This window comes from Anopheles moucheti, unplaced genomic scaffold, assembly GCF_943734755.1.
Source record: "Anopheles moucheti unplaced genomic scaffold, idAnoMoucSN_F20_07 U2, whole genome shotgun sequence".
NCBI lineage: Eukaryota > Metazoa > Arthropoda > Insecta > Diptera > Culicidae > Anopheles > Anopheles moucheti.
Window position 1 is genome coordinate 547943 of NW_026453619.1, and position 143633 is coordinate 691575.

A 143633-nucleotide genomic window follows, 5' to 3' on the forward strand; every position below is an offset into this window, starting at 1 on the left:
CGAGCAAAATTTTTGTACTAGGTGCTATTTCTTCCGTGGTATGCTCTTCTGGTACTAAACTTTCGAAAACTGGTAGTTTTTGAAGCAGTTTTTCGGTGGTTTTCGAGCAAAATTGCTGGACTAGGTGCTACTTCTTCCGTGGTATGCTCTCCTAGTTCTGAACACTAGAAAACTGGTAGTTTTTGAAGCAGTTTTTCGGTGGTTTTCGAGCAAAATTGTTCTACTAGGTGCTACCTCTTCCATGGTATGCTCTTCTGGTACTATACATTCGAAAACTGGTAGTTTTTGAAGCAGTTTTTCGGTGGTTTTCGAGCAAAATTGCTGTACTAGGTGCTACTTCTTCCGTGGTATGCTCTCCTAGTTCTGAACACTAGAAAACTGGTAGTTTTTGAAGCAGTTTTTCGGTGGTTTTCGAGCGAAATTGTTTTACTAGGCGCTACTTCTTCCGTGGTATGTTTTTTTGGTACTAAACACTCAAAAACTGGTAGTTTTTGAAGCAGTTTTTCGGTGGTTTTCGAGCCAAATTGCTGTACTAGGTAATACCTCTTCCATAGTATGCTCTTCTGGTACTATACATTCGAAAACTGGTAGTTTTTGAAGCAGTTTTTCGGTGGTTTTCGAGCAAAATTGCTGTACTAGGTGCTACCTCTTCCGTGGTATGCTCTTCTGGTACTATAAATTCGTAGACTGGTAGTTTTTGAAGCAGTTTTCGGTGGTTTTCGAGTAAAATTGCTGTACTAGGTGCTACCTCTTCTGTGGTATGCTCTTCTGGTATTATACATTCGAAAACTGGTAGTTTTTGAAGCAGTTTTTCGGTGGTTTTCGAGCAAAGTTGCTGTACTAGGTGCTACTTCTTCCGTGGTATGCTCTCCTGGTACTGAACACTCGAATACTGGTAGTTTTTGAAGCAGTTTTTCGGTGGTTTTCGAGCCAAATTGCTGTACTAGGTGCTACCTCTTCCGTGGTATGCTTTTCTGGTACTATACATTCGAAAACTGGTAGTTTTTGAAGCAGTTTTTCGGTGGTTTTCGAGCAAAATTGTTGTACTAGGTGCTACTTCTTCCGTGGTATGTTCTCTTGGTACTATACATTCGAAAACTGGTAGTTTTTGAAGCAGTTTTTCGGTGGTTTTCGAGCGAAATTGTTGTACTAGGTGCTACTTCTTCCGTGGTATGCTCTCCTGTTACTATACATTCGAAAACTGGTAGTTTTTGAAGCAGTTTTTCGGTGGTTTTCGAGCAAAGTTGCTGTACTAGGTGCTACTTCTTCCGTGGTATGCTCTCCTGGTACTATACATTCGAAAACTGGTAGCTTTTGAAGCAGATTTTCGGTGGTTTTCGAGCAAAATTGCTGTACTAGGTGCTACCTCTTCCGTGGTATGCTCTTCTGGTACTATACATTCGAAAACTGGTAGTTTTTGAAGCAGTTTTCGGTGGTTTTCGAGTAAAATTGCTGTACTAGGTGCTACCTCTTCTGTGGTATGCTCTCCTGGTATTATACATTCCAAAACTGGTAGTTTTTGAAGCAGTTTTTCGGTGGTTTTCGAGCAAAGTTGCTGTACTAGGTGCTACCTCTTCTGTGGTATGCTCTCCTGGTACTATTCATTCGATAACTGGTAGTTTTTGAAGCAGTTTTTTGGTGGTTTTCGAGCAAAATTGCTGGACTAGGTGCTACTTCTTCCGTGGTATGCTCTCTTGGTTCTATACATTCGAAAACTGGTAGTTTTTGAAGCAGTTTTTCGGTGGTTTTCGAGCAAAGTTGCTGTACTAGGTGCTACTTCTTCCGTGGTATGCTCTCCTGGTACCATACATTCGAAAACTGGTAGTTTTTGAAGCAGTTTTTCGGTGGTTTTCGAGCAAAATTGCTGTACTAGGTGCTACCTCTTCCATGGTATGCTTTTCTGGTAATATACATTCGAAAACTGGTAGTTTTTGAAGCAGTTTTTCGGTGGTTTTCGAGCAAAATTGCTGTACTAGGTGCTACTTATTCCGTGATATGCTCTTCTGGTACTATACATTCGAAAACTGGTAGCTTTTGAAGCAGATTTTCGGTGGTTTTCGAGCAAAATTGTTGTACTAGGTGCTACCTCTTCCGTGGTATGCTCTTCTGGTACTATTCATTCGAAAACTGGTAGTTTTTGAAGCAGTTTTTCGGTGGTTTACGAGAAAAATTGTTGTACTAGGTGCTACTTCTTCTGTGGTATGCTCTTCTGGTATTATACATTCAAAAACTGGTAGTTTTTGAAGCAGTTTTTCGGTGGTTTTCGAGCCAAATTGATGTACTAGGTGCTACCTCTTCCGTGGTATGCTCTTCTGGTACTGAACACTCGAAAACTGGTAGTTTTTGAAGCAGTTTTTCGGTACTCTTCTGGTACTGAACACTCGAAAACTGGTAGTTTTTGAAGCAGTTTTTCGGTGGTTTTCGAGCAAAATTGTTGTACTAGGTGCTACTTCTTCCGTGGTATGCTCTTCTGTTATTATACATTCGAAAACTGGTAGTTTTTGAAGCAGATTTCCGGTGGTTTTCGAGCAAAATTGTTGTACTAGGTGCTACTTCTTCCGTGGTATGCTCTTTTGGTACTGAACACTCGAAAACTGGTAGTTTTTGATGCAGTTTTTCGGTGGTTTTCGAGCAAAATTGTTGTACTAGGTGCTACTTCTTCCGTGGTATGCTCTCCTGGTACTAAACACTCGAAAACTGGTAGTTTTTGAAGCAGTTTTTCGGTGGTTTTCGAGCAAATTTGTTGTACTAGGTGCTACTTCTTCCGTGGTATGCTCTTTTGGTACTGAACACTCGAAAACTGGTAGTTTTTGAAGCAGTTTTTCGTTGGTTTTCGAGCCAAATTGCTGTACTAGGTAATACCTCTTCCATAGTATGCTCTTCTGATACCATACATTCGAAAACTGGTAGCTTTTGAAGCAGATTTTCGGTGGTTTTCGAGCAAAATTGTTGTACTAGGTGCTACTTCTTCCGTGGTATGCTCTCCTAGTTCTGAACACTAGAAAACTGGTAGTTTTTGAAGCAGTTTTTCGGTGGTTTTCGAGCAAAATTGTTCTACTAGGTGCTACCTCTTCCATGGTATGCTCTTCTGGTACTATACATTCGAAAGTTGGTAGTTTTTGAAGCAGTTTTTTCGGTGGTTTTCGAGCAAAATTGCTGTACTAGGTGCTACTTCTTCCGTGGTGTGCTTTTTTCGTACTGAACACTCGAAAACTGGTAGTTTTTGAAGCAGTTTTTTCGGTGGTTTTCGAGCGAAATTGTTGTACTAGGCGCTACTTCTTCCGTGGTATGTTTTTTTGGTACTATACATTCGAAAACTGGTAGTTTTTGAAGCAGTTTTTTGGTGGTTTTCGAGCAACATGGCTGTACTAGGTGCTACTTCTTCCGTGGTATGCTCTCCTGGTACTATACATTCGAAAACTGGTAGTTTTTGAAGCAGTTTTTCGGTGGTTTTCGAGCAAAATTGCTGTACTAGGTGCTACCTCTTCCGTGGTATGCTCTTCTGGTACTATTCATTCGAAAACTGGTAGTTTTTGAAGCAGTTTTTCGGTGGTTTTCGAGCAAAATTGCTGTACTAGGTGCTACCTCTTCCGTGGTATGCTTTTCTGGTACTATACATTCGAAAACTGGTAGTTTTTGAAGCAGTTTTTCGGTGGTTTTCGAGCAAAATTGCTGTACTAGGTGCTACTTATTCCGTGATATGCTCTTCTGGTACTATACATTCGAAAACTGGTAGCTTTTGAAGCAGATTTTCGGTGGTTTTCGAGCAAAATTGTTGTACTAGGTGCTACTTCTTCCGTGGTATGCTCTTCTGGTACTATTCATTCGAAAACTGGTAGTTTTTGAAGCAGTTTTTCGGTGGTTTACGAGAAAAATTGTTGTACTAGGTGCTACTTCTTCTGTGGTATGCTCTTCTGGTATTATACATTCGAAAACTGGTAGTTTTTGAAGCAGTTTTTCGGTGGTTTTCGAGCCAAATTGATGTACTAGGTGCTACCTCTTCCGTGGTATGCTCTTCTGGTACTGAACACTCGAAAACTGGTAGTTTTTGAAGCAGTTTTTCGGTACTCTTCTGGTACTGAACACTCGAAAACTGGTAGTTTTTGAAGCAGTTTTTCGGTGGTTTTCAAGCAAAATTGTTGTACTAGGTGCTACTTCTTCCGTGGTATGCTCTTCTGGTATTATACATTCGAAAACTGGTAGTTTTTGAAGCAGATTTCCGGTGGTTTTCGAGCAAAATTGTTGTACTAGGTGCTACTTCTTCCGTGGTATGCTCTCCTGGTACCATACATTCGAAAACTGGTAGCTTTTGAAGCAGATTTTCGGTGGTTTTCGAGCAAAATTGTTGTACTAGGTGCTACTTCTTCCGTGGTATGCTCTCCTGGTACTAAACACTCGAAATTGGTAGTTTTTGAAGCAGTTTTTCGGTGGTTTTCGAGCCAAATTGCTGTACTAGGTGCTACTTCTTCCGTGGTATGCTCTTCTGGTACTATACATTCGAAAACTGGTTGTTTTTGAAGCAGATTTTCGGTGGTTTTCGAGCAAAATTGCTGTACTAGGTGCTACTTCTTCCGTGGTATTCTCTTCTGGTACTATACATTCGAAAACTGGTAGTTTTTGAAGCAGATTTTCGGTGGTTTTCGAGCAAATTTGTTGTACTAGGTGCTACTTCTTCCGTGGTATGCTCTTTTGGTACTGAACACTCGAAAACTGGTAGTTTTTGAAGCAGTTTTTCGTTGGTTTTCGAGCCAAATTGCTGTACTAGGTAATACCTCTTCCATAGTATGCTCTTCTGGTACCATACATTCGAAAACTGGTAGCTTTTGAAGCAGATTTTCGGTGGTTTTCGAGCGAAATTATTGTACTAGGTGCTACCTCTTCCGTGGTATGCTCTTCTGGTACTATACATTCGAAAACTGGTAGTTTTTGAAGCAGTTTTTCGGTGGTTTTCGAGCAAAATTGCTGGACTAGGTGCTACTTCTTCCGTGGTATGCTCTCCTAGTTCTGAACACTAGAAAACTGGTAGTTTTTGAAGCAGTTTTTCGGTGGTTTTCGAGCAAAATTGTTCTACTAGGTGCTACCTCTTCCATGGTATGCTCTTCTGGTACTATACATTCGAAAACTGGTAGTTTTTGAAGCAGTTTTTCGGTGGTTTTCGAGCAAAATTGCTGTACTAGGTGCTACTTCTTCTGTGGTATGCCCTCCTAGTTCTGAACACTAGAAAACTGGTAGTTTTTGAAGCAGTTTTTCGGTGGTTTTCGAGCGAAATTGTTGTACTAGGCGCTACTTCTTCCGTGGTATGTTTTTTTGGTACTAAACACTCAAAAACTGGTAGTTTTTGAAGCAGTTTTTCGGTGGTTTTCGAGCCAAATTGCTGTACTAGGTAATACCTCTTCCAAAGTATGCTCTTCTGGTACTATACATTCGAAAACTGGTAGCTTTTGAAGCAGATTTTCGGTGGTTTTCGAGCAAAATTGCTGTACTTGGTGCTACTTCTTCCGTGGTATGCTCTTCTGGTACTATACATTCGAAAACTGGTAGTTTTTGAAGCAGTTTTTCGGTGGTTTACGAGCAATATTGTTGTACTAGGTGCTACCTCTTCTGTGGTATGCTCTTCTGGTATTATACATTCGAAAACTGGTAGTTTTTGAAGCAGTTTTTCGGTGATTTTCGAGCAAAATTGCTGTACTAGGTGCTACCTCTTCCGTGGTATGCTCTTCTGGTACTATACATTCGAAAACTGGTAGTTTTTGAAGCAGTTTTCGGTGGTTTTCGAGTAAAATTGCTGTACTAGGTGCTACCTCTTCTGTGGTATGCTCTTCTGGTATTATACATTCGAAAACTGGTAGTTTTTGAAGCAGTTTTTCGGTGGTTTTCGAGCAAAGTTGCTGTACTAGGTGCTACTTCTTCCGTGGTATGCTCTCCTGGTACTATACATTCGAAAACTGGTAGTTTTTGAAGCAGTTTTTTGGTGGTTTTCGAGCAAAATTGCTGTGCTAGGTGCTACTTCTTCCGTGGTATGCTTTTCTGGTACTATACTTACGAAAACTGGTAGTTTTTGAAGCAGTTTTTCGGTGGTTTTCGAGCCAAATTGCTGTACTAGGTGCTACTTCTTCCGTGATATGTTCTCTTGGTACTATACATTCGAAAACTGGTAGTTTTTGAAGCAGTTTTTCGGTGGTTTTCGAGCGAAATTGTTGTACTAGGTGCTACTTCTTCCGTGGTATGCTCTCCTGGTACTATACATTCGAAAACTGGTAGTTTTTGAAGCAGTTTTTCGGTGGTTTTCGTGCAAAATTGCTGTACTAGGTGCTACTTCTTCCGTGGTATGCTCTTCGGGTACTGAACACTCGAAAACTGGTAGTTTTTGAAGCAGTTTTACGGTGGTTTTCGAGCGAAATTGTTGTACTAGGTGCTACTTCTTCCGTGGTATGCTCTCCTGGTACTATACATTCGAAAACTGGTAGTTTTTGAAGCAGTTTTTCGGTGGTTTTCGAGCAAAATTGCTGGGCTAGGTGCTACTTCTTCCGTGGTATGCTCTTCTGGTACTGAACACTCGAAAACTGGTAGTTTTTGAAGCAGTTTTTTGGTGGTTTTCGAGCAAAAATGATGTACTAGATGCTACTGCTTTCATTGTATGCTCTCCTGGTACTGAACACTCGAAAACTGGTAGCTTTTGAAGCAGTTTTTCGGTGGTTTTCGAGCGAAATTGTTGTACTAGGTGCTACTTCTTCCGTGGTATGCTCTCCTGGTACTGAACACTCGAAAACTGGTAGTTTTTGAAGCAGTTTTTCGGTGGTTTTCGAGCAAAATTGCTGTACTAGGTGCTACTTATTCCGTGATATGCTCTTCTGGTACTATACATTCGAAAACTGGTAGCTTTTGAAGCAGATTTTCGGTGGTTTTCGAGCAAAATTGTTGTACTAGGTGCTACTTCTTCCGTGGTATGCTCTTCTGGTACTATTCATTCGAAAACTGGTAGTTTTTGAAGCAGTTTTTCGGTGGTTTACGAGAAAAATTGTTGTACTAGGTGCTACTTCTTCTGTGGTATGCTCTTCTGGTATTATACATTCGAAAACTGGTAGTTTTTGAAGCAGTTTTTCGGTGGTTTTCGAGCCAAATTGATGTACTAGGTGCTACCTCTTCCGTGGTATGCTCTTCTGGTACTGAACACTCGAAAACTGGTAGTTTTTGAAGCAGTTTTTCGGTACTCTTCTGGTACTAAACACTCGAAAACTGGTAGTTTTTGAAGCAGTTTTTCGGTGGTTTTCGAGAAAAATTGCTGTACTAGGTGCTACTTCTTCCGTGGTATGCTCTTCTGGTATTATACATTCAAAAACTGGTAGTTTTTGAAGCAGTTTTTCGTTGGTTTTCGAGCCAAATTGTTGTACTAGGTGCTACTTCTTCCGTGGTATGCTCTCCTGGTACTAAACACTCGAAAACTGGTAGTTTTTGAAGCATTTTTTCGGTGGTTTTCGAGCAAATTTGTTGTACTAGGTGCTACCTCTTCCGTGGTATGCTCTTTTGGTACTGAACACTCGAAAACTGGTAGTTTTTGAAGCAGTTTTTCGTTGGTTTTCGAGCCAAATTGCTGTACTAGGTAATACCTCTTCCATAGTATGCTCTTCTGGTACTATACATTCGAAAACTGGTAGTTTTGAAGCAGTTTTTCGGTGGTTTTCGAGCAAATTTGTTGTACTAGGTGCTACTTCTTCCGTGGTATGCTCTTTTGGTACTGAACACTCGAAAACTGGTAGTTTTTGAAGCAGTTTTTCGTTGGTTTTCGAGCCAAATTGCTGTACTAGGTAATACCTCTTCCATAGTATGCTCTTCTGGTACCATACATTCGAAAACTGGTAGCTTTTGAAGCAGATTTCCGGTGGTTTTCGAGCAAAATTGCTGTACTAGGTGCTACCTCTTCCGTGGTATGCTCTTCTGGTACTATACATTCGAAAACTGGTTGTTTTTGAAGCAGTTTTTTGGTGGTTTTCGAGCAAAATTGCTGTACTAGGTGCTACTTCTTCCGTGGTATGCTCTGTTGGTACTGAACACTCAAAAACTAGTAGTTTTTGAAGCAGTTTTTCGGTGGTTTTCGAGCGAAATTGTTGTACTAGGTGCTACTTCTTCCGTGGTATGCTCTGTTGGTACTAAACACTCGAAAACTGGTAGTTTTTGAAGCAGTTTTTCGGTGGTTTTCGAGCCAAATTGCTGTACTAGGTAATACCTCTTCCATAGTATGCTCTTCTGGTACTATACATTCGAAAACTGGTAGCTTTTGAAGCAGATTTTCGGTGGTTTTCGAGCGAAATTGCTGTACTAGGTGCTACCTCTTCCGTGGTATGCTCTTCTGGTACTATACATTCGAAAACTGGTTGTTTTTGAAGCAGTTTTTCGATGGTTTTCGAGCCAAATTGCTGTACTAGGTGCTACCTCTTCCCTGGTATGCTCTCTTTGTACTATACATTCGAAAACTGGTAGTTTTTGAAGCAGTTTTTCGGTGGTTTTCGAGCAAAATTGCTGTACTAGGTGCTACTTCTTCCGTGGTATGCTCTTTTGGTACTGAACACTCAAAAACTAGTAGTTTTTGAAGCAGTTTTTCGGTGGTTTTCGAGCCAAATTGCTGTACTAGGTAATACCTCTTCCATAGTATGCTCTTCTGGTACTATACATTCGAAAACTGGTAGTTTTTGAAGCAGTTTTTCGTTGGTTTTCGAGCCAAATTGCTGTACTAGGTAATACCTCTTCCATAGTATGCTCTTCTGGTACTATACATTCGAAAACTGGTAGCTTTTGAAGCAGATTTTCGGTGGTTTTCGAGCAAAATTGCTGTACTAGGTGCTACCTCTTTCGTGGTATGCTCTTCTGGTACTATACATTCGAAAACTTGTTGTTTTTGAAGCAGTTTTTCGATGGTTTTCGAGCAAAATTGCTGTACTAGGTGCTACTTCTTCCGTGGTATGCTCTGTTGGTACTGAACACTCAAAAACTAGTAGTTTTTGAAGCAGTTTTTCGGTGGTTTTCGAGCGAAATTGTTGTACTAGGTGCTACTTCTTCCGTGGTATGCTCTGTTGGTACTAAACACTCGAAAACTGGTAGTTTTTGAAGCAGTTTTTCGTTGGTTTTCGAGCCAAATTGCTGTACTAGGTAATACCTCTTCCATAGTATGCTCTTCTGGTACCATACATTCGAAAACTGGTAGCTTTTGAAGCAGATTTCCGGTGGTTTTCGAGCAAAATTGCTGTACTAGGTGCTACCTCTTCCGTGGTATGCTCTTCTGGTACTATACATTCGAAAACTGGTTGTTTTTGAAGCAGTTTTTTGGTGGTTTTCGAGCAAAATTGCTGTACTAGGTGCTACTTCTTCCGTGGTATGCTCTTTTGGTACTGAACACTCAAAAACTAGTAGTTTTTGAAGCAGTTTTTCGGTGGTTTTCGAGCGAAATTGTTGTACTAGGTGCTACTTCTTCCGTGGTATGCTCTGTTGGTACTAAACACTCGAAAACTGGTAGTTTTTGAAGCAGTTTTTCGGTGGTTTTCGAGCCAAATTGCTGTACTAGGTAATACCTCTTCCATAGTATGCTCTTCTGGTACCATACATTCGAAAACTGGTAGCTTTTGAAGCAGATTTCCGGTGGTTTTCGAGCAAAATTGCTGTACTAGGTGCTACCTCTTCCGTGGTATGCTCTTCTGGTACTATACATTCGAAAACTGGTTGTTTTTGAAGCAGTTTTTTGGTGGTTTTCGAGCAAAATTGCTGTACTAGGTGCTACTTCTTCCGTGGTATGCTCTTTTGGTACTGAACACTCAAAAACTAGTAGTTTTTGAAGCAGTTTTTCGGTGGTTTTCGAGCGAAATTGTTGTACTAGGTGCTACTTCTTCCGTGGTATGCTCTGTTGGTACTAAACACTCGAAAACTGGTAGTTTTTGAAGCAGTTTTTCGGTGGTTTTCGAGCCAAATTGCTGTACTAGGTAATACCTCTTCCATAGTATGCTCTTCTGGTACTATACATTCGAAAACTGGTAGTTTTTGAAGCAGTTTTTCGTTGGTTTTCGAGCCAAATTGCTGTACTAGGTAATACCTCTTCCATAGTATGCTCTTCTGGTACTATACATTCGAAAACTGGTAGCTTTTGAAGCAGATTTTCGGTGGTTTTCGAGCAAAATTGCTGTACTAGGTGCTACCTCTTCCGTGGTATGCTCTTCTGGTACTATACATTCGAAAACTTGTTGTTTTTGAAGCAGTTTTTCGATGGTTTTCGAGCAAAATTGCTGTACTAGGTGCTACTTCTTCCGTGGTATGCTCTGTTGGTACTGAACACTCAAAAACTAGTAGTTTTTGAAGCAGTTTTTCGGTGGTTTTCGAGCGAAATTGTTGTACTAGGTGCTACTTCTTCCGTGGTATGCTCTTTTGGTACTAAACACTCGAAAACTGGTAGTTTTTGAAGCAGTTTTTCGGTGGTTTTCGAGCCAAATTGCTGTACTAGGTAATACCTCTTCCATAGTATGCTCTTCTGGTACCATACATTCGAAAACTGGTAGCTTTTGAAGCTGATTTTCGGTGGTTTTCGAGCAAAATTGCTGTACTAGGTGCTACCTCTTCCGTGGTATGCTCTTCTGGTACTATACATTCGAAAACTGGTTGTTTTTGAAGCAGTTTTTCGATGGTTTTCGAGCAAAATTGCTGTACTAGGTGCTACTTCTTCCGTGGTATGCTCTTTTGGTACTGAACACTCAAAAACTATTAGTTTTTGAAGCAGTTTTTCGGTGGTTTTCGAGCGAAATTGTTGTACTAGGTGCTACTTCTTCCGTGGTATGCTCTGTTGGTACTAAACACTCGAAAACTGGTTGTTTTTGAAGCAGTTTTTCGATGGTTTTCGAGCAAAATTGCTGTACTAGGTGCTACTTCTTCCGTGGTATGCTCTTCTGGTACTATCTATTCGAAAACTGGTTGTTTTTGAAGCAGTTTTTCGGTGGTTTTCGAGCAAAATTGTTGTACTAGGTGCTACCTCTTCCCTGGTATGCTCTCTGTACTATACATTCGAAAACTGGTAGTTTTTGAAGCAGTTTTTCGGTGGTTTTCGAGCAAAATTGCTCTACTAGGTGCTACTTTTTCCGTGGTATGCTCTTTTGGTACTAAACACTCGAAAACTGGTAGTTTTTGAAGCAGTTTTCGGTGGTTTTCGAGCCAAATTGCTGTACTAGGTAATACCTCTTCCATAGTATGCTCTTTTGGTACTATACATTTGAAAACTAGTAGCTTTTGAAGCAGTTTTTCGGTGGTTTTCGAGCCGTATTGCTGTACTAGGTGCTACTTCTTCCGTGGTATGCTCTTCTGGTACTATACATTCGAAAACTGGTTGTTTTTGAAGCAGTTTTTCGATGGTTTTCGAGCAAAATTGCTGTACTAGGTGCTACTTCTTCCGTGGTATGCTCTTTTGGTACTGAACACTCAAAAACTAGTAGTTTTTGAAGCAGTTTTTCGGTGGTTTTCGAGCGAAATTGTTGTACTAGGTGCTACTTCTTCCGTGGTATGCTCTGTTGGTACTAAACACTCGAAAACTGGTAGTTTTTGAAGCAGTTTTCGGTGGTTTTCGAGCAAAATTGTTGTATTAGGTGCTACTTCTTCAGTGGTATGCTCTTCTGGTACTATACATTCGAAAACTGGTAGTTTTTGAAGCAGTTTTTCGGTGGTTTTCGAGCAAAATTGCGGCATGAGGTGCTCTTTCTTCCGTGGTATGCTCTTCTGGTACTATACATTCGAAAACTGGTAGTTTTTGAAGCAGTTTTTCGATGGTTTTCGAGCAAAATTGTTGTACTAGGTGCTACCTCTTCCGTGGTATGCTCTTCTGGTACTGAACTTCGAACTTCGTATGCTCTTTTGGTACTGAACACTCGAAAACTGGTAGTTTTTGAAGCAGGTTTTCGGTGGTTTTCGAGCAAAATTGCTGTACTAGGTGCTACCTCTTCCGTGGTATGCTCTCCTGGTACTGAACACTCGAAAACTGGTAGTTTTTGAAGCAGTTTTTCGGTGGTTTTCGAGCAAAATTGCTGTGTTTGGTGCTACCTCTTCCGTGGTATGCTCTCCTGGTACTGAACACTCGAATACTGGTAGTTTTTGAAGCAGTTTTTCGGTGGTTTTCGAGCGAAATTGTTGTACTAGGTGCTACCTCTTCCGTGGTATGCTCTTCTGGTATTATATATTCGAAAACTGGTAGTTTTTGAAGCAGGTTTTCGGTGGTTTTCGAGCCAAATTGCTGTACTTGGTGCTACTTCTTCCGTGGTATGCTCTTTTGGTACTGAACACTCGAAAACTGGTAGTTTTTGAATCAGATTGTCGGTGGTTTTCGAGCAAAATTGCTGTACTAGGTGCTACTTCTTCCGTGGTATGCTCTTTTGGTACTGAACACTCGAAAACTGGTAGTTTTTGATGCAGTTTTTCGGTGGTTTTCGAGCCAAATTGCTGTACTAGGTGCTACTTCTTCCGTGGTATGCTCTCCTAGTTCTGAACACTAGAAAACTGGTAGTTTTTGATGCAGTTTTTCGGTGGTTTTCGAGCGAAATTGTTGTACTAGGTGCTACCTCTTCCGTGGTATGCTCTTCTGGTATTATATATTCGAAAACTGGTAGTTTTTGAAGCAGGTTTTCGGTGGTTTTCGAGCCAAATTGCTGTACTTGGTGCTACTTCTTCCGTGGTATGCTCTTTTGGTACTGAACACTCGAAAACTGGTAGTTTTTGAATCAGATTGTCGGTGGTTTTCGAGCAAAATTGCTGTACTAGGTGCTACTTCTTCCGTGGTATGCTCTTTTAGTACTGAACACTCGAAAACTGGTAGTTTTTGATGCAGTTTTTCGGTGGTTTTCGAGCCAAATTGCTGTACTAGGTGCTACTTCTTCCGTGGTATGCTCTTCTGGTACTATTCATTCGAAAACTGGTAGTTTTTGATGCAGTTTTTCGGTGGTTTTCGAGCGAAATTGCTGTACTAGGTGCTACCTCTTCCGTGGTATGCTCTTCTGGTATTATATATTTGAAAACTGGTAGTTTTTGAAGCAGGTTTTCGGTGGTTTTCGAGCCAAATTGCTGTACTTGGTGCTACTTCTTCCGTGGTATGCTCTTTTGGTACTGAACACTCGAAAACTGGTAGTTTTTGAATCAGATTGTCGGTGGTTTTCGAGCAAAATTGCTGTACTTGGTGCTACCTCTTCCGTGGTATGCTCTCCTGGTACTGAACCCTCGAAAACTGGTAGTTTTTGAAGCAGATTTTCGGTGGTTTTCGAGCAAAATTGCTGTACAACGTGCTACTTCTTCCGTGGTATGCTCTTTTGGTACTGATCACTCGAAAACTGGTAGTTTTTGATGCAGTTTTTCGGTGGTTTTCGAGCCAAATTGCTGTACTAGGTGCTACTTCTTCCGTGGTATGCTCTTCTGGTATTATACATTCGAAAACTGGTAGTTTTTGAAGCAGATTTTCGGTGGTTTTCGAGCAAAATTGCTGTACTAGGTGCTACCTCTTCCGTGGTATGCTCTTCTGGTACTGAACACTCGAAAACTGGTAGTTTTTGAAGCAGTTTTTCGGTGGTTTTCGAGCCAAATTGTTGTACTAGGTGCTACTTCTTCCGTGGTATACTCTTCTGGTACTATACATTCGAAAACTGGTAGTTTTTGAAGCAGTGTTTTGGTGGTTTTCGAGCAAAATTGCTGTACTAGGTGCTACCTCTTCAGTGGTATGCTTTTCTGGTACTATACATTCGAAAACTGGATGTAGCTGCGATCGATAAGTGGCTTTGTTTAGCTGGGTTTAGTTTGCTTTATTTTATTTAAACTTCGATATATATATACCTATATACATATACACAACGCCAACTTTTAACAAATTAGGCACTTCTCGCTTTGGCTTTTAAATCGCAACTGATTGTCACGTTTCTCCCACGCATCGTTGGGCACGCATCGTCCCTTAACCTTATGCTCCTGCACCTTAAACAGCACCTTATTTGGGCATATACTTTTCGCGCGCTCGGATTCGCCAAATCCTCTTCGGCCGATCGCAGAATGTTGACCCTTCGATCGAGCCGAACCCTGCTTTCCTTGCGGTGTTTTTAGGACACGCTAATCGATCAACGCTTGATCGATTAGCGCACCTGTTATTCCATCAATCTTGCGCTGTCATGTCAAGTCGTGTCAACATCCCCCCCCACGTGAATCCATGCGGTTTGGATTCACTTACAAAACACACTACTATCAACCTACTCTATCAACTTCCCCATCAATCCTAGCAAGCTTTGTTACCGGTCGCTTCAACCTTTTCCCGTGAGCTGTTCTCACTATCGCCTGCCTTATTCTTCCATCGGATCTGGGAAAGATTTCTTCCACTTTGGCTCTCAGCCAATCCTTACGAGCCCCCTCCGTCACAAATACCAGTGCTCCAACTTGCAGCTGCTGTCCTTCATTAATCCACTTATGTCGCAAATGAAGGGTTGGCACATACTCTTTCAGCCATCTGTCCCAGAAGTGATCAGTAAGTGCCGCGGCTCTTTGGTAGCTGCTTCTTAATGCTTCGGCGGAGTGTGGTAGGATACGGACTTGTTCCTTTCTACCGATAGAGGACCCTAAAATAAAATGGTTCGGGGTCAATGCCTCGGAATCCGAAGACGCCTGAGGCAGGTATGTCAGAGGGCGGGAGTTAATTAGACTTTCGGAATCGGCAAGGACGGTCAACAGAATTTCATCGTTTAGTTTTTCACCATCGTTAAATGCTTGCATCGCCTCCTTCACACTCTTGACCATCCGCTCCCAGACGCCACCCATGTGAGGTGCTGAAGGTGGGTTGAACCGCCAAGTAGTGTGTGTGCGTCTGTGAAGGTGTCTGCGCACGAGTAGTAGTTAGCGGCAATTTGTTTTTGCAGCTCGTTGTTCGCTCCGATGAAGTTGGTCCCGTTGTCTGAGAATATTTCCTTCGGCGGACCTCTTCGACTTACGAACCGTCGAATTGCCATGATGCACGCTTCTGTTGACAAACTGTGCGCAACCTCTAAATGCACGGCTCTTGTCACCAGGCAAGTAAAAACTGCAACATAGCGTTTCTCTCTTCTTCACGCATTGACTACTTCTAACGGAGCTAAGTAATCAATGCCAACCGCGTGGAAAGGGGCGAACATATGGAGTTAGTCTCGCCGCTGGAAGCGGTGCCATTCTTGGAGTACTAGGCTGACACTTCCTTATCTTGCAGCGCTGGCATTTCTTCATCACGCTCGACACACATGAGCGCAGGTGCTTTATGTGGAACCGCTATCTTAGTTCGTTCACTACGGTTTCACGATTGGCGTGCCCGAACCGATGATGATAATCCTTTACAAGGAGCAGCGTTATAGAGTGCTTTTCTGGGAGTATGATCGGATACCGTGTATTGTACTCTATTTGTTTTGCTCGGCATATTCGACTACTCACACGCAAAACACCGTGTTCATCCGCATATGGCGTGAGAGCGTACAGTGGACTACTTCTTTCCAGCTCTCCTGGCGCATGTGGTCCCTTTCCAATATCGTCTCTCAGTTTGCGCACTTCTGAGGGATAAGCTTCCTCTTGCGTAAATCGCCAAATCAGGTTCTCAGCCCGTTCGTATTCTTCGGAACTCAAAGGCGTCTGCACAGCAGGAATGTGTTTCTTGATACATCGTTGCTGTAGTTTGGTCGGCTTGAGCGTTAACAACAATCGTCCTTCAGCTTTCCTTTTGCAGTTCGTCACAAAACGCTGTAGAATGGCTATCGTGCGCACAAGAAATCTCCACTTGGAAAAACGCGCTGCATCCAAGTTAATACGGCCATCGTCGACTGCCACGTGTGCCATCACATATCCACGCTGTTCTTCCGTTGTAGTTTGAAGGAGCTGGTTTGCCCTCGACACCTCTTTCGATGCAGGAACGTTATCGCTAAATGCAGCCACACCCGTACCTTCCAAAGTGAAGTATTGGCGCAACATTTCATGAAGTATCAGATCGGCACTTACGCCTGCAACATCGCCAGGACTTCTTTCCTCAATCGTGCATACAGCGTGATCGGTGGCGTACCTTTGCTGCAGTTCGCTTCCAGCAGAGAGATGCGATTCCGTACCTTCTGATGCCCTTCCGTGGTGGTTAAATGACAGGGATGCATTTGTGTCGGTGTGACGTGGTCCGTAGATTGACCATCCCAGCAGGCTTCGCACAGCAATCGGTCCACCTTCGTCGCCCGATCGTACTTCCAACGGTTTTAATAACGCTATGTCTCGCAGCCCTATCAGCAACTGCGGGAACGGAATCCCGATACAGCATGGCTGGTAGATCCTGGAAGTATTTAGAGTTCATTATCAGTGGAGAATCTATAGATTGGATGGGCAAACTTAGCTGTTTAACCGTGTGAGCGGCCGCTATAGTATAGCGCCGCTCATCGTCCCGGGCCGATATCTCCAGCTGAACACACTCCGACGTTTCCTCCTTCCTTTTGAAGTTGCCAGTCCAGTAAAGCTCCAAAGGCTCTCGAACGCCGCTGACTCCCAATTGAACCGCAAGTGCTGCTTCGATCATCGTGAGAGAGGATTCTTCATCCAAGAACGCATAAGTCTCTACACTGCGCTGGCCATGATGGACGGTAACAGGCACTACACGGAAGAGCATTTGTGAAGCTTTCGCAGCGTGAGTGTTACACTGCGCGCTCGTAATGGGTGTAGCTACAGGTTCTTGATGCAGCAATGTATGATGCCGCGCACTGCATCCCACAACTCCACAATTGAACTTGGATCTGCAGGGGTTCCGACCATGGCTACCTAAACAGTTTTCACATAGTTTTAGGCGTTGCACTGTATCACGACGGGCTGCCGCAGCCATACGCCTGAAAACTTCGCACTGTCTTACACGATGCGTCGAATCCTCACAAACGTAACACTTAATTCCCATAAGGCTCGACGAGGTTGTGGTGTTACCTTCTCTACTCGATGGTTTAGCAAGAGGCTTATTCATGTGTTCGGTCGCGGGGTAGGAGTGGACGAAAGTATGAGATTTGTTATGCTTCATTGGTGCGCGATCTACCTCTATTTTAATGTGAGTTTTGAGTTCACAACACTTCTCCGTTAGCTTCTCCATGAACTCGCCGAACTCTTTTAACGTCGGTTTACGGTAGTTCCGCTTGAAATCGACCCATTCCAAACCTCTATTGATCGAAAGCTTTTCCACCAGCTCATCTAATAATACCGGGTTCGACATGTGTTCTTCCATGTCACTGGCCGTCAAGTGATCGCACAACTTTCTCACCGTTAAACCAAACGCTATCAGTTGGTCCAAACGTTCCGGCTTAGGAGCTTCAGCGCGACGGGCTTGCTCGATAAGCTCTTTTACTAGCTGGCCTGGGCGACCGAAAAGCTGCTTCAACATTATCATCACCATCGGAGCTGCATTTGGTAGCGTGAACTTGGACTCTACCGCTTCTCTTGCTGGGCCGCTAAGCGCTTCTTCTAACCGCATGATATTTTCTACGGAAGTGTAGCCACATGCCTTCGTTGACTCTTTGTAGTAACTGTAGAAGATGGGCCATTCTTTCGCAGAGCCAGAAAAGGGTGGTAGTTTCCTTCGCCAGACTTTCCTTGCACTTGCACGATCTACCGCAGACGGTATCACCTCCATTGCAGGCACTTCCTCGAGCTCATTCTTCTTTTCGTAAGGTCGCGATTATCAATTTTTTCCGTTTGGTTGTTTGACAACCAATCTAACACTTTTGAATCACCACTGACGCTGGACCTACTTCTTCTGCTTTCACTATCCTCTTCTATCTGGCGTCGCGTCGTTGAATAGTTCACACGCAATCTCGCGATTTTCGCGTCCACTTCCGCTTGGAGTGCGGCCACTTCCAAATCACGCTCTCTTGCAAGCCGTTCAAGCTTCAACGCCGTTGACGCGGAACCTTTGCTCTCGCACGCACTAAACGCGACAGATTCGTGTCCTCTTGCACTTTTACCGCCCACGCTCTCGATCGCACTGGGCGCCATCGCACTTTCTTTTTCCTTCGCCAACCTCATTGGCGAAGTCACTTGCTTTTCGCACGCAAAACTCTGCTCGACCGAAGTGGATAATTTCATTGCTTGCTGACCACCGATCGCTATTACTGGCCGCGAAGGAATTGCTCGAAGGGCTTTCTTGTGGTACGGTTTGGAAGGTTCGCCATCCTGCGAAAGGGTCTTCCCGCGAGTAGCCCTGATCGGTTTTCCACTGGGGTCGTGGCTTTTCACCTCAGCTGCCTCGTCCTTCTTCCCGGTAACACACAGTTCACACACCCACCTCACAATCGTAATGCCACCACTTGTAGCATTGGTCGCATCGCACCATATCGGCTACCGCATTTTCGCGGGTACAACCGACACAATCAAACCTCGGTTTCGGCATTCTGTCCGCGTTTCACTACTCAGCACTAAGCACAAACTAAGCTAAAGCTTTGACTGTAAACTTTTTATTAGCTTAAATTTTAACAAAATGTTTATTTAATTTGTTAAAAGCTTTTGTAGCTGCGATCGATAAGTGGCTTTGATTAGCTGGGTTTAGTTTGCTTTATTTTAACTAAACTTCGATATATATATACCTATATACATATACACAACGCCAACTTTTAACAAATTAGGCACTTCTTGCTTTGGCTTTTAAATCGCAACTGATTGTCACGTTTCTCCCACGCATCGTTGGGCACGCATCGTCCCTTAACCTTATGCTCCTGCACCTTAAACAGCACCTTATTTGGGCATATACTTTTCGCGCGCTCGGATTCGCCAAATCCTCTTCGGCCGATCGCAGAATGTTGACCCTTCGATCGAGCCGAACTCTGCTTTCCTTGCGGTGTTTTTAGGACACGCTAATCGATCAACGCTTGATCGATTAGCGCACCTGTTATTCCATCAACCTTGCGCTGTCATGTCAAGTCGTGTCAACACTGGTAGTTTTTGAAGCAGTTTTTGGTGGTTTTCGAGCAAAATTGCTGTACTAGGTGCTACCTCTTCCGTGGTATGCTCTCCTGGTACTATACATTCAAAAACTGGTAGTTTTTGAAGCAGATTTTCGGTGGTTTTCGAGAAAAATTGCTGTACTAGGTGCTACTTCTTCCGTGGTATGCTCTCCTGGTACTATACATTCGAAATTTGGTAGTTTTTGAAGCAGTTTTTCGGTGGTTTTCGAGCCAAATTGCTGTACTAGGTGCTACTTCTTCCGTGGTATGCTCTTCTGGTACTGAACACTCGAAAACTGGTAGTTTTTGAAGCAGTTTTTCGGTGGTTTTCGAGCCAAATTGTTGTACTAGGTGCTACCTCTTCCGTGGTATGCTCTCCTGGTACTATACATTCGAAAACTGGTAGTTTTAGAAGCAGTTTTTCGGTGGTTTTCGAGCAAAATTGCTGTGCTAGGTGCTACTTCTTCCGTGGTATGCTCTTCTGGTACTGAACACTCGAAAACTGGTAGTTTTTGAAGCAGTTTTTCGGTGGTTTTCGAGCAAAATTGCTGTACTAGATGCTACTTCTTCCGTGCTATGCTCTCCTGGTACTGAACACTCGAAAACTGGTAGTTTTTGAAGCAGTTTTTCGGTGGTTTTCGAGCAAAATTGCTGTACTAGGTGCTACTTCTTCCGTGGTATGCTCTCCTGGTACTATACATTCGAAAACTGGTAGTTTTTGAAGCAGTTTTTCGGTGGTTTTCGAGCAAAATTGCTGTACTAGGTGCTACCTCTTCTGTGGTATGCTCTTCTGTTATTATACATTCGAAAACTGGTAGTTTTTGAAGCAGTTTTTCGGTGGTTTTCGAGCAAAATTGTTGTACTAGGTGCTACTTCTTCCGTGGTATGCTCTCCTGGTACTAAACATTCCAAAATTGGTTGTTTTTGAAGCAGTTTTTCGGTGGTTTTCGAGCAAAATTGCTGTACTAGGTGCTACCTCTTCCGTGGTATGTTCTCCTGGTACTATTCATTCGATAACTGGTAGTTTTTGAAGCAGTTTTTCGGTGGTTTTCGAGCAAAATTGCTGTACTAGGTGCTACTTCTTCCGTGGTATGCTCTCCTGGTACTATACATTCGAAAACTGGTAGTTTTTGAAGCAGTTTTTCGGTGGTTTTCGAGCAAAATTGCTGTACTAGATGCTACTTCTTCCGTGGTATGCTCTTCTGTTATTATACATTCGAAAACTGGTAGTTTTTGAAGCAGTTTTTCGGTGGTTTTCGAGCGAAATTGTTGTACTAGGTGCTACTTCTTCCGTGGAATGCTCTCCTGGTACTAAACATTCCAAAATTGGTTGTTTTTGAAGCAGTTTTTCGGTGGTTTTCGAGCAAAATTGCTGTACTAGGTGCTACCTCTTCCGTGGTATGCTCTCCTGGTACTATTCATTCGATAACTGGTAGTTTTTGAAGCAGTTTTTCGGTGGTTTTCGAGCAAAATTGCTGTACTAGGTGCTACTTCTTCCGTGGTATGCTCTCCTGGTACTGAACACTCGAAAACTAGTAGTTTTTGAAGCAGTTTTTCGGTGGTTTTCGAGCGAAATTGTTGTACTAGGTGCTACTTCTTCCGTGGTATGCTCTTCTGGTACTGAACACTCGAAAACTGGTAGTTTTTGAATCAGATTGTCGGTGGTTTTCGAGCCAAATTGCTGTACTAGGTGCTACTTCTTCCGTGGTATGCTCTTTTGGTACTGAACACTCGAAAACTGGTAGTTTTTGATGCAGTTTTTCGGTGGTTTTCGAGCCAAATTGCTGTACTAGGTGCTACTTCTTCCGTGGTATGCTCTTCTGGTATTATACATTCGAAAACTTGTAGTTTTTGAAGCAGATTTTCGGTGGTTTTCGAGCAAAATTGCTGTACTAGGTGCTACCTCTTCCGTGGTATGCTCTTCTGGTACTGAACACTCGAAAACTGGTAGTTTTTGAAGCAGTTTTTCGGTGGTTTTCGAGCCAAATTGTTGTACTAGGTGCTACTTCTTCCGTGGTATACTCTTCTGGTACTATACATTCGAAAACTGGTAGTTTTTGAAGCAGTGTTTTGGTGGTTTTCGAGCAAAATTGCTGTACTAGGTGCTACCTCTTCCGTGGTATGTTCTCCTGGTACTATTCATTCGATAACTGGTAGTTTTTGAAGCAGTTTTTCGGTGGTTTTCGAGCAAAATTGCTGTACTAGGTGCTACTTCTTCCGTGGTATGCTCTCCTGGTACTATACATTCGAAAACTGGTAGTTTTTGAAGCAGTTTTTCGGTGGTTTTCGAGCAAAATTGCTGTACTAGGTGCTACTTCTTCCGTGGTATGCTCTTCTGTTATTATACATTCGAAAACTGGTAGTTTTTGAAGCAGTTTTTCGGTGGTTTTCGAGCGAAATTGTTGTACTAGGTGCTACTTCTTCCGTGGTATGCTCTCCTGGTACTATACATTCGAAAACTGGTGGTTTTTGAAGCAGTTTTTCGGTGGTTTTCGAGAAAAATTGCTGTACTAGGTGCTACTTCTTCCGTGGTATGCTCTTCTGGTATTATATATTTGAAAACTGGTAGTTTTTGAAGCAGTTTTTCGGTGGTTTTCGAGCCAAATTGCTGTACTTGGTGCTACTTCTTCCGTGGTATGCTCTCGTGGTACTGAACACTCGAAAACTGGTAGTTTTTGAATCAGATTGTCGGTGGTTTTCGAGCAAAATTGCTGTACTTGGTGCTACCTCTTCCGTGGTATGCTCTCCTGGTACTGAACCCTCGAAAACTGGTAGTTTTTGAAGCAGATTTTCGGTGGTTTTCGAGCAAAATTGCTGTACAACGTGCTACTTCTTCCGTGGTATGCTCTTTTGGTACTGAACACTCGAAAACTGGTAGTTTTTGATGCAGTTTTTCGGTGGTTTTCGAGCCAAATTGCTGTACTAGGTGCTACTTCTTCCGTGGTATGCTCTTCTGGTATTATACATTCGAAAACTGGTAGTTTTTGAAGCAGATTTTCGGTGGTTTTCGAGCAAAATTGCTGTACTAGGTGCTACCTCTTCCGTGGTATGCTCTTCTGGTACTGAACACTCGAAAACTGGTAGTTTTTGAAGCAGTTTTTCGGTGGTTTTCGAGCCAAATTGTTGTACTAGGTGCTACTTCTTCCGTGGTATACTCTTCTGGTACTATACATTCGAAAACTGGTAGTTTTTGAAGCAGTGTTTTGGTGGTTTTCGAGCAAAATTGCTGTACAAGGTGCTACCTCTTCAGTGGTATGCTTTTCTGGTACTATACATTCGAAAACTGGTTGTAGCTGCGATCGATAAGTGGCTTTGTTTAGCTGGGTTTAGTTTGCTTTATTTTAACTAAACTTCGATATATATATACCTATATACATATACACAACGCCAACTTTTAACAAATTAGGCACTTCTCGCTTTGGCTTTTAAATCGCAACTGATTGTCACGTTTCTCCCACGCATCGTTGGGCACGCATCGTCCCTTAACCTTATGCTCCTGCACCTTAAACAGCACCTTATTTGGGCATATACTTTTCGCGCGCTCGGATTCGCCAAATCCTCTTCGGCCGATCGCAGAATGTTGAACCTTCGATCGAGCCGAACCCTGCTTTCCTTGCGGTGTTTTTAGGACACGCTAATCGATCAACGCTTGATCGATTAGCGCACCTGTTATTCCATCAATCTTGCGCTGTCATGTCAAGTCGTGTCAACATCCCCCCCCACGTGAATCCATGAGTTTGGATTCACTTACAAAACACACTACTATCAACCTACTCTATCAACTTCCCCATCAATCCTAGCAAGCTTTGTTACCGGTCGCATCAACCTTTTCCCGTGAGCTGTTCTCACTATCGCCTGCCTTATTCTTCCATCGGATCTGGGAAAGATTTCTTCCACTTTGGCTCTCAGCCAATCCTTACGAGCCCCCTCCGTCACAAATACCAGTGCTCCAACTTGCAGCTGCTGTCCTTCATTAATCCACTTATGTCGCAAATGAAGGGTTGGCACATACTCTTTCAGCCATCTGTCCCAGAAGTGATCAGTAAGTGCCGCGGCTCTTTGGTAGCTGCTTCTTAATGCTTCGGCGGAGTGTGGTAGGATACGGACTTGTTCCTTTCTACCGATAGAGGACCCTAAAATAAAATGGTTCGGGGTCAATGCCTCGGAATCCGAAGACGCCTGAGGCAGGTATGTCAGAGGGCGGGAGTTAATTAGACTTTCGGAATCGGCAAGGACGGTCAACAGAATTTCATCGTTTAGTTTTTCACCATCGTTAAATGCTTGCATCGCCTCCTTCACACTCCTGACCATCCGCTCCCAGACGCCACCCATGTGAGGTGCTGAAGGTGGGTTGAACCGCCAAGTAGTGTGTGTGCGTTTGTGAAGGTGTCTGCGCACGAGTAGTAGTTAGCGGCAATTTGTTTTTGCAGCTCGTTGTTCGCTCCGATGAAGTTGGTCCCGTTGTCTGAGAATATTTCCTTCGGCGGACCTCTTCGACTTACGAACCGTCGAATTGCCATGATGCACGCTTCTGTTGACAAACTGTGCGCAACCTCTAAATGCACGGCTCTTGTCACCAGGCAAGTAAAAACTGCAACATAGCGTTTCTCTCTTCTTCACGCATTGACTACTTCTAACGGAGCTAAGTAATCAATGCCAACCGCGTGGAAAGGGGCGAACATATGGAGTTAGTCTCGCCGCTGGAAGCGGTGCCATTCTTGGAGTACTAGGCTGACACTTCCTTATCTTGCAGCGCTGGCATTTCTTCATCACGCTCGACACACATGAGCGCAGGTGCTTTATGTGGAACCGCTATCTTAGTTCGTTCACTACGGTTTCACGATTGGCGTGCCCGAACCGATGATGATAATCCTTTACAAGGAGCAGCGTTATAGAGTGCTTTTCTGGGAGTATGATCGGATACCGTGTATTGTACTCTATTTGTTTTGCTCGGCATATTCGACTACTCACACGCAAAACACCGTGTTCATCCGCATATGGCGTGAGAGCGTACAGTGGACTACTTCTTTCCAGCTCTCCTGGCGCATGTGGTCCCTTTCCAATATCGTCTCTCAGTTTGCGCACTTCTGAGGGATAAGCTTCCTCTTGCGTAAATCGCCAAATCAGGTTCTCAGCCCGTTCGTATTCTTCGGAACTCAAAGGCGTCTGCACAGCAGGAATGTGTTTCTTGATACATCGTTGCTGTAGTTTGGTCGGCTTGAGCGTTAACAACAATCGTCCTTCAGCTTTCCTTTTGCAGTTCGTCACAAAACGCTGTAGAATGGCTATCGTGCGCACAAGAAATCTCCACTTGGAAAAACGCGCTGCATCCAAGTTAATACGGCCATCGTCGACTGCCACGTGTGCCATCACATATCCACGCTGTTCTTCCGTTGTAGTTTGAAGGAGCTGGTTTGCCCTCGACACCTCTTTCGATGCAGGAACGTTATCGCTAAATGCAGCCACACCCGTACCTTCCAAAGTGAAGTATTGGCGCAACATTTCATGAAGTATCAGATCGGCACTTACGCCTGCAACATCGCCAGGACTTCTTTCCTCAATCGTGCATACAGCGTGATCGGTGGCGTACCTTTGCTGCAGTTCGCTTCCAGCAGAGAGATGCGATTCCGTACCTTCTGATGCCCTTCCGTGGTGGTTAAATGACAGGGATGCATTTGTGTCGGTGTGACGTGGTCCGTAGATTGACCATCCCAGCAGGCTTCGCACAGCAATCGGTCCACCTTCGTCGCCCGATCGTACTTCCAACGGTTTTAATAACGCTATGTCTCGCAGCCCTATCAGCAACTGCGGGAACGGAATCCCGATACAGCATGGCTGGTAGATCCTGGAAGTATTTAGAGTTCATTATCAGTGGAGAATCTATAGATTGGATGGGCAAACTTAGCTGTTTAACCGTGTGAGCGGCCGCTATAGTATAGCGCCGCTCATCGTCCCGGGCCGATATCTCCAGCTGAACACACTCCGACGTTTCCTCCTTCCTTTTGAAGTTGCCAGTCCAGTAAAGCTCCAAAGGCTCTCGAACGCCGCTGACTCCCAATTGAACCGCAAGTGCTGCTTCGATCATCGTGAGAGAGAATCCTTCATCCAAGAACGCATAAGTCTCTACACTGCGCTGGCCATGATGGACGGTAACAGGCACTACACGGAAGAGCATTTGTGAAGCTTTCGCAGCGTGAGTGTTACACTGCGCGCTCGTAATGGGTGTAGCTACAGGTTCTTGATGCAGCAATGTATGATGCCGCGCACTGCATCCCACAACTCCACAATTGAACTTGGATCTGCAGGGGTTCCGACCATGGCTACCTAAACAGTTTTCACATAGTTTTAGGCGTTGCACTGTATCACGACGGGCTGCCGCAGCCATACGCCTGAAAACTTCGCACTGTCTTACACGATGCGTCGAATCCTCACAAACGTAACACTTAATTCCCATAAGGCTCGACGAGGTTGTGGTGTTACCTTCTCTACTCGATGGTTTAGCAAGAGGCTTATTCATGTGTTCGGTCGCGGGGTAGGAGTGGACGAAAGTATGAGATTTGTTATGCTTCATTGGTGCGCGATCTACCTCTATTTTAATGTGAGTTTTGAGTTCACAACACTTCTCCGTTAGCTTCTCCATGAACTCGCCGAACTCTTTTAACGTCGGTTTACGGTAGTTCCGCTTGAAATCGACCCATTCCAAACCTCTATTGATCGAAAGCTTTTCCACCAGCTCATCTAATAATACCGGGTTCGACATGTGTTCTTCCATGTCACTGGCCGTCAAGTGATCGCACAACTTTCTCACCGTTAAACCAAACGCTATCAGTTGGTCCAAACGTTCCGGCTTAGGAGCTTCAGCGCGACGGGCTTGCTCGATAAGCTCTTTTACTAGCTGGCCTGGGCGACCGAAAAGCTGCTTCAACATTATCATCACCATCGGAGCTGCATTTGGTAGCGTGAACTTGGACTCTACCGCTTCTCTTGCTGGGCCGCTAAGCGCTTCTTCTAACCGCATGATATTTTCTACGGAAGTGTAGCCACATGCTTTCGTTGACTCTTTGTAGTAACTGTAGAAGATGGGCCATTCTTTCGCAGAGCCAGAAAAGGGTGGTAGTTTCCTTCGCCAGACTTTCCTTGCACTTGCACGATCTACCGCAGACGGTATCACCTCCATTGCAGGCACTTCCTCGAGCTCATTCTTCTTTTCGTAAGGTCGCGATTATCAATTTTTTCCGTTTGGTTGTTTGACAACCAATCTAACACTTTTGAATCACCACTGACGCTGGACCTACTTCTTCTGCTTTCACTATCCTCTTCTATCTGGCGTCGCGTCGTTGAATAGTTCACACGCAATCTCGCGATTTTCGCGTCCACTTCCGCTTGGAGTGCGGCCACTTCCAAATCACGCTCTCTTGCAAGCCGTTCAAGCTTCAACGCCGTTGACGCGGAACCTTTGCTCTCGCACGCACTAAACGCGACAGATTCGTGTCCTCTTGCACTTTTACCGCCCACGCTCTCGATCGCACTGGGCGCCATCGCACTTTCTTTTTCCTTCGCCAACCTCATTGGCGAAGTCACTTGCTTTTCGCACGCAAAACTCTGCTCGACCGAAGTGGATAATTTCATTGCTTGCTGACCACCGATCGCTATTACTGGCCGCGAAGGAATTGCTCGAAGGGCTTTCTTGTGGTACGGTTTGGAAGGTTCGCCATCCTGCGAAAGGGTCTTCCCGCGAGTAGCCCTGATCGGTTTTCCACTGGGGTCGTGGCTTTTCACCTCAGCTGCCTCGTCCTTCTTCCCGGTAACACACAGTTCACACACCCACCTCACAATCGTAATGCCACCACTTGTAGCATTGGTCGCATCGCACCATATCGGCTACCGCATTTTCGCGGGTACAACCGACACAATCAAACCTCGGTTTCGGCATTCTGTCCGCGTTTCACTACTCAGCACTAAGCACAAACTAAGCTAAAGCTTTGACTGTAAGCTTTTTATTAGCTTAAATTTTAACAAAATGTTTATTTAATTTGTTAAAAGCTTTTGTAGCTGCGATCGATAAGTGGCTTTGATTAGCTGGGTTTAGTTTGCTTTATTTTAACTAAACTTCGATATACATATATATACCTATATACATATACACAACGCCAACTTTTAACAAATTAGGCACTTCTTGCTTTGGCTTTTAAATCGCAACTGATTGTCACGTTTCTCCCACGCATCGTTGGGCACGCATCGTCCCTTAACCTTATGCTCCTGCACCTTAAACAGCACCTTATTTGGGCATATACTTTTCGCGCGCTCGGATTCGCAAATCCTCTTCGGCCGATCGCAGAATGTTGACCCTTTGATCGAGCCGAACTCTGCTTTCCTTGCGGTGTTTTTAGGACACGCTAATCGATCAACGCTTGATCGATTAGCGTACCTGTTATTCCATCAACCTTGCGCTGTCATGTCAAGTCGTGTCAACACTGGTAGTTTTTGAAGCAGTTTTTGGTGGTTTTCGAGCAAAATTGCTGTACTAGGTGCTACCTCTTCCGTGGTATGCTCTCCTGGTACTATACATTCAAAAACTGGTAGTTTTTGAAGCAGATTTTCGGTGGTTTTCGAGAAAAATTGCTGTACTAGGTGCTACTTCTTCCGTGGTATGCTCTCCTGGTACTATACATTCGAAATTTGGTAGTTTTTGATGCAGTTTTTCGGTGGTTTTCGAGCAAAATTGCTGTACTAGGTGCTACTTCTTCCGTGGTATGCTCTTCTGGTACTGAACACTCGAAAACTGGTAGTTTTTGAAGCAGTTTTTCGGTGGTTTTCGAGCCAAATTGTTGTACTAGGTGCTACCTCTTCCGTGGTATGCTCTCCTGGTACTATACATTCGAAAACTGGTAGTTTTTGAAGCAGATTTTCGGTGGTTTTCGAGCAAAATTGCTGTACTAGGTGCTACCTCTTCTGTGGTATGCTCTTCTGTTATTATACATTCGAAAACTGGTAGTTTTTGAAGCAGTTTTTCGGTGGTTTTCGAGCGAAATTGTTGTACTAGGTGCTACTTCTTCCGTGGTATGCTCTCCTGGTACTAAACATTCCAAAATTGGTTGTTTTTGAAGCAGTTTTTCGGTGGTTTTCGAGCAAAATTGCTGTACTAGGTGCTACCTCTTCTGTGGTATGCTCTTCTGTTATTATACATTCGAAAACTGGTAGTTTTTGAAGCAGTTTTTCGGTGGTTTTCGAGCTAAATTGTTGTACTAGGTGCTACTTCTTCCGTGGTATGCTCTTTTGGTACTGAACACTCGAAAACTGGTAGTTTTTGATGCAGTTTTTCGGTGGTTTTCGAGCCAAATTGCTGTACTAGGTGCTACTTCTTCCGTGGTATGCTCTTTTGGTTCTGAACACTAGAAAACTGGTAGTTTTTGATGCAGTTTTTCGGTGGTTTTCGAGCCAAATTGTTGTACTAGGTGCTACCTCTTCCGTGGTATGCTCTCCTGGTACTATACATTCGAAAACTGGTAGTTTTTGAAGCAGTTTTTCGGTGGTTTTCGAGCAAAATTGCTGTACTAGGTGCTACCTCTTCCGTGGTATGCTCTTCTGGTACTATTCATTCGATAACTGGTAGTTTTTGAAGCAGTTTTTCGGTGGTTTTCGAGCAAAATTGCTGTACTAGGTGCTACTTCTTCCGTGGTATGCTCTCCTGGTACTATACATTCGAAAACTGGTAGTTTTTGAAGCAGTTTTTCGGTGGTTTTCGAGCAAAATTGCTGTACTAGGTGCTACTTCTTCCGTGGTATGCTCTCCTGGTACTATACATTCGCAAACTGGTAGTTTTTGAAGCAGTTTTTCGGTGGTTTTCGAGCAAAATTGCTGTACTAGGTGCTACCTCTTCTGTGGTATGCTCTTCTGTTATTATACATTCGAAAACTGGTAGTTTTTGAAGCAGTTTTTCGGTGGTTTTCGAGCGAAATTGTTGTACTAGGTGCTACTTCTTCCGTGGTATGCTCACCTGGTACTAAACATTCCAAAATTGGTTGTTTTTGAAGCAGTTTTTCGGTGGTTTTCGAGCAAAATTGCTGTACTAGGTGCTACCTCTTCCGTGGTATGCTCTCCTGGTACTATACATTCGATAACTGGTAGTTTTTGAAGCAGTTTTTCGGTGGTTTTCGAGCAAAATTGCTGTACTAGGTGCTACTTCTTCCGTGGTATGCTCTCCTGGTACTGAACACTCGAAAACTAGTAGTTTTTGATGCAGTTTTTCGGTGGTTTTCGAGCGAAATTGTTGTACTAGGTGCTACTTCTTCCGAGGTATGCTCTCCTGGTACTGAACACTCGAAAACTGGTAGTTTTTGATGCAGTTTTTCGGTGGTTTTCGAGCCAAATTGCTGTACTAGGTGCTACTTCTTCCGTGGTATGCTCTTCTGGTATTATACATTCGAAAACTGGTAGTTTTTGAAGCAGATTTTCGGTGGTTTTCGAGCAAAATTGCTGTACTAGGTGCTACCTGTTCCGTGGTATGCTCTTCTGGTACTGAACACTCGGAAACTGGTAGTTTTTGAAGCAGTTTTTCGGTGGTTTTCGAGCCAAATTGCTGTACTAGGTGCTACTTCTTCCGTGGTATGCTCTTCTGGTACTGAACACTCGAAAACTGGTAGTTTTTGATGCAGTTTTTCGGTGGTTTTCGAGCAAAATTGCTGTACTAGGTGCTACTTCTTCCGTGGTATGCTCTTCTGGTATTATACATTCGAAAACTGGTAGTTTTTGAAGCAGATTTCCGGAGGTTTTCGAGCAAAATTGCTGTACTAGGTGCTACTTCTTCCGTGGTATGCTCTCCTGGTACTGAACACTCGAAAACTGGTAGTTTTTGAAGCAGTTTTTCGGTGGTTTTCGAGCGATTTTGTTCTACTAGGTGCTACTTCTTCCGTGGTATGCTCTCCTGGTACTGAACACTCGGAAACTGGTAGTTTTTGATGCAGTTTTTCGGTGGTTTTCGAGCCAAATTGCTGCACTAGGTGCTACTTCTTCCGTGGTATGCTCTTCTGGTATTATACATTCGAAAACTGGTAGTTTTTGAAGCAGATTTTCGGTGGTTTTCGAGCAAAATTGCTGTACTAGGTGCTACCTCTTCCGTGGTATGCTCTTCTGGTACTGAACACTCGAAAACTGGTAGTTTTTGAAGCAGTTTTTCGGTGGTTTTCGAGCCAAATTGCTGTACTAGTAGCTACTTCTTCCGTGGTATGCTCTTTTGGTACTGAACACTCGAAAACTGGTAGTTTTTGATGCAGTTTTTCGGTGGTTTTCGAGCCAAATTGCTGTACTAGGTGCTACTTCTTCCGTGGTATGCTCTCCTAGTTCTGAACACTCGAAAACTGGTAGTTTTTGAAGCAGTTTTTCGGTGGTTTTCGAGCGAAATTGTTGTACTAGGTGCTACCTCTTCCGTGGTATGCTCTTCTGGTATTATATATTCGAAAACTGGTAGTTTTTGAAGCAGGTTTTCGGTGGTTTTCGAGCCAAATTGCTGTACTAGGTGCTACTTCTTCCGTGGTATGCTCTCGTGGTACTGAACACTCGAAAACTGGTAGTTTTTGAATCAGATTGTCGGTGGTTTTCGAGCAAAATTGCTGTACTAGGTGCTACTTCTTCCGTGGTATGCTCTTTTGGTACTGAACACTCGAAAACTGGTAGTTTTTGATGCAGTTTTTCGGTGGTTTTCGAGCCAAATTGCTGTACTAGGTGCTACTTCTTCCGTGGTATGCTCTCCTAGTTCTGAACACTAGAAAACTGGTAGTTTTTGATGCAGTTTTTTGGTGGTTTTCGAGCGAAATTGTTGTACTAGGTGCTACCTCTTCCGTGGTATGCTCTTCTGGTATTATATATTTGAAAACTGGTAGTTTTTGAAGCAGGTTTTCGGTGGTTTTCGAGCCAAATTGCTGTACTTGGTGCTACTTCTTCCGTGGTATGCTCTCCTAGTTCTGAACACTAGAAAACTGGTAGTTTTTTAAGCAGATTTCCGGTGGTTTTCGAGCCAAATTGTTGTACTAGGTGCTACTTCTTCCGTGGTATGCTCTTCTGGTACTGAACACTCGAAAACTGGTAGTTTTGAAGCAGTTTTTCGGTGGTTTACGAGAAAAAATTGCTGTACTAGGTGCTACTTCTTCCGTGGTATGCTCTTCTGGTATTATACATTCGAAAACTGGTAGTTTTTGAACCAGATTTTCGGTGGTTTTCGAGCAAAATTGCTGTACTAGGTGCTACCTCTTCCGTGGTATGCTCTTCTGGTACTGAACACTCGAAAACTGGTAGTTTTTGAAGCAGTTTTTCGGTGGTTTTCGAGCAAAATTGCTGTACTAGGTGCTACTTCTTCCGTGGTATATTCTTCTGGTACTATACATTCGAAAACTGGTAGTTTTTGAAGCAGTGTTTTGGTGGTTTTCGAGCAAAATTGCTGTACTAGGTGCTACCTCTTCAGTGGTATGCTTTTCTGGTACTATACATTCGAAAACTGGTTGTAGCTGCGATCGATAAGTGGCTTTGTTTAGCTGGGTTTAGTTTGCTTTATTTTAACTAAACTTCGATATATATATACCTATATACATATACACAACGCCAACTTTTAACAAATTAGGCACTTCTCGCTTTGGCTTTTAAATCGCAACTGATTGTCACGTTTCTCCCACGCATCGTTGGGCACGCATCGTCCCTTAACCTTATGCTCCTGCACCTTAAACAGCACCTTATTTGGGCATATACTTTTCGCGCGCTCGGATTCGCCAAATCCTCTTCGGCCGATCGCAGAATGTTGACCCTTCGATCGAGCCGAACCCTGCTTTCCTTGCGGTGTTTTTAGGACACGCTAATCGATCAACGCTTGATCGATTAGCGCACCTGTTATTCCATCAATCTTGCGCTGTCATGTCAAGTCGTGTCAACATCCCCCCCACGTGAATCCATGAGTTTGGATTCACTTACAAAACACACTACTATCAACCTACTCTATCAACTTCCCCATCAATCCTAGCAAGCTTTGTTACCGGTCGCATCAACCTTTTCCCGTGAGCTGTTCTCACTATCGCCTGCCTTATTCTTCCATCGGATCTGGGAAAGATTTCTTCCACTTTGGCTCTCAGCCAATCCTTACGAGCCCCCTCCGTCACAAATACCAGTGCTCCAACTTGCAGCTGCTGTCCTTCATTAATCCACTTATGTCGCAAATGAAGGGTTGGCACATACTCTTTCAGCCATCTGTCCCAGAAGTGATCAGTAAGTGCCGCGGCTCTTTGGTAGCTGCTTCTTAATGCTTCGGCGGAGTGTGGTAGGATACGGACTTGTTCCTTTCTACCGATAGAGGACCCTAAAATAAAATGGTTCGGGGTCAATGCCTCGGAATCCGAAGACGCCTGAGGCAGGTATGTCAGAGGGCGGGAGTTAATTAGACTTTCGGAATCGGCAAGGACGGTCAACAGAATTTCATCGTTTAGTTTTTCACCATCGTTAAATGCTTGCATCGCCTCCTTCACACTCTTGACCATCCGCTCCCAGACGCCACCCATGTGAGGTGCTGAAGGTGGGTTGAACCGCCAAGTAGTGTGTGTGCGTCTGTGAAGGTGTCTGCGCACGAGTAGTAGTTAGCGGCAATTTGTTTTTGCAGCTCGTTGTTCGCTCCGATGAAGTTGGTCCCGTTGTCTGAGAATATTTCCTTCGGCGGACCTCTTCGACTTACGAACCGTCGAATTGCCATGATGCACGCTTCTGTTGACAAACTGTGCGCAACCTCTAAATGCACGGCTCTTGTCACCAGGCAAGTAAAAACTGCAACATAGCGTTTCTCTCTTCTTCACGCATTGACTACTTCTAACGGAGCTAAGTAATCAATGCCAACCGCGTGGAAGGGGCGAACATATGGAGTTAGTCTCGCCGCTGGAAGCGGTGCCATTCTTGGAGTACTAGGCTGACACTTCCTTATCTTGCAGCGCTGGCATTTCTTCATCACGCTCGACACACATGAGCGCAGGTGCTTTATGTGGAACCGCTATCTTAGTTCGTTCACTACGGTTTCACGATTGGCGTGCCCGAACCGATGATGATAATCCTTTACAAGGAGCAGCGTTATAGAGTGCTTTTCTGGGAGTATGATCGGATACCGTGTATTGTACTCTATTTGTTTTGCTCGGCATATTCGACTACTCACACGCAAAACACCGTGTTCATCCGCATATGGCGTGAGAGCGTACAGTGGACTACTTCTTTCCAGCTCTCCTGGCGCATGTGGTCCCTTTCCAATATCGTCTCTCAGTTTGCGCACTTCTGAGGGATAAGCTTCCTCTTGCGTAAATCGCCAAATCAGGTTCTCAGCCCGTTCGTATTCTTCGGAACTCAAAGGCGTCTGCACAGCAGGAATGTGTTTCTTGATACATCGTTGCTGTAGTTTGGTCGGCTTGAGCGTTAACAACAATCGTCCTTCAGCTTTCCTTTTGCAGTTCGTCACAAAACGCTGTAGAATGGCTATCGTGCGCACAAGAAATCTCCACTTGGAAAAACGCGCTGCATCCAAGTTAATACGGCCATCGTCGACTGCCACGTGTGCCATCACATATCCACGCTGTTCTTCCGTTGTAGTTTGAAGGAGCTGGTTTGCCCTCGACACCTCTTTCGATGCAGGAACGTTATCGCTAAATGCAGCCACACCCGTACCTTCCAAAGTGAAGTATTGGCGCAACATTTCATGAAGTATCAGATCGGCACTTACGCCTGCAACATCGCCAGGACTTCTTTCCTCAATCGTGCATACAGCGTGATCGGTGGCGTACCTTTGCTGCAGTTCGCTTCCAGCAGAGAGATGCGATTCCGTACCTTCTGATGCCCTTCCGTGGTGGTTAAATGACAGGGATGCATTTGTGTCGGTGTGACGTGGTCCGTAGATTGACCATCCCAGCAGGCTTCGCACAGCAATCGGTCCACCTTCGTCGCCCGATCGTACTTCCAACGGTTTTAATAACGCTATGTCTCGCAGCCCTATCAGCAACTGCGGGAACGGAATCCCGATACAGCATGGCTGGTAGATCCTGGAAGTATTTAGAGTTCATTATCAGTGGAGAATCTATAGATTGGATGGGCAAACTTAGCTGTTTAACCGTGTGAGCGGCCGCTATAGTATAGCGCCGCTCATCGTCCCGGGCCGATATCTCCAGCTGAACACACTCCGACGTTTCCTCCTTCCTTTTGAAGTTGCCAGTCCAGTAAAGCTCCAAAGGCTCTCGAACGCCGCTGACTCCCAATTGAACCGCAAGTGCTGCTTCGATCATCGTGAGAGAGGATCCTTCATCCAAGAACGCATAAGTCTCTACACTGCGTTGGCCATGATGGACGGTAACAGGCACTACACGGAAGAGCATTTGTGAAGCTTTCGCAGCGTGAGTGTTACACTGCGCGCTCGTAATGGGTGTAGCTACAGGTTCTTGATGCAGCAATGTATGATGCCGCGCACTGCATCCCACAACTCCACAATTGAACTTGGATCTGCAGGGGTTCCGACCATGGCTACCTAAACAGTTTTCACATAGTTTTAGGCGTTGCACTGTATCACGACGGGCTGCCGCAGCCATACGCCTGAAAACTTCGCACTGTCTTACACGATGCGTCGAATCCTCACAAACGTAACACTTAATTCCCATAAGGCTCGACGAGGTTGTGGTGTTACCTTCTCTACTCGATGGTTTAGCAAGAGGCTTATTCATGTGTTCGGTCGCGGGGTAGGAGTGGACGAAAGTATGAGATTTGTTATGCTTCATTGGTGCGCGATCTACCTCTATTTTAATGTGAGTTTTGAGTTCACAACACTTCTCCGTTAGCTTCTCCATGAACTCGCCGAACTCTTTTAACGTCGGTTTACGGTAGTTCCGCTTGAAATCGACCCATTCCAAACCTCTATTGATCGAAAGCTTTTCCACCAGCTCATCTAATAATACCGGGTTCGACATGTGTTCTTCCATGTCACTGGCCGTCAAGTGATCGCACAACTTTCTCACCGTTAAACCAAACGCTATCAGTTGGTCCAAACGTTCCGGCTTAGGAGCTTCAGCGCGACGGGCTTGCTCGATAAGCTCTTTTACTAGCTGGCCTGGGCGACCGAAAAGCTGCTTCAACATTATCATCACCATCGGAGCTGCATTTGGTAGCGTGAACTTGGACTCTACCGCTTCTCTTGCTGGGCCGCTAAGCGCTTCTTCTAACCGCATGATATTTTCTACGGAAGTGTAGCCACATGCCTTCGTTGACTCTTTGTAGTAACTGTAGAAGATGGGCCATTCTTTCGCAGAGCCAGAAAAGGGTGGTAGTTTCCTTCGCCAGACTTTCCTTGCACTTGCACGATCTACCGCAGACGGTATCACCTCCATTGCAGGCACTTCCTCGAGCTCATTCTTCTTTTCGTAAGGTCGCGATTATCAATTTTTTCCGTTTGGTTGTTTGACAACCAATCTAACACTTTTGAATCACCACTGACGCTGGACCTACTTCTTCTGCTTTCACTATCCTCTTCTATCTGGCGTCGCGTCGTTGAATAGTTCACACGCAATCTCGCGATTTTCGCGTCCACTTCCGCTTGGAGTGCGGCCACTTCCAAATCACGCTCTCTTGCAAGCCGTTCAAGCTTCAACGCCGTTGACGCGGAACCTTTGCTCTCGCACGCACTAAACGCGACAGATTCGTGTCCTCTTGCACTTTTACCGCCCACGCTCTCGATCGCACTGGGCGCCATCGCACTTTCTTTTTCCTTCGCCAACCTCATTGGCGAAGTCACTTGCTTTTCGCACGCAAAACTCTGCTCGACCGAAGTGGATAATTTCATTGCTTGCTGACCACCGATCGCTATTACTGGCCGCGAAGGAATTGCTCGAAGGGCTTTCTTGTGGTACGGTTTGGAAGGTTCGCCATCCTGCGAAAGGGTCTTCCCGCGAGTAGCCCTGATCGGTTTTCCACTGGGGTCGTGGCTTTTCACCTCAGCTGCCTCGTCCTTCTTCCCGGTAACACACAGTTCACACACCCACCTCACAATCGTAATGCCACCACTTGTAGCATTGGTCGCATCGCACCATATCGGCTACCGCATTTTCGCGGGTACAACCGACACAATCAAACCTCGGTTTCGGCATTCTGTCCGCGTTTCACTACTCAGCACTAAGCACAAACTAAGCTAAAGCTTTGACTGTAAGCTTTTTATTAGCTTAAATTTTAACAAAATGTTTATTTAATTTGTTAAAAGCTTTTGTAGCTGCGATCGATAAGTGGCTTTGATTAGCTGGGTTTAGTTTGCTTTATTTTAACTAAACTTCGATATATATATATACCTATATACATATACACAACGCCAACTTTTAACAAATTAGGCACTTCTTGCTTTGGCTTTTAAATCGCAACTGATTGTCACGTTTCTCCCACGCATCGTTGGGCACGCATCGTCCCTTAACCTTATGCTCCTGCACCTTAAACAGCATTATTTGGGCATATACTTTTCGCGCGCTCGGATTCGCAAATCCTCTTCGGCCGATCGCAGAATGTTGACCCTTTGATCGAGCCGAACTCTGCTTTCCTTGCGGTGTTTTTAGGACACGCTAATCGATCAACGCTTGATCGATTAGCGCACCTGTTATTCCATCAACCTTGCGCTGTCATGTCAAGTCGTGTCAACACTGGTAGTTTTTGAAGCAGTTTTTGGTGGTTTTCGAGCAAAATTGCTGTACTAGGTGCTACCTCTTCCGTGGTATGCTCTCCTGGTACTATACATTCAAAAACTGGTAGTTTTTGAAGCAGATTTTCGGTGGTTTTCGAGAAAAATTGCTGTAATAGGTGCTACTTCTTCCGTGGTATGCTCTCCTGGTACTATACATTCGAAATTTGGTAGTTTTTGAAGCAGTTTTTCGGTGGTTTTCGAGCAAAATTGCTGTACTAGGTGCTACTTCTTCCGTGGTATGCTCTTCTGGTTCTGAACACTCGAAAACTGGTAGTTTTTGAAGCAGTTTTTCGGTGGTTTTCGAGCCAAATTGTTGTACTAGGTGCTACCTCTTCCGTGGTATGCTCTCCTGGTACTATACATTCGAAAACTGGTAGTTTTAGAAGCAGTTTTTCGGTGGTTTTCGAGCAAAATTGCTGTGCTAGGTGCTACTTCTCCCGTGGTATGCTCTTCTGGTACTGAACACTCGAAAACTGGTAGTTTTTGAAGCAGTTTTTCGGTGGTTTTCGAGCAAAATTGCTGTACTAGATGCTACTTCTTCCGTGCTATGCTCTCCTGGTACTGAACACTCGAAAACTGGTAGTTTTTGAAGCAGTTTTTCGGTGGTTTTCGAGCAAAATTGCTGTACTAGGTGCTACTTCTTCCGTGGTATGCTCTCCTGGTACTATACATTCGAAAACTGGTAGTTTTTGAAGCAGTTTTTCGGTGGTTTTCGAGCAAAATTGCTGTACTAGGTGCTACCTCTTCTGTGGTATGCTCTTCTGTTATTATACATTCGAAAACTGGTGGTTTTTGAAGCAGTTTTTCGGTGGTTTTCGAGCGAAATTGTTGTACTAGGTGCTACTTCTTCCGTGGTATGCTCTCCTGGTACTAAACATTCCAAAATTGGTTGTTTTTGAAGCAGTTTTTCGGTGGTTTTCGAGCAAAATTGCTGTACTAGGTGCTACCTCTTCCGTGGTATGCTCTCCTGGTACTATTCATTCGATAACTGGTAGTTTTTGAAGCAGTTTTTCGGTGGTTTTCGAGCAAAATTGCTGTACTAGGTGCTACTTCTTCCGTGGTATGCTCTCCTGGTACTATACATTCGAAAACTGGTAGTTTTTGAAGCAGTTTTTCGGTGGTTTTCGAGCAAAATTGCTGTACTAGGTGCTACTTCTTCCGTGGTATGCTCTCCTGGTACTATACATTCGAAAACTGGTAGTTTTTGAAGCAGTTTTTCGGTGGTTTTCGAGCAAAATTGCTGTACTAGGTGCTACCTCTTCTGTGGTATGCTCTTCTGTTATTATACATTCGAAAACTGGTAGTTTTTGAAGCAGTTTTTCGGTGGTTTTCGAGCGAAATTGTTGTACTAGGTGCTACTTCTTCCGTGGTATGCTCTCCTGGTACTAAACATTCCAAAATTGGTAGTTTTTGAAGCAGTTTTTCGGTGGTTTTCGAGCAAAATTGCTGTACTAGGTGCTACCTTTTCCGTGGTATGCTCTCCTGGTACTATTCATTCGATAACTGGTAGTTTTTGAAGCAGTTTTTCGGTGGTTTTCGAGCAAAATTGCTGTACTAGGTGCTACTTCTTCCGTGGTATGCTCTTTTGGTACTGAACACTCGAAAACTGGTAGTTTTTGATGCAGTTTTTCGGCGGTTTTCGAGCGAAATTGTTGTACTAGGTGCTACCTCTTCCGTGGTATGCTCTCCTGGTACTGAACACTCGAAAACTGGTAGTTTTTGATGCAGTTTTTCGGTGGTTTTCGAGCCAAATTGCTGTACTAGGTGCTACTTCTTCCGTGGTATGCTCTTCTGGTATTATACATTCGAAAACTGGTAGTTTTTGAAGCAGATTTTCGGTGGTTTTCGAGCAAAATTGCTGTACTAGGTGCTACCTCTTCCGTGGTATGCTCTTCTGGTACTGAACACTCGAAAACTGGTAGTTTTTGAAGCAGTTTTTCGGTGGTTTTCGAGCCAAATTGCTGTACTAGCTGCTACTTCTTCCGTGGTATGCTCTTTTGGTACTGAACACTCGAAAACTGGTAGTTTTTGATGCAGTTTTTCGGTGGTTTTCGAGCAAAATTGCTGTACTAGGTGCTACTTCTTCCGTGGTATGCTCTTTTGGTACTGAACACTCGAAAACTGGTAGTTTTTGATGCAGTTTTTCGGTGGTTTTCGAGCCAAATTGCTGTACTAGGTGCTACTTCTTCCGTGGTATGCTCTCCTAGTTCTGAACACTAGAAAACTGGTAGTTTTTGATGCAGTTTTTCGGTGGTTTTCGAGCGAAATTGTTGTACTAGGTGCTACCTCTTCCGTGGTATGCTCTTCTGGTATTATATATTTGAAAACTGGTAGTTTTTGAAGCAGGTTTTCGGTGGTTTTCGAGCCAAATTGCTGTACTTGGTGCTACTTCTTCCGTGGTATGCTCTTTTGGTACTGAACTCTCGAAAACTGGTAGTTTTTGAATCAGATTGTCGGTGGTTTTCGAGCAAAATTGCTGTACTTGGTTCTACCTCTTCCGTGGTATGCTCTTCTGGTACTGAACCCTCGAAAACTGGTAGTTTTTGAAGCAGATTTTCGGTGGTTTTCGAGCAAAATTGCTGTACAAGGTGCTACTTCTTCCGTGGTATGCTCTTTTGGTACTGAACACTCGAAAACTGGTAGTTTTTGATGCAGTTTTTCGGTGGTTTTCGAGCCAAATTGCTGTACTAGGTGCTACTTCTTCCGTGGTATGCTCTTCTGGTATTATACATTCGAAAACTGGTAGTTTTTGAAGCAGTTTTTCGGTGGTTTTCGAGCAAAATTGCTGTACTAGGTGCTACCTCTTCCGTGGTATGCTCTTCTGGTACTGAACACTCGAAAACTGGTAGTTTTTGAAGCAGTTTTTCGGTGGTTTTCGAGCCAAATTGCTGTACTAGGTGCTACTTCTTCCGTGGTATACTCTTCTGGTACTATACATTCGAAAACTGGTAGTTTTTGAAGCAGTTTTTCGGAGGTTTTCGAGCAAAATTGCTGTACTAGGTGCTACCTCTTCAGTGGTATGCTTTTCTGGTACTATACATTCGAAAACTGGTTGTAGCTGCGATCGATAAGTGGCTTTGTTTAGCTGGGTTTAGTTTGCTTTATTTTAACTAAACTTCGATATATATATATACCTATATACATATACACAACGCCAACTTTTAACAAATTAGGCACTTCTTGCTTTGGCTTTTAAATCGCAACTGATTGTCACGTTTCTCCCACGCATCGTTGGGCACGCATCGTCCCTTAACCTTATGCTCCTGCACCTTAAACAGCACCTTATTTGGGCATATACTTTTCGCGCGCTCGGATTCGCCAAATCCTCTTCGGCCGATCGCAGAATGTTGACCCTTCGATCGAGCCGAACTCTGCTTTCCTTGCGGTGTTTTTAGGACACGCTAATCGATCAACGCTTGATCGATTAGCGCACCTGTTATTCCATCAACCTTGCGCTGTCATGTCAAGTCGTGTCAACACTGGTAGTTTTTGAAGCAGTTTTTGGTGGTTTTCGAGCAAAATTGCTGTACTAGGTGCTACCTCTTCCGTGGTATGCTCTCCTGGTACTATACATTCAAAAACTGGTAGTTTTTGAAGCAGATTTTCGGTGGTTTTCGAGAAAAATTGCTGTAATAGGTGCTACTTCTTCCGTGGTATGCTCTCCTGGTACTATACATTCGAAAACTGGTAGTTTTTGAAGCAGTTTTTCGGTGGTTTTCGAGCAAAATTGCTGTACTAGGTGCTACTTCTTCCGTGGTATGCTCTTCTGGTACTGAACACTCGAAAACTGGTAGTTTTTGAAGCAGTTTTTCGGTGGTTTTCGAGCCAAATTGTTGTACTAGGTGCTACCTCTTCCGTGGTATGCTCTCCTGGTACTATACATTCGAAAACTGGTAGTTTTAGAAGCAGTTTTTCGGTGGTTTTCGAGCAAAATTGCTGTGCTAGGTGCTACTTCTTCCGTGGTATGCTCTTCTGGTACTGAACACTCGAAAACTGGTAGTTTTTGAAGCAGTTTTTCGGTGGTTTTCGAGCAAAATTGCTGTACTAGATGCTACTTCTTCCGTGCTATGCTCTCCTGGTACTGAACACTCGAAAACTGGTAGTTTTTGAAGCAGTTTTTCGGTGGTTTTCGAGCAAAATTGCTGTACTAGGTGCTACTTCTTCCGTGGTATGCTCTCCTGGTACTATACATTCGAAAACTGGTAGTTTTTGAAGCAGTTTTTCGGTGGTTTTCGAGCAAAATTGCTGTACTAGGTGCTACCTCTTCTGTGGTATGCTCTTCTGTTATTATACATTCGAAAACTGGTGGTTTTTGAAGCAGTTTTTCGGTGGTTTTCGAGCGAAATTGTTGTACTAGGTGCTACTTCTTCCGTGGTATGCTCTCCTGGTACTAAACATTCCAAAATTGGTTGTTTTTGAAGCAGTTTTTCGGTGGTTTTCGAGCAAAATTGCTGTACTAGGTGCTACCTCTTCCGTGGTATGCTCTCCTGGTACTATTCATTCGATAACTGGTAGTTTTTGAAGCAGTTTTTCGGTGGTTTTCGAGCAAAATTGCTGTACTAGGTGCTACTTCTTCCGTGGTATGCTCTCCTGGTACTATACATTCGAAAACTGGTAGTTTTTGAAGCAGTTTTTCGGTGGTTTTCGAGCAAAATTGCTGTACTAGGTGCTACTTCTTCCGTGGTATGCTCTCCTGGTACTATACATTCGAAAACTGGTAGTTTTTGAAGCAGTTTTTCGGTGGTTTTCGAGCAAAATTGCTGTACTAGGTGCTACCTCTTCTGTGGTATGCTCTTCTGTTATTATACATTCGAAAACTGGTAGTTTTTGAAGCAGTTTTTCGGTGGTTTTCGAGCGAAATTGTTGTACTAGGTGCTACTTCTTCCGTGGTATGCTCTCCTGGTACTAAACATTCCAAAATTGGTTGTTTTTGAAGCAGTTTTTCGGTGGTTTTCGAGCAAAATTGCTGTACTAGGTGCTACCTCTTCCGTGGTATGCTCTCCTGGTACTATTCATTCGATAACTGGTAGTTTTTGAAGCAGTTTTTCGGTGGTTTTCGAGCAAAATTGCTGTACTAGGTGCTACTTCTTCCGTGGTATGCTCTTTTGGTACTGAACACTCGAAAACTGGTAGTTTTTGATGCAGTTTTTCGGCGGTTTTCGAGCGAAATTGTTGTACTAGGTGCTACTTCTTCCGTGGTATGCTCTCCTGGTACTGAACACTCGAAAACTGGTAGTTTTTGATGCAGTTTTTCGGTGGTTTTCGAGCCAAATTGCTGTACTAGGTGCTACTTCTTCCGTGGTATGCTCTTCTGGTATTATACATTCGAAAACTGGTAGTTTTTGAAGCAGATTTTCGGTGGTTTTCGAGCAAAATTGCTGTACTAGGTGCTACCTCTTCCGTGGTATGCTCTTCTGGTACTGAACACTCGAAAACTGGTAGTTTTTGAAGCAGTTTTTCGGTGGTTTTCGAGCCAAATTGCTGTACTAGCTGCTACTTCTTCCGTGGTATGCTCTTTTGGTACTGAACACTCGAAAACTGGTAGTTTTTGATGCAGTTTTTCGGTGGTTTTCGAGCCAAATTGCTGTACTAGGTGCTACTTCTTCCGTGGTATGCTCTTTTGGTACTGAACACTCGAAAACTGGTAGTTTTTGATGCAGTTTTTCGGTGGTTTTCGAGCCAAATTGCTGTACTAGGTGCTACCTCTTCCGTGGTATGCTCTCCTAGTTCTGAACACTAGAAAACTGGTAGTTTTTGATGCAGTTTTTCGGTGGTTTTCGAGCGAAATTGTTGTACTAGGTGCTACCTCTTCCGTGGTATGCTCTTCTGGTATTATATATTCGAAAACTGGTAGTTTTTGAAGCAGGTTTTCGGTGGTTTTCGAGCCAAATTGCTGTACTTGGTGCTACTTCTTCCGTGGTATGCTCTTTTGGTACTGAACAATCGAAAACTGGTAGTTTTTGAATCAGATTGTCGGTGGTTTTCGAGCAAAATTGCTGTACTAGGTGCTACTTCTTCCGTGGTATGCTCTTTTGGTACTGAACACTCGAAAACTGGTAGTTTTTGATGCAGTTTTTCGGTGGTTTTCGAGCCAAATTGCTGTACTAGGTGCTACTTCTTCCGTGGTATGCTCTCCTAGTTCTGAACACTAGAAAACTGGTAGTTTTTGATGCAGTTTTTCGGTGGTTTTCGAGCGAAATTGTTGTACTAGGTGCTACCTCTTCCGTGGTATGCTCTTCTGGTTTTATATATTTGAAAACTGGTAGTTTTTCAAGCAGGTTTTCGGTGGTTTTCGAGCCAAATTGCTGTACTTGGTGCTACTTCTTCCGTGGTATGCTCTTTTGGTACTGAACACTCGAAAACTGGTAGTTTTTGAATCAGATTGTCGGTGGTTTTCGAGCAAAATTGCTGTACTTGGTTCTACCTCTTCCGTGGTATGCTCTTCTGGTACTGAACCCTCGAAAACTGGTAGTTTTTGAAGCAGATTTTCGGTGGTTTTCGAGCAAAATTGCTGTACAAGGTGCTACTTCTTCCGTGGTATGCTCTTTTGGTACTGAACACTCGAAAACTGGTAGTTTTTGATGCAGTTTTTCGGTGGTTTTCGAGCCAAATTGCTGTACTAGGTGCTACTTCTTTCGTGGTATGCTCTTCTGGTATTATACATTCGAAAACTGGTAGTTTTTGAAGCAGTTTTTCGGTGGTTTTCGAGCAAAATTGCTGTACTAGGTGCTACCTCTTCCGTGGTATGCTCTTCTGGTACTGAACACTCGAAAACTGGTAGTTTTTGAAGCAGTTTTTCGGTGGTTTTCGAGCCAAATTGCTGTACTAGGTGCTACTTCTTCCGTGGTATACTCTTCTGGTACTATACATTCAAAAAGTGGTAGTTTTTGAAGCAGTTTTTCGGTGGTTTTCGAGCAAAATTGCTGTACTAGGTGCTACCTCTTCAGTGGTATGCTTTTCTGGTACTATACATTCGAAAACTGGTTGTAGCTGCGATCGATAAGTGGCTTTGTTTAGCTGGGTTTAGTTTGCTTTATTTTAACTAAACTTCGATATATATATATACCTATATACATATACACAACGCCAACTTTTAACAAATTAGGCACTTCTCGCTTTGGCTTTTAAATCGCAACTGATTGTCACGTTTCTCCCACGCATCGTTGGGCACGCATCGTCCCTTAACCTTATGCTCCTGCACCTTAAACAGCACCTTATTTGGGCATATACTTTTCGCGCGCTCGGATTCGCCAAATCCTCTTCGGCCGATCGCAGAATGTTGACCCTTCGATCGAGCCGAACCCTGCTTTCCTTGCGGTGTTTTTAGGACACGCTAATCGATCAACGCTTGATCGATTAGCGCACCTGTTATTCCATCAATCTTGCGCTGTCATGTCAAGTCGTGTCAACATCCCCCCCCACGTGAATCCATGCGGTTTGGATTCACTTACAAAACACACTACTATCAACCTACTCTATCAACTTCCCCATCAATCCTAGCAAGCTTTGTTACCGGTCGCATCAACCTTTTCCCGTGAGCTGTTCTCACTATCGCCTGCCTTATTCTTCCATCGGATCTGGGAAAGATTTCTTCCACTTTGGCTCTCAGCCAATCCTTACGAGCCCCCTCCGTCACAAATACCAGTGCTCCAACTTGCAGCTGCTGTCCTTCATTAATCCACTTATGTCGCAAATGAAGGGTTGGCACATACTCTTTCAGCCATCTGTCCCAGAAGTGATCAGTAAGTGCTGCGGCTCTTTGGTAGCTGCTTCTTAATGCTTCGGCGGAGTGTGGTAGGATACGGACTTGTTCCTTTCTACCGATAGAGGACCCTAAAATAAAATGGTTCGGGGTCAATGCCTCGGAATCCGAAGACGCCTGAGGCAGGTATGTCAGAGGGCGGGAGTTAATTAGACTTTCGGAATCGGCAAGGACGGTCAACAGAATTTCATCGTTTAGTTTTTCACCATCGTTAAATGCTTGCATCGCCTCCTTCACACTCTTGACCATCCGCTCCCAGACGCCACCCATGTGAGGTGCTGAAGGTGGGTTGAACCGCCAAGTAGTGTGTGTGCGTCTGTGAAGGTGTCTGCGCACGAGTAGTAGTTAGCGGCAATTTGTTTTTGCAGCTCGTTGTTCGCTCCGATGAAGTTGGTCCCGTTGTCTGAGAATATTTCCTTCGGCGGACCTCTTCGACTTACGAACCGTCGAATTGCCATGATGCACGCTTCTGTTGACAAACTGTGCGCAACCTCTAAATGCACGGCTCTTGTCACCAGGCAAGTAAAAACTGCAACATAGCGTTTCTCTCTTCTTCACGCATTGACTACTTCTAACGGAGCTAAGTAATCAATGCCAACCGCGTGGAAGGGGCGAACATATGGAGTTAGTCTCGCCGCTGGAAGCGGTGCCATTCTTGGAGTACTAGGCTGACACTTCCTTATCTTGCAGCGCTGGCATTTCTTCATCACGCTCGACACACATGAGCGCAGGTGCTTTATGTGGAACCGCTATCTTAGTTCGTCCACTACGGTTTCACGATTGGCGTGCCCGAACCGATGATGATAATCCTTTACAAGGAGCAGCGTTATAGAGTGCTTTTCTGGGAGTATGATCGGATACCGTGTATTGTACTCTATTTGTTTTGCTCGGCATATTCGACTACTCACACGCAAAACACCGTGTTCATCCGCATATGGCGTGAGAGCGTACAGTGGACTACTTCTTTCCAGCTCTCCTGGCGCATGTGGTCCCTTTCCAATATCGTCTCTCAGTTTGCGCACTTCTGAGGGATAAGCTTCCTCTTGCGTAAATCGCCAAATCAGGTTCTCAGCCCGTTCGTATTCTTCGGAACTCAAAGGCGTCTGCACAGCAGGAATGTGTTTCTTGATACATCGTTGCTGTAGTTTGGTCGGCTTGAGCGTTAACAACAATCGTCCTTCAGCTTTCCTTTTGCAGTTCGTCACAAAACGCTGTAGAATGGCTATCGTGCGCACAAGAAATCTCCACTTGGAAAAACGCGCTGCATCCAAGTTAATACGGCCATCGTCGACTGCCACGTGTGCCATCACATATCCACGCTGTTCTTCCGTTGTAGTTTGAAGGAGCTGGTTTGCCCTCGACACCTCTTTCGATGCAGGAACGTTATCGCTAAATGCAGCCACACCCGTACCTTCCAAAGTGAAGTATTGGCGCAACATTTCATGAAGTATCAGATCGGCACTTACGCCTGCAACATCGCCAGGACTTCTTTCCTCAATCGTGCATACAGCGTGATCGGTGGCGTACCTTTGCTGCAGTTCGCTTCCAGCAGAGAGATGCGATTCCGTACCTTCTGATGCCCTTCCGTGGTGGTTAAATGACAGGGATGCATTTGTGTCGGTGTGACGTGGTCCGTAGATTGACCATCCCAGCAGGCTTCGCACAGCAATCGGTCCACCTTCGTCGCCCGATCGTACTTCCAACGGTTTTAATAACGCTATGTCTCGCAGCCCTATCAGCAACTGCGGGAACGGAATCCCGATACAGCATGGCTGGTAGATCCTGGAAGTATTTAGAGTTCATTATCAGTGGAGAATCTATAGATTGGATGGGCAAACTTAGCTGTTTAACCGTGTGAGCGGCCGCTATAGTATAGCGCCGCTCATCGTCCCGGGCCGATATCTCCAGCTGAACACACTCCGACGTTTCCTCCTTCCTTTTGAAGTTGCCAGTCCAGTAAAGCTCCAAAGGCTCTCGAACGCCGCTGACTCCCAATTGAACCGCAAGTGCTGCTTCGATCATCGTGAGAGAGGATTCTTCATCCAAGAACGCATAAGTCTCTACACTGCGCTGGCCATGATGGACGGTAACAGGCACTACACGGAAGAGCATTTGTGAAGCTTTCGCAGCGTGAGTGTTACACTGCGCGCTCGTAATGGGTGTAGCTACAGGTTCTTGATGCAGCAATGTATGATGCCGCGCACTGCATCCCACAACTCCACAATTGAACTTGGATCTGCAGGGGTTCCGACCATGGCTACCTAAACAGTTTTCACATAGTTTTAGGCGTTGCACTGTATCACGACGGGCTGCCGCAGCCATACGCCTGAAAACTTCGCACTGTCTTACACGATGCGTCGAATCCTCACAAACGTAACACTTAATTCCCATAAGGCTCGACGAGGTTGTGGTGTTACCTTCTCTACTCGATGGTTTAGCAAGAGGCTTATTCATGTGTTCGGTCGCGGGGTAGGAGTGGACGAAAGTATGAGATTTGTTATGCTTCATTGGTGCGCGATCTACCTCTATTTTAATGTGAGTTTTGAGTTCACAACACTTCTCCGTTAGCTTCTCCATGAACTCGCCGAACTCTTTTAACGTCGGTTTACGGTAGTTCCGCTTGAAATCGACCCATTCCAAACCTCTATTGATCGAAAGCTTTTCCACCAGCTCATCTAATAATACCGGGTTCGACATGTGTTCTTCCATGTCACTGGCCGTCAAGTGATCGCACAACTTTCTCACCGTTAAACCAAACGCTATCAGTTGGTCCAAACGTTCCGGCTTAGGAGCTTCAGCGCGACGGGCTTGCTCGATAAGCTCTTTTAATAGCTGGCCTGGGCGACCGAAAAGCTGCTTCAACATTATCATCACCATCGGAGCTGCATTTGGTAGCGTGAACTTGGACTCTACCGCTTCTCTTGCTGGGCCGCTAAGCGCTTCTTCTACGGAAGTGTAGCCACATGCCTTCGTTGACTCTTTGTAGTAACTGTAGAAGATGGGCCATTCTTTCGCAGAGCCAGAAAAGGGTGGTAGTTTCCTTCGCCAGACTTTTCTTGCACTTGCACGATCTACCGCAGACGGTATCACCTCCATTGCAGGCACTTCCTCGAGCTCATTCTTCTTTTCGTAAGGTCGCGATTATCAATTTTTTCCGTTTGGTTGTTTGACAACCAATCTAACACTTTTGAATCACCACTGACGCTGGACCTACTTCTTCTGCTTTCACTATCCTCTTCTATCTGGCGTCGCGTCGTTGAATAGTTCACACGCAATCTCGCGATTTTCGCGTCCACTTCCGCTTGGAGTGCGGCCACTTCCAAATCACGCTCTCTTGCAAGCCGTTCAAGCTTCAACGCCGTTGACGCGGAACCTTTGCTCTCGCACGCACTAAACGCGACAGATTCGTGTCCTCTTGCACTTTTACCGCCCACGCTCTCAATCGCACTGGGCGCCATCGCACTTTCTTTTTCCTTCGCCAACCTCATTGGCGAAGTCACTTGCTTTTTGCACGCAAAACTCTGCTCGACCGAAGTGGATAATTTCATTGCTTGCTGACCACCGATCGCTATTACTGGCCGCGAAGGAATTGCTCGAAGGGCTTTCTTGTGGTACGGTTTGGAAGGTTCGCCATCCTGCGAAAGGGTCTTCCCGCGAGTAGCCCTGATCGGTTTTCCACTGGGGTCGTGGCTTTTCACCTCAGCTGCCTCGTCCTTCTTCCCGGTAACACACAGTTCACACACCCACCTCACAATCGTAATGCCACCACTTGTAGCATTGGTCGCATCGCACCATATCGGCTACCGCATTTTCGCGGGTACAACCGACACAATCAAACCTCGGTTTCGGCATTCTGTCCGCGTTTCACTACTCAGCACTAAGCACAAACTAAGCTAAAGCTTTGACTGTAAGCTTTTTATTAGCTTAAATTTTAACAAAATGTTTATTTAATTTGTTAAAAGCTTTTGTAGCTGCGATCGATAAGTGGCTTTGATTAGCTGGGTTTAGTTTGCTTTATTTTAACTAAACTTCGATATATATATATACCTATATACATATACACAACGCCAACTTTTAACAAATTAGGCACTTCTTGCTTTGGCTTTTAAATCGCAACTGATTGTCACGTTTCTCCCACGCATCGTTGGGCACGCATCGTCCCTTAACCTTATGCTCCTGCACCTTAAACAGCACCTTATTTGGGCATATACTTTTCGCGCGCTCGGATTCGCCAAATCCTCTTCGGCCGATCGCAGAATGTTGACCCTTCGATCGAGCCGAACTCTGCTTTCCTTGCGGTGTTTTTAGGACACGCTAATCGATCAACGCTTGATCGATTAGCGCACCTGTTATTCCATCAACCTTGCACTGTCATGTCAAGTCGTGTCAACACTGGTAGTTTTTGAAGCAGTTTTTGGTGGTTTTCGAGCAAAATTGCTGTACTAGGTGCTACCTCTTCCGTGGTATGCTCTCCTGGTACTATACATTCAAAAACTGGTAGTTTTTGAAGCAGATTTTCGGTGGTTTTCGAGAAAAATTGCTGTACTAGGTGCTACTTCTTCCGTGGTATGCTCTTTTGGTACTGAACACTCGAAAACTGGTAGTTTTTGAAGCAGTTTTTCGGTGGTTTTCGAGCCAAATTGTTGTACTAGGTGCTACCTCTTCCGTGGTATGCTCTCCTGGTACTATACATGTAAAGATTAGAGAAAACAACGCTAACCTTTTTTGAGACCAATTTTATTCCGTTTCGAAGTACAAAACCAATCTGTCCCTTCCCAAGCGCACGCCGCTTATATAGCCCCTCACTCGTTCTCATCCACTCGTTCTCATCCACTCGTTCTCATACACTCGTTCTCATACATACACAGTCATGCCTATCTCAATCACTCACGCCTCTCAAGTCACTCACGCCTCTCAAGTCACTCACGCCTCTCAAGTCACTCAGACGATTATTGATGAGCATCCTAACATCCCGACTTCACACGGCCTTTCCTCGACACGTCCTTCCGCCCCGGAGGACCTCTTCTGCATTACACCCGATACGGTTTCATGTGCGACGCCGCCGTCGAGGTTGTATGTGGCCCTTCACCGTTGATTTTCACCACATTGTACCGATCGTGTGGTCGAACATCCGTCACCTTGTACGGTCCAAGATATTCAGCAGCAAACTTCCTGCCTGGTCCGAACTGCGTCCGCTTGATAGCCACCAAATCCCCCTCTCGGTAAACGGTTGCCGGTCGTGCTCGCAGATTGTAGGATCTGCGTTGCTCTTCTTGCGCCTTGTCGATGCAAGTCCTAGCTCCTGCACGGATCTTCTCTCGTTCGTCGTTATACCGGGCCACACGAATCTCCTCCATTAGCTCGCCCAAGCGAAGATCTCCTTCGTTGCGCATCGGTAAGCCAAACATGGCTTCAAACGGAGACACACCGATGCTATGATGCGGACTGGAGTTTATCCATCTTTGGATATTCGTGGTGTGCTTATACCACTTCTTAGGATCGTTCACACTAGACTTCTTCAGCATAGTAACAATCACTTGGTTCACTCTTTCCACTTGTCCGTTACCTCGTGGAATTCCCGTCGTGATTTCCACTCTTTCGATACCTTGATTTTCACAGTATTGTTTGAAATCGTTCGATGTAAAAGCCGTTCCCTTGTCGTGCACAATACGCCTCGGATTACCGAATGTTTCGCTCTGCATCTTAAGTCGTTGAACAACTTCAAACGAATTCGTCGTCTTAGTCGGGTAAATCCATGTGTATTTGCTAAAGGCATCCACAACCACAAACAAATACTTATATCTTTTCTCCGTACTATCCATGGGACCCAGATGATCCACGTGGTACGTGTCAAACGGAGTGTTACCCTTTGGAATCGCGTTTAATAATCCTTCCGTTTTTCCTCTTTTCCGCTCGGATAGAATACACTTGACACAACACGCGATGATTTGTTTCACCTTCTCACTCAAGTTCGCAATGTAAAATTCTCTTTGTATGATGTCCTCTAACTTACGTGTTCCAAGATGACCGTTATCGTGCGCTCTACGAATTAATTCACTTTGCATTTCTGCTGGAACAACGATAAGTTCCCTACCTTGCACCACTTTCATCAGTAAACCATCACTCATAACGTAATCTTCATATTCTTGAATTTTCAGCAGTTCTATTATTGCCTTAACACGTTCATCACTTTTTTGTGATCTTTTGAGAGCCTCAATCACTGGATCGTGTGCGACTATCATCACTGGTGCTCTACTCAAAGCGTCGGCATGCTTCATCGATGATCCCGATCGATGGACTACTTCGTATTCATACTCTTCTAGCATTAACGCCCATCTCGCGATTCTAGCCGATAGTTCTTTAGACTTTAAAGTATGCTTGAAGGCCGCACAATCAGTCACTATTTTAAACTTTAGGCCTAAAAGATAAACACGAAACTTTTCAACCGCACGAACTACTGCCAAAACCTCCAAATGATATGCACTATAATTTTTCTCGGCACTAGATGTCTGTTGACTCATATATGCAACCGGATGAAACTTATCGTCATCACCCTTTTGCATTAGTATAGCTCCGTAACCGTATTTGGACGCGTCTGTATGTAGTTCAGTCTCACTGTTTTCATCATAAATCCTCAACACAGGATCGGTGGTCAAAAAACGTTTCAGCTCATCGAAACTGTTTCGTTGCGCTTCACCAAACTCAAACGCAACTTCTTTCTGGAGAAGGTTCGTCAAAGGTTTGGAAATCGTCGCATACCCGGCAATGAATTTTCGGAAATATCCAGTTAGTCCCAAAAATCGCTGCAATTCCTTTACGTTCTTTGGTACCGGGAAACTCTGCACTGATCGTAATTTGGTTGGCGATATGCGATAACACCCACCGCTTATCACATACCCGAGATACTCGACTTCTTTTTTCAAAAACTGAGATTTTTTCCAGTTAAACTGTACACCGTTTTCACTCGCAACTCTCAACAACTCCCGAAGAGTTTTTAGGTTTGATTCTTCGTCTAAAGAAGGAATTATCAGATCGTCCACGTACACTAGAATACGTCCGTCTTTTATCAAATCGCGGAACACATCAGCCACGAATCGGCTAAAACTCGCTGGACTGTTCGCTAACCCGAAAGGTGTCCGCAGAAACTCGTATTGCCCCGTGTGGGTAACGAAACCAGTAAATCGTTGACTCGAGGTTTCTACCGGGACATGAAAAAATGAATTTTTTAAGTCAAGCGTTGTAAAGAATCTTGCCGATTTCAACCGATCAATCTGATCTTCGATGTTTCTCATCGGGAAACAATCCTTCACCATCTTGCGGTTTAATTCTCGATAATCTATACACACACGTAGTGTGCCGTCCTTCTTTCGCGCCAGCGTAACAGGACTCGCGAAATCGCTTATGCTCTCCTTAATAATATTCGCCGCTAACCACTCATCGATCGTTTTCTCCAAAACGACCCTTTCACCCGGTGCGAACCGCCTTGGTGAGGAACGCACAGGAGTATCATCATGCAATATGATTTTTGTCTCCACGCGACACTTCACTTCTTCACTCGGTTTATAACCCGAAATTATTTTTTTCACTTCTTTGGCGAATCGTGGGTTAACGTCGAGATCGTCTTCCGTTTCGCACATTATTGTAAGGACTTCATTCGTAGTATCACATGGTTTTATTTCCACGCCGGTTGTCGATATTGTAACTCCAAAATGGTTCAACGAATCCCTGCCCAAAACTACTTCATATGACATGCTTTCAGTTGGCACCACAAAGAACCTCATTCCACGGAACACATTGCTGTTTATTGTGATGTCCGTTTCGAAGAAACCGATAGCTTTTGTCTTCATGCCTCCAAAACCTTGAAAACACATCGTGGTATTGTTAAGCACGTTACCTCCGATCTTGTTGTGGCACGATTTTGTCATAAGGTTCTGGCTACTACCGCTATCGAACAAAGCCTTTATTGTTGTCTCGTTACAGACAGCATCGATCGTTCCTTCGGTTTCTTCTACTACATTGACTTTCGCAGGAACCACACTTTTGTTGCGCGTACACTCGTTGGACTTGTGTCCGTATGCCTGACACGAAAAACATTTCGGACCGCTTCGCGCTAATGTGCAATCTCGGGCCTGGTGTCCTTTCTTCCCGCAATTATAACACCTTTGTTCTGTTCTCTTATTGTCCGGTTTGCTTGAACAATTTTCTCGCTTACCTTCCTTACCATCTTCTTTACCGCCCGACACTTTTTTCTTTTTAGCGTTCAGAACCTTCTCATGAGTTCTGAGTTTCTCTTTCATTTCTCGCACCGTTCGTGCCTCATACAGGAGAAATTTGTAAGAATCTTCATCCGTCACTCCGTTTGCGATGTACTCACACAAACTAGGCTCATCGAGATCGATTTGTTTCGAGATTCGCTGCATCTCATAAACGTATTCACGCATCGTCTCGGCCTCTCCTCTCTTTCGACTAGAAAGGATGCGATGTACATCGCTCGATCGCACGAGGGGGGCGAATTCATCTATTAATTCTCTCTTCAACTTCGCATAGCTTGACACATCACGCAACGAAAACACGAATTTTCGCGCCACTCCAGTCAGCTTTTTGCGACACATGATCAGCCGTTGCTCATCATCCCAGCGCGCTGATTTTGCCGCGGATTCGAGGTGAGATAGCCAAATTTTAACGTCTTGACCGTCTTCCGCTCCAAACGATTCGATGCTATCTTCCATGTCACGGAACGTATAGACTCTACGTGACCGTCTTGGAGATGATGTTCGCAGAGCTGTTTGGAAGAGCTCATCATCGGAAGCGTTGCCGTCACCAGGATCATCGTTGTTATCGGAATCATCAACCTCGTCGTCGTTGTCCTTGAAAGGGCGATCCACTTCATCTTCCTTTTCATCACTATCAACTGCTTGGACATCACCTTCTTTTTGCGAACGGTTGTGATCTTTTGAACTTGCACTATGTCCACTCTTGGACGTACCGGCGCTGCCTACGGAAGCCATCACTTTCTGATATTCTAATATTCGCTCAGCCATTTCCACTTTCCCACCGGTGGAATCCAGCGCAAGCTTCTCGCATTCGCGCGTAAGCCCCACTTTTGTGAAAATTTCACAAAGTTCCTGTACGGTAGCCATTATGCAATTACCCGCAGCTTCTTCGCAAAGTATTGGCTTTACAGAGCCACGCAGTTTTTCCACTCAGGAACGTCACAGATTGCTTCAAAGAGCCTCGCAGTTTTTCCACTCAGGAACGTCACAGATTGCTTCAAAGAGCCTCGCAGTTTTTCCACTCAGGAACGTCACAAAAAAGCTCAAGAAAGCCTGCACAATTCTCCTCACAGTGTTTTTATGAACCTCACGATACTCTATTTGCTCATAAGCGTCACAATTTTCACACAAAAACGTCTTAATGGTCAATGGGATAGTTTATCCACATCCCGGTTGAGCCCCCATGTAAAGATTAGAGATAACAACGCTAACCTTTTTTGAGACCAATTTTATTCCGTTTCGAAGTACAAAACCAATCTGTCCCTTCCCAAGCGCACGCCGCTTATATAGCCCCTCACTCGTTCTCATCCACTCGTTCTCATCCACTCGTTCTCATACACTCGTTCTCATACATACACAGTCATGCCTATCTCAATCACTCACGCCTCTCAAGTCACTCACGCCTCTCAAGTCACTCACGCCTCTCAAGTCACTCAGACGATTATTGATGAGCATCCTAACATCCCGACTTCACATACATTCGAAAACTGGTAGTTTTAGAAGCAGTTTTTCGGTGGTTTTCGAGCAAAATTGCTGTGCTAGGTGCTACTTCTTCCGTGGTATGCTCTTCTGGTACTGAACACTCGAAAACTGGTAGTTTTTGAAGCAGTTTTTCGGTGGTTTTCGAGCAAAATTGCTGTACTAGATGCTACTTCTTCCGTGCTATGCTCTCCTGGTACTGAACACTCGAAAACTGGTAGTTTTTGAAGCAGTTTTTCGGTGGTTTTCGAGCAAAATTGCTGTACTAGGTGATACTTCTTCCGTGGTATGCTCTCCTGGTACTACATATTCGAAAACTGGTAGTTTTTGAAGCAGTTTTTCGGTGGTTTTCGAGCAAAATTGCTGTACTAGGTGCTACCTCTTCTGTGGTATGCTCTTCTGTTATTATACATTCGAAAACTGGTGGTTTTTGAAGCAGTTTTTCGGTGGTTTTCGAGCGAAATTGTTGTACTAGGTGCTACTTCTTCCGTGGTATGCTCTCCAGGTACTAAACATTCCAAAATTGGTTGTTTTTGAAGCAGTTTTTCGGTGGTTTTCGAGCAAAATTGCTGTACTAGGTGCTACCTCTTCCGTGGTATGCTCTCCTGGTACTATTCATTCGATAACTGGTAGTTTTTGAAGCAGTTTTTCGGTGGTTTTCGAGCAAAATTGCTGTACTAGGTGCTACTTCTTCCGTGGTATGCTCTCCTGGTACTATACATTCGAAAACTGGTAGTTTTTGAAGCAGTTTTTCGGTGGTTTTCGAGCAAAATTGCTGTACTAGGTGCTACTTCTTCCGTGGTATGCTCTCCTGGTACTATACATTCGAAAACTGGTAGTTTTTGAAGCAGTTTTTCGGTGGTTTTCGAGCAAAATTGCTGTACTAGGTGCTACCTCTTCTGTGGTATGCTCTTCTGTTATTATACATTCGAAAACTGGTAGTTTTTGAAGCAGTTTTTCGGTGGTTTTTGAGCGAAATTGTTGTACTAGGTGCTACTTCTTCCGTGGTATGCTCTCCTGGTACTAAACATTCCAAAATTGGTTGTTTTTGAAGCAGTTTTTCGGTGGTTTTCGAGCAAAATTGCTGTACTAGGTGCTACCTCTTCCGTGGTATGCTCTCCTGGTACTATTCATTCGATAACTGGTAGTTTTTGAAGCAGTTTTTCGGTGGTTTTCGAGCAAAATTGCTGTACTAGGTGCTACTTCTTCCGTGGTATGCTCTTTTGGTACTGAACACTCGAAAACTGGTAGTTTTTGATGCAGTTTTTCGGCGGTTTTCGAGCGAAATTGTTGTACTAGGTGCTACTTCTTCCGTGGTATGCTCTCCTGGTACTGAACACTCGAAAACTGGTAGTTTTTGATGCAGTTTTTCGGTGGTTTTCGAGCCAAATTGCTGTACTAGGTGCTACTTCTTCCGTGGTATGCTCTTCTGGTATTATACATTCGAAAACTGGTAGTTTTTGAAGCAGATTTTCGGTGGTTTTCGAGCAAAATTGCTGTACTAGGTGCTACCTCTTCCGTGGTATGCTCTTCTGGTACTGAACACTCGAAAACTGGTAGTTTTTGAAGCAGTTTTTCGGTGGTTTTCGAGCCAAATTGCTGTACTAGCTGCTACTTCTTCCGTGGTATGCTCTTTTGGTACTGAACACTCGAAAACTGGTAGTTTTTGATGCAGTTTTTCGGTGGTTTTCGAGCCAAATTGCTGTACTAGGTGCTACTTCTTCCGTGGTATGCTCTTTTGGTACTGAACACTCGAAAACTGGTAGTTTTTGATGCAGTTTTTCGGTGGTTTTCGAGCCAAATTGCTGTACTAGGTGCTACCTCTTCCGTGGTATGCTCTCCTAGTTCTGAACACTAGAAAACTGGTAGTTTTTGATCCAGTTTTTCGGTGGTTTTCGAGCGAAATTGTTGTACTAGGTGCTACCTCTTCCGTGGTATGCTCTTCTGGTATTATATATTCGAAAACTGGTAGTTTTTGAAGCAGTTTTTCGGTGGTTTTCGAGCCAAATTGCTGTACTTGGTGCTACTTCTTCCGTGGTATGCTCTTTTGGTACTGAACAATCGAAAACTGGTAGTTTTTGAATCAGATTGTCGGTGGTTTTCGAGCAAAATTGCTGTACTAGGTGCTACTTCTTCCGTGGTATGCTCTTTTGGTACTGAACACTCGAAAACTGGTAGTTTTTGATGCAGTTTTTCGGTGGTTTTCGAGCCAAATTGCTGTACTAGGTGCTACTTCTTCCGTGGTATGCTCTCCTAGTTCTGAACACTAGAAAACTGGTAGTTTTTGATGCAGTTTTTCGGTGGTTTTCGAGCAAAATTGTTGTACTAGGTGCTACCTCTTCCGTGGTATGCTCTTCTGGTATTATTTATTTGAAAACTGGTAGTTTTTGAAGCAGGTTTTCGGTGGTTTTCGAGCCAAATTGCTGTACTTGGTGCTACTTCTTCCGTGGTATGCTCTTTTGGTACTGAACACTCGAAAACTGGTAGTTTTTGAATCAGATTGTCGGTGGTTTTCGAGCAAAATTGCTGTACTTGGTTCTACCTCTTCCGTGGTATGCTCTTCTGGTACTGAACCCTCGAAAACTGGTAGTTTTTGAAGCAGTTTTTCGGTGGTTTTCGAGCAAAATTGCTGTACAAGGTGCTACTTCTTCCGTGGTATGCTCTTTTGGTACTGAACACTCGAAAACTGGTAGTTTTTGATGCAGTTTTTCGGTGGTTTTCGAGCCAAATTGCTGTACTAGGTGCTACTTCTTCCGTGGTATGCTCTTCTGGTATTATACATTCGAAAACTGGTAGTTTTTGAAGCAGTTTTTCGGTGGTTTTCGAGCAAAATTGCTGTACTAGGTGCTACCTCTTCCGTGGTATGCTCTTCTGGTACTGAACACTCGAAAACTGGTAGTTTTTGAAGCAGTTTTTCGGTGGTTTCCGAGCCAAATTGCTGTACTAGGTGCTACTTCTTCCGTGGTATACTCTTCTGGTACTATACATTCGAAAACTGGTAGTTTTTGAAGCAGTTTTTCGGTGGTTTTCGAGCAAAATTGCTGTACTAGGTGCTACCTCTTCAGTGGTATGCTTTTCTGGTACTATACATTCGAAAACTGGTTGTAGCTGCGATCGATAAGTGGCTTTGTTTAGCTGGGTTTAGTTTGCTTTATTTTAACTAAACTTCGATATATATATATACCTATATACATATACACAACGCCAATTTTTAACAAATTAGGCACTTCTCGCTTTGGCTTTTAAATCGCAACTGATTGTCACGTTTCTCCCACGCATCGTTGGGCACGCATCGTCCCTTAACCTTATGCTCCTGCATCTTAAACAGCACCTTATTTGGGCATATACTTTTCGCGCGCTCGGATTCGCCAAATCCTCTTCGGCCGATCGCAGAATGTTGACCCTTCGATCGAGCCGAACCCTGCTTTCCTTGCGGTGTTTTTAGGACACGCTAATCGATCAACGCTTGATCGATTAGCGCACCTGTTATTCCATCAATCTTGCGCTGTCATGTCAAGTCGTGTCAACATCCCCCCCCACGTGAATCCATGCGGTTTGGATTCACTTACAAAACACACTACTATCAACCTACTCTATCAACTTCCCCATCAATCCTAGCAAGCTTTGTTACCGGTCGCATCAACCTTTTCCCGTGAGCTGTTCTCACTATCGCCTGTCTTATTCTTCCATCGGATCTGGGAAAGATTTCTTCCACTTTGGCTCTCAGCCAATCCTTACGAGCCCCCTCCGTCACAAATACCAGTGCTCCAACTTGCAGCTGCTGTCCTTCATTAATCCACTTATGTCGCAAATGAAGGGTTGGCACATACTCTTTCAGCCATCTGTCCCAGAAGTGATCAGTAAGTGCTGCGGCTCTTTGGTAGCTGCTTCTTAATGCTTCGGCGGAGTGTGGTAGGATACGGACTTGTTCCTTTCTACCGATAGAGGACCCTAAAATAAAATGGTTCGGGGTCAATGCCTCGGAATCCGAAGACGCCTGAGGCAGGTATGTCAGAGGGCGGGAGTTAATTAGACTTTCGGAATCGGCAAGGACGGTCAACAGAATTTCATCGTTTAGTTTTTCACCATCGTTAAATGCTTGCATCGCCTCCTTCACACTCTTGACCATCCGCTCCCAGACGCCACCCATGTGAGGTGCTGAAGGTGGGTTGAACCGCCAAGTAGTGTGTGTGCGTCTGTGAAGGTGTCTGCGCACGAGTAGTAGTTAGCGGCAATTTGTTTTTGCAGCTCGTTGTTCGCTCCGATGAAGTTGGTCCCGTTGTCTGAGAATATTTCCTTCGGCGGACCTCTTCGACTTACGAACCGTCGAATTGCCATGATGCACGCTTCTGTTGACAAACTGTGCGCAACCTCTAAATGCACGGCTCTTGTCACCAGGCAAGTAAAAACTGCAACATAGCGTTTCTCTCTTCTTCACGCATTGACTACTTCTAACGGAGCTAAGTAATCAATGCCAACCGCGTGGAAGGGGCGAACATATGGAGTTAGTCTCGCCGCTGGAAGCGGTGCCATTCTTGGAGTACTAGGCTGACACTTCCTTATCTTGCAGCGCTGGCATTTCTTCATCACGCTCGACACACATGAGCGCAGGTGCTTTATGTGGAACCGCTATCTTAGTTCGTTCACTACGGTTTCACGATTGGCGTGCCCGAACCGATGATGATAATCCTTTACAAGGAGCAGCGTTATAGAGTGCTTTTCTGGGAGTATGATCGGATACCGTGTATTGTACTCTATTTGTTTTGCTCGGCATATTCGACTACTCACACGCAAAACACCGTGTTCATCCGCATATGGCGTGAGAGCGTACAGTGGACTACTTCTTTCCAGCTCTCCTGGCGCATGTGGTCCCTTTCCAATATCGTCTCTCAGTTTGCGCACTTCTGAGGGATAAGCTTCCTCTTGCGTAAATCGCCAAATCAGGTTCTCAGCCCGTTCGTATTCTTCGGAACTCAAAGGCGTCTGCACAGCAGGAATGTGTTTCTTGATACATCGTTGCTGTAGTTTGGTCGGCTTGAGCGTTAACAACAATCGTCCTTCAGCTTTCCTTTTGCAGTTCGTCACAAAACGCTGTAGAATGGCTATCGTGCGCACAAGAAATCTCCACTTGGAAAAACGCGCTGCATCCAAGTTAATACGGCCATCGTCGACTGCCACGTGTGCCATCACATATCCACGCTGTTCTTCCGTTGTAGTTTGAAGGAGCTGGTTTGCCCTCGACACCTCTTTCGATGCAGGAACGTTATCGCTAAATGCTGCCACACCCGTACCTTCCAAAGTGAAGTATTGGCGCAACATTTCATGAAGTATCAGATCGGCACTTACGCCTGCAACATCGCCAGGACTTCTTTCCTCAATCGTGCATACAGCGTGATCGGTGGCGTACCTTTGCTGCAGTTCGCTTCCAGCAGAGAGATGCGATTCCGTACCTTCTGATGCCCTTCCGTGGTGGTTAAATGACAGGGATGCATTTGTGTCGGTGTGACGTGGTCCGTAGATTGACCATCCCAGCAGGCTTCGCACAGCAATCGGTCCACCTTCGTCGCCCGATCGTACTTCCAACGGTTTTAATAACGCTATGTCTCGCAGCCCTATCAGCAACTGCGGGAACGGAATCCCGATACAGCATGGCTGGTAGATCCTGGAAGTATTTAGAGTTCATTATCAGTGGAGAATCTATAGATTGGATGGGCAAACTTAGCTGTTTAACCGTGTGAGCGGCCGCTATAGTATAGCGCCGCTCATCGTCCCGGGCCGATATCTCCAGCTGAACACACTCCGACGTTTCCTCCTTCCTTTTGAAGTTGCCAGTCCAGTAAAGCTCCAAAGGCTCTCGAACGCCGCTGACTCCCAATTGAACCGCAAGTGCTGCTTCGATCATCGTGAGAGAGGATTCTTCATCCAAGAACGCATAAGTCTCTACACTGCGCTGGCCATGATGGACGGTAACAGGCACTACACGGAAGAGCATTTGTGAAGCTTTCGCAGCGTGAGTGTTACACTGCGCGCTCGTAATGGGTGTAGCTACAGGTTCTTGATGCAGCAATGTATGATGCCGCGCACTGCATCCCACAACTCCACAATTGAACTTGGATCTGCAGGGGTTCCGACCATGGCTACCTAAACAGTTTTCACATAGTTTTAGGCGTTGCACTGTATCACGACGGGCTGCCGCAGCCATACGCCTGAAAACTTCGCACTGTCTTACACGATGCGTCGAATCCTCACAAACGTAACACTTAATTCCCATAAGGCTCGACGAGGTTGTGGTGTTACCTTCTCTACTCGATGGTTTAGCAAGAGGCTTATTCATGTGTTCGGTCGCGGGGTAGGAGTGGACGAAAGTATGAGATTTGTTATGCTTCATTGGTGCGCGATCTACCTCTATTTTAATGTGAGTTTTGAGTTCACAACACTTCTCCGTTAGCTTCTCCATGAACTCGCCGAACTCTTTTAACGTCGGTTTACGGTAGTTCCGCTTGAAATCGACCCATTCCAAACCTCTATTGATCGAAAGCTTTTCCACCAGCTCATCTAATAATACCGGGTTCGACATGTGTTCTTCCATGTCACTGGCCGTCAAGTGATCGCACAACTTTCTCACCGTTAAACCAAACGCTATCAGTTGGTCCAAACGTTCCGGCTTAGGAGCTTCAGCGCGACGGGCTTGCTCGATAAGCTCTTTTACTAGCTGGCCTGGGCGACCGAAAAGCTGCTTCAACATTATCATCACCATCGGAGCTGCATTTGGTAGCGTGAACTTGGACTCTACCGCTTCTCTTGCTGGGCCGCTAAGCGCTTCTTCTAACCGCATGATATTTTCTACGGAAGTGTAGCCACATGCCTTCGTTGACTCTTTGTAGTAACTGTAGAAGATGGGCCATTCTTTCGCAGAGCCAGAAAAGGGTGGTAGTTTCCTTCGCCAGACTTTCCTTGCACTTGCACGATCTACCGCAGACGGTATCACCTCCATTGCAGGCACTTCCTCGAGCTCATTCTTCTTTTCGTAAGGTCGCGATTATCAATTTTTTCCGTTTGGTTGTTTGACAACCAATCTAACACTTTTGAATCACCACTGACGCTGGACCTACTTCTTCTGCTTTCACTATCCTCTTCTATCTGGCGTCGCGTCGTTGAATAGTTCACACGCAATCTCGCGATTTTCGCGTCCACTTCCGCTTGGAGTGCGGCCACTTCCAAATCACGCTCTCTTGCAAGCCGTTCAAGCTTCAACGCCGTTGACGCGGAACCTTTGCTCTCGCACGCACTAAACGCGACAGATTCGTGTCCTCTTGCACTTTTACCGCCCACGCTCTCGATCGCACTGGGCGCCATCGCACTTTCTTTTTCCTTCGCCAACCTCATTGGCGAAGTCACTTGCTTTTCGCACGCAAAACTCTGCTCGACCGAAGTGGATAATTTCATTGCTTGCTGACCACCGATCGCTATTACTGGCCGCGAAGGAATTGCTCGAAGGGCTTTCTTGTGGTACGGTTTGGAAGGTTCGCCATCCTGCGAAAGGGTCTTCCCGCGAGTAGCCCTGATCGGTTTTCCACTGGGGTCGTGGCTTTTCACCTCAGCTGCCTCGTCCTTCTTCCCGGTAACACACAGTTCACACACCCACCTCACAATCGTAATGCCACCACTTGTAGCATTGGTCGCATCGCACCATATCGGCTACCGCATTTTCGCGGGTACAACCGACACAATCAAACCTCGGTTTCGGCATTCTGTCCGCGTTTCACTACTCAGCACTAAGCACAAACTAAGCTAAAGCTTTGACTGTAAGCTTTTTATTAGCTTAAATTTTAACAAAATGTTTATTTAATTTGTTAAAAGCTTTTGTAGCTGCGATCGATAAGTGGCTTTGATTAGCTGGGTTTAGTTTGCTTTATTTTAACTAAACTTCGATATATATATATACCTATATACATATACACAACGCCAACTTTTAACAAATTAGGCACTTCTTGCTTTGGCTTTTAAATCGCAACTGATTGTCACGTTTCTCCCACGCATCGTTGGGCACGCATCGTCCCTTAACCTTATGCTCCTGCACCTTAAACAGCACCTTATTTGGGCATATACTTTTCGCGCGCTCGGATTCGCCAAATCCTCTTCGGCCGATCGCAGAATGTTGACCCTTCGATCGAGCCGAACTCTGCTTTCCTTGCGGTGTTTTTAGGACACGCTAATCGATCAACGCTTGATCGATTAGCGCACCTGTTATTCCATCAACCTTGCACTGTCATGTCAAGTCGTGTCAACACTGGTAGTTTTTGAAGCAGTTTTTGGTGGTTTTCGAGCAAAATTGCTGTACTAGGTGCTACCTCTTCCGTGGTATGCTCTCCTGGTACTATACATTCAAAAACTGGTAGTTTTTGAAGCAGTTTTTCGGTGGTTTTCGAGAAAAATTGCTGTACTAGGTGCTACTTCTTCCGTGGTATGCTCTTCTGGTACTGAACACTCGAAAACTGGTAGTTTTTGAAGCAGTTTTTCGGTGGTTTTCGAGCCAAATTGTTGTACTAGGTGCTACCTCTTCCGTGGTATGCTCTCCTGGTACTATACATGTAAAGATTAGAGAAAACAACGCTAACCTTTTTTGAGACCAATTTTATTCCGTTTCGAAGTACAAAACCAATCTGTCCCTTCCCAAGCGCACGCCGCTTATATAGCCCCTCACTCGTTCTCATCCACTCGTTCTCATCCACTCGTTCTCATACACTCGTTCTCATACATACACAGTCATGCCTATCTCAATCACTCACGCCTCTCAAGTCACTCACGCCTCTCAAGTCACTCACGCCTCTCAAGTCACTCAGACGATTATTGATGAGCATCCTAACATCCCGACTTCACACGGCCTTTCCTCGACACGTCCTTCCGCCCCGGAGGACCTCTTCTGCATTACACCCGATACGGTTTCATGTGCGACGCCGCCGTCGAGGTTGTATGTGGCCCTTCACCGTTGATTTTCACCACATTGTACCGATCGTGTGGTCGAACATCCGTCACCTTGTACGGTCCAAGATATTCAGCAGCAAACTTCCTGCCTGGTCCGAACTGCGTCCGCTTGATAGCCACCAAATCCCCCTCTCGGTAAACGGTTGCCGGTCGTGCTCGCAGATTGTAGGATCTGCGTTGCTCTTCTTGCGCCTTGTCGATGCAAGTCCTAGCTCCTGCACGGATCTTCTCTCGTTCGTCGTTATACCGGGCCACACGAATCTCCTCCATTAGCTCGCCCAAGCGAAGATCTCCTTCGTTGCGCATCGGTAAGCCAAACATGGCTTCAAACGGAGACACACCGATGCTATGATGCGGACTGGAGTTTATCCATCTTTGGATATTCGTGGTGTGCTTATACCACTTCTTAGGATCGTTCACACTAGACTTCTTCAGCATAGTAACAATCACTTGGTTCACTCTTTCCACTTGTCCGTTACCTCGTGGAATTCCCGTCGTGATTTCCACTCTTTCGATACCTTGATTTTCACAGTATTGTTTGAAATCGTTCGATGTAAAAGCCGTTCCCTTGTCGTGCACAATACGCCTCGGATTACCGAATGTTTCGCTCTGCATCTTAAGTCGTTGAACAACTTCAAACGAATTCGTCGTCTTAGTCGGGTAAATCCATGTGTATTTGCTAAAGGCATCCACAACCACAAACAAATACTTATATCTTTTCTCCGTACTATCCATGGGACCCAGATGATCCACGTGGTACGTGTCAAACGGAGTGTTACCCTTTGGAATCGCGTTTAATAATCCTTCCGTTTTTCCTCTTTTCCGCTCGGATAGAATACACTTGACACAACACGCGATGATTTGTTTCACCTTCTCACTCAAGTTCGCAATGTAAAATTCTCTTTGTATGATGTCCTCTAACTTACGTGTTCCAAGATGACCGTTATCGTGCGCTCTACGAATTAATTCACTTTGCATTTCTGCTGGAACAACGATAAGTTCCCTACCTTGCACCACTTTCATCAGTAAACCATCACTCATAACGTAATCTTCATATTCTTGAATTTTCAGCAGTTCTATTATTGCCTTAACACGTTCATCACTTTTTTGTGATCTTTTGAGAGCCTCAATCACTGGATCGTGTGCGACTATCATCACTGGTGCTCTACTCAAAGCGTCGGCATGCTTCATCGATGATCCCGATCGATGGACTACTTCGTATTCATACTCTTCTAGCATAAACGCCCATCTCGCGATTCTAGCCGATAGTTCTTTAGACTTTAAAGTATGCTTGAAGGCCGCACAATCAGTCACTATTTTAAACTTTAGGCCTAAAAGATAAACACGAAACTTTTCAACCGCACGAACTACTGCCAAAACCTCCAAATGATATGCACTATAATTTTTCTCGGCACTAGATGTCTGTTGACTCATATATGCAACCGGATGAAACTTATCGTCATCACCCTTTTGCATTAGTATAGCTCCGTAACCGTATTTGGACGCGTCTGTATGTAGTTCAGTCTCACTGTTTTCATCATAAATCCTCAACACAGGATCGGTGGTCAAAAAACGTTTCAGCTCATCGAAACTGTTTCGTTGCGCTTCACCAAACTCAAACGCAACTTCTTTCTGGAGAAGGTTCGTCAAAGGTTTGGAAATCGTCGCATACCCGGCAATGAATTTTCGGAAATATCCAGTTAGTCCCAAAAATCGCTGCAATTCCTTTACGTTCTTTGGTACCGGGAAACTCTGCACTGATCGTAATTTGGTTGGCGATATGCGATAACACCCACCGCTTATCACATACCCGAGATACTCGACTTCTTTTTTCAAAAACTGAGATTTTTTCCAGTTAAACTGTACACCGTTTTCACTCGCAACTCTCAACAACTCCCGAAGAGTTTTTAGGTTTGATTCTTCGTCTAAAGAAGGAATTATCAGATCGTCCACGTACACTAGAATACGTCCGTCTTTTATCAAATCGCGGAACACATCAGCCACGAATCGGCTAAAACTCGCTGGACTGTTCGCTAACCCGAAAGGTGTCCGCAGAAACTCGTATTGCCCCGTGTGGGTAACGAAACCAGTAAATCGTTGACTCGAGGTTTCTACCGGGACATGAAAAAATGAATTTTTTAAGTCAAGCGTTGTAAAGAATCTTGCCGATTTCAACCGATCAATCTGATCTTCGATGTTTCTCATCGGGAAACAATCCTTCACCATCTTGCGGTTTAATTCTCGATAATCTATACACACACGTAGTGTGCCGTCCTTCTTTCGCGCCAGCGTAACAGGACTCGCGAAATCGCTTATGCTCTCCTTAATAATATTCGCCGCTAACCACTCATCGATCGTTTTCTCCAAAACGACCCTTTCACCCGGTGCGAACCGCCTTGGTGAGGAACGCACAGGAGTATCATCATGCAATATGATTTTTGTCTCCACGCGACACTTCACTTCTTCACTCGGTTTATAACCCGAAATTATTTTTTTCACTTCTTTGGCGAATCGTGGGTTAACGTCGAGATCGTCTTCCGTTTCGCACATTATTGTAAGGACTTCATTCGTAGTATCACATGGTTTTATTTCCACGCCGGTTGTCGATATTGTAACTCCAAAATGGTTCAACGAATCCCTGCCCAAAACTACTTCATATGACATGCTTTCAGTTGGCACCACAAAGAACCTCATTCCACGGAACACATTGCTGTTTATTGTGATGTCCGTTTCGAAGAAACCGATAGCTTTTGTCTTCATGCCTCCAAAACCTTGAAAACACATCGTGGTATTGTTAAGCACGTTACCTCCGATCTTGTTGTGGCACGATTTTGTCATAAGGTTCTGGCTACTACCGCTATCGAACAAAGCCTTTATTGTTGTCTCGTTACAGACAGCATCGATCGTTCCTTCGGTTTCTTCTACTACATTGACTTTCGCAGGAACCACACTTTTGTTGCGCGTACACTCGTTGGACTTGTGTCCGTATGCCTGACACGAAAAACATTTCGGACCGCTTCGCGCTAATGTGCAATCTCGGGCCTGGTGTCCTTTCTTCCCGCAATTATAACACCTTTGTTCTGTTCTCTTATTGTCCGGTTTGCTTGAACAATTTTCTCGCTTACCTTCCTTACCATCTTCTTTACCGCCCGACACTTTTTTCTTTTTAGCGTTCAGAACCTTCTCATGAGTTCTGAGTTTCTCTTTCATTTCTCGCACCGTTCGTGCCTCATACAGGAGAAATTTGTAAGAATCTTCATCCGTCACTCCGTTTGCGATGTACTCACACAAACTAGGCTCATCGAGATCGATTTGTTTCGAGATTCGCTGCATCTCATAAACGTATTCACGCATCGTCTCGGCCTCTCCTCTCTTTCGACTAGAAAGGATGCGATGTACATCGCTCGATCGCACGAGGGGGGCGAATTCATCTATTAATTCTCTCTTCAACTTCGCATAGCTTGACACATCACGCAACGAAAACACGAATTTTCGCGCCACTCCAGTCAGCTTTTTGCGACACATGATCAGCCGTTGCTCATCATCCCAGCGCGCTGATTTTGCCGCGGATTCGAGGTGAGATAGCCAAATTTTAACGTCTTGACCGTCTTCCGCTCCAAACGATTCGATGCTATCTTCCATGTCACGGAACGTATAGACTCTACGTGACCGTCTTGGAGATGATGTTCGCAGAGCTGTTTGGAAGAGCTCATCATCGGAAGCGTTGCCGTCACCAGGATCATCGTTGTTATCGGAATCATCAACCTCGTCGTCGTTGTCCTTGAAAGGGCGATCCACTTCATCTTCCTTTTCATCACTATCAACTGCTTGGACATCACCTTCTTTTTGCGAACGGTTGTGATCTTTTGAACTTGCACTATGTCCACTCTTGGACGTACCGGCGCTGCCTACGGAAGCCATCACTTTCTGATATTCTAATATTCGCTCAGCCATTTCCACTTTCCCACCGGTGGAATCCAGCGCAAGCTTCTCGCATTCGCGCGTAAGCCCCACTTTTGTGAAAATTTCACAAAGTTCCTGTACGGTAGCCATTATGCAATTACCCGCAGCTTCTTTGCAAAGTATTGGCTTTACAGAGCCACGCAGTTTTTCCACTCAGGAACGTCACAGATTGCTTCAAAGAGCCTCGCAGTTTTTCCACTCAGGAACGTCACAGATTGCTTCAAAGAGCCTCGCAGTTTTTCCACTCAGGAACGTCACAAAAAAGCTCAAGAAAGCCTGCACAATTCTCCTCACAGTGTTTTTATGAACCTCACGATACTCTATTTGCTCATAAGCGTCACAATTTTCACACAAAAACGTCTTAATGGTCAATGGGATAGTTTATCCACATCCCGGTTGAGCCCCCATGTAAAGATTAGAGATAACAACGCTAACCTTTTTTGAGACCAATTTTATTCCGTTTCGAAGTACAAAACCAATCTGTCCCTTCCCAAGCGCACGCCGCTTATATAGCCCCTCACTCGTTCTCATCCACTCGTTCTCATCCACTCGTTCTCATACACTCGTTCTCATACATACACAGTCATGCCTATCTCAATCACTCACGCCTCTCAAGTCACTCACGCCTCTCAAGTCACTCACGCCTCTCAAGTCACTCAGACGATTATTGATGAGCATCCTAACATCCCGACTTCACATACATTCGAAAACTGGTAGTTTTAGAAGCAGTTTTTCGGTGGTTTTCGAGCAAAATTGCTGTGCTAGGTGCTACTTCTTCCGTGGTATGCTCTTCTGGTACTGAACACTCGAAAACTGGTAGTTTTTGAAGCAGTTTTTCGGTGGTTTTCGAGCAAAATTGCTGTACTAGATGCTACTTCTTCCGTGCTATGCTCTCCTGGTACTGAACACTCGAAAACTGGTAGTTTTTGAAGCAGTTTTTCGGTGGTTTTCGAGCAAAATTGCTGTACTAGGTGCTACTTCTTCCGTGGTATGCTCTCCTGGTACTATACATTCGAAAACTGGTAGTTTTTGAAGCAGTTTTTCGGTGGTTTTCGAGCAAAATTGCTGTACTAGGTGCTACCTCTTCTGTGGTATGCTCTTCTGTTATTATACATTCGAAAACTGGTGGTTTTTGAAGCAGTTTTTCGGTGGTTTTCGAGCGAAATTGTTGTACTAGGTGCTACTTCTTCCGTGGTATGCTCTCCAGGTACTAAACATTCCAAAATTGGTTGTTTTTGAAGCAGTTTTTCGGTGGTTTTCGAGCAAAATTGCTGTACTAGGTGCTACCTCTTCCGTGGTATGCTCTCCTGGTACTATTCATTCGATAACTGGTAGTTTTTGAAGCAGTTTTTCGGTGGTTTTCGAGCAAAATTGCTGTACTAGGTGCTACTTCTTCCGTGGTATGCTCTCCTGGTACTATACATTCGAAAACTGGTAGTTTTTGAAGCAGTTTTTCGGTGGTTTTCGAGCAAAATTGCTGTACTAGGTGCTACTTCTTCCGTGGTATGCTCTCCTGGTACTATACATTCGAAAACTGGTAGTTTTTGAAGCAGTTTTTCGGTGGTTTTCGAGCAAAATTGCTGTACTAGGTGCTACCTCTTCTGTGGTATGCTCTTCTGTTATTATACATTCGAAAACTGGTAGTTTTTGAAGCAGTTTTTCGGTGGTTTTCGAGCGAAATTGTTGTACTAGGTGCTACTTCTTCCGTGGTATGCTCTCCTGGTACTAAACATTCCAAAATTGGTTGTTTTTGAAGCAGTTTTTCGGTGGTTTTCGAGCAAAATTGCTGTACTAGGTGCTACCTCTTCCGTGGTATGCTCTCCTGGTACTATTCATTCGATAACTGGTAGTTTTTGAAGCAGTTTTTCGGTGGTTTTCGAGCAAAATTGCTGTACTAGGTGCTACTTCTTCCGTGGTATGCTCTTTTGGTACTGAACACTCGAAAACTGGTAGTTTTTGATGCAGTTTTTCGGCGGTTTTCGAGCGAAATTGTTGTACTAGGTGCTACTTCTTCCGTGGTATGCTCTCCTGGTACTGAACACTCGAAAACTGGTAGTTTTTGATGCAGTTTTTCGGTGGTTTTCGAGCCAAATTGCTGTACTAGGTGCTACTTCTTCCGTGGTATGCTCTTCTGGTATTATACATTCGAAAACTGGTAGTTTTTGAAGCAGATTTTCGGTGGTTTTCGAGCAAAATTGCTGTACTAGGTGCTACCTCTTCCGTGGTATGCTCTTCTGGTACTGAACACTCGAAAACTGGTAGTTTTTGAAGCAGTTTTTCGGTGGTTTTCGAGCCAAATTGCTGTACTAGCTGCTACTTCTTCCGTGGTATGCTCTTTTGGTACTGAACACTCGAAAACTGGTAGTTTTTGATGCAGTTTTTCGGTGGTTTTCGAGCCAAATTGCTGTACTAGGTGCTACTTCTTCCGTGGTATGCTCTTTTGGTACTGAACACTCGAAAACTGGTAGTTTTTGATGCAGTTTTTCGGTGGTTTTCGAGCCAAATTGCTGTACTAGGTGCTACCTCTTCCGTGGTATGCTCTCCTAGTTCTGAACACTAGAAAACTGGTAGTTTTTGATCCAGTTTTTCGGTGGTTTTCGAGCGAAATTGTTGTACTAGGTGCTACCTCTTCCGTGGTATGCTCTTCTGGTATTATATATTCGAAAACTGGTAGTTTTTGAAGCAGTTTTTCGGTGGTTTTCGAGCCAAATTGCTGTACTTGGTGCTACTTCTTCCGTGGTATGCTCTTTTGGTACTGAACAATCGAAAACTGGTAGTTTTTGAATCAGATTGTCGGTGGTTTTCGAGCAAAATTGCTGTACTAGGTGCTACTTCTTCCGTGGTATGCTCTTTTGGTACTGAACACTCGAAAACTGGTAGTTTTTGATGCAGTTTTTCGGTGGTTTTCGAGCCAAATTGCTGTACTAGGTGCTACTTCTTCCGTGGTATGCTCTCCTAGTTCTGAACACTAGAAAACTGGTAGTTTTTGATGCAGTTTTTCGGTGGTTTTCGAGCAAAATTGTTGTACTAGGTGCTACCTCTTCCGTGGTATGCTCTTCTGGTATTATTTATTTGAAAACTGGTAGTTTTTGAAGCAGGTTTTCGGTGGTTTTCGAGCCAAATTGCTGTACTTGGTGCTACTTCTTCCGTGGTATGCTCTTTTGGTACTGAACACTCGAAAACTGGTAGTTTTTGAATCAGATTGTCGGTGGTTTTCGAGCAAAATTGCTGTACTTGGTTCTACCTCTTCCGTGGTATGCTCTTCTGGTACTGAACCCTCGAAAACTGGTAGTTTTTGAAGCAGTTTTTCGGTGGTTTTCGAGCAAAATTGCTGTACAAGGTGCTACTTCTTCCGTGGTATGCTCTTTTGGTACTGAACACTCGAAAACTGGTAGTTTTTGATGCAGTTTTTCGGTGGTTTTCGAGCCAAATTGCTGTACTAGGTGCTACTTCTTCCGTGGTATGCTCTTCTGGTATTATACATTCGAAAACTGGTAGTTTTTGAAGCAGTTTTTCGGTGGTTTTCGAGCAAAATTGCTGTACTAGGTGCTACCTCTTCCGTGGTATGCTCTTCTGGTACTGAACACTCGAAAACTGGTAGTTTTTGAAGCAGTTTTTCGGTGGTTTTCGAGCCAAATTGCTGTACTAGGTGCTACTTCTTCCGTGGTATACTCTTCTGGTACTATACATTCGAAAACTGGTAGTTTTTGAAGCAGTTTTTCGGTGGTTTTCGAGCAAAATTGCTGTACTAGGTGCTACCTCTTCAGTGGTATGCTTTTCTGGTACTATACATTCGAAAACTGGTTGTAGCTGCGATCGATAAGTGGCTTTGTTTAGCTGGGTTTAGTTTGCTTTATTTTAACTAAACTTCGATATATATATATACCTATATACATATACACAACGCCAATTTTTAACAAATTAGGCACTTCTCGCTTTGGCTTTTAAATCGCAACTGATTGTCACGTTTCTCCCACGCATCGTTGGGCACGCATCGTCCCTTAACCTTATGCTCCTGCACCTTAAACAGCACCTTATTTGGGCATATACTTTTCGCGCGCTCGGATTCGCCAAATCCTCTTCGGCCGATCGCAGAATGTTGACCCTTCGATCGAGCCGAACCCTGCTTTCCTTGCGGTGTTTTTAGGACACGCTAATCGATCAACGCTTGATCGATTAGCGCACCTGTTATTCCATCAATCTTGCGCTGTCATGTCAAGTCGTGTCAACATCCCCCCCCACGTGAATCCATGCGGTTTGGATTCACTTACAAAACACACTACTATCAACCTACTCTATCAACTTCCCCATCAATCCTAGCAAGCTTTGTTACCGGTCGCATCAACCTTTTCCCGTGAGCTGTTCTCACTATCGCCTGTCTTATTCTTCCATCGGATCTGGGAAAGATTTCTTCCACTTTGGCTCTCAGCCAATCCTTACGAGCCCCCTCCGTCACAAATACCAGTGCTCCAACTTGCAGCTGCTGTCCTTCATTAATCCACTTATGTCGCAAATGAAGGGTTGGCACATACTCTTTCAGCCATCTGTCCCAGAAGTGATCAGTAAGTGCTGCGGCTCTTTGGTAGCTGCTTCTTAATGCTTCGGCGGAGTGTGGTAGGATACGGACTTGTTCCTTTCTACCGATAGAGGACCCTAAAATAAAATGGTTCGGGGTCAATGCCTCGGAATCCGAAGACGCCTGAGGCAGGTATGTCAGAGGGCGGGAGTTAATTAGACTTTCGGAATCGGCAAGGACGGTCAACAGAATTTCATCGTTTAGTTTTTCACCATCGTTAAATGCTTGCATCGCCTCCTTCACACTCTTGACCATCCGCTCCCAGACGCCACCCATGTGAGGTGCTGAAGGTGGGTTGAACCGCCAAGTAGTGTGTGTGCGTCTGTGAAGGTGTCTGCGCACGAGTAGTAGTTAGCGGCAATTTGTTTTTGCAGCTCGTTGTTCGCTCCGATGAAGTTGGTCCCGTTGTCTGAGAATATTTCCTTCGGCGGACCTCTTCGACTTACGAACCGTCGAATTGCCATGATGCACGCTTCTGTTGACAAACTGTGCGCAACCTCTAAATGCACGGCTCTTGTCACCAGGCAAGTAAAAACTGCAACATAGCGTTTCTCTCTTCTTCACGCATTGACTACTTCTAACGGAGCTAAGTAATCAATGCCAACCGCGTGGAAGGGGCGAACATATGGAGTTAGTCTCGCCGCTGGAAGCGGTGCCATTCTTGGAGTACTAGGCTGACACTTCCTTATCTTGCAGCGCTGGCATTTCTTCATCACGCTCGACACACATGAGCGCAGGTGCTTTATGTGGAACCGCTATCTTAGTTCGTTCACTACGGTTTCACGATTGGCGTGCCCGAACCGATGATGATAATCCTTTACAAGGAGCAGCGTTATAGAGTGCTTTTCTGGGAGTATGATCGGATACCGTGTATTGTACTCTATTTGTTTTGCTCGGCATATTCGACTACTCACACGCAAAACACCGTGTTCATCCGCATATGGCGTGAGAGCGTACAGTGGACTACTTCTTTCCAGCTCTCCTGGCGCATGTGGTCCCTTTCCAATATCGTCTCTCAGTTTGCGCACTTCTGAGGGATAAGCTTCCTCTTGCGTAAATCGCCAAATCAGGTTCTCAGCCCGTTCGTATTCTTCGGAACTCAAAGGCGTCTGCACAGCAGGAATGTGTTTCTTGATACATCGTTGCTGTAGTTTGGTCGGCTTGAGCGTTAACAACAATCGTCCTTCAGCTTTCCTTTTGCAGTTCGTCACAAAACGCTGTAGAATGGCTATCGTGCGCACAAGAAATCTCCACTTGGAAAAACGCGCTGCATCCAAGTTAATACGGCCATCGTCGACTGCCACGTGTGCCATCACATATCCACGCTGTTCTTCCGTTGTAGTTTGAAGGAGCTGGTTTGCCCTCGACACCTCTTTCGATGCAGGAACGTTATCGCTAAATGCTGCCACACCCGTACCTTCCAAAGTGAAGTATTGGCGCAACATTTCATGAAGTATCAGATCGGCACTTACGCCTGCAACATCGCCAGGACTTCTTTCCTCAATCGTGCATACAGCGTGATCGGTGGCGTACCTTTGCTGCAGTTCGCTTCCAGCAGAGAGATGCGATTCCGTACCTTCTGATGCCCTTCCGTGGTGGTTAAATGACAGGGATGCATTTGTGTCGGTGTGACGTGGTCCGTAGATTGACCATCCCAGCAGGCTTCGCACAGCAATCGGTCCACCTTCGTCGCCCGATCGTACTTCCAACGGTTTTAATAACGCTATGTCTCGCAGCCCTATCAGCAACTGCGGGAACGGAATCCCGATACAGCATGGCTGGTAGATCCTGGAAGTATTTAGAGTTCATTATCAGTGGAGAATCTATAGATTGGATGGGCAAACTTAGCTGTTTAACCGTGTGAGCGGCCGCTATAGTATAGCGCCGCTCATCGTCCCGGGCCGATATCTCCAGCTGAACACACTCCGACGTTTCCTCCTTCCTTTTGAAGTTGCCAGTCCAGTAAAGCTCCAAAGGCTCTCGAACGCCGCTGACTCCCAATTGAACCGCAAGTGCTGCTTCGATCATCGTGAGAGAGGATCCTTCATCCAAGAACGCATAAGTCTCTACACTGCGCTGGCCATGATGGACGGTAACAGGCACTACACGGAAGAGCATTTGTGAAGCTTTCGCAGCGTGAGTGTTACACTGCGCGCTCGTAATGGGTGTAGCTACAGGTTCTTGATGCAGCAATGTATGATGCCGCGCACTGCATCCCACAACTCCACAATTGAACTTGGATCTGCAGGGGTTCCGACCATGGCTACCTAAACAGTTTTCACATAGTTTTAGGCGTTGCACTGTATCACGACGGGCTGCCGCAGCCATACGCCTGAAAACTTCGCACTGTCTTACACGATGCGTCGAATCCTCACAAACGTAACACTTAATTCCCATAAGGCTCGACGAGGTTGTGGTGTTACCTTCTCTACTCGATGGTTTAGCAAGAGGCTTATTCATGTGTTCGGTCGCGGGGTAGGAGTGGACGAAAGTATGAGATTTGTTATGCTTCATTGGTGCGCGATCTACCTCTATTTTAATGTGAGTTTTGAGTTCACAACACTTCTCCGTTAGCTTCTCCATGAACTCGCCGAACTCTTTTAACGTCGGTTTACGGTAGTTCCGCTTGAAATCGACCCATTCCAAACCTCTATTGATCGGAAGCTTTTCCACCAGCTCATCTAATAATACCGGGTTCGACATGTGTTCTTCCATGTCACTGGCCGTCAAGTGATCGCACAACTTTCTCACCGTTAAACCAAACGCTATCAGTTGGTCCAAACGTTCCGGCTTAGGAGCTTCAGCGCGACGGGCTTGCTCGATAAGCTCTTTTACTAGCTGGCCTGGGCGACCGAAAAGCTGCTTCAACATTATCATCACCATCGGAGCTGCATTTGGTAGCGTGAACTTGGACTCTACCGCTTCTCTTGCTGGGCCGCTAAGCGCTTCTTCTAACCGCATGATATTTTCTACGGAAGTGTAGCCACATGCCTTCGTTGACTCTTTGTAGTAACTGTAGAAGATGGGCCATTCTTTCGCAGAGCCAGAAAAGGGTGGTAGTTTCCTTCGCCAGACTTTCCTTGCACTTGCACGATCTACCGCAGACGGTATCACCTCCATTGCAGGCACTTCCTCGAGCTCATTCTTCTTTTCGTAAGGTCGCGATTATCAATTTTTTCCGTTTGGTTGTTTGACAACCAATCTAACACTTTTGAATCACCACTGACGCTGGACCTACTTCTTCTGCTTTCACTATCCTCTTCTATCTGGCGTCGCGTCGTTGAATAGTTCACACGCAATCTCGCGATTTTCGCGTCCACTTCCGCTTGGAGTGCGGCCACTTCCAAATCACGCTCTCTTGCAAGCCGTTCAAGCTTCAACGCCGTTGACGCGGAACCTTTGCTCTCGCACGCACTAAACGCGACAGATTCGTGTCCTCTTGCACTTTTATCGCCCACGCTCTCAATCGCACTGGGCGCCATCGCACTTTCTTTTTCCTTCGCCAACCTCATTGGCGAAGTCACTTGCTTTTCGCACGCAAAACTCTGCTCGACCGAAGTGGATAATTTCATTGCTTGCTGACCACCGATCGCTATTACTGGCCGCGAAGGAATTGCTCGAAGGGCTTTCTTGTGGTACGGTTTGGAAGGTTCGCCATCCTGCGAAAGGGTCTTCCCGCGAGTAGCCCTGATCGGTTTTCCACTGGGGTCGTGGCTTTTCACCTCAGCTGCCTCGTCCTTGTTCCCGGTAACACACAGTTCACACACCCACCTCACAATCGTAATGCCACCACTTGTAGCATTGGTCGCATCGCACCATATCGGCTACCGCATTTTCGCGGGTACAACCGACACAATCAAACCTCGGTTTCGGCATTCTGTCCGCGTTTCACTACTCAGCACTAAGCACAAACTAAGCTAAAGCTTTGACTGTAAGCTTTTTATTAGCTTAAATTTTAACAAAATGTTTATTTAATTTGTTAAAAGCTTTTGTAGCTGCGATCGATAAGTGGCTTTGATTAGCTGGGTTTAGTTTGCTTTATTTTAACTAAACTTCGATATATATATATACCTATATACATATACACAACGCCAACTTTTAACAAATTAGGCACTTCTTGCTTTGGCTTTTAAATCGCAACTGATTGTCACGTTTCTCCCACGCATCGTTGGGCACGCATCGTCCCTTAACCTTATGCTCCTGCACCTTAAACAGCATTATTTGGGCATATACTTTTCGCGCGCTCGGATTCGCAAATCCTCTTCGGCCGATCGCAGAATGTTGACCCTTTGATCGAGCCGAACTCTGCTTTCCTTGCGGTGTTTTTAGGACACGCTAATCGATCAACGCTTGATCGATTAGCGCACCTGTTATTCCATCAACCTTGCACTGTCATGTCAAGTCGTGTCAACACTGGTAGTTTTTGAAGCAGTTTTTGGTGGTTTTCGAGCAAAATTGCTGTACTAGGTGCTACCTCTTCCGTGGTATGCTCTCCTGGTACTATACATTCAAAAACTGGTAGTTTTTGAAGCAGATTTTCGGTGGTTTTCGAGAAAAATTGCTGTACTAGGTGCTACTTCTTCCGTGGTATGCTCTCCTGGTACTATACATTCGAAATTTGGTAGTTTTTGAAGCAGTTTTTCGGTGGTTTTCGAGCAAAATTGCTGTACTAGGTGCTACCTCTTCTGTGGTATGCTCTTCTGTTATTATACATTCGAAAACTGGTAGTTTTTGAAGCAGTTTTTCGGTGGTTTTCGAGCAAAATTGCTGTACTAGGTGCTACTTCTTCCGTGGTATGCTCTCCTGGTACTATACACTCGAAAACTGGTTGTTTTTAAAGCAGTTTTTCGGTGGTTTTCCAGCAAAATTGCTGTGTTTGGTGCTACCTCTTCCGTGGTATGCTCTTCTGGAACTATACATTCGAAAACTGGTAGTTTTTGAAGCAGTTTTTCGATGGTTTTCGAGCAAAATTGCTGTGCTAGGTGCTACTTCTTCCGTGGCATGCTCTTCTGGTACTGAACACTCGAAAACTGGTAGTTTTTGAAGCAGTTTTTCGGTGGTTTTCGAGCAAAATTGCTGTGCTAGGTGCTACTTCTTCCGTGGTATGCTCTTCTGGTACTGAACACTCGAAAACTGGTAGTTTTTGAAGCAGTTTTTCGGTGGTTTTCGAGCAAAATTGCTGTACTAGATGCTACTTCTTCCGTGCTATGCTCTCCTGGTACTGAACACTCGAAAACTGGTTGTTTTTGAAGCAGTTTTTCGGTGGTTTTCGAGCAAAATTGCTGTACTAGGTGCTACCTCTTCCGTGGTATGCTCTCCTGGTACTATTCATTCGATAACTGGTAGTTTTTGAAGCAGTTTTTCGGTGGTTTTCGAGCAAAATTGCTGTACTAGGTGCTACTTCTTCCGTGGTATGCTCTCCTGGTACTGAACACTCGAAAACTGTTAGTTTTTGAAGCAGTTTTTTGGTGGTTTTCGAGCAAAATTGTTGTACTAGGTGCTACTTCTTCCGTGGTATGCTCTCCTGGTACTGAACACTCGAAAACTGGTAGTTTTTGATGCAGTTTTTCGGTGGTTTTCGAGCCAAATTGCTGTACTAGGTGCTACTTCTTCCGTGGTATGCTCTTCTGTTATTATACATTCGAAAACTGGTAGTTTTTGAAGCAGATTTTCGGTGGTTTTCGAGCAAAATTGCTGTACTAGGTGCTACCTCTTCCGTGGTATGCTCTTCTGGTACTGAACACTCGAAAACTGGTAGTTTTTGAAGCAGTTTTTCGGTGGTTTTCGAGCCAAATTGCTGTACTAGCTGCTACTTCTTCCGTGGTATGCTCTTTTGGTACTGAACACTCGAAAACTGGTTGTTTTTGATGCAGTTTTTCGGTGGTTTTCGAGCCAAATTGCTGTACTAGGTGCTATTTCTTCCGTGGTATGCTCTTCTGGTACTATACATTCGAGAACTGGTAGTTTTTGAAGCAGTTTTTCGGTAGTTTTCGACTAAAATTGCTGTACTAGGTGCTACTTCTTCCGTGGTATGCTGTTCTGGTACTATACATTCGAAAACTGGTAGTTTTTGAAGCAGTTTTTCGGTGGTTTTCGAGCAAAATTGCTGTACTAGGGGCTACCTCTTCCGTGGTATGCTCTCCTTGTACTAAATATTCCAAAACTGGTAGTTTTTGAAGCAGTTTTTCGAAGGTTTTCGAGCCAAATTGCTGTACTAGGTGCTACTTCTTCCGTGGTATGCTTTTCTGGTACTATACATTCGAAAACTGGTAGTTTTTGAAGCAGTTTTTCGGTGGTTTTCGAGCCAAACTGCTGTACTAGGTGCTACTTCTTCCGTGGTATGCTCTTTTGGTACTGAACACTCGAAAACTGGTAGTTTTTGATGCAGTTTTTCGGTGGTTTTCGAGCCAAATTGCTGTACTAGATGCTACTTCTTCCGTGGTATGCTCTCCTGGTACTGAACACTCGAAAACTAGTAGTTTTTGAAGCAGTTTTTCGGTGGTTTTCGAGCGAAATTGTTGTACTAGGTGCTACTTCTTCCGTGGTATGCTCTCCTGGTACTGAACACTCGAAAACTGGTAGTTTTTGATGCAGTTTTTCGGTGGTTTTCGAGCCAAATTGTTGTACTAGGTGCTACCTCTTCCGTAGTATGCTCTCCTGGTACTATACATTCGAAAACTGGTAGTTTTAGAAGCAGTTTTTCGGTGGTTTTCGAGCAAAATTGCTGTGCTAGGTGCTACTTCTTCCGTGGTATGCTCTTCTGGTACTGAACACTCGAAAACTGGTAGTTTTTGAAGCAGTTTTTCGGTGGTTTTCGAGCAAAATTGCTGTACTAGATGCTACTTCTTCCGTGCTATGCTCTCCTGGTACTGAACACTCGAAAACTGGTAGTTTTTGAAGCAGTTTTTCGGTGGTTTTCGAGCAAAATTGCTGTACTAGGTGCTACTTCTTCCGTGGTATGCTCTCCTGGTACTATACATTCGAAAACTGGTAGTTTTTGAAGCAGTTTTTCGGTGGTTTTCGAGCAAAATTGCTGTACTAGGTGCTACCTCTTCAGTGGTATGCTCTCCTGGTACTAAACATTCCAAAATTGGTTGTTTTTGAAGCAGTTTTTCGGTGGTTTTCGAGCAAAATTGCTGTACTAGGTGCTACCTCTTCCGTGGTATGCTCTCCTGGTACTATTCATTCGATAACTGGTAGTTTTTGAAGCAGTTTTTCGGTGGTTTTCGAGCAAAATTGCTGTACTAGGTGCTACTTCTTCCGTGGTATGCTCTCCTGGTACTGAACACTCGAAAACTAGTAGTTTTTGAAGCAGTTTTTCGGTGGTTTTCGAGCGAAATTGTTGTACTAGGTGCTACTTCTTCCGTGGTATGCTCTCCTGGTACTGAACACTCGAAAACTGGTAGTTTTTGAATCAGATTGTCGGTGGTTTTCGAGCCAAAATGCTGTACTAGGTGCTACTTCTTCCGTGGTATGCTCTTTTGGTACTGAACACTCGAAAACTGGTAGTTTTTGAAGCAGTTTTTCGGTGGTTTTCGAGCCAAATTGCTGTACTAGGTGCTACTTCTTCCGTGGTATGCTCTCCTAGTTCTGAACACTAGAAAACTGGTAGTTTTTGAAGCAGTTTTTCGGTGGTTTTCGAGCGAAATTGTTGTACTAGGTGCTACCTCTTCCGTGGTATGCTCTTCTGGTATTATATATTTGAAAACTGGTAGTTTTTGAAGCAGGTTTTCGGTGGTTTTCGAGCCAAATTGCTGTACTTGGTGCTACTTCTTCCGTGGTATGCTCTCGTGGTACTGAACACTCGAAAACTGGTAGTTTTTGAATCAGATTGTCGGTGGTTTTCGAGCAAAATTGCTGTACTTGGTGCTACCTCTTCTGTGGTATGCTCTCCTGGTACTGAACCCTTGAAAACTGGTAGTTTTTGAAGCAGATTTTCGGTGGTTTTCGAGCAAAATTGCTGTACAACGTGCTACTTCTTCCGTGGTATGCTCTTTTGGTACTGAACACTCGAAAACTGGTAGTTTTTGATGCAGTTTTTCGGTGGTTTTCGAGCAAAATTGCTGTACTAGGTGCTACTTCTTTCGTGGTATGCTCTTCTGGTATTATACATTCGAAAACTGGTAGTTTTTGAAGCAGTTTTTCGGTGGTTTTCGAGCAAAATTGCTGTACTAGGTGCTACCTCTTCCGTGGTATGCTCTTCTGGTACTGAACACTCGAAAACTGGTAGTTTTTGAAGCAGTTTTTCGGTGGTTTTCGAGCCAAATTGCTGTACTAGGTGCTACTTCTTCCGTGGTATACTCTTCTGGTACTATACATTCGAAAACTGGTAGTTTTTGAAGCAGTGTTTTGGTGGTTTTCGAGCAAAATTGCTGTACAAGGTGCTACCTCTTCAGTGGTATGCTTTTCTGGTACTATACATTCGAAAACTGGTTGTAGCTGCGATCGATAAGTGGCTTTGTTTAGCTGGGTTTAGTTTGCTTTATTTTAACTAAACTTCGATATATATATACCTATATACATATACACAACGCCAACTTTTAACAAATTAGGCACTTCTCGCTTTGGCTTTTAAATCGCAACTGATTGTCACGTTTCTCCCACGCATCGTTGGGCACGCATCGTCCCTTAACCTTATGCTCCTGCACCTTAAACAGCACCTTATTTGGGCATATACTTTTCGCGCGCTCGGATTCGCCAAATCCTCTTCGGCCGATCGCAGAATGTTGACCCTTCGATCGAGCCGAACCCTGCTTTCCTTGCGGTGTTTTTAGGACACGCTAATCGATCAACGCTTGATCGATTAGCGCACCTGTTATTCCATCAATCTTGCGCTGTCATGTCAAGTCGTGTCAACATCCCCCCCCACGTGAATCCATGAGTTTGGATTCACTTACAAAACACACTACTATCAACCTACTCTATCAACTTCCCCATCAATCCTAGCAAGCTTTGTTACCGGTCGCATCAACCTTTTCCCGTGAGCTGTTCTCACTATCGCCTGCCTTATTCTTCCATCGGATCTGGGAAAGATTTCTTCCACTTTGGCTCTCAGCCAATCCTTACGAGCCCCCTCCGTCACAAATACCAGTGCTCCAACTTGCAGCTGCTGTCCTTCATTAATCCACTTATGTCGCAAATGAAGGGTTGGCACATACTCTTTCAGCCATCTGTCCCAGAAGTGATCAGTAAGTGCCGCGGCTCTTTGGTAGCTGCTTCTTAATGCTTCGGCGGAGTGTGGTAGGATACGGACTTGTTCCTTTCTACCGATAGAGGACCCTAAAATAAAATGGTTCGGGGTCAATGCCTCGGAATCCGAAGACGCCTGAGGCAGGTATGTCAGAGGGCGGGAGTTAATTAGACTTTCGGAATCGGCTAGGACGGTCAACAGAATTTCATCGTTTAGTTTTTACCATCGTTAAATGCTTGCATCGCCTCCTTCACACTCTTGACCATCCGCTCCCAGACGCCACCCATGTGAGGTGCTGAAGGTGGGTTGAACCGCCAAGTGGTGTGTGCGTTTGTGAAGGTGTCTGCGCACGAGTAGTAATTAGCGGCAATTTGTTTTTGCAGCTCGTTGTTCGCTCCGATGAAGTTGGTCCCGTTGTCTGAGAATATTTCCTTCGGCGGACCTCTTCGACTTACGAACCGTCGAATTTGCCATGATGCACGCTTCTGTTGACAAACTGTGCGCAACCTCTAAATGCACGGCTCTTGTCACCAGGCAAGTAAAAACTGCAACATAGCGTTTCTCTCTTCTTCACGCATTGACTACTTCTAACGGAGCTAAGTAATCAATGCCAACCGCGTGGAAGGGGCGAACATATGGAGTTAGTCTCGCCGCTGGAAGCGGTGCCATTCTTGGAGTACTAGGCTGACACTTCCTTATCTTGCAGCGCTGGCATTTCTTCATCACGCTCGACACACATGAGCGCAGGTGCTTTATGTGGAACCGCTATCTTAGTTCGTTCACTACGGTTTCACGATTGGCGTGCCCGAACCGATGATGATAATCCTTTACAAGGAGCAGCGTTATAGAGTGCTTTTCTGGGAGTATGATCGGATACCGTGTATTGTACTCTATTTGTTTTGCTCGGCATATTCGACTACTCACACGCAAAACACCGTGTTCATCCGCATATGGCGTGAGAGCGTACAGTGGACTACTTCTTTCCAGCTCTCCTGGCGCATGTGGTCCCTTTCCAATATCGTCTCTCAGTTTGCGCACTTCTGAGGGATAAGCTTCCTCTTGCGTAAATCGCCAAATCAGGTTCTCAGCCCGTTCGTATTCTTCGGAACTCAAAGGCGTCTGCACAGCAGGAATGTGTTTCTTGATACATCGTTGCTGTAGTTTGGTCGGCTTGAGCGTTAACAACAATCGTCCTTCAGCTTTCCTTTTGCAGTTCGTCACAAAACGCTGTAGAATGGCTATCGTGCGCACAAGAAATCTCCACTTGGAAAAACGCGCTGCATCCAAGTTAATACGGCCATCGTCGACTGCCACGTGTGCCATCATATATCCACGCTGTTCTTCCGTTGTAGTTTGAAGGAGCTGGTTTGCCCTCGACACCTCTTTCGATGCAGGAACGTTATCGCTAAATGCAGCCACACCCGTACCTTCCAAAGTGAAGTATTGGCGCAACATTTCATGAAGTATCAGATCGGCACTTACGCCTGCAACATCGCCAGGACTTCTTTCCTCAATCGTGCATACAGCGTGATCGGTGGCGTACCTTTGCTGCAGTTCGCTTCCAGCAGAGAGATGCGATTCCGTACCTTCTGATGCCCTTCCGTGGTGGTTAAATGACAGCGATGCTTTTGTGTCGGTGTGACGTGGTCCGTAGATTGACCATCCCAGCAGGCTTCGCACAGCAATCGGTCCACCTTCGTCGCCCGATCGTACTTCCAACGGTTTAAATAACGCTATGTCTCGCAGCCCTATCAGCAACTGCGGGAACGGAATCCCGATACAGCATGGCTGGTAGATCCTGGAAGTATTTAGAGTTCATTATCAGTGGAGAATCTATAGATTGGATGGGCAAACTTAGCTGTTTAACCGTGTGAGCGGCCGCTATAGTATAGCGCCGCTCATCGTCCCGGGCCGATATCTCCAGCTGAACACACTCCGACGTTTCCTCCTTCCTTTTGAAGTTGCCAGTCCAGTAAAGCTCCAAAGGCTCTCGAACGCCGCTGACTCCCAATTGAACCGCAAGTGCTGCTTCGATCATCGTGAGAGAGGATCCTTCATCCAAGAACGCATAAGTCTCTACACTGCGCTGGCCATGATGGACGGTAACAGGCACTACACGGAAGAGCATTTGTGAAGCTTTCGCAGCGTGAGTGTTACACTGCGCGCTCGTAATGGGTGTAGCTACAGGTTCTTGATGCAGCAATGTATGATGCCGCGCACTGCATCCCACAACTCCACAATTGAACTTGGATCTGCAGGGGTTCCGACCATGGCTACCCAAACAGTTTTCACATAGTTTTAGGCGTTGCACTGTATCACGACGGGCTGCCGCAGCCATACGCCTGAAAACTTCGCACTGTCTTACACGATGCGTCGAATCCTCACAAACGTAACACTTAATTCCCATAAGGCTCGACGAGGTTGTGGTGTTACCTTCTCTACTCGATGGTTTAGCAAGAGGCTTATTCATGTGTTCGGTCGCGGGGTAGGAGTGGACGAAAGTATGAGATTTGTTATGCTTCATTGGTGCGCGATCTACCTCTATTTTAATGTGAGTTTTGAGTTCACAACACTTCTCCGTTAGCTTCTCCATGAACTCGCCGAACTCTTTTAACGTCGGTTTACGGTAGTTCCGCTTGAAATCGACCCATTCCAAACCTCTATTGATCGAAAGCTTTTCCACCAGCTCATCTAATAATACCGGGTTCGACATGTGTTCTTCCATGTCACTGGCCGTCAAGTGATCGCACAACTTTCTCACCGTTAAACCAAACGCTATCAGTTGGTCCAAACGTTCCGGCTTAGGAGCTTCAGCGCGACGGGCTTGCTCGATAAGCTCTTTTACTAGCTGGCCTGGGCGACCGAAAAGCTGCTTCAACATTATCATCACCATCGGAGCTGCATTTGGTAGCGTGAACTTGGACTCTACCGCTTCTCTTGCTGGGCCGCTAAGCGCTTCTTCTAACCGCATGATATTTTCTACGGAAGTGTAGCCACATGCCTTCGTTGACTCTTTGTAGTAACTGTAGAAGATGGGCCATTCTTTCGCAGAGCCAGAAAAGGGTGGTAGTTTCCTTCGCCAGACTTTCCTTGCACTTGCACGATCTACCGCAGACGGTATCACCTCCATTGCAGGCACTTCCTCGAGCTCATTCTTCTTTTCGTAAGGTCGCGATTATCAATTTTTTCCGTTTGCTTGTTTGACAACCAATCTAACACTTTTGAATCACCACTGACGCTGGACCTACTTCTTCTGCTTTCACTATCCTCTTCTATCTGGCGTCGCGTCGTTGAATAGTTCACACGCAATCTCGCGATTTTCGCGTCCACTTCCGCTTGGAGTGCGGCCACTTCCAAATCACGCTCTCTTGCAAGCCGTTCAAGCTTCAACGCCGTTGACGCGGAACCTTTGCTCTCGCACGCACTAAACGCGACAGATTCGTGTCCTCTTGCACTTTTACCGCCCACGCTCTCGATCGCACTGGGCGCCATCGCACTTTCTTTTTCCTTCGCCAACCTCATTGGCGAAGTCACTTGCTTTTCGCACGCAAAACTCTGCTCGACCGAAGTGGATAATTTCATTGCTTGCTGACCACCGATCGCTATTACTGGCCGCGAAGGAATTGCTCGAAGGGCTTTCTTGTGGTACGGTTTGGAAGGTTCGCCATCCTGCGAAAGGGTCTTCCCGCGAGTAGCCCTGATCGGTTTTCCACTGGGGTCGTGGCTTTTCACCTCAGCTGCCTCGTCCTTCTTCCCGGTAACACACAGTTCACACACCCACCTCACAATCGTAATGCCACCACTTGTAGCATTGGTCGCATCGCACCATATCGGCTACCGCATTTTCGCGGGTACAACCGACACAATCAAACCTCGGTTTCGGCATTCTGTCCGCGTTTCACTACTCAGCACTAAGCACAAACTAAGCTAAAGCTTTGACTGTAAGCTTTTTATTAGCTTAAATTTTAACAAAATGTTTATTTAATTTGTTAAAAGCTTTTGTAGCTGCGATCGATAAGTGGCTTTGATTAGCTGGGTTTAGTTTGCTTTATTTTAACTAAACTTCGAAATACATATATATACCTATATACATATACACAACGCCAACTTTTAACAAATTAGGCACTTCTTGCTTTGGCTTTTAAATCGCAACTGATTGTCACGTTTCTCCCACGCATCGTTGGGCACGCATCGTCCCTTAACCTTATGCTCCTGCACCTTAAACAGCACCTTATTTGGGCATATACTTTTCGCGCGCTCGGATTCGCAAATCCTCTTCGGCCGATCGCAGAATGTTGACCCTTTGATCGAGCCGAACTCTGCTTTCCTTGCGGTGTTTTTAGGACACGCTAATCGATCAACGCTTGATCGATTAGCGTACCTGTTATTCCATCAACCTTGCGCTGTCATGTCAAGTCGTGTCAACACTGGTAGTTTTTGAAGCAGTTTTTGGTGGTTTTCGAGCAAAATTGCTGTACTAGGTGCTACCTCTTTCGTGGTATGCTCTCCTGGTACTATACATTCAAAACCTGGTAGTTTTTGAAGCAGATTTTCGGTGGTTTTCGAGAAAAATTGCTGTACTAGGTGCTACTTCTTCCGTGGTATGCTCTCCTGGTACTATACATTCGAAATTTGGTAGTTTTTGAAGCAGTTTTTCGGTGGTTTTCGAGCAAAATTGCTGTACTAGGTGCTACTTCTTCCGTGGTATGCTCTTCTGGTACTGAACACTCGAAAACTGGTAGTTTTTGAAGCAGTTTTTCGGTGGTTTTCGAGCCAAATTGTTGTACTAGGTGCTACCTCTTCCGTGGTATGCTCTCCTGGTACTATACATTCGAAAACTGGTAGTTTTAGAAGCAGTTTTTCGGTGGTTTTCGAGCAAAATTGCTGTGCTAGGTGCTACTTCTCCCGTGGTCTGCTCTTCTGGTACTGAACACTCGAAAACTGGTAGTTTTTGAAGCAGTTTTTCGGTGGTTTTCGAGCGAAATTGTTGTACTAGGTGCTACTTCTTCCGTGGTATGCTCTCCTGGTACTATACATTCGAAAACTGGTAGTTTTTGAAGCAGTTTTTCGGTGGTTTTCGAGCAAAATTGCTGTGCTAGGTGCTACTTCTTCCGTGCTATGCTCTCCTGGTACTGAACACTCGAAATCTGGTAGTTTTTGAAGCAGTTTTTCGGTGGTTTTCGAGCAAAATTGCTGTACTAGGTGCTACTTCTTCCGTGGTATGCTCTCCTGGTACTATACATTCGAAAACTGGTAGTTTTTGAAGCAGTTTTTCGGTGGTTTTCGAGCAAAATTGCTGTACTAGGTGCTACCTCTTCTGTGGTATGCTCTTCTGTTATTATACATTCGAAAACTGGTAGTTTTTGAAGCAGTTTTTCGGTGGTTTTCGAGCGAAATTGTTGTACTAGGTGCTACTTCTTCCGTGGTATGCTCTCCTGGTACTAAACATTCCAAAATTGGTTGTTTTTGAAGCAGTTTTTCGGTGGTTTTCGAGCAAAATTGCTGTACTAGGTGCTACCTCTTCTGTGGTATGCTCTTCTGTTATTATACATTCGAAAACTGGTAGTTTTTGAAGCAGTTTTTCGGTGGTTTTCGAGCGAAATTGTTGTACTAGGTGCTACTTTTTCCGTGGTATGCTCTTTTGGTACTATTCATTCGAAAACTGGTAGTTTTTGAAGCAGTTTTTCGGTGGTTTTCGAGCAAAATTGCTGTGCTAGGTGCTACTTCTCCCGTGGTATGCTCTTCTGGTACTGAACACTCGAAAACTGGTAGTTTTTGAAGCAGTTTTTCGGTGGTTTTCGAGCCAAATTGCTGTACTAGGTGCTACTTCTTCCGTGGTATGCTCTTTTGGTACTGAACACTCGAAAACTGGTAGTTTTTGATGCAGTTTTTCGGTGGTTTTCGAGCCAAATTGCTGTACTAGATGCTACTTCTTCCGTGGTATGCTCTCCTGGTACTGAACACTCGAAAACTAGTAGTTTTTGAAGCAGTTTTTCGGTGGTTTTCGAGCGAAATTGTTGTACTAGGTGCTACTTCTTCCGTGGTATGCTCTCCTGGTACTGAACACTCGAAAACTGGTAGTTTTTGATGCAGTTTTTCGGTGGTTTTCGAGCCAAATTGTTGTACTAGGTGCTACCTCTTCCGTAGTATGCTCTCCTGGTACTATACATTCGAAAACTGGTAGTTTTAGAAGCAGTTTTTCGGTGGTTTTCGAGCAAAATTGCTGTGCTAGGTGCTACTTCTTCCGTGGTATGCTCTTCTGGTACTGAACACTCGAAAACTGGTAGTTTTTGAAGCAGTTTTTCGGTGGTTTTCGAACAAAATTGCTGTACTAGATGCTACTTCTTCCGTGCTATGCTCTCCTGGTACTGAACACTCGAAAACTGGTAGTTTTTGAAGCAGTTTTTCGGTGGTTTTCGAGCAAAATTGCTGTACTAGGTGCTACTTCTTCCGTGGTATGCTCTCCTGGTACTATACATTCGAAAACTGGTAGTTTTTGAAGCAGTTTTTCGGTGGTTTTCGAGCAAAATTGCTGTACTAGGTGCTACCTCTTCAGTGGTATGCTCTGCTGGTACTAAACATTCCAAAATTGGTTGTTTTTGAAGCAGTTTTTCGGTGGTTTTCGAGCAAAATTGCTGTAGTAGGTGCTACCTCTTCCGTGGTATGCTCTCCTGGTACTATTCATTCGATAACTGGTAGTTTTTGAAGCAGTTTTTCGGTGGTTTTCGAGCAAAATTGCTGTACTAAGTGCTACTTCTTCCGTGGTATGCTCTCCTGGTACTGAACACTCGAAAACTAGTAGTTTTTGAAGCAGTTTTTCGGTGGTTTTCGAGCGAAATTGTTGTACTAGGTGCTACTTCTTCCGTGGTATGCTCTCCTGGTACTGAACACTCGAAAACTGGTAGTTTTTGAATCAGATTGTCGGTGGTTTTCGAGCCAAAATGCTGTACTAGGTGCTACTTCTTCCGTGGTATGCTCTTTTGGTACTGAACACTCGAAAACTGGTAGTTTTTGATGCAGTTTTTCGGTGGTTTTCGAGCCAAATTGCTGTACTAGGTGCTACTTCTTCCGTGGTATGCTCTCCTAGTTCTGAACACTAGAAAACTGGTAGTTTTTGAAGCAGTTTTTCGGTGGTTTTCGAGCGAAATTGTTGTACTAGGTGCTACCTCTTCCGTGGTATGCTCTTCTGGTATTATATATTTAAAAACTGGTAGTTTTTGAAGCAGGTTTTCGGTGGTTTTCGAGCCAAATTGCTGTACTTGGTGCTACTTCTTCCGTGGTATGCTCTCGTGGTACTGAACACTCGAAAACTGGTAGTTTTTGAATCAGATTGTCGGTGGTTTTCGAGCAAAATTGCTGTACTTGGTGCTACCTCTTCTGTGGTATGCTCTCCTGGTACTGAACCCTCGAAAACTGGTAGTTTTTGAAGCAGATTTTCGGTGGTTTTCGAGCAAAATTGCTGTACAACGTGCTACTTCTTCCGTGGTATGCTCTTTTGGTACTGAACACTCGAAAACTGGTAGTTTTTGATGCAGTTTTTCGGTGGTTTTCGAGCAAAATTGCTGTACTAGGTGCTACTTCTTTCGTGGTATGCTCTTCTGGTATTATACATTCGAAAACTGGTAGTTTTTGAAGCAGTTTTTCGGTGGTTTTCGAGCAAAATTGCTGTACTAGGTGCTACCTCTTCCGTGGTATGCTCTTCTGGTACTGAACACTCGAAAACTGGTAGTTTTTGAAGCAGTTTTTCGGTGGTTTTCGAGCCAAATTGCTGTACTAGGTGCTACTTCTTCCGTGGTATGCTCTTCTGGTACTATACATTCGAAAACTGGTAGTTTTTGAAGCAGTGTTTTGGTGGTTTTCGAGCAAAATTGCTGTACAAGGTGCTACCTCTTCAGTGGTATGCTTTTCTGGTACTATACATTCGAAAACTGGTTGTAGCTGCGATCGATAAGTGGCTTTGTTTAGCTGGGTTTAGTTTGCTTTATTTTAACTAAACTTCGATATATATATACCTATATACATATACACAACGCCAACTTTTAACAAATTAGGCACTTCTCGCTTTGGCTTTTAAATCGCAACTGATTGTCACGTTTCTCCCACGCATCGTTGGGCACGCATCGTCCCTTAACCTTATGCTCCTGCACCTTAAACAGCACCTTATTTGGGCATATACTTTTCGCGCGCTCGGATTCGCCAAATCCTCTTCGGCCGATCGCAGAATGTTGACCCTTCGATCGAGCCGAACCCTGCTTTCCTTGCGGTGTTTTTAGGACACGCTAATCGATCAACGCTTGATCGATTAGCGCACCTGTTATTCCATCAATCTTGCGCTGTCATGTCAAGTCGTGTCAACATCCCCCCCCACGTGAATCCATGAGTTTGGATTCACTTACAAAACACACTACTATCAACCTACTCTATCAACTTCCCCATCAATCCTAGCAAGCTTTGTTACCGGTCGCATCAACCTTTTCCCGTGAGCTGTTCTCACTATCGCCTGCTTTATTCTTCCATCGGATCTGGGAAAGATTTCTTCCACTTTGGCTCTCAGCCAATCCTTACGAGCCCCCTCCGTCACAAATACCAGTGCTCCAACTTGCAGCTGCTGTCCTTCATTAATCCACTTATGTCGCAAATGAAGGGTTGGCACATACTCTTTCAGCCATCTGTCCCAGAAGTGATCAGTAAGTGCCGCGGCTCTTTGGTAGCTGCTTCTTAATGCTTCGGCGGAGTGTGGTAGGATACGGACTTGTTCCTTTCTACCGATAGAGGACCCTAAAATAAAATGGTTCGGGGTCAATGCCTCGGAATCCGAAGACGCCTGAGGCAGGTATGTCAGAGGGCGGGAGTTAATTAGACTTTCGGAATCGGCAAGGACGGTCAACAGAATTTCATCGTTTAGTTTTTCACCATCGTTAAATGCTTGCATCGCCTCCTTCACACTCCTGACCATCCGCTCCCAGACGCCACCCATGTGAGGTGCTGAAGGTGGGTTGAACCGCCAAGTGGTGTGTGCGTTTGTGAAGGTGTCTGCGCACGAGTAGTAGTTAGCGGCAATTTGTTTTTGCAGCTCGTTGTTCGCTCCGATGAAGTTGGTCCCGTTGTCTGAGAATATTTCCTTCGGCGGACCTCTTCGACTTACGAACCGTCGAATTGCCATGATGCACGCTTCTGTTGACAAACTGTGCGCAACCTCTAAATGCACGGCTCTTGTCACCAGGCAAGTAAAAACTGCAACATAGCGTTTCTCTCTTCTTCACGCATTGACTACTTCTAACGGAGCTAAGTAATCAATGCCAACCGCGTGGAAAGGGGCGAACATATGGAGTTAGTCTCGCCGCTGGAAGCGGTGCCATTCTTGGAGTACTAGGCTGACACTTCCTTATCTTGCAGCGCTGGCATTTCTTCATCACGCTCGACACACATGAGCGCAGGTGCTTTATGTGGAACCGCTATCTTAGTTCGTTCACTACGGTTTCACGATTGGCGTGCCCGAACCGATGATGATAATCCTTTACAAGGAGCAGCGTTATAGAGTGCTTTTCTGGGAGTATGATCGGATACCGTGTATTGTACTCTATTTGTTTTGCTCGGCATATTCGACTACTCACACGCAAAACACCGTGTTCATCCGCATATGGCGTGAGAGCGTACAGTGGACTACTTCTTTCCAGCTCTCCTGGCGCATGTGGTCCCTTTCCAATATCGTCTCTCAGTTTGCGCACTTCTGAGGGATAAGCTTCCTCTTGCGTAAATCGCCAAATCAGGTTCTCAGCCCGTTCGTATTCTTCGGAACTCAAAGGCGTCTGCACAGCAGGAATGTGTTTCTTGATACATCGTTGCTGTAGTTTGGTCGGCTTGAGCGTTAACAACAATCGTCCTTCAGCTTTCCTTTTGCAGTTCGTCACAAAACGCTGTAGAATGGCTATCGTGCGCACAAGAAATCTCCACTTGGAAAAACGCGCTGCATCCAAGTTAATACGGCCATCGTCGACTGCCACGTGTGCCATCACATATCCACGCTGTTCTTCCGTTGTAGTTTGAAGGAGCTGGTTTGCCCTCGACACCTCTTTCGATGCAGGAACGTTATCGCTAAATGCAGCCACACCCGTACCTTCCAAAGTGAAGTATTGGCGCAACATTTCATGAAGTATCAGATCGGCACTTACGCCTGCAACATCGCCAGGACTTCTTTCCTCAATCGTGCATACAGCGTGATCGGTGGCGTACCTTTGCTGCAGTTCGCTTCCAGCAGAGAGATGCGATTCCGTACCTTCTGATGCCCTTCCGTGGTGGTTAAATGACAGGGATGCATTTGTGTCGGTGTGACGTGGTCCGTAGATTGACCATCCCAGCAGGCTTCGCACAGCAATCGGTCCACCTTCGTCGCCCGATCGTACTTCCAACGGTTTTAATAACGCTATGTCTCGCAGCCCTATCAGCAACTGCGGGAACGGAATCCCGATACAGCATGGCTGGTAGATCCTGGAAGTATTTAGAGTTCATTATCAGTGGAGAATCTATAGATTGGATGGGCAAACTTAGCTGTTTAACCGTGTGAGCGGCCGCTATAGTATAGCGCCGCTCATCGTCCCGGGCCGATATCTCCAGCTGAACACACTCCGACGTTTCCTCCTTCCTTTTGAAGTTGCCAGTCCAGTAAAGCTCCAAAGGCTCTCGAACGCCGCTGACTCCCAATTGAACCGCAAGTGCTGCTTCGATCATCGTGAGAGAGGATCCTTCATCCAAGAACGCATAAGTCTCTACACTGCGCTGGCCATGATGGACGGTAACAGGCACTACACGGAAGAGCATTTGTGAAGCTTTCGCAGCGTGAGTGTTACACTGCGCGCTCGTAATGGGTGTAGCTACAGGTTCTTGATGCAGCAATGTATGATGCCGCGCACTGCATCCCACAACTCCACAATTGAACTTGGATCTGCAGGGGTTCCGACCATGGCTACCCAAACAGTTTTCACATAGTTTTAGGCGTTGCACTGTATCACGACGGGCTGCCGCAGCCATACGCCTGAAAACTTCGCACTGTCTTACACGATGCGTCGAATCCTCACAAACGTAACACTTAATTCCCATAAGGCTCGACGAGGTTGTGGTGTTACCTTCTCTACTCGATGGTTTAGCAAGAGGCTTATTCATGTGTTCGGTCGCGGGGTAGGAGTGGACGAAAGTATGAGATTTGTTATGCTTCATTGGTGCGCGATCTACCTCTATTTTAATGTGAGTTTTGAGTTCACAACACTTCTCCGTTAGCTTCTCAATGAACTCGCCGAACTCTTTTAACGTCGGTTTACGGTAGTTCCGCTTGAAATCGACCCATTCCAAACCTCTATTGATCGAAAGCTTTTCCACCAGCTCATCTAATAATACCGGGTTCGACATGTGTTCTTCCATGTCACTGGCCGTCAAGTGATCGCACAACTTTCTCACCGTTAAACCAAACGCTATCAGTTGGTCCAAACGTTCCGGCTTAGGAGCTTCAGCGCGACGGGCTTGCTCGATAAGCTCTTTTACTAGCTGGCCTGGGCGACCGAAAAGCTGCTTCAACATTATCATCACCATCGGAGCTGCATTTGGTAGCGTGAACTTGGACTCTACCGCTTCTCTTGCTGGGCCGCTAAGCGCTTCTTCTAACCGCATGATATTTTCTACGGAAGTGTAGCCACATGCCTTCGTTGACTCTTTGTAGTAACTGTAGAAGATGGGCCATTCTTTCGCAGAGCCAGAAAAGGGTGGTAGTTTCCTTCGCCAGACTTTCCTTGCACTTGCACGATCTACCGCAGACGGTATCACCTCCATTGCAGGCACTTCCTCGAGCTCATTCTTCTTTTCGTAAGGTCGCGATTATCAATTTTTTCCGTTTGGTTGTTTGACAACCAATCTAACACTTTTGAATCACCACTGACGCTGGACCTACTTCTTCTGCTTTCACTATCCTCTTCTATCTGGCGTCGCGTCGTTGAATAGTTCACACGCAATCTCGCGATTTTCGCGTCCACTTCCGCTTGGAGTGCGGCCACTTCCAAATCACGCTCTCTTGCAAGCCGTTCAAGCTTCAACGCCGTTGACGCGGAACCTTTGCTCTCGCACGCACTAAACGCGACAGATTCGTGTCCTCTTGCACTTTTACCGCCCACGCTCTCGATCGCACTGGGCGCCATCGCACTTTCTTTTTCCTTCGCCAACCTCATTGGCGAAGTCACTTGCTTTTCGCACGCAAAACTCTGCTCGACCGAAGTGGATAATTTCATTGCTTGCTGACCACCGATCGCTATTACTGGCCGCGAAGGAATTGCTCGAAGGGCTTTCTTGTGGTACGGTTTGGAAGGTTCGCCATCCTGCGAAAGGGTCTTCCCGCGAGTAGCCCTGATCGGTTTTCCACTGGGGTCGTGGCTTTTCACCTCAGCTGCCTCGTCCTTGTTCCCGGTAACACACAGTTCACACACCCACCTCACAATCGTAATGCCACCACTTGTAGCATTGGTCGCATCGCACCATATCGGCTACCGCATTTTCGCGGGTACAACCGACACAATCAAACCTCGGTTTCGGCATTCTGTCCGCGTTTCACTACTCAGCACTAAGCACAAACTAAGCTAAAGCTTTGACTGTAAGCTTTTTATTAGCTTAAATTTTAACAAAATGTTTATTTAATTTGTTAAAAGCTTTTGTAGCTGCGATCGATAAGTGGCTTTGATTAGCTGGGTTTAGTTTGCTTTATTTTAACTAAACTTCGATATATATATATATACCTATATACATATACACAACGCCAACTTTTAACAAATTAGGCACTTCTTGCTTTGGCTTTTAAATCGCAACTGATTGTCACGTTTCTCCCACGCATCGTTGGGCACGCATCGTCCCTTAACCTTATGCTCCTGCACCTTAAACAGCACCTTATTTGGGCATATACTTTTCGCGCGCTCGGATTCGCCAAATCCTCTTCGGCCGATCGCAGAATGTTGACCCTTCGATCGAGCCGAACTCTGCTTTCCTTGCGGTGTTTTTAGGACACGCTAATCGATCAACGCTTGATCGATTAGCGCACCTGTTATTCCATCAACCTTGCGCTGTCATGTCAAGTCGTGTCAACACTGGTAGTTTTTGAAGCAGTTTTTGGTGGTTTTCGAGCAAAATTGCTGTACTAGGTGCTACCTCTTCCGTGGTATGCTCTCCTGGTACTATACATTCAAAACCTGGTAGTTTTTGAAGCAGATTTTCGGTGGTTTTCGAGAAAAATTGCTGTACTAGGTGCTACTTCTTCCGTGGTATGCTCTCCTGGTACTATACATTCGAAATTTGGTAGTTTTTGAAGCAGTTTTTCGGTGGTTTTCGAGCAAAATTGCTGTACTAGGTGCTACTTCTTCCGTGCTATGCTCTCCTGGTACTGAACACTCGAAAACTGGTAGTTTTTGAAGCAGTTTTTCGGTAGTTTTCGAGCAAAATTGCTGTACTAGGTGCTACTTCTTCCGTGGTATGCTCTCCTGGTACTATACACTCGAAAACTGGTAGTTTTTGAAGCAGTTTTTCGGTGGTTTTCCAGCAAAATTGCTGTGTTTGGTGCTACCTCTTCCGTGGTATGCTCTTCTGGAACTATACATTCGAAATTTGGTTGTTTTTGAAGCAGTTTTTCGATGGTTTTCGAGCAAAATTGCTGTGCTAGGTGTTACTTCTTCCGTGGTATGCTCTTCTGGTACTGAACACTCGAAAACTGGTAGTTTTTGAAGCAGTTTTTCGGTGGTTTTCGAGCAAAATTGCTGTGCTAGGTGCTACTTCTTCCGTGGTATGCTCTTCTGGTACTGAACACTCGAAAACTGGTAGTTTTTGAAGCAGTTTTTCGGTGGTTTTCGAGCAAAATTGCTGTACTAGATGCTACTTCTTCCGTGCTATGCTCTCCTGGTACTGAACACTCGAAAACTGGTTGTTTTTGAAGCAGTTTTTCGGTGGTTTTCGAGCAAAATTGCTGTACTAGGTGCTACCTCTTCCGTGGTATGCTCTCCTGGTACTATTCATTCGATAACTGGTAGTTTTTGAAGCAGTTTTTCGGTGGTTTTCGAGCAAAATTGCTGTACTAGGTGCTACTTCTTCCGTGGTATGCTCTCCTGGTACTGAACACTCGAAAACTGTTAGTTTTTGAAGCAGTTTTTTGGTGGTTTTCGAACGAAATTGTTGTACTAGGTGCTACTTCTTCCGTGGTATGCTCTCCTGGTACTGAACACTCGAAAACTGGTAGTTTTTGATGCAGTTTTTCGGTGGTTTTCGAGCCAAATTGCTGTACTAGGTGCTACTTCTTCCGTGGTATGCTCTTCTGTTATTATACATTCGAAAACTGGTAGTTTTTGAAGCAGATTTTCGGTGGTTTTCGAGCAAAATTGCTGTACTAGGTGCTACCTCTTCCGTGGTATGCTCTTCTGGTACTGAACACTCGAAAACTGGTAGTTTTTGAAGCAGTTTTTCGGTGGTTTTCGAGCCAAATTGCTGTACTAGCTGCTACTTCTTCCGTGGTATGCTCTTTTGGTACTGAACACTCGAAAACTGGTAGTTTTTGATGCAGTTTTTCGGTGGTTTTCGAGCCAAATTGCTGTACTAGGTGCTACTTCTTCCGTGGTATGCTCTCCTGGTACTATACATTCGAGAACTGGTAGTTTTTGAAGCAGTTTTTCGGTAGTTTTCGACTAAAATTGCTGTACTAGGTGCTACTTCTTCCGTGGTATGCTGTTCTGGTACTATACATTCGAAAACTGGTAGTTTTTGAAGCCGTTTTTCGGTGGTTTTCGAGCAAAATTGCTGTACTAGGGGCTACCTCTTCCGTGGTATGCTCTCCTTGTACTAAATATTCCAAAACTGGTAGTTTTTGAAGCATTTTTTCGAAGGTTTTCGAGCCAAATTGCTGTACTAGGTGCTACCTCTTCCGTGGTATGCTTTTCTGGTACTATACATTCGAAAACTGGTAGTTTTTGAAGCAGTTTTTCGGTGGTTTTCGAGCCAAACTGCTGTATTAGGTGCTACTTCTTCCGTGGTATGCTCTTCTAGTACTGAACACTCGAAAACTGGTAGTTTTTGAAGCAGTTTTTCGGTAGTTTTCGAGAAAAAATTGTTGTACTAGGTGCTACTTCTTCCGTGGTGTGCTCTCCAGATACTGAACACTCGAAAACTGGTAGTTTTTGAAGCAGTTTTTCGGTGGTTTTCGAGCAAAATTGCTGTACTAGGTGCTACTTCTTCAGTGGTATGCTCTCCTGGTACTGAACACTCGAGAACTGGTAGTTTTTGAAGCAGTTTTTCGGTGGTTTTCGAGCCAAATTGCTGTACTAGTTGCTACTTCTTCCAGGGTATGCTCTCCTGGTACTAAACATTCGAAAACTGGTAGTTTTTGAAGCAGTTTTTCGGTGGTTTTCGAGCCAAATAGTTGTACTAGGTGCTACTTCTTCCGTGGTATGCTCTTCTGGTACTATACATTCGAAAACTGGTAGTTTTTGAAGCAGGTTTTCGGTGGTTTTCGAGCAAAATTGCTGGACAAGGTGCTACTTCTTCCTTGGTATGCTCTCCTGGTACTGAACACTCGAGAACTGGTAGTTTTTGAAGCAGTTTTTCGGTGGTTTTCGAGCCAAATTGCTGTAGTAGGTGCTACTTCTTCCGTGGTATGCTCTCCTGGTACTATACATTCGAAAACTGGTAGTTTTTGAAGCAGTTTTTCGGTGGTTTTCGAGCAAAATTGTTGTACTAGGTGCTACTTCTTCCGTGGTATGCTCTTCTGGTACTATACATTCGAAAACTGGTAGTTTTTGAAGCAGTTTTTCGGTGGTTTTCGTGCCAAATTGCTGTACTAGGTGCTACTTCTTCCGTGGTATGCGCTCCTGGTATTATACATTCGAAAACTGGTAGTTTTTCAAGCAGATTTCCGGTGGTTTTCGAGCAAAATTGATGTACTAGAAGCTACTTCTTCCGTGGTATGCTCTTTTGGTACTAAACTTTCGAAAACTGGTAGTTTTTGAAGCAGTTTTTCGGTGGTTTTCGAGCAAAATTGTTGTACTAAGTGCTACTTCTTCCCTGGTATGCTCTCCTGGTACTGAACACTCGAAAACTGGTAGTTTTTGAAGCAGTTTTTCGGTGGTTTTCGAGCAAGATTGCTGTACTAGGTGCCACCTCTTCGGTGGTATGCTCTTCTGGTACTATGCATTCGAAAACTGGTAGTTTTTGAAGCAGTTTTTTCGGTGGTTTTCGAGTAAAATTGCTGTACTAGGGGCTACTTCTTCCGTGGTATGCTCTTTTGGTACTGAACACTCGAAAACTGGTAGTTTTTGAAGCAGTTTTTCGGTGGTTTTCGAGCCAAATTGTTGTACTAGGTGCTACCTCTTCCGTGGTATGCTCTTCTGGTATTATACATTCGAAAACTGGTAGTTTTTGAAGCAGTTTTTCGGTGGATTTCGAGCCAAATTGTTGTACTAGGTGCTACTTCTTCCGTGGTATGCTCTCCAGATACTGAACACTCGAAAACTGGTAGTTTTTGAAGCAGTTTTTCGGTGGTTTTCGAGCAAAATTGCTGTACTAGGTGCTACTTCTTCCGTGGTATGCTCTTCTGGTACTGAACACTCGAAAACTGGTAGTTTTTGAAGCAGTTTTTCGGTGGTTTTCGAGCAAAATTGCTGTACTAGATGCTACTTCTTCCGTGCTATGCTCTCCTGGTACTGAACACTCGAAAACTGGTTGTTTTTGAAGCAGTTTTTCGGTGGTTTTCGAGCAAAATTGCTGTACTAGGTGCTACCTCTTCCGTGGTATGCTCTCCTGGTACTATTCATTCGATAACTGGTAGTTTTTGAAGCAGTTTTTCGGTGGATTTCGAGCCAAATTGTTGTACTAGGTGCTACTTCTTCCGTGGTATGCTCTCCAGATACTGAACACTCGAAAACTGGTAGTTTTTGAAGCAGTTTTTCGGTGGTTTTCGAGCAAAATTGCTGTACTAGGTGCTACTTCTTCGTAGTATGCTCTCCTGGTACTATACATTCAAAAACTGGTAGTTTTTGAAGCAGTTTTTCGGTGTTTTACGAGCAAAATTGCTGTACTAGAAGCTACCTATTCCTTGGTATGCTCTCCTGGTACTGAACATTCGAAAACTGGTAGTTTTTGAAGCAGATTTTCGGTGGTTTTCGAGCAAAATTGCTGTACTAGGTGCTACTTCTTCCGTGGTATGCTCTTCTGGTACTATACATTCAAAAACTGGTAGTTTTTGAAGCAGTTTTTCGGTGGTTTTCTAGCAAAATTACTGTACTAGGTGCTACTTCTTCCGTGGTATGCTCTTCTGGTGCCGAACATTCAAAAACTGGTAGTTTTTTGAAGCAGTTTTTCGGTGGTTTTCGAGCAAAATTGTTGTACCAAGTAATACTTCTTCCGTGGTATGCTCTTCTGGTACTGAACACTCGAAAACTGGTAGTTTTTGAAGCAGTTTTTTGGTGGTTTTCGAGAAAAAATTGTTGTACTAGGTGCTACTTCTTCCGTGGTATGCTCTCCTGGTACTGAACACTCGAAAACTGGTAGTTTTTGAAGCAGTTTTTCGGTGGTTTTCGAGAAAAAATTGTTTTACTAGGTGCTACTTCTTCCGTGGTATGCTCTTCTGGTACTATACATTCGAAAACTGGTAGTTTTTGAAGCAGTTTTTCGTTTGTTTTTCGAGCCAAATTGCTGTACTAGGTGCTTCTTCTTCCGGAGTATGCTCTTCTGGTACTGAACATTCGAAAACTGGTAGTTTTTGAAGCAGATTTTCGGTAGTTTTCGAGCAAATTGTTGTAATAGGTGCTACTTCTTCCGTGGTGTGCTTTTTACGTACTGAACACTCGAAAACTGGTAGTTTTTGAAGCAGTTTTTCGGTGGTTTTCTAGCAAAATTACTGTACTAGGTGCTACTTTTTCCGTGGTATGCTCTTCTGGTGCCGAACATTCAAAAACTGGTAGTTTTTGAAGCAGTTTTTCGGTGGTTTTCGAGCAAAATTGTTGTACCAAGTAATACTTCTTCCGTGGTATGCTCTTCTGGTACTGAACACTCGAAAACTGGTAGTTTTTGAAGCAGTTTTTTGGTGGTTTTCGAGAAAAAATTGTTGTACTAGGTGCTACTTCTTCCGTGGTATGCTCTTATGGTACTATACATTCAAAAACTGGTAGTTTTTGAAGCAGTTTTTCGGTGGTTTTCGAGCCAAATTGCTGTACTAGGTGCTACTTCTTCCGTGGTATGCTCTCCTGGTACTATACATTCGAAAACTGGTAGTTTTTGAAGCAAATTTCCGGTGGTTTTCGAGCAAAATTGATGTACTAGAAGCTAGCTTTTCCGTGGTATGCTCTTTTGGTACTAAACACTCGAAAACTGGTAGTTCTTTAAGCAGTTTTTCGGTGGTTTTCGAGCCAAATTGCTGTACTAGGTGCTACCTCTTCCGTGGTATGCTCTTCTGGTACTATACATTCGAAAACTGGTAGTTTTTGAAGCAGTTTTTCGGTGGTTTTCGAGCCAAATTGCTGTACTAGGTGCTTCTTCTTCCGGAGTATGCTCTTCTGGTACTATACATTCGAAAACTGGTAGTTTTTGAAGCAGATTTTCGGTAGTTTTCGAGCAAAATTGTTGTACTAGGTGCTACTTCTTCCGTGGTGTGCTCTCCAGATACTGAACACTCGAAAACTGGTAGTTTTTGAAGCAGTTTTTCGGTGGTTTTCGAGCAAAATGGCTGTACTAGGTGCTACTTCTTCCGTGGTATGCTCTTCTGGTACTATACATTCGAAAACTGGTAGTTTTTGAAGCAGTTTTTCGGTGGTTTTCGAGCAAAATTGCTGTACTTGGTGCTACTTCTTCCGTGGTATGCTCTTCTGGTACTATACATTCAAAAACTGGTAGTTTTTGAAGCAGTTTTTCGGTGGTTTTCGAGCAAAACTGCTGTACTAGGTGCTACCTCTTCCGTGGTATGCTTTTCTGGTACTGAACACTCGAAAACTGGTAGTTTTTGAAGCAGTTTTTCGGTGGTTTTCGAGAAAAATTGTTGTACTAGGTGCTACCTCTTCCGTGGTATGCTCTTCTGGTACTGAAAACTCAAAAACTGGTAGTTTTTTGAATCAGATTGTCGGTGGTTTTCGAGCAAAATTGCTGTACTAGGTGCTACTTCTTCCGTGCTATGCTCTTCTGTTACTATACATTCGAAAACAGGTAGTTTTTGAAGCAGTTTTTCGGTGGTTTTCGAGCAAAATTGCTGTACTAGGTGCTTTTTCTTCCGTGGTATGCTCTTCTGGTACTGAACACTCGAAAACTGGTAGTTTTTGTAGCAGTTTTTCGGTGGTTTTCGAGCAAAATTGTTGTACTTGGTGCTACTTCTTCCGTGGTATGCTCTTCTGGTACTATACATTCGAAAACTGGTAGTTTTTGAAGCAGTTTTTCGGTGGTTTTCGAGCCAAACTGCTGTATTAGGTGCTACCTCTTCCGTGGTATGCTCTTCTAGTACTGAACACTCGAAAACTGGTAGTTTTTGAAGCAGTTTTTTCGGTAGTTTTCGAGAAAAAATTGTTGTACTAGGTGCTACTTCTTCCGTGGTATGCTCTCCAGATACTGAACACTCGAAAACTGGTAGTTTTTGAAGCAGTTTTTCGGTGGTTTTCGAGCAAAATTGCTGTACTAGGTGCTACTTCTTCCGTGGTATGCTCTCCTGGTACTATACATTCGAATACTGGTAGTTTTTGAAGCAGTTTTACGATGGTTTTCGAGCCAAATTGTTGTACTAGGTGCTACTTCTTCCGTGGTATGCTCTCCTGGTACTATACATTCGAAAACTGGTAGTTTTTGAAGCAGTTTTTCGGTGGTTTTCGAGCCAAATTGTTGTACTAGGTGCTACTTCTTCCGTGGTATGCTCTTCTGGTACTGAAAACTCAAAAACTGGTAGTTTTTGAAGCAGGTTTTCGGTGGTTTTCGAGCAAAATTGCTGGACAAGTTGCTACCTCTTCCTTGGAATGCTCTCCTGGTACTGAACACTCGAGAACTGGTTGTTTTTGAAGCAGTTTTTTCGGTGGTTTTCGAGCCAAATTGTTGTACTAGGTGCTACTTCTTCCGTGGTATGCTCTTCTGGTACTATACATTCGAAAACTGGTAGTTTTTGAAGCAGTTTTTCGGTGGTTTTCGTGCCAAATTGCTGTACTAGGTGCTACTTCTTCCGTGGTATGCTCTTCTGGTACTGAAAACTCAAAAACTGGTAGTTTTTTAAGCAGATTTCCGGTGGTTTTCGAGCAAAATTGCTGTACTAGGTGCTACTTCTTCCATGGTATGCTCTCCTGGTACTGAACACTCGAAAACTGGTAGTTTTTGAAGCAGTTTTTCGGTGGTTTTCGAGCAAGATTGCTGTACTAGGTGCCACCTCTTCGGTGGTATGCTCTTCTGGTACTATGCATTCGAAAACTGGTAGTTTTTGAAGCAGTTTTTTCGGTGGTTTTCGAGTAAAATTGCTGTACTAGGGGCTACTTCTTCCGTGGTATGCTCTTTTGGTACTGAACACTCGAAAACTGGTAGTTTTTGAAGCAGTTTTTCGGTGGTTTTCGAGCAAAATTGTTGTACTAGGTGCTACCTCTTCCGTGGTATGCTCTCCTGGTATTATACATTCGAAAACTGGTAGTTTTTGAAGCAGTTTTTCGGTGGATTTCGAGCCAAATTGTTGTACTAGGTGCTACCTCTTCCGTGGTATGCTCTCCAGATACTGAACACTCGAAAACTGGTAGTTTTTGTAGCAGTTTTTCGGTGGTTTTCGAGCAAGATTGCTGTACTAGGTGCCACCTCTTCGGTGGTATGCTCTTCTGGTACTATGCATTCGAAAACTGGTAGTTTTTGAAGCAGATTGTCGGTGGTTTTCGAGCAAAATTGCTGTACTAGGGGCTACTTCTTCCGTGGTATGCTCTTTTGGTACTGAACACTCGAAAACTGGTAGTTTTTGAAGCAGTTTTTCGGTGGTTTTCGAGCAAAATTGTTGTACTAGGTGCTACTTCTTCCGTGGTATGCTCTTCTGGTACTATACATTCGAAAACTGGTAGTTTTTGAAGCAGTTTTTCGGTGGTTTTCGAGCCAAACTGCTGTATTAGGTGCTACCTCTTCCGTGGTATGCTCTTCTAGTACTGAACACTCGAAAACTGGTAGTTTTTGAAGCAGTTTTTCGGTAGTTTTCGAGAAAAAATTGTTGTACTAGGTGCTACTTCTTCCGTGGTATGCTCTCCAGATACTGAACACTCGAAAACTGGTAGTTTTTGAAGCAGTTTTTCGGTGGTTTTCGAGCAAAATTGCTGTACTAGGTGCTACTTCTTCCGTGGTATGCTCTCCTGGTACTGAACACTCGAGAACTGGTAGTTTTTGAAGCAGTTTTTCGGTGGTTTTCGAGCCAAATTGCTGTACTAGGTGCTACTTCTTCCGTGGTATGCTCTCCTGGTACTATACATTCAAAAACTGGTAGTTTTTGAAGCAGTTTTTCGGTGGTTTTCGAGTCAAATTGTTGTACTAGGTGCTACTTCTTCCGTGGTATGCTCTTCTGGTACTGAAATTTCAAAAACTGGTAATTTTTGAAGCAGGTTTTCGGTGGTTTTCGAGCAAAATTGCTGGACAAGTTGCTACTTCTTCCTTGGAATGCTCTCCTGGTACTGAACACTCGAGAACTGGTTGTTTTTGAAGCAGTTTTTCGGTGGTTTTCGAGCCAAATTGTTGTACTAGGTGCTACTTCTTCCGTGGTATGCTCTTCTGGTACTATACATTCGAAAACTGGTAGTTTTTGAAGCAGTTTTTCGGTGGTTTTCGTGCCAAATTGCTGTACTAGGTGCTACTTCTTCCGTGGTATGCTCTGCTGGTATTATACATTCGAAAACTGGTAGTTTTTTAAGCAGATTTCCGGTGGTTTTCGAGCAAAATTGCTGTACTAGGTGCTACTTCTTCCATGGTATGCTCTCCTGGTACTGAACACTCGAAAACTGGTAGTTTTTGAAGCAGTTTTTCGGTGGTTTTCGAGCAAGATTGCTGTACTAGGTGCCACCTCTTCGGTGGTATGCTCTTCTGGTACTATGCATTCGAAAACTGGTAGTTTTTGAAGCAGTTTTTCGGTGGTTTTCGAGTAAAATTGCTGTACTAGGGGCTACTTCTTCCGTGGTATGCTCTTCTGGTACTATACATTCGAAAACTGGTAGTTTTTGAAGCAGATTTTTCGGTGGTTTTCGTGCCAAATTGCTGTACTAGGTGCTACTTCTTCCGTGGTATGCTCTGCTGGTATTATACATTCGAAAACTGGTAGTTTTTTAAGCAGATTTCCGGTGGTTTTCGAGCAAAATTGTTGTACTAAGTGCTACTTCTTCCCTGGTATGCTTTTCTGGTACTGAACACTCGAAAACTGGTAGTTTTTGAAGCAGTTTTTCGGTGGTTTTCGAGAAAAATTGTTGTACTAGGTGCTACCTCTTCCGTGGTATGCTCTTCTGGTACTGAAAACTCAAAAACTGGTAGTTTTTGAAGCAGTTTTTCGGTGGTTTTCGAGCAAAATTGCTGTACTAGGTGCTACCTCTTCCGTGGTATGCTTTTCTGGTACTGAACACTCGAAAACTGGTAGTTTTTGAAGCAGGTTTTCGGTGGTTTTCGAGAAAAATTGTTGTACTAGGTGCTACCTCTTCCGTGGTATGCTCTTCTGGTACTGAAAACTCAAAAACTGGTAGTTTTTGAAGCAGTTTTTCGGTGGTTTTCGAGCAAAATTGCTGTACTAGGTGCTACTTCTTCCGTGCTATGCTCTTCTGTTACTATACATTCGAAAACAGGTAGTTTTTGAAGCAGTTTTTCGGTGGTTTTCGAGCAAAATTGCTGTACTAGGTGCTTTTTCTTCCGTGGTATGCTCTTCTGGTACTGAACACTCGAAAACTGGTAGTTTTTGTAGCAGTTTTTCGGTGGTTTTCGAGCAAAATTGTTGTACTTGGTGCTACTTCTTCCGTGGTATGCTCTCCTGGTACTATACATTCGAAAACTGGTAGTTTTTGAAGCAGTTTTTCGGTGGTTTTCGAGCCAAACTGCTGTATTAGGTGCTACCTCTTCCGTGGTATGCTCTTCTAGTACTGAACACTCGAAAACTGGTATTTTTTGAAGCAGTTTTTCGGTAGTTTTCGAGAAAAAATTGTTGTACTAGGTGCTACTTCTTCCGTGGTATGCTCTCCAGATACTGAACTGTCGAAAACTGGTAGTTTTTGAAGCAGTTTTTCGGTGGTTTTCGAGCAAAATTGCTGTACTAGGTGCTACTTCTTCCGTGGTATGCTCTCCTGGTACTATACATTCGAAAACTGGTAGTTTTTGAAGCAGTTTTACGATGGTTTTCGAGCCAAATTGTTGTACTAGGTGCTACTTCTTCCGTGGTATGCTCTTCTGGTACTATACATTCGAAAACTGGTAGTTTTTGAAGCAGTTTTTCGGTGGTTTTCGAGCCAAATTGTTGTACTAGGTGCTACTTCTTCCGTGGTATGCTCTTCTGGTACTGAAAACTCAAAAACTGGTAGTTTTTGAAGCAGGTTTTCGGTGGTTTTCGAGCAAAATTGCTGGACAAGTTGCTACTTCTTCCTTGGAATGCTCTCCTGGTACTGAACACTCGAGAACTGGTTGTTTTTGAAGCAGTTTTTCGGTGGTTTTCGAGCCAAATTGTTGTACTAGGTGCTACTTCTTCCGTGGTATGCTCTTCTGGTACTATACATTCGAAAACTGGTAGTTTTTGAAGCAGTTTTTCGGTGGTTTTCGTGCCAAATTGCTGTACTAGGTGCTACTTCTTCCGTGGTATGCTCTTCTGGTACTGAAAACTCAAAAACTGGTAGTTTTTTAAGCAGATTTCCGGTGGTTTTCGAGCAAAATTGCTGTACTAGGTGCTACTTCTTCCATGGTATGCTCTCCTGGTACTGAACACTCGAAAACTGGTAGTTTTTGAAGCAGTTTTTCGGTGGTTTTCGAGCAAGATTGCTGTACTAGGTGCCACCTCTTCGGTGGTATGCTCTTCTGGTACTATGCATTCGAAAACTGGTAGTTTTTGAAGCAGTTTTTCGGTGGTTTTCGAGTAAAATTGCTGTACTAGGGGCTACTTCTTCCGTGGTATGCTCTTTTGGTACTGAACACTCGAAAACTGGTAGTTTTTGAAGCAGTTTTTCGGTGGTTTTCGAGCAAAATTGTTGTACTAGGTGCTACCTCTTCCGTGGTATGCTCTCCTGGTATTATACATTCGAAAACTGGTAGTTTTTGAAGCAGTTTTTCGGTGGATTTCGAGCCAAATTGTTGTACTAGGTGCTACCTCTTCCGTGGTATGCTCTCCAGATACTGAACACTCGAAAACTGGTAGTTTTTGTAGCAGTTTTTCGGTGGTTTTCGAGCAAGATTGCTGTACTAGGTGCCACCTCTTCGGTGGTATGCTCTTCTGGTACTATGCATTCAAAAACTGGTAGTTTTTGAAGCAGATTGTCGGTGGTTTTCGAGCAAAATTGCTGTACTAGGGGCTACTTCTTCCGTGGTATGCTCTTTTGGTACTGAACACTCGAAAACTGGTAGTTTTTGAAGCAGTTTTTCGGTGGTTTTCGAGCAAAATTGTTGTACTAGGTGCTACTTCTTCCGTGGTATGCTCTTCTGGTACTATACATTCGAAAACTGGTAGTTTTTGAAGCAGTTTTTCGGTGGTTTTCGAGCCAAACTGCTGTATTAGGTGCTACCTCTTCCGTGGTATGCTCTTCTAGTACTGAACACTCGAAAACTGGTAGTTTTTGAAGCAGTTTTTCGGTAGTTTTCGAGAAAAAATTGTTGTACTAGGTGCTACTTCTTCCGTGGTATGCTCTTCAGATACTGAACACTCGAAAACTGGTAGTTTTTGAAGCAGTTTTTCGGTGGTTTTCGAGCAAAATTGCTGTACTAGGTGCTACTTCTTCCGTGGTATGCTCTCCTGGTACTGAACACTCGAGAACTGGTAGTTTTTGAAGCAGTTTTTCGGTGGTTTTCGAGCCAAATTGCTGTACTAGGTGCTACTTCTTCCGTGGTATGCTCTCCTGGTACTATACATTCGAAAACTGGTAGTTTTTGAAGCAGTTTTTCGGTGGTTTTCGAGTCAAATTGTTGTACTAGGTGCTACTTCTTCCGTGGTATGCTCTTCTGGTACTGAAAACTCAAAAACTGGTAGTTTTTGAAGCAGGTTTTCGGTGGTTTTCGAGCAAAATTGCTGGACAAGTTGCTACTTCTTCCTTGGAATGCTCTCCTGGTACTGAACACTCGAGAACTGGTTGTTTTTGAAGCAGTTTTTCGGTGGTTTTCGAGCCAAATTGTTGTACTAGGTGCTACTTCTTCCGTGGTATGCTCTTCTGGTACTATACATTCGAAAACTGGTAGTTTTTGAAGCAGTTTTTCGGTGGTTTTCGTGCCAAATTGCTGTACTAGGTGCTACTTCTTCCGTGGTATGCTCTGCTGGTATTATACATTCGAAAACTGGTAGTTTTTTAAGCAGATTTCCGGTGGTTTTCGAGCAAAATTGCTGTACTGGGTGCTACTTCTTCCATGGTATGCTCTCCTGGTACTGAACACTCGAAAACTGGTAGTTTTTGAAGCAGTTTTTCGGTGGTTTTCGAGCAAGATTGCTGTACTAGGTGCCACCTCTTCGGTGGTATGCTCTTCTGGTACTATGCATTCGAAAACTGGTAGTTTTTGAAGCAGTTTTTCGGTGGTTTTCGAGTAAAATTGCTGTACTAGGGGCTACTTCTTCCGTGGTATGCTCTTCTGGTACTATACATTCGAAAACTGGTAGTTTTTGAAGCAGATTTTTCGGTGGTTTTCGTGCCAAATTGCTGTACTAGGTGCTACTTCTTCCGTGGTATGCTCTGCTGGTATTATACATTCGAAAACTGGTAGTTTTTTAAGCAGATTTCCGGTGGTTTTCGAGCAAAATTGTTGTACTAAGTGCTACTTCTTCCCTGGTATGCTCTCCTGGTACTGAACACTCGAAAACTGGTAGTTTTTGAAGCAGTTTTTCGGTGGTTTTCGAGCAAGATTGCTGTACTAGGTGCCACCTCTTCGGTGGTATGTTCTCCTGGTACTATGCATTCGAAAACTGGTAGTTTTTGAAGCAGTTTTTCGGTGGTTTTCGAGTAAAATTGCTGTACTAGGGGCTACTTCTTCCGTGGTATGCTCTTTTGGTACTGAACACTCGAAAACTGGTAGTTTTTGAAGCAGTTTTTCGGTGGTTTTCGAGCAAAATTGTTGTACTAGGTGCTACCTCTTCCGTGGTATGCTCTCCTGGTATTATACATTCGAAAACTGGTAGTTTTTGAAGCAGTTTTTCGGTGGATTTCGAGCCAAATTGTTGTACTAGGTGCTACTTCTTCCGTGGTATGCTCTCCAGATACTGAACACTCGAAAACTGGTAGTTTTTGTAGCAGTTTTTCGGTGGTTTTCGAGCAAAATTGCTGTACTAGGTGCTACTTATTCCGTGGTATGCTCTTCTGGTACTATACATTCAAAAACTGGTAGTTTTTGAAGCAGTTTTTCGGTGGTTTTCGAGCCAAATTGCTGTACTAAGTGCTACTTCTTCCGTGGTAAGCTCTTCTGGTACTGAACACTCAAAAACTGGTAGTTTTTGAAGCAGTTTTTCGGTGGTTTTCGAGCAAAATTGCTGGACAAGGTGCTACTTCTTCCTTGGTATGCTCTCCTGGTACTGAACACTCGAGAACTGGTAGATTTTGAAGCAGTTTTTCGGTGGTTTTCGAGCGAAATTGTTGTACTAGGTGCTACTTCTTCCGTGGTATGCTCTTTTGGTACTATACATTCGAAAACTGGTAGTTTTTGAAGCAGATTTTCGGTGGTTTTCGAGCCAAATTGTTGTACTAGGTGCTACTTCTTCCGTGATATGCTCTTCTGGTACTATACATTCGAAAACTGGTAGTTTTTGAAGCAGTTTTTCGGTGGTTTTCGTGCCAAATTGCTGTACTAGGTGCTACTTCTTCCTTGGTATGCTCTGCTGGTATTATACATTCGAAAACTGGTAGTTTTTTAAGCAGATTTCCGGTGGTTTTCGAGCAAAATTGCTGTACTAGGTGCTACTTCTTCCGTGGTATGCTCTTTTGGTACTAAACTTTCGAAAACTGGTAGATTTTGAAGCAGTTTTTCGGTGGTTTTCGAGCCAAATTGTTGTACTAAGTGCTACTTCTTGCGTGGTATGCTCTCCTGGTACTGAACACTCGAAAACTGGTAGTTTTTGAAGCAGTTTTTCGATGGTTTTCGAGCAAGATTGCTGTACTAGGTGCCACCTCTTCGGTGGTATGCTCTTCTGGTACTATACATTCGAAAACTGGTAGTTTTTGAAGCAGTTTTTCGGTGGTTTTCGAGCCAAATTGTTGTACTAGGTGCTACTTCTTCCGTGTTATGCTCTTTTGGTACTGAACACTCGAAAACTGGTAGTTTTTGAAGCAGTTTTTCGGTGGCTTACGAGAAAAAATTGCTGTACTAGGTGCTTCTTCTTCCGTGGTATGCTCTCCTGGTACTAAACATTCCAAAACTGGTAGTTTTTGAAGCAGTTTTTCGGTGGTTTTCGAGCAAAATTGTTGTACTAGGTGCTATTTCTTCCGTGGTATGCTCTTTTGGTACTGAACACTCCAAAACTGGTAGTTTTTGAAGCAGTTTTTCGGTGGTTTTCGAGCCAAATTTACTAGGTGCTACTTCTTCCGTGGCATGCTCTCTTGGTACTATACATTCAAAAACTGGTAGTTTTTGAAGCAGTTTTTCGTTGGTTTTCGAGTAAATTGCTGTACTAGGTGCTACCTCTTCCGTGGTATGCTCTCCTGGTACTATACATTCGAAAACTGGTAGTTTTTGAAGCAGTTTTTCGGTGGTTTTCGAGCAAAATTGTTGTACTAGGTGCTACTTCTTCCGTGGTATGCTCTTCTGGTACTGAACACTCGAAAACTGGTAGTTTTTGAAGCAGTTTTTCGGTGGTTTTCGAGCAAAATTGTTGTACTAGGTGCTACTTCTTCCGTGGTATGCTCTCCTGGTACTGAACACTCGAGAACTGGTAGTTTTTGAAGCAGTTTTTCGGTGGTTTTCGTGCCAAATTGTTGTACTAGGTGCTACTTCTTCCGTGGTATGCTCTTTTGGTACTGAACACTCAAAAACTAGTAGTTTTTGAAGCAGTTTTTCGGTGGTTTTCGAGCAAAATTGCTGGACAAGGTGCTACTTCTTCCTTGGTATGCTCTCCTGGTACTGAACACTCGAGAACTGGTAGTTTTTGAAGCAGTTTTTCGGTGGTTTTCGAGCGAAATTGTTGTACTAGGTGCTACTTCTTCCGTGGAATGCTCTTTTGGTACTATACATTCGAAAACTGGTAGTTTTTGAAGCAGATTTTCGGTGGTTTTTGAGCCAAATTGTTGTACTAGGTGCTACTTCTTCCGTGGTATGCTCTTCTGGTACTATACATTCGAAAACTGGTAGTTTTTGAAGCAGTTTTTCGGTGGTTTTCGTGCCAAATTGCTGTACTAGGTGCTACGTCTTCCTTGGTATGCTCTGCTGGTATTATACATTCGAAAACTGGTAGTTTTTGAAGCAGATTTCCGGTGGTTTTCGAGCAAAATTGCTGTACTAGGTGCTACTTCTTCCGTGGTATGCTCTTTTGGTACTAAACTTTCGAAAACTGGTAGATTTTGAAGCAGTTTTTCGGTGGTTTTCGAGCCAAATTGTTGTACTAAGTGCTACTTCTTGCGTGGTATGCTCTCCTGGTACTGAACACTCGAAAACTGGTAGTTTTTGAAGCAGTTTTTCGATGGTTTTCGAGCAAGATTGCTGTACTAGGTGCCACCTCTTCGGTGGTATGCTCTTCTGGTACTATACATTCGAAAACTGGTAGTTTTTGAAGCAGTTTTTCGGTGGTTTTCGAGCCAAATTGCTGTACTAGGTGCTACTTCTTCCGTGGTATGCTCTTTTGGTACTGAACACTCGAAAACTGGTAGTTTTTGAAGCAGTTTTTCGGTGGCTTACGAGAAAAAATTGCTGTACTAGGTGCTTCTTCTTCCGTGGTATGCTCTCCTGGTACTATACTTTCGAAAACTGGTAGTTTTTGAAGCAGTTTTTCGGTGGTTTTCGAGCAAAATTGCTGTACTAGGTGCTACCTCTTCCGTGGTATGCTCTCCTGGTACTATACATTCGAAAACTGGTAGTTTTTGAAGCAGTTTTTCGGTGGTTTTCGAGCAAAATTGTTGTACTAGGTGCTATTTCTTCCGTGGTATGCTCTTTTGGTACTGAACACTCCAAAACTGGTAGTTTTTGAAGCAGTTTTTCGGTGGTTTTCGAGCCAAATTTACTAGGTGCTACTTCTTCCGTGGCATGCTCTCTTGGTACTATACATTCAAAAACTGGTAGTTTTTGAAGCAGTTTTTCGTTGGTTTTCGAGTTAATTGCTGTACTAGGTGCTACCTCTTCCGTGGTATGCTCTCCTGGTACTATACATTCGAAAATTGGTAGTTTTTGAAGCAGTTTTTCGGTGGTTTTCGAGCAAAATTGTTGTACTAGGTGCTACTTCTTCCGTGGTATGCTCTTCTGGTACTGAACACTCGAAAACTGGTAGTTTTTGAAGCAGTTTTTCGGTGGTTTTCGAGCAAAATTGTTGTACTAGGTGCTACTTCTTCCGTGGTATGCTCTTCTGGTATTATACATTCGAAAACTGGTAGTTTTTGAAGCAGTTTTTCGGTGGTTTTAAAGCCAAATTGTTGTACTAGGTGCTATTTCTTCCGTGGTATGCTCTTCTGGTACTGAACACTCCAAAACTGGTAGTTTTTGAAGCAGTTTTTCGGTGGATTTCGAGCCAAATTTACTAGGTGCTACTTCTTCCGTGGTATGCTCTTCTGGTACTATACAATCGAAAACTGGAAGTTTCGAGTAAAATTTCTGTACTAGGTGCTACTTCTTCCGTGGTATGCTCTTCTGGTACTATACATTCGAAAACTGGTAGTTTTTGAAGCAGTTTTTCGTTGGTTTTCGAGTAAATTGCTGTACTAGGTGCTACTTCTTCCGTGGTATGCTCTCCTGGTACTATACATTCGAAAACTGGTAGTTTTTGAAGCAGTTTTTCGGTGGTTTTCGAGCAAAATTGTTGTACTAGGTGCTACTCCTTCCGTGGTATGCTCTTCTGGTACTGAACACTCGAAAACTGGTAGTTTTTGAAGCAGTTTTTCGGTGGTTTTCGAGCAAACTTGTTGTACAAGGTGCTACTTCTTCCGTGGTATGCTCTTCTGGTATTATACATTCAAAAACTGGTAGTTTTTGAAGCAGTTTTTCGGTGGTTTTCGAGCCAAATTGTTGTACTAGGTGCTACTTCTTCCGTGTTATGCTCTTTTGGTACTGAACACTCCAAAACTGGTAGTTTTTGAAGCAGTTTTTCGGTGGTTTTCGAGCTAAATTTACTAGGTGCTACTTCTTCCGTGGTATGCTCTCCTGGTACTATACATTCGAAAACTGGTAGTTTTTGAAGCAGTTTTTCGGTGGTTTTCGAGCCAAATTGATGTACTAGGTGCTACTTCTTCCGTGGTATGCTCTTCTGGTACTGAACACTCGAAAACTGGTAGTTTTTGAAGCAGTTTTTCGGTGGTTTTCGAGCCAAATTGCTGTACTAGTTGCTACTTCTTCCGTGGTATGCTCTCATGGTACTATACATTCGAAAACTGGTAGTTTTTGAAGCAGTTTTTCGGTGGTTTTCGAGCAAAGTTGCTGTACTAGGTGCTACCTCTTCCGTGGTATGCTCTCTTTGTACTATACATTCGAAAACTGGTAGTTTTTGAAGCAGTTTTTCGGTGGTTTTCGAGCCAAATTTACTAGGTGCTACTTCTTCCGTGGTATGCTCTTCTGGTACTATACAATCGAAAACTGGTAGTTTCGAGTAAAATTGCTGTACTAGGTGCTACTTCTTCCGTGGTATGCTCTTCTGGTACTATACATTCGAAAACTGGTAGTTTTTGAAGCAGTTTTTCGTTGGTTTTCGAGTAAATTGCTGTACTAGGTGCTACCTCTTCCGTGGTATGCTCTCCTGGTACTGAACACTCGAAAACTGGTAGTTTTTGAAGCAGTTTTTCGGTGGATTTCGAGCCAAATTGCTGTACTAGGTGCTACCTCTTCCGTGGTATGCTCTTCTGGTACTATACATGCGAAAACTGGTAGTTTTTGAAGCAGTTTTTCGGTGGTTTTCGAGCCTTATTGCTGTACTAGGTGCCACCTCTTCGGTGGTATGCTCTCCTGGTACTATACATTCGAAAACTGGTAGTTTTTGAAGCAGTTTTTCGGTGGTTTTCGAGCAAAATTGTTGTACTAGGTGCTACTTCTTCCGTGGTATGCTCTTCTGGTACTGAACACTCGAAAACTGGTAGTTTTTGAAGCAGTTTTTCGGTGTTTTACGAGCAAAATTGCTGTACTAGGTGCTACTTCTTCCGTGGTATGCTCTCCTGGTACTATACATTCAAAAACTGGTAGTTTTTGAAGCAGTTTTTCGGTGGTTTTCGAGTCAAATTGCTGTACTAGGTGCCACCTCTTCGGTGGTATGCTCTCCTGGTACTATACATTCGAAAATTGGTAGTTTTTGAAGCAGTTTTTCGGTGGTTTTCGAGTCAAATTGCTGTACTAGGTGCTACTTCTTCCGTGGTATGCTCTCCTGGTACTATACTTTCGAAAACTGGTAGTTTTTGAAGCAGTTTTTTGGTGGTTTCGGGCCAAATTGCTGTATTAGGTGCTACTTCTTCCGTGGTATGCTCTTCTGGTACTGAACACTCGAAAACTGGTAGTTTTTGAAGCAGTTTTTCGGTGGTTTTCGAGCAAAATTGCTGTACTAGGTGCTACTTCTTCCGTGGTATGCTCTTATGTTACTATACATTCGAAAACTGGTAGTTTCTGAAGCAGTTTTTCGGTGGTTTTCGAGCAAAATTGTTGTATCAGGTGCTACTTCCTCCGTGGTATGCTCTTCTGGTACTATACATTCGAAAACTGGTAGTTTTTGAAGCAGTTTTTCGGTGGTTTTCGAGCCAAATTGATGTACTAGGTGCTACTTCTTCCGTGGTATGCTCTTCTGGTACTGAACACTCGAAAACTGGTAGTTTTTGAAGCAGTTTTTCGGTGTTTTACGAGCAAAATTGCTGTACTAGGTGATACTTCTTCCGTGGTATGCTCTCCTGGTACTATACATTCAAAAACTGGTAGTTTTTGAAGCAGTTTTTCGGTGGTTTTCGAGTCAAATTGCTGTACTAGGTGCCACCTCTTCGGTGGTATGCTCTCCTGGTACTATACATTCGAAAACTGGTAGTTTTTGAAGCAGTTTTTCGGTGGTTTTCGAGTCCATTTGCTGTACTAGGTGCTACTTCTTCCGTGGTATGCTCTCCTGGTACTATACTTTCGAAAACTGGTAGTTTTTGAAGCAGTTTTTCGGTGGTTTCGGGCCAAATTGCTGTATTAGGTGCTACTTCTTCCGTGGTATGCTCTTCTGGTACTGAACACTCGAAAACTGGTAGTTTTTGAAGCAGTTTTTCGGTGATTTTCGAGCAAAATTGCTGTACTAGGTGCTACTTCTTCCGTGGTATGCTCTTCTGTTACTATACATTCGAAAACTGGTAGTTTTTGAAGCAGTTTTTCGGTGGTTTTCGAGCAAAATTGTTGTATTAGGTGCTACTTCTTCCGTGGTATGCTCTTCTGGTACTATACATTCGAAAACTGGTAGTTTTTGAAGCAGTTTTTCGGTGGTTTTCGAGCAAAATTGCTAGACTAGGTGCTACTTCTTCCATGGTATGCTCTCCTGGTACTGAACATTTGAAAACTGGTAGTTTTTGAAGCAGTTTTTCGGTGGTTTTCGAGCAAAATTGATGTACTAGGTGCTACTTCTTCCGTGGTATGCTCTTTTGGTACTGAACACTCGAAAACTGGTAGTTTTTGAAGCAGTTTTTCAGTGGTTTTCGAGCAAAATTGTTGTACTAGGTGCTACTGCTTCCGTGGTATGCTCTTCTGGTACTAAACATTCCAAAACTGGTAGTTTTTGAAGCAGTTTTTCGGTGGTTTTCGAGCAAAATTGTTGTACTAGGTGCTACTGCTTCCGTGGTATGCTCTTCTGGTACTAAACACTTGAAAACTGGTAGTTTTTGAAGCAGTTTTTTGGTGGTTTTCGAGCAAAGTTGCTGTACTAGGTGCCACCTCTTCGGTGGTATGCTCTCCTGGTACTATACATTCAAAAACTGGTAGTTTTTGAAGCAGTTTTTCGGTGGTTTTCGAGCAAAATTGTTGTACTAGGTGCTACTTTTTCCGTGGTATGCTCTTTTGGTACTGAACACTCAAAAACTGGTAGTTTGTGAAGCAGGTTTTCGGTGGTTTTCGAGAAAAAATAGCTGTACTAGGTGCTACTTCTTTCGTGGTATGCTCTCCTGGTACTGAACACTCGAAAACTGGTCGTTTTTGATGCAGTTTTACGATGGTTTTCGAGCCTTATTGCTGTACTAGGTGCTACTTCTTCCGTGGTATGCTCTTCTGGTACTATACATTCGAAAACTGGTAGTTTTTGAAGCAGTTTTTCGGTGGTTTTCGAGCAAAATTGCTGTACTAGATGCTACTTCTTCCGTGGTATGCTCTCCTGGTACTATACATTCGAAAACTGGTAGTTTTTGAAGCAGTTTTTCGGTGGTTTTCGAGCAAAATTGCTGTACTAGGTGCTACTTCTTCCGTGGTATGCTCTTCTGGTACTAAATATTCCAAAACTGGTAGTTTTTGAAGCAGTTTTTCGGTGGTTTTCGAGCAAAATTGCTGTACTAGGTGCTACTTCTTCCGTGGTATGCTCTCTTTGTACTATACATTCGAAAACTGGTAGTTTTTGAAGCAGTTTTTTGGTGGTTTTCGAGCCAAATTGCTGTACTAGGTGCTACTTCTTCCGTGGTATGCTCTTCTGGTACTGAACACTCGAAAACTGGTAGGTTTTGAAGCAGTTTTTCGGTGGTTTTCGAGCAAAATTGTTGTACTAGGTGCTACCTCTTCCGTGGTATGCTCTCCAGATACTGAACACTCGAAAACTGGTAGTTTTTGAAGCAGTTTTTCGGTGGTTTTCAAGCCAAATTGCTGTACTAGGTGCTACTTCTTCCGTGGTATGCTCTTCTGGTACTATACATTCGAAAACTGGTAGTTTTTGAAGCAGTTTTTCGGCGGTTTTCGAGTCAAATTGCTGTACTAGGTGCTACTGCTTCCGTGGTATGCTCTCCTAGTACTAAACATTCCAAAACTGGTAGTTTTTGAAGCAGTTTTTCGGTGGTTTTCGAGCAAAATTGTTGTACTAGGTGCTACTTCTTCCAAGGTATGCTCTTCTGGTACTGAACACTTGAAAACTGGTAGTTTTTGAAGCAGTTTTTTGGTGGTTTTCGAGCAAAGTTGCTGTACTAGGTGCTACTTCTTCCGTGGTATGCTCTCCTGGTACTGAACACTCGAAAACTGGTCGTTTTTGATGCAGTTTTACGGTGGTTTTCGAGCCTTATTGCTGTACTAGGTGCTACTTCTTCCGTGGTATGCTCTTCTGGTACCGAACATTCAAAAACTGGTAGTTTTTGAAGCAGAGTTTCGGTGGTTTTCGAGCAAAATTGCTGTACTAGGTGCTACCTCTTCCGTGGAATGCTCTTCTGGTACTGAACACTCGAAAACTGGTAGTTTTTGAAGTAGTTTTTCGGTGGTTTTCGAGCAAAATTTGCTGTACTAGGTGCCACATCTTCGGTGGTATGCTCTTCTGGTACTATACATTCGAAAACTGGTAGTTTTTTAAGCAGTTTTTCGGTGGTTTTCGAGCAAAATTGTTGTACTAGGTGCTACTTCTTCCGTAATACGCTCTTCTGGTACTGAACACTCGAAAACTGGTAGTTTTTGAAGCAGTTTTTCGGTGGTTTTCGAGTCAAATTGCTGTACTAGGTGCTACTTCTTCCGTGGTATGCTCTTCTGGTACTATACATTCGAAAACTGGTAGTTTTTGAAGCAGTTTTTCGGTGGTTTTCGAGCAAAATTGCTGTACTAGGTGCTACTTCTTCCGTGGTATGCTCTTTTGGTACTGAACACTCGAAAACTGGTAGTTTTTGAAGCAGTTTTTCGGTGGTTTTCGAGCAAAATTGCTGTACTAGGTGATACTTCTTCCGTGGTATGTTCTCCTGGTACTATACATTCAAAATTTGGTAGTTTTTGAAGCAGTTTTTCGGTGGTTTTCGAGCAAAATTGCTGTACTTGGTGCTACCTCTTCCGTGGTATGCTCTTCTGGTACTGTACATTCGAAAACTGGTAGTTTTTGAAGAAGTTTATCGGTGGTTTTCGAGCCAAATTGCTGTACTAGGTGCTACTTCTTCCGCGGTATGCTCTTCTTGTACTATACATTCGAAAACTGGTAGTTTTTGAAGCAGTTTTTCGGTGGTTTTCGAGCAAAATTGCTGTACTAGAAGCTACCTATTCCGTGGTATGCTCTTCTGGTACTATACATTCGAAAACTGGTAGTTTTTGAAGCAGTTTTTCGGTGGTTTTCGAGCAAAATTGCTGTACTAGGTGCTACTTCTTCCGTGGTATGCTCTTCTGGTACTGAACACTTGAAAACTGGTAGTTTTTGAAGCAGTTTTTCGGTGGTTTTCGAGCTAAATTGCTGTACTAGGTGCTACTTCTTCCGTGGTATGCTCTATTGGTACTGAACACTCGAAAACTGGTAGTTTTTGAAGCAGTTTATCGGTGGTTTTCGAGCAAAATTGCTGTACTAGGTGCTACTTCTTCCGTGGTATGCTCTTTTGGTACTGAACACTCGAAAACTGGTAGTTTTTGAAGCAGTTTTTCGGTGGTTTTCAAGCCAAATTGCTGTACTAGGTGCTACTTCTTCCGTGGTATGCCCTCCTGGTACTATACATTCGAAAACTGGTAGTTTTTGAAGCAGATTTTCGGTGGTTTTCGAGCAAAATTGCTGTACTAGGTGCTACCTCTTCCGTGGTATGCACTTCTGGTACTATACATTCGAAAACTGGTAGTTTTTGAAGCAGTTTTTCGGTTGTTTTCGAGCAAAATTGCTGTACTTGGTGCTACTTCTTCCATGGTATGCTCTCCTGGTACTGAACACTCGAATACTGGTAGTTTTTGAAGCAGTTTTTCGGTGGTTTTCGTGCAAAATTGCTGTACTAGGTGATACTTCTTCCGTGGTATGCTCTTCTGGTACTGAACACTCGAAAACTGGTAGATTTGAAGCAGTTTATCGATGGTTTTCGAGCAAAATTGCTGTACTAGGTGATACTTCTTCCGTGGTATGTTCTCCTGGTACTATACATTCAAAATTTGGTAGTTTTTGAAGCAGTTTTTCGGTGGTTTTCGAGCAAAATTGCTGTACTTGGTGCTACCTCTTCCGTGGTATGCTCTTCTGGTACTGTACATTCGAAAACTGGTAGTTTTTGAAGAAGTTTATCGGTGGTTTTCGAGCCAAATTGCTGTACTAGGTGCTACTTCTTCCGCGGTATGCTCTTCTTGTACTATACATTCGAAAACTGGTAGTTTTTGAAGCAGTTTTTCGGTGGTTTTCGAGCAAAATTGCTGTACTAGAAGCTACCTATTCCGTGGTATGCTCTCTTGGTACTGTACATTCGAAAACTGGTAGTTTTTGAAGCAGTTTTTCGGTGGTTTTCGAGCAAAATTGCTGTACTAGGTGCTACTTCTTCCGTGGTATGCTCTTCTGGTACTGAACACTTGAAAACTGGTAGTTTTTGAAGCAGTTTTTCGGTGGTTTTCGAGCCAAATTGTTTTACTAGGTGCTACTTCTTCCGTGGTATGCTCTTCTGGTACCGAATTTTTAAAAACTGGTAGTTTTTGAAGCAGATTTTCGGTGGTTTTCGAGCAAAATTGTTGTACCAAGTGCTACTTCTTCCGTGGTATGCTCTTCTGGTACTGAACACTCGAAAACTGGTAGTTTTTGAAGCAGTTTTTCGGTGGTTTTCGAGCAAAAATTGTTGTACTAGGTGCTACTTCTTCCGTGGTATTCCCTCCTGGTACTATACATTCGAAAACTGGTAGTTTTTTAGGCAGTTTTTCGGTGGTTTTCGAGCAAAATTGTTGTACTAGGTGCTACTTCTTCCGTGGTATGCCTTTATGGTACTGAACACTCGAAAACTGGTAGTTTTTGAAGCAGTTTTTCGGTGGTTTTCGAGAAAAAATTGTTGTACTAGGTGCTACTTCTTACGTGGTATGCCCTCCTGGTACTATACATTCGAAAACTGGTAGTTTTTGAAGCAGTTTTTCGGTGGTTTTCGAGCCAAGTTGCTGTACTAGGTGCTACTTCTTCCGTGGTATGCTCTCCTGGAACTGAACACTCGAAAACTGGTAGTTTTTGAAGCAGTTTTTCGGTGGTTTTCGAGAAAAAATTGTTGTACTAGGTGCTACTTCTTCCGTAATATGCCCTCCTGGTACTATACATTCGAAAACTGGTAGTTTTTGAAGCAGTTTTTCGGTGGTTTTCGAGCAAAATTGCTGTACTAAAAGCTACCTATTCCGTGGTATGCTTTCTTGGTACTATACATTCGAAAACTGGTAGTTTTTGAAGCAGTTTTTCGGTGGTTTTCGAGCCAAATTGTTGTACTAGGTGCTACTTCTTCCGTGGTATGCCCTCCTGGTACTATACATTCGAAAACTGGTAGTTTTTGAAGCAGTTTTTCGGTGGTTTTCGAGCCAAGTTGCTGTACTAGGTGCTACTTCTTCCGTGGTATGCTCTCCTGGTACTGAACACTCGAAAACTGGTAGTTTTTGAAGCAGTTTTTCGGTGGTTTTCGAGAAAAAATTGTTGTACTAGGTGCTACTTCTTCCGTGGTATGCCCTCCTGGTACTATACATTCGAAAACTGGTAGTTTTTGAAGCAGTTTTTCGGTGGTTTTCGAGCAAAATTGCTGTACTAGAAGCTACCTATTCCGTGGTATGCTTTCTTGGTACTATACTTTCGAAAACTGGTAGTTTTTGAAGCAGTTTATCGGTGGTTTTCGAGCAAAATTGCTGTACTAGGTGCTACTTCTTCCGTGGTATGCTCTTCTGAAACTATACATTCAAAAACTGGTAGTTTTTGAAGCAGTTTTTCGGTGGTTTTCGAGCAAAATAGCTATACTAGGTGCTACTTCTTCCGTGGCATGCTCTCTTGGTACTAAACATTCGAAAACTGGTAGTTTTTGAAGCAGTTTTTCGGTGGTTTTCGAGCAAAATTGCTGTACTAGATGCTACTGCTTCCGTGGTATGCTCTCCTGGTACTAAACATTCGAAAACTGGTAGTTTTTGAAGCAGTTTTTTGGTGGTTTTCGAGCAAAATTGCTGTACTAGGTGCTACTTCTTCCGTGGTATGCTCTTCTGGTATTATACATTCAAAAACTGGTAGTTTTTGAAGCAGTTTTTTGGTGGTTTTCGAGCAAAATTGCTGTACTAGGTGCTACCTCTTCCGTGGTATGCTCTTCTGGTACTATACATTCGAAAACTGGTAGTTTTTGAAGCAGTTTTTCGGTGGTTTTCGAGCAAAATTGCTGTACTAGGTGCTACGTCTTCCGTGGTATGCTCTCTTGGTACTATACATTCGAAAACTGGTAGTTTTTGAAGCAGTTTTTCGGTGGTTTTCGAGCAAAATTGCTGTACTAGGTGCTACCTCTGCCGTGGTATGCTCTTCTGGTACTATACATTCGAAAACTGGTAGTTTTTGAAGAAGTTTTTCGGTGGTTTTCGAGCCAAATTGCTATACTAGGTGCTACTTCTTCCGTGGTATGCTCTCCTGGTACTGAACACTCGAATACTGGTAGATTTTGAAGCAGTTTATCGGTGGTTTTCGAGCAAAATTGCTGTACTAGGTGCTACCTCTTCCGTGGTATGCTCTCCTGGTACTATACATTCGAAAACTGGTAGTTTTTTAAGCAGTTTTTCGGTGGTTTTCGAGCAAAATTGTTGTACTAGGTGCTACTTCTTCCGTGGTATGCTCTCCTGGTACTATACATTCAAAAACTGGTAGTTTTTGAAGCAGTTTTTCGGTGGTTTTCGAGCAAAATTGCTGTACTAGGTGCTACTTCTTCCGTGGTATGCTCTCTTGGTACTGTAAATTCGAAAACTGGTAGTTTTTGAAGCAGTTTTTCGGTGGTTTTCGAGCAAAATTGCTGTACTAGGTGATACTTCTTCCGTGGTATGCTCTCCTGGTACTATACATTCGAAAACTGGTAGTTTTTGAAGCAGTTTTTCGGTGGTTTTCGAGCAAAATTACTGTAGTAGGTGCTACTTCTTCCGTGGTATGCTCTTCTGGTGCCGAATATTCAAAAACTGGTAGTTTTTGAAGCAGTTTTTCGGTGGTTTTCGAGCAAAATTGTTGTACCAAGTAATACTTCTTCCGTGGTATGCTCTTCTGGTACTGAACACTCGAAAACTGGTAGTTTTTGAAGCAGTTTTTTGGTGGTTTTCGAGCAAAATTGCTGTACTTGGCGCCACCTCTTCGGTGGTATGCCCTTCGGGTACTATACATTCGAAAACTGGTAGTTTTTGAAACAGTTTTTCGGTGGTTTTCAAGCCAAATTGCTGTACTAGGTGCTACTGCTTCCGTGGTATGCTCTTATGGTACTGAACACTCGAAAACTGGTAGTTTTTGAAGCAGTTTTTCGGTGGTTTGCGAGCAAAATTGCTGTACTAGGTGCTACCTCTTCCGTGGTATGCCCTCCTGGTACTATACATTCGAAAACTGGTAGTTTTTGAAGCAGTTTATCGGTGGTTTTCGAGCAAAATTGCTGTACTAGGTGCTACTTCTTCCGTGGTATGCTCTTCTGGTACTATACATTCAAAAACTGGTAGTTTTTGAAGCAGTTTTTCGGTGGTTTTCGAGCAAAATTGCTGTACTAGGTGCTACTTCTTCCGTGGTATGCTCTTCTGGTACTATACATTCGTAAACTGGTAGTTTTTGAAGCAGTTTTTCGGTGGTTTTCGAGCAAAATTGTTGTACCAAGTAATACTTCTTCCGTGGTATGCTCTTCTGGTACTGAACACTCGAAAACTGGTAGTTTTTGAAACAGTTTTTTGGTGGTTTTCGAGCAAAATTGCTGTACTTGGTGCCACCTCTTCGGTGGTATGCTCTTCGGGTACTATACATTCGAAAACTGGTAGTTTTTTAAGCAGTTTTTCGGTGGTTTTCGAGCAAAATTGTTTTACTAGGTGCTACTGCTTCCGTGGTATGCTCTTATGGTACTGAACACTCGAAAACTGGTAGTTTTTGAAGCAGTTTTTCGGTGGTTTTCGAGAAAAAATTGTTGTACTAGGTGCTACTTCTTCCGTGGTATGCCCTCCTGGTACTATACATTCGAAAACTGGTAGTTTTTGAAGCAGTTTTTCGGTGGTTTTCGAGCAAAATTGTTGTACTAGGTGTTACCTCTTTGGAGGTATGCTCTTCTGGTGCTGAACACTCGAAAACTGGTAGTTTTTGAAGCAGTTTTTCGGTGGTTTTCGAGAAAAAATTGTTGTACTAGGTGCTACTTCTTCCGTGGTATGCCCTCCTGGTACTATACATTCGAAAACTGGTAGTTTTTGAAGCAGTTTATCGGTGGTTTTCGAGCAAAATTGTTGTACTAGGTGCTACCTCTTTCGAGGTATGCTCTTCTGGTGCTGAACACTCGAAAACTGGTAGTTTTTGAAGCAGTTTTTCGGTGGTTTTCGAGAAAAAATTGTTGTACTAGGTGCTACTTCTTCCGTGGTATGCCCTCCTGGTACTATACATTCGAAAACTGGTAGTTTTTGAAGCAGTTTTTCGGTGGTTTTCGAGCAAAATTGTTGTACTAGGTGCTACTGCTTCCGTGGTATGCTCTTATGGTACTGAACACTCGAAAACTGGTAGTTTTTGAAGCAGTTTTTCGGTGGTTTTCGAGAAAAAATTGTTGTACTAGGTGCTACTTCTTCCGTGGTATGCCCTCCTGGTACTATACATTCGAAAACTGGTAGTTTTTGAAGCAGTTTTTCGGTGGTTTTCGAGCAAAATTGCTGTACTTGGTGCCACCTCTTCGGTGGTATGCTCTTCGGGTACTATACATTCGAAAACTGGTAGGTTTTTAAGCAGTTTTTCGGTGGTTTTTGAGCAAAATTGTTGTGCTAGGTGCTACTGCTTCCGTGGTATGCTCTTCTGGTACTGAACACTCAAAAACTGGTAGGTTTTGAAGCAGTTTTTTGGTGGTTTTCGAGCAAAATTGCTGTACTTGGTGCTACCTCTTCGGTGGTATGCTCTTCGGGTACTATACATTCGAAAACTGGTAGTTTTTGAAGCAGTTTATCGGTGGTTTTCGAGCAAAATTGCTGTACTAGGTGCTACTTCTTCCGTGGTATGCTCTCCTGGTACTATACATTCGAAAACTGGTAGTTTTTGAAGCAGTTTTTCGGTGGTTTTCGAGCAAAATTGCTGTACTAGGTGCTTCCTCTTCGGTGGTATGCTCTTCTGGTACTATACATTCGAAAACTGGTAGTTTTTGAAGCAGTTTTTCGGTGGTTTTCGAGCAAATTTGCTGTACTAGGTGCTACTTCTTCCGCGGCATGCTCTCTTGGTACTGTACATTCGAAAACTGGTAGTTTTTGAAGCAGTTTTTCGGTGGTTTTCGAGCAAAATTGCTGTACTAGGTGCTACTTCTTCCGTGGTATGCTCTCCTGGTACTATACATTCGAAAACTGGTAGTTTTTGAAGCAGTTTTTCGGTGGTTTTCGAGCAAAATTGCTGTACTAGGTGCTACCTCTTCCGTGGTATGCTCTTCGGGTACTATACATTCGAAAACTGGTAGTTTTTGAAGCAGTTTTTCGGTGGTTTTCGAGCCAAATTGCTGTACTAAGTGCTACCTCTTCCGTGGTATGCTCTCCTGGTACTGAACACTCGAATACTGGTAGTTTTTGAAGCAGGTTTTCGGTGGTTTTCGAGCAAAATTGCTGTACTAGGTGCTACCTCTTCCGTGGTATGCTCTTCTGGTACTATACATTCGAAAACTGGTAGTTTTTGAAGCAGTTTTTCGGTGGTTTTCGAGCAAAATTGCTGTACTAGGTGCTTCCTCTTCGGTGGTATGCTCTTCTGGTACTATACATTCGAAAACTGGTAGTTTTTGAAGCAGTTTTTCGGTGGTTTTCGAGCCAAATTGCTGTACTAGGTGCTACTTCTTCCGCGGCATGCTCTCTTGGTACTGTACATTCGAAAACTGGTAGTTTTTGAAGCAGTTTTTTGGTGGTTTTCGAGCAAAATTGCTGTACTAGGTGCTACTTCTTCCGTGGTATGCTCTCCTGGTACTATACATTCGAAAACTGGTAGTTTTTGAAGCAGTTTTTTGGTGGTTTTCGAGCAAAATTGCTGTACTAGGTGCTACTTCTTCCGTGGTATGCTCTCCTGGTACTATACATTCGAAAACTGGTAGTTTTTGAAGCAGTTTTTCGGTGGTTTTCGAGCAAAATTGCTGTACTAGGTGCTACCTCTTCCGTGGTATGCTCTTCGGGTACTATACATTCGAAAACTGGTAGTTTTTGAAGCAGTTTTTCGGTGGTTTTCGAGCCAAATTGCTGTACTAGGTGCTACTTCTTCCGTGGTATGCTCTCCTGGTACTGAACACTCGAAAACTGGTAGGTTTTGAAGCAGTTTTTTGGTGGTTTTCGAGCAAAATTGCTGTACTTGGTGCCACCTCTTCGGTGGTATGCTCTTCGGGTACTATACATTCGAAAACTGGTAGTTTTTGAAGCAGTTTTTCGGTGGTTTTCGAGCAAAATTGTTGTACTAGGTGCTACTTCTTCCGTGGTATGCTCTCCTGGTACTATACATTCGAAAACTGGTAGTTTTTGAAGCAGTTTTTCGGTGTTTTACGAGCAAAATTGCTGTACTAGGTGATACTTCTTCCGTAGTATGCTCTCCTCGTACTATACATTCAAAAACTGGTAGTTTTTGAAGCAGTTTTTCGGTGGTTTTCGAGCAAAATTACTGTACTAGGTGCTACTTCTTCCGTGGTATGCTCTTCTGGTGCCGAATATTCAAAAACCGGTAGTTTTTGAAGCAGTTTTTCGGTGGTTTTCGAGCCAAATTGCTGTACTAGGTGCTACCTCTTCCGTGGTATGCTCTCCTGGTACTGAACACTCGAATACTGGTAGTTTTTGAAGCAGGTTTTCGGTGGTTTTCGAGCAAAATTGCTGTACTAGGTGCTACCTCTTCCGTGGTATGCTCTTCTGGTACTATACATTCGAAAACTGGTAGTTTTTGAAGCAGTTTTTCGGTGGTTTTCGAGCCAAATTGCTGTACTAAGTGCTACCTCTTCCGTGGTATGCTCTCCTGGTACTGAACACTCGAATACTGGTAGTTTTTGAAGCAGGTTTTCGGTGGTTTTCGAGCAAAATTGCTGTACTAGGTGCTACCTCTTCCGTGGTATGCTCTTCTGGTACTATACATTCGAAAACTGGTAGTTTTTGAAGCAGTTTTTCGGTGGTTTTCGAGCAAAATTGCTGTACTAGGTGCTTCCTCTTCGGTGGTATGCTCTTCTGGTACTATACATTCGAAAACTGGTAGTTTTTGAAGCAGTTTTTCGGTGGTTTTCGAGCCAAATTGCTGTACTAGGTGCTACTTCTTCCGCGGCATGCTCTCTTGGTACTGTACATTCGAAAACTGGTAGTTTTTGAAGCAGTTTTTTGGTGGTTTTCGAGCAAAATTGCTGTACTAGGTGCTACTTCTTCCGTGGTATGCTCTCCTGGTACTATACATTCGAAAACTGGTAGTTTTTGAAGCAGTTTTTTGGTGGTTTTCGAGCAAAATTGCTGTACTAGGTGCTACTTCTTCCGTGGTATGCTCTCCTGGTACTATACATTCGAAAACTGGTAGTTTTTGAAGCAGTTTTTTGGTGGTTTTCGAGCAAAATTGCTGTACTAGGTGCTACCTCTTCCGTGGTATGCTCTCCTGGTACTATACATTCGAAAACTGGTAGTTTTTGAAGCAGTTTATCGGTGGTTTTCGAGCAAAATTGCTGTACTAGGTGCTACCTCTTCCGTGGTATGCTCTCCTGGTACTATACATTCGAAAACTGGTAGTTTTTGAAGCAGTTTTTCGGTGGTTTTCGAGCAAAATTGCTGTACTAGGTGCTACCTCTTCCGTGGTATGCTCTTCTGGTACTATACATTCGAAAACTGGTAGTTTTTGAAGCAGTTTTTCGGTGGTTTTCGAGCAAAATTGTTGTACTAGGTGCTACTTCTTCCGTGGTATGCTCTCCTGGTACTATACATTCGAAAACTGGTAGTTTTTGAAGCAGTTTTTCGGTGTTTTACGAGCAAAATTGCTGTACTAGGTGATACTTCTTCCGTAGTATGCTCTCCTCGTACTATACATTCAAAAACTGGTAGTTTTTGAAGCAGTTTTTCGGTGGTTTTCGAGCAAAATTGCTGTACTAGGTGCTACTTCTTCCGTGGTATGCTCTTCTGGTGCCGAATATTCAAAAACCGGTAGTTTTTGAAGCAGTTTTTCGGTGGTTTTCGAGCCAAATTGCTGTACTAGGTGCTACTTCTTCCGTGGTATGCTCTCCTGGTACTATACATTCGAAAACTGGTAGTTTTTGAAGCAGTTTTTCGGTGGTTTTCGAGCAAAATTGTTGTACTAGGTGCTACTTCTTCCGTGGTATGCTCTCCTGGTACTGAACACTCGAAAACTTGAAGTTTTTAAAGCAGTTTTTCGGTGGTTTTCGAGCAAAATTGCTGTACTAGGTGCTACTTCCTCCGTGATATGCTCTTCTGGTGCTATACATTCGAAAACTGGAAGTTTTTGAAGCAGATTTTCGGTGGTTTTCGAGCCAAATTGCTGTACTAGGTGTTACTTCTTCCGTGGTATGCTCTTCTGGTACTATACATTCGAAGACTGGTAGTTTTTGAAGCAGTTTTTTGGTGGTTTTCGAGCAAAATTGCTGTACTAGGTGCTACTTCTTCCGTGGTATGCTCTCCTGGTACTATACATTCGAAAACTGGTAGTTTTTGAAGCAGTTTTTTGGTGGTTTTCGAGCAAAATTGCTGTACTAGGTGCTACCTCTTCCGTGGTATGCTCTTCGGGTACTATACATTCGAAAACTGGTAGTTTTTGAAGCAGTTTTTCGGTGGTTTTCGAGCCAAATTGCTGTACTAGGTGCTACTTCTTCCGTGGTATGCTCTCCTGGTACTGAACACTCGAATACTGATAGTTTTTGAAGCAGTTTATCGGTGGTTTTCGAGCAAAATTGCTGTACTAGGTGCTACCTCTTCCGTGGTATGCTCTCCTGGTACTATACATTCGAAAACTGGTAGTTTTTGAAGCAGTTTTTCGGTGGTTTTCGAGCAAAATTGCTGTACTAGGTGCTACCTCTTCCGTGGTATGCTCTTCTGGTACTATACATTCGAAAACTGGTAGTTTTTGAAGCAGTTTTTCGGTGGTTTTCGAGCAAAATTGTTGTACTAGGTGCTACTTCTTCCGTGGTATGCTCTCCTGGTACTATACATTCGAAAACTGGTAGTTTTTGAAGCAGTTTTTCGGTGTTTTACGAGCAAAATTGCTGTACTAGGTGCTACTTCTTCCGTGGTATGCTCTCCTGGTACTATACATTCAAAAACTGGTAGTTTTTGAAGCAGTTTTTCGGTGGTTTTCGAGCAAAATTGTTGTACTAGGTGCTACCTCTTCCGTGGTATGCTCTTCTGGTACTATACATTCGAAAACTGGTAGTTTTTGAAGCAGTTTTTCGGTGGTTTTCGAGCCAAATTGCTGTACTAGGTGCTACTTCTTCCGTGGTATGCTCTCCTGGTAATGAACACTCAAAAACTGGTAGTTTTTGAAGCAGTTTTTCGGTGGTTTTCGAGCAAAATTGCTGTACTAGAAGCTACCTATTCCGTGGTATGCTCTCTTGGTACTGTACATTCGAAAACTGGTAGTTTTTGAAGCAGTTTTCGGTGGTTTTCGAGCAAAATTGCTGTACTAGGTGCTACCTCTTCCGTGGTATGCTCTCCTGGTACTGAACACTTGAAAACTGGTAGTTTTTGAAGCAGTTTTTCGGTGGTTTTCGAGCCAAATTGTTGTACCAGGTGCTACTTCTTCCGTGGTATGCTCTTCTGGTACCGAATTTTTAAAAACTGGTAGTTTTTGAAGCAGTTTTTCGGTGGTTTTCGAGCAAAATTGCTGTACTAGGTGCTACGTCTTCCGTGGTATGCTCTCTTGGTACTATACATTCGAAAACTGGTAGTTTTTGAAGCAGTTTTTCGGTGGTTTTCGAGCAAAATTGCTGTACTAGGTGCTACCTCTTCCGTGGTATGCTCTTCTGATACTATACATTCGAAAACTGGTAGTTTTTGAAGCAGTTTTTCGGTGGTTTTCGAGCCAAGTTGCTGTACTAGGTGCTACTTCTTCCGTGGTATGCTCTCCTGGTACTGAACACTCGAATACTGGTAGTTTTTGAAGCAGTTTTTCGGTGGTTTTCGAGCAAAATTGCTGTACTAGGTGCTACCTTTTCCGTGGTATGCTCTCCTGGTACTATACATTCGAAAACTGGTAGTTTTTGAAGCAGTTTTTCGGTGGTTTTCGAGCAAAATTGCTGTACAAGGTGCTACCTCTTCCGTGGTATGCTCTTCTGGTACTATACATTCGAAAACTGGTAGTTTTTGAAGCAGTTTTTCGGTGGTTTTCGAGCAAAATTGTTGTACTAGGTGCTACTTCTTCCGTGGTATGCTCTCCTGGTACTATACATTCGAAAACTGGTAGTTTTTGAAGCAGTTTTTTGGTGGTTTTCGAGCAAAATTGCTGTTCTTGGTGCTACTTCTTCCGTGGTATGTTCTTCTGGTACTATACATTCAAAAACTGGTAGTTTTTGAAGCAGTTTTTCGGTGGTTTTCGAGCCAAATTGCTGTACTAGGTGCTACGTCTTCCGTGGTATGCTCTCTTGGTACTATACATTCGAAAACTGGTAGTTTTTGAAGCAGTTTTTCGGTGGTTTTCGAGCCAAATTGCTGTACTAGGTGCTACCTCTTCGGTGGTATGCTCTTCTGGTACTATACATCCGAAAACTGGTAGTTTTTGAAGCAGTTTTTCGGTGGTTTTCGAGCCAAGTTGCTGTACTAGGTGCTACTTCTTCCGTGGTATGCTCTCCTGGTACTGAACACTCGAATACTGGTAGTTTTTGAAGCAGTTTTTCGGTGGTTTTCGAGCAAAATTGCTGTACTAGGTGCTACCTTTTCCGTGGTATGCTCTTCTGGTACTATACATTCGAAAACTGGTAGTTTTTGAAGCAGTTTTTCGGTGGTTTTCGAGCAAAATTGTTGTACTAGGTGCTACCTCTTCCGTAGTATGCCCTCCTGGTACTATACTTTCGAAAACCGGTAGTTTTTGAAGCAGTTTATCGGTGGTTTTCGAGCAAAATTGTTGTACTAGGTGCTACTGCTTCCGTGGTATGCTCTCCTGGTACTGAACACTCGAAAACTGGTAGTTTTTGAAGCAGTTTTTCGGTGGTTTTCGAGAAAAAATTGTTGTACTAGGTGCTACTTCTTCCGTGGTATGCCCTCCTGGTACTATACATTCGAAAACTGGTAGTTTTTGAAGCAGTTTTTCGGTGGTTTTCGAGCAAAATTGCTGTACTAGGTGCTATTTCTTCCGTGGTATGCTCTCCTGGTACTTGACACTCGAAAACTGGTAGTTTTTGAAGCAGTTTTTTGGTGGTTTTCGAGCAAAATTGCTGTTCTTGGTGCTACCTCTTCGGTGGTTTGCTCTTCGGGTACTATACATTCGAAAACTGGTAGTTTTTTAAGCAGTTTTTCGGTGGTTTTCGAGCAAAATTGTTGTACTAGGTGCTACTGCTTCCGTGGTATGCTCTTCTGGTACTGAACACTCGAAAACTGGTAGTTTTTGAAGCAGTTTTTTGGTGGTTTTCGAGCAAAATTGCTGTACTTGGTGCCACCTCTTCGGTGGTATGCTCTTCGGGTACTATACATTCGAAAACTGGTAGTTTTTGAAGCAGTTTATCGGTGGTTTTCGAGCAAAATTGCTGTACTAGGTGCTACTTCTTCCGTGGTATGCTCTTCTGGTACTATACATTCAAAAACTGGTAGTTTTTGAAGCAGTTTTTCGGTGGTTTTCGAGCCAAATTGCTGTACTAGGTGCTACCTGTTCGGTGGTATGCTCTTCTGGTACTATACATCCGAAAACTGGTAGTTTTTGAAGCAGTTTTTCGGTGGTTTTCGAGCCAAATTGCTGTACTAGGTGCTACTTCTTCCGCGGCATGCTCTCTTGGTACTAAACATTCGAAAACTGGTAGTTTTTGAAGCAGTTTTTTGGTGGTTTTCGAGCAAAATTGCTGTACTAGGTGCTACTTCTTCCGTGGTATGCTCTCCTGGTACTATACATTCGAAAACTGGTAGTTTTTGAAGCAGTTTATCGGTGGTTTTTGAGCAAAATTGCTGTACTAGGTGCTACCTCTTCCGTGGTATGCACTTCTGGTACTATGCATTCGAAAACTGGTAGTTTTTGAAGCAGTTTTTCGGTGGTTTTCGAGCAAAATTGCTGTACTAGGTGCTACTTCTTCCGTGGTATGCTCTCCTGGTACTAAACATTCGAAAACTGGTAGTTTTTGAAGCAGTTTTTCGGTGGTTTTCGAGCAAAATTGCTGTACTAGGTGCTACTTCTTCCGTGGTATGCTCTTCTGGTATTATACATTCAAAAACTGGTAGTTTTTGAAGCAGTTTTTTGGTGGTTTTCGAGCAAAATTGCTGTACTAGGTGCTACCTCTTCCGTGGTATGCTCTTCTGGTACTATACATTCGAAAACTGGTAGTTTTTGAAGCAGTTTTTCGGTGGTTTTCGAGCCAAATTGCTGTACTAGGTGCTACGTCTTCCGTGGTATGCTCTCTTGGTACTATACATTCGAAAACTGGTAGTTTTTGAAACAGTTTTTCGGTGGTTTTCGAGCAAAATTGCTGTACTAGGTGCTACTTCTTCCGTGGTTTGCTCTTCTGGTACTATACATTCAAAAACTGGTAGCTTTTGAAGCAGATTTTCGGAGGTTTTCGAGCAAAATTGCTGTACTAGGTGCTACTTCTTCCGTGGTATGCTCTTCTGGTACTATACATTCGAAAACTGGTAGTTTTTGAAGCAGTTTTTTCGGTGGTTTTCGAGCAAAATTGCTGTACTAGGTGCTACTTCTTCCGTGGTATGCTCTTCTGGTGCCGAACATTCAAAAACTGGTAGTTTTTGAAGCAGTTTTTCGGTGGTTTTCGAGCAAAATTGCTGTACTAGGTGCTACCTCTTCCGTAGTATGCTCTCCTGGTACTGAACACTCGAATACTGGTAGTTTTTGGAGCAGTTTATCGGTGGTTTTCGAGCAAAATTGCTGTACTAGGTGCTACCTCTTCCGTGGTATGCTCTTCTGATACTATACATTCGAAAACTGGTCGTTTTTGAAGCAGTTTTTCGGTGGTTTTCGAGCCAAGTTGCTGTACTAGGTGCTACCTCTTCCGTGGTATGCTCTCCTGGTACTGAACACTCGAATACTGGTAGTTTTTGAAGCAGTTTATCGGTGGTTTTTCGAGCAAAATTGCTGTACTAGGTGCTACCTTTTCCGTGGTATGCTCTCCTGGTACTATACATTCGAAAACTGGTAGTTTTTGAAGCAGTTTTTCGGTGGTTTTCGAGCAAAATTGCTGTACAAGGTGCTACCTCTTCCGTGGTATGCTCTTCTGGTACTATACATTCGAAAACTGGTAGTTTTTGAAGCAGTTTTTCGGTGGTTTTCGAGCAAAATTGTTGTACTAGGTGCTACTTCTTCCGTGGTATGCTCTCCTGGTACTATACATTCGAAAACTGGTAGTTTTTGAAGCAGTTTTTTGGTGGTTTTCGAGCAAAATTGCTGTTCTTGGTGCTACTTCTTCCGTGGTATGCTCTTCTGGTACTATACATTCAAAAACTGGTAGTTTTTGAAGCAGTTTTTCGGTGGTTTTTGAGCAAACTTGCTGTACTAGGTGCTACCTCTTCCGTGGTATGCTCTTCTGGTACTATACATTCGAAAACTGGTAGTTTTTGAAGCAGTTTATCGGTGGTTTTCGAGCAAAATTGTTGTACTAGGTGCTACCTCTTCCGTGGTATGCCCTCCTGGTACTATACTTTCGAAAACCGGTAGTTTTTGAAGCAGTTTATCGGTGGTTTTCGAGCAAAATTGTTGTACTAGGTGCTATTTCTTCCGTGGTATGCTCTCCTGGTACTATACATTCGAAAACTGGTAGTTTTTGAAGCAGTTTTTCGGTGGTTTTCGAGCAAAATTGCTGTACTAGGTGCTACTTCTTCCGTGGTATGCTCTTCTGGTATTATACATTCGAAAACTGGTAGTTTTTGAAGCAGTTTTTCGGTGGTTTTCGAGCAAAATTGCTGTACTAGGTGCTACTTCTTCCGTGGTATGCTCTCTTTGTACTATACATTCGAAAACTGGTAGTTTTTGAAGCAGTTTTTCGGTGGTTTTCGAGCAAAATTGCTGTACTAGGTGCTACCTCTTCCGCGGTATGCTCTTCTGGTACTGAACACTCGAAAACTGGTAGTTTTTGAAGCAGTTTTTCGGTGGTTTTCGAGCACAATTGCTGTACTAGGTGCTACTTCTTCCGTGGTATGCTCTCCTGGTACTGTACATTCGAAAACTGGTAGTTTTTGAAGCAGTTTTTCGGTGGTTTTCGAGCAAAATTGCTGTACTAGGTGCTACCTCTTCCGTGGTATGCTCTTCTGGTACTGAACACTCGAAAACTGGTAGTTTTTGAAGCAGGTTTTCGGTGGTTTTCGAGCCAAATTGCTGTACTAGGTGCCACCTCTTCGGTGGTATGCTCTCCTGGTACTAAACATTCCAAAACTGGTAGTTTTTGAAGCAGTTTTTCGGTGGTTTTCGAGCACAATTGCTGTACTAGGTGCTACTTCTTCCGTGGTATGCTCTCTTGGTACTATACATTTGAAAACTGGTAGTTTTTGAAGCAGTTTTTCGGTGGTTTTCGAGCGAATTTGTTGTACTAGGTGCTACTTCTTCCGTGGTATGCTCTTCTGGTACTATACATTCGAAAACTGGTAGTTTTTGAAGCAGTTTTTCGGTGGTTTTCGAGCCAAATTGTTGTACTAGGTGCTACTTCTTTCGAGGTATGCTCTTCTGGTGCTGAACACTCGAAAACTGGTAGTTTTTGAAGCAGGTTTTCGGTGGTTTTCGAGCAAAATTGCTGTACTAGGTGCTACCTCTTCCGTGGTATGCTCTCCTGGTACTATACATTCCAAAACTGGTAGTATTTTAAGCAGTTTTTCGGTGGTTTTCGAGCAAAATTGCTGTACTAGGTGCTACCTCTTCTGTGGTATGTTCTCCTGGTACTAAACATTCGATAACTGGTAGTTTTTGAAGCAGTTTTTCGGTGGTTTTCGAGCCAAATTGCTGTACTAGGTGCTACCTCTTCCGTGGTATGCTCTCCTGGTACTAAACATTCCAAAACTGGTAGTTTTTGAAGCAGGTTTTCGGTGGTTTTCGAGCAAAATTGCTGTACTAGGTGCTATTTCTTCCGTGGTATGCTCTCCTGGTACTATACATTCCAAAACTGGTAGTATTTTAAGCAGTTTTTCGGTGGTTTTCGAGCAAAATTGCTGTACTAGGTGCTACCTCTTCTGTGGTATGTTCTCCTGGTACTAAACATTCGATAACTGGTAGTTTTTGAAGCAGTTTTTCGGTGGTTTTCGAGCCAAATTGCTGTACTAGGTGCTACCTTTTCCGTGGTATGCTCTCCTGGTACTATACATTAAAACAGGTAGTATTTTAAGCAGTTTTTCGGTGGTTTTCGAGCAAAATTGCTGTACTAGGTGCTACCTCTTCTGTGGTATGTTCTCCTGGTACTAAACATTCGATAACTGGTAGTTTTTGAAGCAGTTTTTCGGTGGTTTTCGAGCAAAATCGATGTACTAGGTGCTACTTCTTCCGTGGTATGCTCTTCTGGTACTATTCATTCGAAAACTGGTAGTTTTTGAAGCAGTTTTTCGGTGGTTTTCGAGCAAAATTGCTGTACTAGGTGCTACCTCTTCCGTGGTATGCTCTTTTGGTACTGAACACTCGAAAACTGATAGTTTTTTAAGCAGATTTTCGGTGGTTTTCGAGCAAACTTGCTGTACTAGGTGCTACTCCTTCTGTGGTATGCTCTTCTGGTATTATACATTCGAAAACTGGTAGTTTTTGAAGCAGTTTTTCGGTGGTTTTCGAGCAAAATTGCTGTACTAGGTGCTACTTCTTCCGTGGTATGCTCTTCTGGTACTATACATTCGAAAACTGGTAGTTTTTGAAGCAGTTTTTCGGTGGTTTTCGAGCCAAATTGTTGTACTAGGTGCTACTTCTTTCGAGGTATGCTCTTCTGGTGCTGAACACTCGAAAACTGGTAGTTTTTGAAGCAGGTTTTCGGTGGTTTTCGAGCAAAATTGCTGTACTAGGTGCTACCTCTTCCGTGGTATGCTCTCCTGGTACTATACATTCCAAAACTGGTAGTATTTTAAGCAGTTTTTCGGTGGTTTTCGAGCAAAATTGCTGTACTAGGTGCTACCTCTTCTGTGGTATGTTCTCCTGGTACTAAACATTCGATAACTGGTAGTTTTTGAAGCAGTTTTTCGGTGGTTTTCGAGCCAAATTGCTGTACTAGGTGCTACTTCTTCCGTGGTATGCTCTTCTGGTACTATACATTCCAAAACGGGTAGTTTTTGAAGCAGTTTTTCGGTGGTTTTCGAGCAAAATCGATGTACTAGGTGCTACTTCTTCCGTGGCATGCTCTTCTGGTACTATTCATTCGAAAACTGGTAGTTTTTAAAGCAGTTTTTCGGTGGTTTTCGAGCAAAATTGCTGTACTAGGTGCTACCTCTTCTGTGGTATGCTCTCCTGGTACTAAACATTCGAAAACTGGTAGTTTTTGAAGCAGTTTTTCGGTGGTTTTCGAGCGAAATTGTTGTACTAGGTGCTACCTCTTTCGAGGTATGCTCTTTTGGTGCTGAACACTCGAAAACTGGTAGTTTTTGAAGCAGGTTTTCGGTGGTTTTCGAGCAAAATTGCTGTACAAGGTGCTACCTCTTCCGTGGTATGCTCTCCTGGTACTATACATTCCAAAACTGGTAGTATTTTAAGCAGTTTTTCGGTGGTTTTCGAGCAAAATTGCTGTACTAGGTGCTACCTCTTCTTTGGTATGTTCTCCTGGTACTAAACATTCGATAAATGGTAGTTTTTGAAGCAGTTTTTCGGTGGTTTTCGAGCAAAATTGCTGTACTAGGTGCTACTTCTTCCGTGGTATGCTCTTTTGGTACTATACATTCAAAAACTGGTAGTTTTTGAAGCATTTTTTCGGTGGTTTTCGAGCACAATTGCTGTACTAGGTGCTACTTCTTCCGTGGTATGCTCTCCTGGTACTATACATTCGAAAACTGGTAGTTTTTGAAGCAGTTTTTCGGTGGTTTTCGAGCGAAATTGTTGTACTAGGTGCTACTTCTTCCGTGGTATGCTCTCTTGGTACTATACATTCGAAAACTGGTAGTTTTTGAAGCAGATTTCCGGTGGTTTTCGAGCGAATTTGTTGTACTAGGTGCTACTTCTTCCGTGGTATGCTCTTTTGGTACTATACATTCCAAAACTGGTAGTTTTTGAAGCAGTTTTTCGGTGGTTTTCGAGCAAAATTGCTGTACTAGGTGCTACTTCTTCTGTGGTATGCTCTTCTGGTACTATACATTCGAAAACTGGTAGTTTTTGAAGCAGTTTTTCGGTGGTTTTCGAGAAAAATCGATGTACTAGGTGCTACTTCTTCCGTGGTATGCTCTTCTAGTACTGAACACTCGAAAACTGGTAGTTTTTGAAGCAGTTTTTCGGTGGTTTTCGAGCAAAATTGCTGTACTAGGTGCTACTTCTTCCGTGGTATGCTCTCTTGGTAATAAACACTCGAAAACTGGTAGTTTTTGAAGCAGTTTTTGGTGGTTTTCGAGCAAAATTTTTGTACTAGGTGCTACTTCTTCCGAGGTATGCTCTTCTGGTACTGAACACTCGAAAACTGGTAGTTTTTGAAGCAGTTTTTCGGTGGTTTTCGAGCAAAATTGTTGTACTAGGTGCTACTTCTTCCGTGGTATGCTCTCCTGGTACTGAACACTCGAAAACTGGTAGTTTTTGAAGCAGTTTTTCGGTGGTTTTCGAGCAAAATTGCTGTACTAGGTGCTACTTCTTCCGTGGTATGCTCTTTTGGTACTGAACACTCGAAAACTGGTAGTTTTTGAAGCAGATTTTCGGTGGTTTTCGAGCAAAATTGCTGTACTAGGTGCAACTTCTTCCGTGGTATGCTCTTTTGGTACTGAACACTCGAAAACTGGTAGTTTTTGAATCAGTTTTTCGGTGGTTTTCGAAAAAAATCGATGTACTAGGTGCTACTTCTTCCGTGGTATGCTCTTCTGGTACTATACATTCGAAAACTGGTAGCTTTTGAAGCAGTTTTTCGGTGGTTTTCGAGCCAAATTGCTGTACTAGGTGCTACTTCTTCCGTGGTATGCTCTCCTGGTACTATACATTCGAAAACTGGTAGTTTTTGAAGCAGTTTTTCGGTGGTTTTCGAGCAAAAATGCTGTACTAGGTGCTACTTCTTCCGTGGTATGCTCTCCTGGTACTGAACACTCGAAAACTGGTAGTTTTTGAAGCAGATTTTCGGTGGTTTTCGAGCGAAATTGCTGTACTAGGTGCTACATCTTCCGTGGTATGCTCTCCTGGTACTGAACACTCGAAAACTGGTAGTTTTTGAAGCAGATTTTCGGTGGTTTTCGAGCAAAATTGCTGTACTAGGTGCTACTTCTTCCGTGGTATGCTCTTCTGGTACTATACATACGAAAACTGGTAGCTTTTGAAGCAGTTTTTCGGTGGTTTTCGAGCCAAATTGCTGTACTAGGTGCTACTTCTTCCGTGGTATGCTCTTCTGGTATTATACATTCGAAAACTGGTAGTTTTTGAAGCAGTTTTTCGGTGGTTTTCGAGCCAAATTGCTGTACTAGGTGCTACTTCTTCCGTGGTATGCTCTTCTGGTACTGAACACTCGACAACTGGTAGTTTTTGAAGCAGTTTTTCGGTACTCTTCTGGTACTGAACACTCGAAAACTGGTAGTTTTTGAAGCAGTTTTTCGGTGGTTTTCGAGCAAAAATGCTGTACTAGGTGCTACTTCTTCCGTGGTATGCTCTCCTGGTACTATACATTCGAAAACTGGTAGTTTTTGAAGCAGTTTTTCGGTGGTTTTCGAGCAAAATTGCTGTACAAGGTGCTACCTCTTCCGTGGTATGCTCTTCTGGTACTATACATTCGAAAACTGGTAGTTTTTGAAGCAGTTTTTCGGTGGTTTTCGAGCAAAATTGTTGTACTAGGTGCTACTTCTTCCGTGGTATGCTCTCCTGGTACTATACATTCGAAAACTGGTAGTTTTTGAAGCAGTTTTTTGGTGGTTTTCGAGCAAAATTGCTGTTCTTGGTGCTACTTCTTCCGTGGTATGCTCTTCTGGTACTATACATTCAAAAACTGGTAGTTTTTGAAGCAGTTTTTCGGTGGTTTTCGAGCAAAATTGCTGTACTAGGTGCTACCTCTTCCGTGGTATGCTCTTCTGGTACTATACATTCGAAAACTGGTAGTTTTTGAAGCAGTTTTTCGGTGGTTTTCGAGCAAAATTGTTGTACTAGGTGCTACCTCTTCCGTAGTATGCCCTCCTGGTACTATACTTTCGAAAACCGGTAGTTTTTGAAGCAGTTTATCGGTGGTTTTCGAGCAAAATTGTTGTACTAGGTGCTACTGCTTCCGTGGTATGCTCTCCTGGTACTGAACACTCGAAAACTGGTAGTTTTTGAAGCAGTTTTTCGGTGGTTTTCGAGAAAAAATTGTTGTACTAGGTGCTACTTCTTCCGTGGTATGCCCTCCTGGTACTATACATTCGAAAACTGGTAGTTTTTGAAGCAGTTTTTCGGTGGTTTTCGAGCAAAATTGCTGTACTAGGTGCTACTTCTTCCGTGGTATGCTCTCCTGGTACTTAACACTCGAAAACTGGTAGTTTTTGAAGCAGTTTTTTGGTGGTTTTCGAGCAAAATTGCTGTTCTTGGTGCTACCTCTTCGGTGGTTTGCTCTTCGGGTACTATACATTCGAAAACTGGTAGTTTTTGAAGCAGTTTTTCGGTGGTTTTCGAGCAAAATTGTTGTACTAGGTGCTACTGCTTCCGTGGTATGCTCTTCTGGTACTGAACACTCGAAAACTGGTAGTTTTTGAAGCAGTTTTTTGGTGGTTTTCGAGCAAAATTGCTGTACTTGGTGCCACCTCTTCGGTGGTATGCTCTTCGGGTACTATACATTCGAAAACTGGTAGTTTTTGAAGCAGTTTATCGGTGGTTTTCGAGCAAAATTGCTGTACTAGGTGCTACTTCTTCCGTGGTATGCTCTTCTGGTACTATACATTCAAAAACTGGTAGTTTTTGAAGCAGTTTTTCGGTGGTTTTCGAGCCAAATTGCTGTACTAGGTGCTACCTCTTCGGTGGTATGCTCTCCTGGTACTATACATCCGAAAACTGGTAGTTTTTGAAGCAGTTTTTCGGTGGTTTTCGAGCCAAATTGCTGTACTAGGTGCTACTTCTTCCGCGGCATGCTCTCTTGGTACTAAACATTCGAAAACTGGTAGTTTTTGAAGCAGTTTTTTGGTGGTTTTCGAGCAAAATTGCTGTACTAGGTGCTACTTCTTCCGTGGTATGCTCTCCTGGTACTATACATTCGAAAACTGGTAGTTTTTGAAGCAGTTTATCGGTGGTTTTCGAGCAAAATTGCTGTACTAGGTGCTACCTCTTCCGTGGTATGCACTTCTGGTACTATGCATTCGAAAACTGGTAGTTTTTGAAGCAGTTTTTCGGTGGTTTTCGAGCAAAATTGCTGTACTAGGTGCTACTTCTTCCGTGGTATGCTCTCCTGGTACTAAACATTCGAAAACTGGTAGTTTTTGAAGCAGTTTTTCGGTGGTTTTCGAGCAAAATTGCTGTACTAGCTGCTACTTCTTCCGTGGTATGCTCTTCTGGTATTATACATTCAAAAACTGGTAGTTTTTGAAGCAGTTTTTTGGTGGTTTTCGAGCAAAATTGCTGTACTAGGTGCTACCTCTTCCGTGGTATGCTCTTCTGGTACTATACATTCGAAAACTGGTAGTTTTTGAAGCAGTTTTTCGGTGGTTTTCGAGCCAAATTGCTGTACTAGGTGCTACGTCTTCCGTGGTATGCTCTCTTGGTACTATACATTCGAAAACTGGTAGTTTTTGAAACAGTTTTTCGGTGGTTTTCGAGCAAAATTGCTGTACTAGGTGCTACTTCTTCCGTGGTTTGCTCTTCTGGTACTATACATTCAAAAACTGGTAGCTTTTGAAGCAGATTTTCGGAGGTTTTCGAGCAAAATTGCTGTACTAGGTGCTACTTCTTCCGTGGTATGCTCTTCTGGTACTATACATTCGAAAACTGGTAGTTTTTGAAGCAGTTTTTCGGTGGTTTTCGAGCAAAATTGCTGTACTAGGTGCTACTTCTTCCGTGGTATGCTCTTCTGGTGCCGAACATTCAAAAACTGGTAGTTTTTGAAGCAGTTTTTCGGTGGTTTTCGAGCAAAATTGCTGTACTAGGTGCTACTTCTTCCGTAGTATGCTCTCCTGGTACTGAACACTCGAATACTGGTAGTTTTTGGAGCAGTTTATCGGTGGTTTTCGAGCAAAATTGCTGTACTAGGTGCTACCTCTTCCGTGGTATGCTCTTCTGATACTATACATTCGAAAACTGGTCGTTTTTGAAGCAGTTTTTCGGTGGTTTTCGAGCCAAGTTGCTGTACTAGGTGCTACTTCTTCCGTGGTATGCTCTCCTGGTACTGAACACTCGAAAACTGGTAGTTTTTGAAGCAGTTTTTCGGTGGTTTTCGAGCAAAATTGCTGTACTAGGTGCTACCTTTTCCGTGGTATGCTCTCCTGGTACTATACATTCGAAAACTGGTAGTTTTTGAAGCAGTTTTTCGGTGGTTTTCGAGCAAAATTGCTGTACAAGGTGCTACTTCTTCCGTGGTATGCTCTTCTGGTACTATACATTCGAAAACTGGTAGTTTTTGAAGCAGTTTTTCGGTGGTTTTCGAGCAAAATTGTTGTACTAGGTGCTACTTCTTCCGTGGTATGCTCTCCTGGTACTATACATTCGAAAACTGGTAGTTTTTGAAGCAGTTTTTTGGTGGTTTTCGAGCAAAATTGCTGTTCTTGGTGCTACTTCTTCCGTGGTATGCTCTTCTGGTACTATACATTCAAAAACTGGTAGTTTTTGAAGCAGTTTTTCGGTGGTTTTTGAGCAAACTTGCTGTACTAGGTGCTACCTCTTCCGTGGTATGCTCTTCTGGTACTATACATTCGAAAACTGGTAGTTTTTGAAGCAGTTTTTCGGTGGTTTTCGAGCAAAATTGTTGTACTAGGTGCTACCTCTTCCGTGGTATGCCCTCCTGGTACTATACTTTCGAAAACCGGTAGTTTTTGAAGCAGTTTATCGGTGGTTTTCGAGCAAAATTGTTGTACTAGGTGCTATTTCTTCCGTGGTATGCTCTCCTGGTACTATACATTCGAAAACTGGTAGATTTTGAAGCAGTTTTTCGGTGGTTTTCGAGCAAAATTGCTGTACTAGGTGCTACTTCTTCCGTGGTATGCTCTTCTGGTATTATACATTCGAAAACTGGTAGTTTTTGAAGCAGTTTTTCGGTGGTTTTCGAGCAAAATTGCTGTACTAGGTGCTACTTCTTCCGTGGTATGCTCTCTTTGTACTATACATTCGAAAACTGGTAGTTTTTGAAGCAGTTTTTCGGTGGTTTTCGAGCAAAATTGCTGTACTAGGTGCTACCTCTTCCGTGGTATGCTCTTCTGGTACTGAACACTCGAAAACTGGTAGTTTTTGAAGCAGTTTTTCGGTGGTTTTCGAGCACAATTGCTGTACTAGGTGCTACTTCTTCCGTGGTATGCTCTCCTGGTACTGTACATTCGAAAACTGGTAGTTTTTGAAGCAGTTTATCGGTGGTTTTCGAGCAAAATTGCTGTACTAGGTGCTACCTCTTCCGTGGTATGCTCTTCTGGTACTGAACACTCGAAAACTGGTAGTTTTTGAAGCAGGTTTTCGGTGGTTTTCGAGCCAAATTGCTGTACTAGGTGCCACCTCTTCGGTGGTATGCTCTCCTGGTACTAAACATTCCAAAACTGGTAGTTTTTGAAGCAGTTTTTCGGTGGTTTTCGAGCACAATTGCTGTACTAGGTGCTACTTCTTCCGTGGTATGCTCTCTTGGTACTATACATTTGAAAACTGGTAGTTTTTGAAGCAGTTTTTCGGTGGTTTTCGAGCGAATTTGTTGTACTAGGTGCTACTTCTTCCGTGGTATGCTCTTCTGGTACTATACATTCGATAACTGGTAGTTTTTGAAGCAGTTTTTCGGTGGTTTTCGAGCCAAATTGTTGTACTAGGTGCTACTTCTTTCGAGGTATGCTCTTCTGGTGCTGAACACTCGAAAACTGGTAGTTTTTGAAGCAGGTTTTCGGTGGTTTTCGAGCAAAATTGCTGTACTAGGTGCTACCTCTTCCGTGGTATGCTCTCCTGGTACTATACATTCCAAAACTGGTAGTATTTTAAGCAGTTTTTCGGTGGTTTTCGAGCAAAATTGCTGTACTAGGTGCTACCTCTTCTGTGGTATGTTCTCCTGGTACTAAACATTCGATAACTGGTAGTTTTTGAAGCAGTTTTTCGGTGGTTTTCGAGCAAAATTGCTGTACTAGGTGCTACCTCTTCCGTGGTATGCTCTCCTGGTACTAAACATTCCAAAACTGGTAGTTTTTGAAGCAGGTTTTCGGTGGTTTTCGAGCAAAATTGCTGTACTAGGTGCTACCTCTTCCGTGGTATGCTCTCCTGGTACTATACATTCCAAAACTGGTAGTATTTTAAGCAGTTTTTCGGTGGTTTTCGAGCAAAATTGCTGTACTACGTGCTACCTCTTCTGTGGTATGTTCTCCTGGTACTAAACATTCGATAACTGGTAGTTTTTGAAGCAGTTTTTCGGTGGTTTTCGAGCCAAATTGCTGTACTAGGTGCTACCTCTTCCGTGGTATGCTCTCCTGGTACTATACATTCCAAAACTGGTAGTATTTTAAGAAGTTTTTCGGTGGTTTTCGAGCAAAATTGCTGTACTAGGTGCTACCTCTTCTGTGGTATGTTCTCCTGGTACTAAACATTCGATAACTGGTAGTTTTTGAAGCAGTTTTTCGGTGGTTTTCGAGCAAAATCGATGTACTAGGTGCTACTTCTTCCGTGGTATGCTCTTCTGGTACTATTCATTCGAAAACTGGTAGTTTTTGAAGCAGTTTTTCGGTGGTTTTCGAGCAAAATTGCTGTACTAGGTGCTACCTCTTCCGTGGTATGCTCTTTTGGTACTGAACACTCGAAAACTGATAGTTTTTTAAGCAGATTTTCGGTGGTTTTCGAGCAAACTTGCTGTACTAGGTGCTACTCCTTCTGTGGTATGCTCTTCTGGTATTATACATTCGAAAACTGGTAGTTTTTGAAGCAGTTTTTCGGTGGTTTTCGAGCAAAATTGCTGTACTAGGTGCTACTTCTTCCGTGGTATGCTCTTCTGGTACTATACATTCGAAAACTGGTAGTTTTTGAAGCAGTTTTTCGGTGGTTTTCGAGCCAAATTGTTGTACTAGGTGCTACTTCTTTCGAGGTATGCTCTTCTGGTGCTGAACACTCGAAAACTGGTAGTTTTTGAAGCAGGTTTTCGGTGGTTTTCGAGCAAAATTGCTGTACTAGGTGCTACCTCTTCCGTGGTATGCTCTCCTGGTACTATACATTCCAAAACTGGTAGTATTTTAAGCAGTTTTTCGGTGGTTTTCGAGCAAAATTGCTGTACTAGGTGCTACCTCTTCTGTGGTATGTTCTCCTGGTACTAAACATTCGATAACTGGTAGTTTTTGAAGCAGTTTTTCGGTGGTTTTCGAGCCAAATTGCTGTACTAGGTGCTACTTCTTCCGTGGTATGCTCTTCTGGTACTATACATTCCAAAACGGGTAGTTTTTGAAGCAGTTTTTCGGTGGTTTTCGAGAAAAATCGATGTACTAGGTGCTACTTCTTCCGTGGCATGCTCTTCTGGTACTATTCATTCGAAAACCGGTAGTTTTTGAAGCAGTTTTTCGGTGGTTTTCGAGCAAAATTGCTGTACTAGGTGCTACCTCTTCTGTGGTATGCTCTCCTGGTACTAAACATTCGAAAACTGGTAGTTTTTAAAGCAGTTTTTCGGTGGTTTTCGAGCGAAATTGTTGTACTAGGTGCTACCTCTTTCGAGGTATGCTCTTTTGGTGCTGAACACTCGAAAACTGGTAGTTTTTGAAGCAGGTTTTCGGTGGTTTTCGAGCAAAATTGCTGTACAAGGTGCTACCTCTTCCGTGGTATGCTCTCCTGGTACTATACATTCCAAAACTGGTAGTATTTTAAGCAGTTTTTCGGTGGTTTTCGAGCAAAATTGCTGTACTAGGTGCTACCTCTTCTTTGGTATGTTCTCCTGGTACTAAACATTCGATAAATGGTAGTTTTTGAAGCAGTTTTTCGGTGGTTTTCGAGCAAAATTGCTGTACTAGGTGCTACTTCTTCCGTGGTATGCTCTTTTGGTACTATACATTCAAAAACTGGTAGTTTTTGAAGCATTTTTTCGGTGGTTTTCGAGCACAATTGCTGTACTAGGTGCTACTTCTTCCGTGGTATGCTCTCCTGGTACTATACATTCGAAAACTGGTAGTTTTTGAAGCAGTTTTTCGGTGGTTTTCGAGCGAAATTGTTGTACTAGGTGCTACTTCTTCCGTGGTATGCTCTCTTGGTACTATACATTCGAAAACTGGTAGTTTTTGAAGCAGATTTCCGGTGGTTTTCGAGCGAATTTGTTGTACTAGGTGCTACTTCTTCCGTGGTATGCTCTTTTGGTAATAAACACTCGAAAACTGGTAGTTTTTGAAGCAGTTTTTCGGTGGTTTTCGAGCAAAATTGCTGTACTAGGTGCTACTTCTTGCGTGGTATGCTCTCCTGGTACTGAACACTCGAAAACTGGTAGTTTTTGAAGCAGTTTTTCGGTGGTTTTCGAGCGAAATTGTTGTACTAGGTGCTACTTCTTCCGTGGTATGCTCTCCTGGTACTGAACACTCGAAAACTGGTAGTTTTTGAAGCAGTTTTTCGGTGGTTTTCTAGCAAAATTGCTGTACTAGGTGCTACTTCTTCCGTGGTATGCTCTTTTGGTACTGAACACTCGAAAACTGGTAGTTTTTGAAGCAGATTTTCGGTGGTTTTCGAGCAAAATTGCTGTACTAGGTGCTACTTCTTCCGTGGTATGCTCTTCTGGTACTATACATTCGAAAACTGGTAGCTTTTGAAGCAGTTTTTCGGTGGTTTTCGAGCCAAATTGCTGTACTAGGTGCTACTTCTTCCGTGGTATGCTCTTCTGGTATTATACATTCGAAAACTGGTAGTTTTTGAAGCAGTTTTTCGGTGGTTTTCGAGCCAAATTGCTGTACTAGGTGCTACTTCTTCCGTGGTATGCTCTTTTGGTACTGAACACTCGACAACTGGTAGTTTTTGAAGCAGTTTTTCGGTACTCTTCTGGTACTGAACACTCGAAAACTGGTAGTTTTTGA